Genomic DNA, 137,604 nt, shown 5'->3' on the forward strand with positions numbered 1-137,604 from the left:
CTGTCTGTTGGAGCAGGCTAAGATGTGTGATGTTTACATGGGACTGTATGTTGGAGCAGGCTAAGCAGTGTGATGGTATTTACATGGGACTGTATGTTGGAGCTGGCTAAGCAATGTGATGGTATTTACATGGGACTGTATGTTGGGGCAGGCTAAGCTGTGTGATTTTTACATGGGACTGTATGTTGGAGCAGGCTAAGATGTGTGATGTTTACATGGGACTGTATGTTGGAGCAGGCTAAGCAGTGTGGTGGTATTTACATGGGGCTGTATGTTGGACCTGACTAAGCAATGTGATGGTATTTACATGGGACTGTATGTTGTGGGAAGCTGAAGGTTGCTTACATAGGACCATAGGTTTGAGGAGGCGTTATTTACATGGGACTGTATGTTAGAGTACAATGAAGAGAGGGAAGCTATGTTATATACATGGGACTGTATGTTAGAGTACAATGAAGAGAGGGAAGCTATGTTATTTACATGGGACTGTATGTTAGAGTACAATGAAGAGAGGGAAGCCATGTTATTTACATGGGACTGTATGTTACAGGAGGCTAAGCGGTGTAATGTTATTTACATGGGACTGTATGTTACAGGAGGCTAAGCGGTGTAGCGTTATTTACATGGGACTGTTGTCCAGAGGCTAAGCGGTGTAATGTTATTTACATGGGACTGTATGTTACAGGAGGCTAAGTGGTTTGATGTTATTTACATGGGACTGTATGTTACAGGAGGCTAAGCGGTGTGATGGTATTTACATGGGACTGTATGTTGGAGCTGGCTTAGCAATGTGATGGTATTTACATGGGACTGTATGTTGGGGCAGGCTAAGCTGTGTGATTTTTACATGGGACTGTATGTTGGAGCAGGCTAAGCAGTGTGATGGTATTTACATGGGACTGTATGTTGGAGCAGGCTAAGCAGTGTGATGGTATTTACATGGGACTGTATGTTGGACCTGGCTAAGCAATGTGATGGTATTTACATGGGACTGTATGTTGGGGCAGACTAAGCTGTGTGATTTTTACATGGGACTGTATGTTGGAGCAGGCTAAGCAGTTTGATGGTATTTACATGGGACTGTATGTTGGGTCAGGCTAAGCGGTGTGATGGTATTTACATGGGACTGTATGTTGGAGCAGGCTAAGCAGTGTGATGTTATTTACATGGGACTGTATGTTGGACAGGCTAAGCTGCATGATTTTATTTACATGGGACTGTATGTTGGAGCAGGCTAAGCTGTGTGGTGTTATTTACATGGGACTGTATGTTGGGCAGGCTAAGCTGCATGATTTTATTTACATGGGACTGTATGTTGGAGCAGGCTAAGAGGAGTAATTAATTATTACTCACTTTTCCCTTCTTCTCTATCTGGCTCTGTCAGTATGAAGACGTCTCCTGTCATCGGGCGGTCTCCACAGAATCTGACAATTATTTTAGGCTCTTTGCTCCAGCACCTCCCTCCCCTCCATACTGATTTCCCATCTGTACTGGACCACGCTGTAACAGTGCCCACAAGCGGGTGCCAGCTGCTGAATCCGCAACGGATTTTCAGTTACAATTCCGTAGTGTGCACATACCCGACAGCTTGATAAATCTCCCCCTGGTCTCTGTGGGGAGCAGGAAATAGCCAATTCACTATGAACTTACTAAATACAGCACTACATTTGTTCAGGAGCCGGCCACTAGGTGGCATACAAGTCCTTCCTAGTGACAGTAAGCAGCTGCTGCAGAGACTGACTATACAATTACTGGTAAGAACCGATGAGGGAACTTGCCAAAAGTTTGGGGTGGCACGAACCCCAAATATCAGGATTTGAATCCAGTACCTGAAGAAGGTGGATGCAGCCCAAGGACTGCCTGAAAAAAATGCATATAACCTATGGCAGTTTCCAGGCATGAAACTTGCTCCTCATGTATGGGCCCTATTACACGGGACGATTATTGTGCGAAAAATTGCCATATTGTTCGAAGTTTAACAATAGTCGTTCTGTGTAATTGCCGGCAACGATCGAAAAATCGTTCCTGGATCGTTGATTTACATCGCAACCTAAAATTATCGTTAATCCCTCGCTGTAATTCCACATTCGTTCGCTCAAGTTCCGCATTTGTTCACTAATCGTTCAGTGTAATTGTTCATTGTTTTTCTGGGATCAGAAGGAAGAAACGATCGTAGTAACGACCGCAATAACAATCATAGTAAGGATCGTATCTACCGATTATCGTTCTGTGTAATATGGTGAACGATTTCAGGTTAACAATAAACAATCTCGTTTGCGATCATTTATCGTTAGTTGTTAAAAATCGCTCTGTGTAATAGGACCCTATGCCAGGGAAAAGGTGCACTAGTGTTGAGCTGACTTACTGAACTGTTCGGGTTCAGCATTTGACTCTTGGCGGCTAAAGAAGTTGGATGCCGCCCTAGAGAGTTGTAAAAAAAAAAAGAAACACCACGAGTCAGTGCCATACTCAAACAGTTCAGCAAGACCGCTCCACACTAGTGGTAAATTTTTGCGCCTTTTCTCTGGCGTAAGCTTGATGAGCGGGGGCGGGGGTGCAGTAAGGCACCCCTCCGAGTCCTATTCAGTAGCATCTACCTTAATGGCCGGACTCTCCTCTCCAAGACCCCCAGGACCTCCCCTCACATGGACATAATACTACAGGGAGTCATTGGGAGCATTCAGGGGCCCCTCACAGTAGCATCTAGCAGTGGAGTTTCTTGCCCCTAGGAGTACACCAGTCAGTTACCACTAAGTATATCTACATGATAACATGTCATAAGTTATCTTTCATGACAAGTACTCTTAAAGTCTTGCACCTAGACCCGCTGACTGTTAACCAAGCAGGGATGGCTCGGGGCATTCCCACGGCCGCAAATTTGCAGACCTTATGGACAGGGAAGGAATATAATAGATTATTTCAATGTGTCAATCGCGGCGGCATTGTAGTGACAGAATACATTATACTCCTTCCCCGTCCGTAACGTCCGCAAATTTAAGGAGGCATTACAGCCCTCAGCACTTCAGGAGCTGGGGATGAAGCATGACACAGTGCACCAGAGAATAAAAGCTTTTTTTCTACATTCTGGAAGCACAGACAGATATATGACAGGTACCATGTGTCTCCTAACAGTGTATGGAACACTGGAATTGGAGCTGACAGATTAAGGCCTTATTCACACATATGCATACGTTCTCAGTATTTGTGAATCCGCAAATATGGAGTACTTTGTAACCCATTTATTCCTATGGTGCAAGTCACACATCCTCTATTTTTGTGCAATGCACAGCTTATAAGTCTATGGGATCCTCTGCTTTTTGCAGAGAACGCCTAAACACTCCACAAAACCATCCGCAATAGCGTTCTGCAATTCTGTGACATCACTATTTAAGCTCCTCCTGGCTGGTAGGGACAGCTAGTGATATCATTTTATGCCTTTTTTTTTTTTTTTTTTAACGGACCACAATACGGATGATATTTTTTCAATTGCAGAGAAAAAAATGCTGATCACGAATTTCATCCTTAAAAATATACTGACGTGTGCATGTAGCCTAACTCCTGAGCCTTTAGCTGCTCCCCTGAGCTCTAAAGTTACACCATGTTCTTCTGTTATCATACTTTCCTCTAAAGCAGTCATGTCAAACTCTGGCCCGCGGGCCAAATCTGGCCCGTGGTGCCATTATTTTTGGCCCGCCAGGCAATTCAGAGTTTTAATTACATCTGGCCCGTCATGGCTACTATATAAGAGGCTATGGGGGAGGGCTGGCTACTATATGAGATTGTTGGGTAGGGCTGGCTACTATATAAGAGACTATGGGGGAGGGCTGGCTACTATATAAGAGACTAAGGAGAGGGCTGGTTACTATATGAGATTGTTGGGTAGGGCTGGCTACTATATAAGAGTCTATTGGGGAGGGCTGGCTACTATATAAGAGACTATGGGGGAGGGCTGGCTACTATATAAGAGACTATGGAGAGGGCTGGTTACTATATGAGACTATTGGGGAGGGCTAGCTACTATATAAGAGACTATTGGGGAGGGATGGCTACTATATAAGACTATGGAGAGGGCTGGTTACTATATGAGACTGTTGGGGAGGGCTGGCTACTATATAAGCAACTATGGGGAGGGCTGGCTACTATATAAGCGACTATGAGGAGGGCTGGCTACTATATGAGACTTAGGCAGGGCTGGCTACTATATAAGAGACTGGGGGAGGGCTGGCTACTATATAAGACTATGGAGAGGGCTGGTTAATATATGAGACTGTTGGGGAGGGCTGGCTACTATATAAGACTACGGGGAGGGCTGGCTACTATATAAGAGACTATAGGGGAGGACTGGCTACTATATATGAGACTATGGGGAGGGCTGGCTACTATATAAGACTACGGGGAGGGCTGGCTACTATATAAGAGACTATGGGGGAGGGCTGGCTACTATATAAGAGACTTGGGGAGGGCTGGCTACTATATGAGACTACAGGGGAGGGCTGGCTACTATATAAGAGACTATGGGGAGGGCTGGCTACTATATAAGAGACTATGGGGGAGGGCTGGCTACTATATGTTACTATTAGGGGGGCTGGCTTCTATATATGAGACTATGGGGGAGGGCTGGCTACTATATAAGAGACTATGGGGGAGGGCTGGCTACTATATGAGACTATTGGGGAGGGCTGGCTACTATATGAGACTATTGGGGAGGGCTGGCTACTATATGAGACTTGGGGAGGGCTGGCTACTATATGAGACTTGGGAGGGCTGGCTACTATATAAGAGACTATGTGGGAGGGCTGGCTACTATATGAGACTATTGGGGAGGGCTAGCTACTATATGAGACTACGGGGAGGGCTGGCTTCTATATAAGACTATTGGGGAGGGCTGGCTACTATATAAGAGATTGGGGAGGGCTGGCTACTATATAAGAGACTGGGGAGGGCTGGCTACTACATGAGACTATTGGGGAGGGCTGGCTACTATATGAGACTATTGGGGGAGGGCTGGCTTCTATATGAGACTATTGGAAGGGCTGGTTAATATGTGGGGCAATTTTTTTGGGGGGATTGGCTATTATATGGGTTGGGGTTTAATTATGTCATAGTAATTTATCATGCCATGTCATTTATCATAGTGCACGGGGCTGGGAGACTCACACCACTGACAGTGCCAAGAACACAGCATGCTACTCTGACAGTGCCAGCACCGCCGCATTGGTGCTTCAATAATTATCAAAGCTGGCCCGCGACTTTGTCCAGTTTTTTATTTTGGCCCACTATGTATTTGAGTTTGACACACCTGCTCTAAAGCTATGCTATGCAAATGCATGCTCACCCGGCTGGGTCATAAAGATTAGGTACAATGCTAATGTGCACTTGTAGGTGTAGAGAAAGCTTCTGCCGTCCACCTTCCATTCTCCTTGGGTGGGTGATCAGTGTAGAATAGCGGAAAAAAACCTCGAAGATTGGTGTAATCCTTCCTGGTGCTAAATTCTTGGGTCCGGGCTCGATCACTTTACTATAATCAAGAAGAGTTCTCCCGGGACTTGCATAAATCAAACTTGCGCATTTCGAGGGTTCACCACTCTCCTCATCAGGCATAACACAATACAACACCCACTTATATTTATTTCAAAAAGTATTTAGAACAGTTACCCCATTCCCAGGTACTCTTGTGGCATCACTCTCCATTATGTAGCCGTCGGAGGAAGAAAACATTAACACATTGAGAATAGTTGCTCAAGCTATACATCATAATATTAGAATCACAGTTGTGATCGAGGCCACAGGCCGAAACGCGTGTGCCGTATCAGTGAGCGATCACTCTGTTTGTGCTTTTATGAGATCCTTACACAAAATTGGAATTTTTATTGGATACAGGAGTCGGGGGGGGGGGGGGGCAGTAGATTTAGGGGAGGATTGTGTCTACCTCCTCTGAAAACCTTAAAGCCCAGGTGGTACATCTTCTTTAAATAAGTAAACAGTTTACCGAAGTTAAGTGCAATACAGAAAAGTAGTAACTTGGCAATAAGTCTTTCTCCTTGTGGGCCAGAGAAATTAGGCTGAGAACGGAGGTATATTGGTATACACAGTGGTACCTTGGTTTAACAGTAACTTGGGTTAAGAGTGTTTTGAAAGAAGAGCTCACAGTTTTTCAAAATTGTAACTTGGTTTAAGACCTCCCTGTACTGGGTGGGAAGGAAAGTCGGGGAGGGGCATGGTCTACAGCACTGTACTCTGACCCAGGAAGTCTCCCTCACCTTCCAAATCATAGCAGATCCACTTCAGGCTGGGGCTTGCATCAGGGGACAGGAGTGTGGAGGTAATCTCTTCATAGCTGGGACCCCTCTCTCCCCAGACAGAGAGTGCTAATAATAATAATAATTTTTATTTATATAGCGCCAACAGATTCTGGAGCACTTTACAATTCTGGGGGTACATCGTTGATCGGGCCATCCTCGGCCCGTGGAATAGGACACTAAGACTGCGTTTACACAGAGAGATTTATCTGACAGATTTTTGAAGCCAAAGCCAGGAACAGACTATAAACAGGGTGCAGGTCATAAAGGAAAGACTGAGATTCCCTGTCTTTTCAAGTCCATTCCTGACTTTGGCTTCCAAAATTGGTCAGATAAATCTGCCTGTGTAAACGCACCATCAGACTCCTCTTTTCAAATCCATTTCTGGCTTTGGCTTCAAATCTTTGCCAGATAATCTTTCTGTGTAAACACACCATTATGCTGCTTTTACACGGAACAATTATCGGGCGAATTTTCACGATAACGATCGCATTGAGCGATAATTCTTCCGTGTAAACGCAGCGAACGATCAAGCGATTAGCTAAAAATCGTTCATTTTGATCTTTGAACATGTTTAATAAATCGTCGTTGATCGTTCGCAAAAAATTCGCAGATCAAATAAACAGTCGTTCACTGATTTTACCTATGTGCGAGATAGGCTTAAGCGTTCGCAAAACGAATTTTCTGTACGATATATCCTTCCATCTAAACCCTGATCGTTATAAAAAAAAAATTTGTTACTTCGAAATCGTTAATCGTACAATCGGGCGAATTATCGCTCCGTGTAAACGTAGCATTACACTTTTGGTTTTCTGGCCTAGACCATCAGGGAGGCAGGCATTAACCCCTTCACCACCTTAGAAATACAGGAAGCATACCTTAACCCCTTCCATATCCTGGACCATCAATAATGTAGGCATTAACCCCTGCATCACCCTAAACTTTATACTGTAAATTGAAACAAAAAGTCGCCATAAAGCCATATGCCCCGACTGATGTCACATATACAGCCCCTAATACTACATCTCCATACGAGGGGGAAATATATTTTTCTGCGGATTTTAAATCTTCCCCTGTGGCCCAGTAATATGTAAGGTGTGATCTGGAGTCATCTATCAGCGGATCTCTGCACCGTACACCTCGTTCTCATGAATATTAATAAGACTATAGAATTTTACGTTTATAAATTAATAATAAACTGTTTAATATAAAAATTATCTGCAGTCCCTAATGTGACCACTAGATGGCAGATGTTCATCAGAGAAGACAGAAAAGATGTGCAGATAGTTCTGAGCCATTGTGTTATAGTCAGTCACTGCTCTGCCACCTAAGGCTCCGCACTGTGTAGCAGACAAAGCCTGGAACGTCCCATTGTCGATATATTTCTGGCGATTTGCCGTATGGTGTACAGATTAAAAATGTGTTGCATACTCTCTCCCATCTACCTATGCATCTGCTCATCCTGTTCTTCCTGGTTCATGAATACAATGCTAGAGCAGCAGTGAAGACTGATGCTAGCATGAGCCGTGATAATGGTAATATGAACATATCACGGCCCTTCATGGCATCCATATGAGCTGTGCAGAGGGCATGTTGGGAGTTGTAGTCCCATAAGAGCCTCTGAACCGTCAATGTCTGTTGTGTAGAAATTCTGCCGCTGCCTACGCCTCAGCGGGAAATTGTCATCCACATCCTGCCCACCGGGAATCCACAGGCGGCTGCAGGAACATGACAATCTGCCCACATGGCTGCTGTGATTGGTGCTATTACAGCTCTACATGGCGGCTTTATTCATCGTAGGAATGACTTGGAATGTGAATAAACTCCTACTCCTACATTGGGGCTAAAAGAAGCAGTTTAGAGAATTGTGGATTGTGCATTTATATAATAGTTACTTGACAGTCAATTGTGATTTTATTTTATTTTTTTGCATAAACAGCGCCACTTTGATTCTGGCCATGAGTGGTATTGCAGTTCTTCGCTGCAATACCAGAGACAGCCATGAAGAAGGGTGGCGCTGTTTCGTAAAAAGCTCATACAACCCATTAATCGCTTTTTCAGCTATATCATTGATTTTTATAGTATCATCTGATCTATATGATTACATATCTCAGGGTCGGCCTATGCTATGATGGACTCTCTTTCCCTGGATGTAATATTGGTCGCTAACATATAACATTAATTTTTGGAGGAGGATAGTTTGATAAGTACAAGGATCTTGGATCGTCGCCCAGACCACCTCGAGATCAATGACTCCAGACAGGAAGGAGCATGAAAACATAATTACCCCTCTTCATTATGCTAAATGGGAGCGAATATACCTGAATAATGGAGTCACCAGGAGCGCCGCAACTGCGGGGTCACATGAGGCTCCGCTATCTCTTAAAGGGGTCCTCCAGGAATAAAGTTTTATAACATTGTACTTGTAATATACTGCAGTTCTATTAAAGAAATCAACACTTTACTATCTATCTGGTAGTCACATTTGCTTTTATAGTTTTTACTGCTGAGGCTTAAAGGGGTTATTCTTTCCAGTCCGACACACTAGAGGGCGCTCCCAGTCAGCTGGATATCAGGGTACATTCACAGTGCACATTTTATTTATTTATTTATATATTATTCAAATCCACAGAGCATTGGTGTATTCTTTCCGTCACTTATCAGCTGCTGTATGTCCTGCAGGAAGTGGTGTATTCTAGTGATCTCTGCTGCCACCTCTGTCCATGTCAGGAATTGTCCAGAGCAGTAGCAAATCCCCATAGAAAACATGGACAGAGGTGGTAGCAGAGAGCACTGTGTCAGACTGGAAAGAATACACCACTTCCTGCAGGACATACAGCAGCTGATAAGTGACAGAAAGAATACAAAAATGCTCTGTGGATTTGAATAATATAAATAAATAGATAAAATGTGCACTGTGAATGTACCCTGATATCCAGCTGACTGGGAGCGCCCTCTAGTGTCCGCTCCAAGTAAACAAAATGTTATCACAACTGTATAAGTGGAAGCAGCAGGTTGAGTGCTATGGTTCCCCTCTATGGAAGGGTGTGGTTCACCTCTATTGTAGTGGGGTGGTTCTCCTCTATGACCTGGGGGGGGGGGGGGGGGTTGTAGGGTTCTTCTCTATGGCAGGGGGGTGATCCTCCTCTATAGCTGGGAGGGGGGGTTCTTCTCTATGGCGGAGGAGGGGTAGGGTTCTTCTCTATGGCAGGGGGTGATCCTCCTCAATGGCTGGGAGGGGGGGTGAATCTCTGGCGGGGGGGTTCTTCTCTATGGCAGAGGAGGGGTAGGGTTCCTCTCTATGGCAGGGGGGTAATTTTCCTCTATAGCCGGGGGAGGGGGGGGGTGATTCACCTCTATGGCAGGGGAGATGTTTATTTCTATAGTAGTTGGCTGGTTTACCTGTATGGCAGGGGGGTGATTCTCCTCTTTGACGGCAGGGTGGTTTGCCTCTATGGTAGTGGGATGGTTCACTTGTATGGCAGAAGGGTGATTCTCCTCTTTGGTAGCAGGGTAATTCATTCCGATGTCGTGGGGGTGGTGGTTCACTTCTATGGTAGCAGGGTGGTTCCCCTTTATGGTAGTGGGGTGATTCTCCTCTATGGTAGCAGGGTGATTCATCCCTATGGTGTTGGGTGGTAGGTGACTTCTTTGATAGTGGGGTGATTCATCCCTATGGTGGTGGGTGGTGGGTGACTTATATGGTAGCAGGGTGGTTCCCCTTTATGGTAGTGGGGTGATTCTCCTCTATGGTAGCGGGGTGATTCATCCCTATGGTGTTGGGTGGTAGGTGACTTCTTTGGTAGCGGGGTGATTCATCCCTATGGTGGTGGGTGACTTCTATGGTAGCAGGTTGGTTCACCTCTATGGTAGTGGGGTTATTCATCCCTATGGTGGTGGTGGTGGGGGGGGGTTCACTTCTATGGTAGCAGGGTGGTTCCCCTTTATGGTAGTGGGGTGATTCTCCTCTATGGTAGTGGGGTTATTCATCCCTATGGTGGTGGTGGTGGGGGTTCACTTCTATGGTAGCAGGGTGGTTCCCCTTTATGGTAGTGGGGTGATTCTCCTCTATGGTAGTGGGGTTATTCATCCCTATGGTGGTGGTGGTGGGGGTTCACTTCTATGGTAGCAGGGTGGTTCCCCTTTATGGTAGTGGGGTGATTCTCCTCTATGGTAGCGGGGTGATTCATCCCTATGGCGGTGGTGGTGGCGGACTTCTATGGTAGGTGCCCGGCTGCTGTTTCGGGCCTGGCTGAATGGTAATTGCTGGAGTTATCATGCTGTAAATATTGATCCCTGATGCAATCTCTGCGCCGCCAGCGATGTCAATTATTAATATCACACTTAATTTAACAGGCGCCTCATTTGCATATATAACGACTCCTCTGACTAAATAGACAATTAGCTGAATATGACAGGGGGGGCAGGACCACCGTGTTATCCAGAGACAATGGAGGCCAAGAACGGTGGGGGAGGGGAGTTCACATAAGATACAATGTATCCGATGGGATTCTGGAATTCAGTTTGTTGTGCCCCCTCCCGCCTCTCGGGAACTTCATGGGAACGTCACACCAACCTGTGTTCATTACAATGTACTATATGCCGCTAGAGCCAACACTGAAGCCACACACCATGTAGCAGAGCTCAGGTTGTTGGTGCAGCAGTGCTGAACTAGTGCAGGAAATTCAGTTAGTTTATTAGTGAAGTAAAGAGGTTTTCTCTCTGGGTATATAGTAAAGCTGTTTGTTAGTGTAGCAGAGCTATATTTGTTGGTGTAGCAGAGCTATATTTAATAATGTAGCAGAGCTGTTTCTTGGTGTACCAGAGCTATATATGTTGGTGTAGCAGAACTGTTTGCTGGTGTAGCAGAGCTATAAATGTTGGTGTAACAGAACTGTTTGTTGGTGTAGCAGAGCTATATTTGTTGTTGTAGCAGCAGAGCTGTTTCTTGATGTACCAGAGCTGTATTTGTTGTTGTGGCAGAACTGTTGGTGTACCAGAACTGTTTGTTGATATAGCAGAGCTATATTTGTTGGGGTAGCAGAGCTGTTTGTTGATGTAGTAAGGCTGTTTCTTGGTGTACCAGAGCTAAATTTGTTGGGGTAACAGAACTGTTTGTTGGTGTAGCAGAACTATATATGTTGGTGTAGCAGAACTGTTTGCTGGTGTAGCAGAGCTATATATGTTGGTGTAGCAGAACTGTTTGTTGGTGTAGCAGAGCTATATTTGTTGTTGTAGCAGCAGAGCTGTTTCTTGATGTACCAGAGCTGTATTTGTTGTTGTGGCAGAACTGTTGGTGTACCAGAACTGTTTGTTGATATAGCAGAGCTAAATTTGTTGGGGTAGCAGAGCTGTTTGTTGATGTAGTAAGGCTGTTTCTTGGTGTACCAGAGCTAAATTTGTTGGGGTAGCAGAACTGTTTGTTGGTGTAGCAGAACTATATATGTTGGTGTAGCAGAACTGTTTGCTGGTGTAGCAGAGCTATATATGTTGGTGTAGCAGAACTGTTTGTTGGTGTAGCAGAGCAATATTTGTTGTTGTAGCAGCAGAGCTGTTTGTTGGTGTAGTAAAGCTGTTTCTTGATGTACCAGAGCTGTATTTGTTGTTGTGGCAGAACTGTTGGTGTAGCAAAACTGTTTGTTGGTGTAGCAGGGCTATATTTGTTGGTGTAGCAGAGCTGTTTGTTGGTGTAGCAGGGCTATATTTGTTGGGGTAGCAGAGCTGTTTGTTGGTGTAGCAGGGCTATATTTGTTGGGGTAGCAGAGCTGTTTTTTGTGTACCTGAGCTATATTTGTTGTTGTAGCAGAGCTGTATTCAATGATGTAGCAGACCTGTTTGTTGATGTAGTAAAGCTGTTTCTTGGTGTACCAGAGCTGTATTTGTTGGGGTAGCAGAACCATATTTAATGATATAGCAGAGCTGTATTTAATGGTGTAGCAGAGCTGTTTGTTGGTCTAGTAAAGCTGTTTCTTGGTGTAGCAGAGCTATATTTATTAGGGTAGCAGAGCTGTTTGTTGGTGTAGCAGAGCTATATTTAATGATGCAGGAGAGCTGTTTGTTAGTGTAGTAGAGCTGTTTCTTGGTGTACCAGAGCTGTATTTGTTGGTGTAGCAGAGCTATATTTAATGATGTAGTAGAGCTGTTTGTTGGTGTAGCAGAGCTATATTTAATGATGTAGTAGAGCTGTTTGTTGGTGTAGCAGAGCTATATTTAATGATGTAGTAGAGCTGTTTGTTGGTGTAGCAGAGCTATATTTAATGATATAGTAAAGCTGTTTGTTGGTGTAGCAGAGCTATATTTAATGATGTAGTAAAGCTGTTTGTTGGTGTAGCAGAGCTATATTTAATGATGTAGTAAAGCTGTTTCTTGGTGTAGCAGAGCTACATTTAATCATGTAGCCGAGCTGTTTCTTGGTGTAGCAGAGCTATATTTAATGATGTAGTAGAGCTGTTTGTTGGTGTAGCAGAGCTATATTTAATGATGTAGTAGAGCTGTTTGTTGGTGTAGCAGAGCTATATTTAATGATGTAGTAGAGCTGTTTGCTGGTTTAGCAGAGCTATATTTAATTATGTAGCCGAGCTGTTTCTTGGTGTAGCAGAGCTATATTTAATGATGTAGTAGAGCTGTTTGTTGGTGTAGCAGAGCTATATTTGTCTTCCATCAGGGTGATATCATAACACTTTTACCCAGGATTGGAGGTAAACCTATTAAATCTTCAGCTCCCGGGTGTAATAAACGTTCTAGAAATCATTGGTGCGTAGGATTAACTGCGTCTTCCAGTGATAATGATCCGACTTGCCTTATTCCCATATAGTGCAGCCCGTTCCTTCATTTTACCCCCCAGCTGCTGCTCTCTATGCTTTGTCTATGACCTGAAGGAGACAAATTCAGCACTGCTTCATCTGTCGTGTACACCACTCCTCCAATGTCATATACAATTCCACCACCACTACATCAAATCCCAACTTGCAATCCTCAGAGGCTGTTGATCACGCCGCGATCGCCCACTGTGCCGCCAGTCACCGCGTAATGACATAGCAGAGTCCGGTAACCATGGTTTTATATAATTAGTTTTTATTCGTTCTGTAATGGGGCCCCCACAATGCAGAGGTGCATGGCTCGGAGCCCAGAGATCGATGACATCATTGGTATCCCATTGCGATTGAATCGTTGCATGGGTAGCCTTAAAGGGGTTATCCAGCAAAAATAGTTTTCTTTCAAATCAACTGGTTTCAGAAAGTTATATAGATTTGTTATTTAGTTCTATTTAAAAATCTCAAGTTTTCCAGTATTTATCAGCTGCTGTATGTCCTGCAGGAAGTGGTGTATTCTTTTTATTCTGACACAGTGCTCTCTGCTGCCACCTCTGTCCATGTTAGGAACTGTCCAGAGCAAGATAGGTTTTCTATGGGAATTTGCAACTGCTCTGGACAATTCCTGACATGGACAGAGGTGGCAGCAGAGAGCACTGTGTCATACTGGAAATAATACAACACTTCCTGCAGGACCTACAGTAGCTGATAAATACTGAAAGACTTGAGATTTTTAAATAAAAGTAAATTATAAATCTATATACGTTTTTTAAACCAGTTGATCTGAAAAAAACACAAAACATTTTAACTGGAGTACCCCTAAGTGCAGAGGGCGCTATGTCTTTAAGAAGTAACAAGCTCTTGAGTCACTGCCCTCTGCTGGGGAGTAGGAACTTATATTTAGCCCTTTATACATGGTAGATTTCCCATAAAGCTTTACTCTGTGACAACAAAGAGCGTCTCTTATCCTGGAGGACTCAGTGTGTCCATATGAACAGACATCATGCAATGCTTCTCTTTCCCAGTGGTGGCGCTGCAGGGTAATGAACCATTTACCACTAGGTAGTTTATAACCAATCACTGGGAATTAGATGCAGTTTATGATGCCGTTATGTTGCCTGCCCCCCCCCCCCCCCCCTCCATAACTAGATCTGTGCTGCTTTTGAGCCCCATTACTTTTTTCCGTTTACGTGTCCAAGCAACTTTTTGCCTTTGTTCTTGCAAATTTCCCATAAGGGACCGAGCCGCCTCTGATCACTCTCCTTTTACGTGTATCAGGTGTTCAGGCGGAGCCGCCACCCAATATGTAGCGACATCTGCTCCTCCATAAATATATCAGATCCGTAAAGCGGCTGCTGGTTCCCAATTATCGCTGGTATGCAAATATATGCAAATGAGGGCAGTTTAGATTTTGTTATATTTAGAGCTCAGACTCTCGGTCTCTGATGAATTTTCGCTTTACATTAATGTAAGTAATGCCGAGAGCTCTAAATATAGGAGCGGGGCTAAAGGGCCAGATGAGCCGACGTGACGAGAACTTTAGGACTAGGACGCCTTTAATGAATATATTCTCCCTTATTTAAAGGGCACATCCACCAGATGATAACACTTTAATGGGATTTGGCCAATTTTAGTGCAGAAGTTTGTGCTTCGGAGCTGATATCAGGATCTTACCCACATGGCTATATTTCTACCCATCCAGCGCGGGTTCCGTAGTGTGAACCTACCCCACAGCAGTGATTATAGGGGTAGTAGTGCTAAGATTTACTACAGCTGTTAGTATAAAGGTGCTCTGTTTGTAAGGGCCCTATTCCACGAGACGATTATCGTTCGAATTATCGTTCCATCGTTCGGATCTAAACGATAATCGTTCAGTTGAATGGCAGAACGATCAAATGAAAACCAGAAATCGTTGTTCGCTTAATAAGACCTGGACCTATTTTTATTGTTGCTCGCTCGCATTGAATAAGATGTCGTTCACAGTAGCAACAAACGCAATAGCGACGACAAGACGATCGCAAGAACGATCATAAGTAACGATTATCGTTCCATGTAAATGGGTGAACGATTTGAGGCCGTTCGCAATAGCGGTCGTTTGGATCGTTTATCAGTAACTATTATGTGAACGATAATCGTCCAGTGGAATAGGGCCCTAAGAGTAGCAGAGCGGAGGTTGTTTATTTAGTGAAGTTGTTTGTTAGTGTAGCAGAGCCAGGCTTGTTGTTGGAGTAGACGTTGGAGCTTAGTAGTGGAGTTTGTGTGGTAGAGTTGTAGTATAACAGGGCAGTTTATTAGTGTAAAAATGCAGTTTGTTTTAGCATAGTAGAGCTGAGCCAGTCAATGTTAGTGTAGCATAGCTAAACTTATAGGAGTTGTAGTGCTAAGAGCAAGGTTTGTTGTTGTAGTAGAGCTGTGTGTTAGTATAGCAGTGCTGAGTATGTTAGTTTTAGAAAAAACAAAGGGCGACAGCGCTTTTTTTATACATTTTCTACACATTATTTTTATTTATATACATATTCGTTTTATATACTCTTTTTATATATTATTGTATTTCAATGCAATGTAGTATATAGCTATATGCCTTTCTTTATTGGTGTTACAGGTGTCTGTGTTGATTGAAGTGGGAGGTTCTGAGTCCTCCTCCCCTTTTGATGTCATCTTGGTTTGTGATATATAGTGCTGTTCTGTTTTATCAGTATCATGACTCTTGAAAAAGGAACCGGTGCGGTTCCGAAACGCGTTGAGTCTCCACAATAAAATATATTTTTATTACTCACTGTGCCTCGATCTCAAGTTGGACCTGCGCCCCATAATCCGTGTAGTCTGGAGTTGGAGGTTGTTTGCATCATTGAGTATGTTAGTTTATCAGCGTGGAGATTGTTGTAGTAGAGGTTTGTGTTAGTATGGCAGAGCTGGGTGTGTTATGAAAGAGTGGAGATTGTTGTTGTAGTAGAGCTGTGTGTTAGTATAGAATTGCTGAGTGTGTTAATTTAGCAGAGTGCAGTTTGTTGTTGTAGTAGAGCTATGTGTTAGTATAGCATTGCTGAGTGTGTTAGTTTAGCAGCATGGACATTGTTGTTGTAGAGCTGTGTGTTAGTATAGCATTGCTGAGTTTGTTAGTTTAGCAGAGTGGAGATAGTTGTAGTAGAGCTCTTTGTTAGTATAGCAGTGCTGATGAGTGTGTATCAGAGTAGAGATTGTTGTAGTAGAGCTCTGTGTTAGTATAGCAGAGCTGGGTGTGTTATCTTGGTATTGGTATGCTTAGTATAGCAGAGCTGGATGTGTTAGTTTAGCAGAGTGGAGATTGTTGTTGTAGAGCTGTGTGTTAGTATAGCAGTGCTGGGTGTGTTAGTTTAGCAGAGGAGATTGTTGTTGTAGTAGAGCTGTTTGTTAGTATAGCATTGCTGAGTGTGTTAGTTTAGCAGAGTGGAGATTGTTGTTGTAGAGCTGTGTGTTAGTATAGCAGTGCTGGGTGTGTTATGAAAGCAGACCATGTTGTTGTAGTAGAGCTGGCTGGTAGGGGTAGTAGCGCTGTGTTTTTACCCAAGTTGTTTATATCACTCCTATTCCCCTACCAGTACTAGGCTGAGATAGAAGCATCCACATGACAGCCCACATGCACTTGGATGTAGTAAGGCCATTTTACTATATCATGTGCTAGTGTGGGCTCTCTTCAGCACCAGGGAGGCGGACAGCTCCATCCGCAGTCTCTATCCTTGGGCTTCTTAAAGGGAATTTTATGACATTGACTTAAAAAAGGACGAGAGGTGTAGGTGTGACCGCAGGGACCCCCCAACTCCAAGGGCCCCACCGTCCTGTCCCATCAATGGGAGACACAGCAAGGTGCAAAGTGGAATAAACTGTATAGATCTGCACTGCCATGTGCAGTTATATCCCCCCACTGGTGTGTCAGTCTTCACTACACTTCTAGCATTCTGTTCATGAACCATGAGCAACAGGATGAGCATGGACCTGAGGGAGGCATGGCAAGGCATATAGTAGACGTCTACCTGGTGCAGATTGCACAGATGGTCTACGAGGCGCCCGCGTGTATTTCAGAGCGGCATATAGAATGTCCTTCACCCGTCCAACCAAGAACTACTCCGCAAAACTCCAACTTATAGTAAAATGGCGAGCACAGCGTCCACCACCGCAGCCTCTCTGGGCGCCCTCGGATAATGTTTCTTGTGTCATAACAATTTTACTGATCGTCTATTCCCCGGACATATCCAGACATGGCAATCAGTGCGATTATTATCCGGGAGGAGACGGGGTCATTGCGAGGTGAGGGCCGACCCCGCGCCGCGTCCGACCCCGTACGTTCTTAGCACACATTCCGGATTTAATGGTGATTTAACGCAAAGTCGATTAGAGAAGAAAAACAGATCACAAAGGCAGAAATAACTTTTCTTTCCGGATGGGAAATGCGCAGTGACAGCGAGCTGCGATGATTGTTGGCGACCATTGTTATCTGCCAGTGTTATATAAACCAGCGTCTGGGGGGGGGTTTTCATGTTATGTCGCCTGACATTAGTCAGGATGGTGCCCCCCCCCCCCCCCCTCCGGAGGGTACAGTCACTGATCCAGATATCCCGTATTCTGTGTAGGTGTTTAGGAGAACGGGCACAGATGGCAGCGGGGAGGAGGAGTAGGTTGCTGTACAGAGATGTGATTCATAGTCTCTTAGTTTCATCCCTCTATTAAAGGGGTTATCCAGGCTTAGAAAAAGCCCCATTCCTGTCCTCAGGCTGTGTGAGGTTTTGCAGTTGAGTTCCATTCAAGTGAATGGAGATCAGTTGTAGTACTGCACCCAACCTGAGGACAGTGGTGGCGCTGTTTTAGCAGGAAATAAGCTGTGCTTTTTCTAATCCAGAATAGCTTCCTTTTAAGCCTCAGGGTTCTAGGCCAGGTTCATGATCTCTGCTTGCTGCTGGTGAATAGAAACTCATGTGGATCAGGTGTGTAATGGCTGACACACTGTAACAGGTTGTGTAAAGGCCTCTCCTTAGTCGGTGACTGCACAGATGGCGGCGATCTGAAGATGTGACTGGGAGGTCAGGGTTAGGATGGATAATGGAAGGGTCTATACCATATACCGTTACTACTCCGCTCCAGCCCACTGACTCACATCACACTAGGCCGTGACCAGAATCTATACAGGTTGCCATGGCAGCGGCAGACATTTACAGGGCACTGGAGTACATCTCCCTGAAGTCACTCACATTGACAAGTGATGCACAACGCACCAAATGGAGATGTTATCAGCTGCTTAGATTTTTATATTTACCCCGTGGGCTCCAGGCTCGGGGCCTTGTGTTTGGCTGTATTCCATCTGAAGTCACTTCTCACCATTGTGTCCCCAGTCACCTTATTAGACATGGCCATGTCTATCTAGGTGCTCCGTCCACTGTTATAAATGAAATCCCTGAGACTGTGTTCCCCAACCTGCGGCTCTGCTGCAAATGACAACTCCCAGCATGGCCTGACAGCTGAATCCTCCATGGTTACAATAGTCAGTGACCATGCATGTGTGGCCAAATCTACAGCTCTGGGACATTCACACAGTGCATTTCTTCTGCACTAACTGGGAACCCAGCCTGAAGATATCCCGGCCATATTATCACTGCTCTATATGAAAACCAAGTGCAGTATATGTATGAGCCAAGGACTGGTGAGATGCTAGCCATAATGTCACCCTGTCCTCTCCTACCTTACCCTATCCTCTCCTACCCTACCTTATCCTAGCGTACGTTATACTGTCCTACCATACCATACCTTATCCTCTCCTGCTCTACCTTACCTTATCCTGCCCTACCTTCCCCTATCCTTTCCTGTCCTACCCCATCCTTTCCTGCCCTACCTAACCTTATCCTGTCCTACCTTACCTGTCCTTACCCTTACCTTTTCCTGTCCTATCTTCCCCTATCCTTTCCTGTTTTACCTTACCTGTCCTACCCTTAACTTATCCTGTCCTACCCTTTCTTGTACTACCTTACCATATCATGTCCTACCTTCCCCTGTGCTTTCCTGTCCTACCCTTGCCTTATCCTGTCCTACCTTACCCTATCCTGTCCTATCTTACCCTTTTCTATACTACCTTACCTTATCCTGTCCTACCTTCCCTATCCTTTCCTGTCCTACCCTAACCTTATCCTGTCCTACCTTCCCCATCCTACCCTAACCTTATCCTGTTCTACCTTCCCCTATCCTGTCCTTTCTTACCATATCCTGTCCTGTCCTACCCTTTTCTGTACTACCTTACCTTATCCTATCCTACCTTACCTTATCCTGTCCTACCTTCCCCATCCTTTCCTACCTTTCCTGTCCTACCCTAACCTTATCCTGTCCTACCCTACTCTTTCCTGTACTACCTTACCCTTACTATAGCCTGTCCCTATCCTATTCTATATTATGCTATACTGTGCCTATCCTACCCTACCCCATCCTTTCCTACTCTAACCTATCCTATCATATCCTCATATCCTGTCCTACCCTACCTTACCCTATCCTGCCCTGTCCCTATCCTTTCTTACCATACCATACTATACCCTACCCTGTCATTAGTTTGTCCTACTCTATCCAGTCCTATGATATGGTATCTTATCGTTGTCTTAGAGTTCTCATTTGTCTATTGCAGTTGCTGACCATGTTTGCAACACATTGGCACATTGGTTATTAGCTGAAATGTAAAAATAGACATATGCCATATGGCAGCCTAATGTAAAGCAGAACAATTGTTGGCTGGCAATTGTGGTCTGATATCTTGTTCCCGCCATGTTGTCCTAGAGGGGGGATCCTCCCTGAACACCTCCTGCATTGTCCGCCACAGAGCCAACATGTATTCCCAGCATACCCGGAGAACTTCTAGCACTGTAGATACTGTCGGCGCCCTGGTAACTTTACGGCTTCTGTTAATCCGACAGATGACATGGAATCAATTGAATTGGAAAACAAAGATTTATACTAAGAATCCAGGTTAATGCTGTTTCTGAGACATGCAAATGGTTTGGCAAGAAAAGCCGCTATTTACCTCCCTAAATGATGACTATGGGCGTCACCATGGTAACCACATACATTCACAATAGGATTAAGAATTGCTCAGGGATAAAGTGCGCTATTATTCTCCATCTCTTGTTTGTTTCTTAAGTCGTTTGTTGGAAGAAGCTGTAAGTCTAAGAAACATTAGCTTAAGACGTGGTGGCACGGGAACAATGGGAGCTGATGAAGGAGATGAGTTCGCAAAAGTGGAGGAGCCCCCCATCTTTACATCGGAGGACCGGACCATATGGACCTCAACCTTCAATAGGTTGATGGAAATAACACAAGTGCCCGTTCTGGACTGGACGGAAGACCTTGACACTTTAACCCCCTTATAGACAATCTCTTTAATGACTTCTTCAGGATCATGAGGTTTTCCCGAAGGTCCATAGAAAGTCCAAGGATTTAGAAGGGCCTCCATGGTAATGGATCCCCTAAATACAAGATGCCTGGTTGTTCAGCAGATATCTATCCTGGTCTCCTCATTTACATGAACTCATGTATCCTGAACAGGTAGAAAGCCCCTGCCAGATGCCCGCCAAGAACAAATCCAATATGCCTGATCCTTATTGGGTGGCCACCATACATATTCAATGGTGAATTAATCCTGTCGAAATTGGCAGGTTTGACAACCAAGAATATGGAAGTGTTGTGTCTTTGCCCAGATTGACGCTACCTTATGGTCATGATGAAATCCTGGGGTCAAGGAACATCCCTAGCGTTGAGCGGACTTGCCGATCTGTTTGAGTGTTCCAAACCCGAACACTCGACTTTTGACTCCCGATGTCTGGAGACGTTGGATACTGCCCTAGGGCTGCCAGGAAAACATGGATACAGCCTATGGCCTATAGCTGTATCCATGTTTTCCAAGACTCCCTATGGTGGCATCCAACTTCCCCAGACATCGGGAGTCGAATGCCAAGTGTTTGGGTTTGGCGATTGTCGCCAAACCCGAACAGTTGAAATCCACTCTACGCTAAACATAACCCATTATCTAGACTCTTCCTATTTTCTTCAGGTTGGGGTTAGAAGATGACAAGGGTCTGGAACATGACAGTCAAGGGGTCTCCATGATGAAGTGCGAGGACTGTCTACCTGAGTCCACTATCTCCATACACAACCAACCGTAGATACAATCATTGAATCTGTTCTTTTCCGCTCAGGATCAGCAATAGACAGTGAGACAGATCACATATGGCCATTTTCCAGATAATTAGTCTTCAATTCAGGTTGTAGAAAAAAAAGCTTGGTGTGAATATGGCGCTGACAGCTGAGATAAAGGTAAAATGTACAAAACATGTCAGGAAATAAGGGTACTGATAGGAGGCGCTCAGTGGAAATGACAAGTGATTAGCAAATAGAGGAAGACAATTAGATCTGGATCATCATAAATTACTGAAGTCTGAGCATTCGGGCGGAACAAACAGGAGATGAGAGGGACGACGACTGTAGTGCTAGGGGGCGCTAGAGAGCAAATACCAAAGAGGTGATGCAGAAGAATAGATAGATGACAAGATGCATACAGTACATAGATATCAGAGAGATGGGGATGAGATAAAGGAATTGATAGATACATACAGATATGTGATAGACAGCATCACATTATATCCTGGTGTACAGAGGAACACATATACAGTATATAGCAGGCTGGGTCATGGACCAAAGCTGGCTGTAAGGGTGACAATCTGTGCAGCACCCCCTGTATTCTAGGCCCCTAAGGGCAAGACCCCCAGCACAAACCTGAGAGTAGGCACTATATGGCAGTAGGCAGTATTATTTCTGTATAATATACAGTTATTATGACTGTATTTTTTGGCAGTAAAATTATTTCGCTATTAAAAGTTAAGTTTCGGGGAATTTTATGGCATAAATATGTAGCTATTATATGAGCACTACAGGGGAAGCATACTTTGTATACAATATGGCTGTATTATTTATGTTTAATATGGGGGTATTATTTATATATTATATGGCAGTATTGTATATATATATATATATATATATATAACATGACGGTATTATTTATATATTATATTTTGATATTATTAATATATTATATGGCGGTATTATTTATATATTATATGGCAGTATTCTTTATATACCATATGGCGGTATTATTTATATTCTATATGGCAGTATTATTTATATATTATATGGCGGTAGTGTTTATATATTATATGGCGGCATTATTTATATTCTATATGGCGATATTATTTTTTATTAAATTTATATGTGGTATTATGTATATGTTATATGACGGTATTGTTTAAATTCTATATGGCGGTATTATTTATATATTATATGGCAGTATTATTTATATTCTATATGGTGATATTATTTATATATTACATGGCAGTATTGTTTATATTCTATATGGCGGTTTTATTTATATATTATATGGTAGTATTTATATTCTACATGGTGATATTATTTATATATTATATGGCGGTATTGTTTGTATATTATACGGCAGTATTATTAATATTTTATAAGGCACTATTATTTATATATTATTTATATTCTATATGGCATTATTATTTATATGTTGTATGGCAAGATTGCTTATATACCATATGGCGGTATTATTCTTTATACAGCAGGGGCCCTATTTGCTTGTTGCCCCATACACATTGGTATTTCCCCCATTTATTCGCCTCAGCAATATAAGCTGTGAGAGGTTGTAGTGTGCCTCGCCATACCTCCGCGCCTCATATGTCACCGCGCTGACAGTCCTCCCTCATACAGAGCGATGTATAGAGCCGAAACTATGGGAATAATTACAGATGACGGTAGCGAGTGACATTGTATGTGTCACCGCCGAGCGCTCGCTGCCACCTCCGCAGCATGTGGGAACGTATCTACGTGGATCTCTGCTTTATTACTAATACTCCTTCATTAACTAACTAATGACTGGGCCTCACCAATGAGCTGAGATATGAGGGGCTGTATGGTGGGGTCCTGACATTGTAGAGCTGAGATATGAAGGGCTGTATGGTGGGGTTTTCACATTGTAGAGCTGAGATATGAGGGGCTGTATGCTGGGGTCCTCACATTGTAGAGCTGAGATATGAGGGGCTGTATGGTGGGGTCCTGACATTGTAGAGCTGAGATATGAAGGGCTGTATGGTGGGGTTTTCACATTGTAGAGCTGAGATATGAGGGGCTGTATGCTGGGGTCCTCACATTGTAGAGCTGAGATATGAGGGGCTGTATGCTGGGGTCCTTACATTGTAGAGCTGAGATATGAGGGGCTGTATGGTGGGGTCCTCACATTGTAGAGCTGAGATATGAGGGGCTGTATGGTGGGGTCCTCACATTGTAGAGCTGAGATATGAGGGGCTGTATGGTGGGGTCCTCACATTGTAGAGCTGAGATATGAGGGGCTGTATGGTGGGGTCCTCAAATTGTAGAGCTGAGATATGAGGGGCTGTATGGTGGGGTCCTCACATTGTAGAGCTGAGATATGAGGGGCTGTATGGTGGGGTCCTCACATTGTAGAGCTGAGATATGAAGGGCTGTATGGTGGGGTTTTCACATTGTAGAGCTGAGATATGAGGGGCTGTATAGTGGGGTCCTGGCATTGTAGAGCTGAGATATGAGGGGCTGTATGCTGGGGTCCTCACATTGTAGAGCTCAGATATGAGGGGCTGTATGCTGGGGTCCTCCCATTGTAGAGCTGAGATATGAGGGGCTGTATGGTGGGGTCCTCACATTGTAGAGCTGAGATATGAGGGGCTGTATGGTGGGGTCCTCACATTGTAGAGCTGAGATATGAAGGGCTGTATGGTGGGGTTTTCACATTGTAGAGCTGAGATATGAGGGGCTGTATGGTGAGGTCCTGGCATTGTAGAGCTGAGATATGAGGGGCTGTATGCTGGGGTCCTTACATTGTAGAGCTGAGATATGAGGGGCTGTATGCTGGGGTCCTCCCATTGTAGAGCTGAGATATGAGGGGCTGTATGCTGGGGTCCTCACATAGTAGAGCTGAGATATGAGAGGCTGTATAGTGGGGTCCTGACATTGTAGCGCTGAGATGTGAGAGGCTGTATGGTGGGGTCCTCCCATTGTAGAGCTGAGAAATGAGGGGCTGTATGGTGGGGTCCTCACATTGTAGAGCTGAGATATGAGGGGCTGTATAGTGGGGTCCTGACATTGTATAGCTGAGATATGGGGGGCTGTATAGTGGGTCCCTGACATTGTAGAGCTGAGATATGACGGGCTTTATGCTGGGGTCCTGACATTGTAGAGCTGAGATATGACGGGCTTTATGCTGGGGTCCTGACATTGTAGAGCTGAGATATGAGGGGCTGTATGGTGGAGTCCTCACATTGTAGAGCTGAGATATGAGGGGCTGTATGGTGAGGTCCTTACATTGTAGAGCTGAGATATGAGGGGCTGTATGCTGGAGTCCTCACATTGTAGGGCTGAGATATGAGGGGCTGTATGGTGGAGTCCTCACATAGTAGAGCTGAGATATGAGGGGCTGTATGGTGGAGTCCTCACATTGTAGAGCTGAGATATGAGGGGCTGTATGGTGAGGTCCTTACATTGTAGAGCTGAGATATGAGGGGCTGTATGGTGGGGTCCTCCCATTGTAGAGCTGAGATATGAGGGGCTGTATGGAGGGGTCCTCACATTGTAGAGCTGAGATATGAGGGGCTGTATGCTGGGGTCCTCAAATTGTAGGGCTGAGATATGAGGGGCTGTATGCTGGGGTCCTCAAATTGTAGGGCTGAGATATGAGGGGCTGTATGGTGGAGTCCTTACATTGTAGGGCTGAGATATGAGGGGCTGTATGGTGGGGTCCTCACATTGTACAGCTGAGATATGACGGGCTGTATGGTGGGGTCCTCACATTGTAGGGCTGAGATATGAGTGGCTGTATGGTGGGGTAGTCACATTGTAGAGCTGAGATATGAGGGGCTGTATGGTGGAGTCCTCACATTGTAGAGCTGAGATATGAGGGGCTGTATGCTGGGGTCCTCACATTGTAGGGCTGACATATGAGGGGCTGTATGGTGGGGTCCTCACATTGTAGAGCTGAGATATGAGGGGCTGTATGCTGGGGTCCTCACATTGTAGAGCTGAGATATGAGGGGCTGTATGCTGGGGTCCTTACATTGTAGAGCTGAGATATGAGGGGCTGTATGGTGGGGTCCTCACATAGTAGAGCTGAGATATGAGGGGCTGTATGGTGGGGTCCTCACATTGTAGAGCTGAGATATGAGGGGCTTTATGCTAGGGTCCTCACATTGTAGAGCTGAGATATGAGGGGCTGTATGCTGGGGTCCTTACATTGTAGAGCTGATATATGAGGGGCTGTATGGTGGGGTCCTCACATAGTAGAGCTGAGATATGAGGGGCTGTATGGTGGGGTCCTCACATTGTAGAGCTGAGATATGAGGGGCTTTATGCTAGGGTCCTCACATTGTAGAGCTGAGATATAAGGGGCTGTATGGTGGGGTCCTCACATTGTAGAGCTGAGATATGAGGGGCTGTATGGTGGGGTCCTCACATTGTAGAGCTGAGATATGAGGGGCTGTATGGTGGGGTCCTCACATTGTAGGGCTGAGATATGAGGGGCTGTATGCTGGGGTCCTCACATTGTAGAGCTGAGATATGAGGGGCTGTATGGTGGGGTCCTCACATTGTAGGGCTGAGATATGAGGGGCTGTATGGTGGGGTCCTCACATTGTAGGGCTGAGATATGAGGGGCTGTATGGTGGGGTCCTCACATTGTAGAGCTGAGATATGAGGGGCTGTATGGTGGGGTCCTCACATTGTAGGGCTGAGATATGAGGGGCTGTATGGTGGGGTCCTCACATTGTAGGGCTGAGATATAAGGGGCTGTATGCTGGGATCCTCACATTGTAGAGCTGAGATATGAGGGGCTGTATGCTGGGGTCCTCACATTGTAGGGCTGACATATGAGGGGCTGTATGCTGGGGTCCTCCCATTGTAGAGCTGAGATATGAGGGGCTGTATGCTGGGGTCCTCACATTGTAGAGCTGAGATATGAGGGGCTGTATGCTGGGGTCCTCACATTGTAGAGCTGAGATATGAGGGGCTGTATGCTAGGGTCCTCACATTGTAGAGCTGAGATATGAGGGGCTGTATGCTGGGGTCCTTACATTGTAGAGCTGAGATATGAGGGGCTGTATGGTGGGGTCCTCACATTGTAGAGCTGAGATATGAGGGGCTGTATGCTGGGATCCTCACATTGTAGAGCTGAGATATGAGGGGCTGTATGGTGGGGTCCTCACATTGTAGGGCTGAGATATGAGGGGCTGTATGCTGGGGTCCTCACATAGTAGAGCTGAGATATGAGGGGCTGTATGGTGGGGTCCTCACATTGTAGGGCTGAGATATGAGGGGCTGTATGCTGGGGTCCTCACATAGTAGAGCTGAGATATGAGGGGCTGTATGGTGGGGTCCTCACATTGTAGAGCTGAGATATGAGGGGCTGTATGGTGGATATATGTTTGGTTCATTAGATTCAGGGCTATGACTCCCCCCTTACAGACCTGTTGTAGGATTGTGGAGACCCCGGCTCTCCTGTACTGGGGTCTGTACCTTTGTATCTTTACATTTATGCAGATTTCAGCCACAAACATTAATGCAGATTTACTTCTGGAAGAGACAGGGAGCAGTGATGTAGTGCAGCCTCCTGCCTGTTCATTAAGTAATACATCTTATTACAGGCTGGGGTGCATTATAAGTGAGAACCACCACCGAGTGTATGGCAGGAGCGGAGATACATGTGAAGGATAATCCCTCTATGGCTCTTATAGCCCTCATATTATATCACAGTGTGAATGAAGACAAATCAGAGGATTCATCTACACCACAAACCTTCATCTGAAACCAGGAGTCCATGACATAAGATATTACGGTTCCCTTAAGATGCCCAAAGGCATAAGGGGCCATGTATTCTGCATAACATATTATATACATAGATAAAGTTAAAGATAAATGTTTTTTTTTTTTTAAAGTAAACTGGTTTCAGAACGTTGTATAGATTTGTAATTTACTTCTATTTTAAAATCTCAAGTCTTCCCATACTTATCAGCTGCTGTATGCCCTGCAGGAAGTGGTGTATTCTTTCCAGTCTGACACAGTGCTCTCTGCTGCCACCTCTGTCCATGTCAGGAACTGTCCTGAGCAGGAGAGGTTTTCTGATGATAGATTGGCTGTGGTGGGACCTCTTTGCAGGGGTCACGGCCCTCATGTTGCAGTCTCTCCGGTGTTTATTCCTGCAGTGTTTCCCTATTCACATAAACACTGATACTGATAACCTACCTGAGATAATAAAGAGAGAAAAAATAATTGCCATGTCCTGAGGGGGTAGATACTAGTGAAGCTGACAATGAAGATGGCGGGCAGGAGGCCGCTCTGATTGGTATGGATGTTTATGGGGAAGCGCTCTTACCTCTGGATGCGGCAAGACGTGTCATTGTTTCTCCGGCTCCACCATTAGATTCTTTCACGACGGCCATAACCATTACCGTCCGTGGAATGGATTTCACAAGGGTCATTAACTTTTCCCATTTTATCAGCAGATCAACGTTACTAAATGCTGAAAAATAATTACCAACAGGCGCATTGTATCTAAACCGCCAAACAAGACAGCGCGGTACATCTCCCATAATGCACGAGGAGAGAAGATAGAGATGGGCGTAGTGATTCCAGCCATATATGTGACAAACAGTGACAAGGATGCATAAGAGTGCAGTGTATAAATATCCCCCCCCCCCCGACACCCCCTGCCACCCCCTTCCCTCGCCTATGTGATCTGTAACATATCTGTAATTCACATTACCAGAAATGTCTCTCTTGCCCCAGAAACACAGCTCTTGTCCACTAGGTGTCTCACTTCTTTGCCCACTGCCTGTTGTTAGGGGAAATCTGTCCTTAGTATGGGAGAAAGCAGGACAAATTACAGGAAGTGTGTGTAGGGGGGGGGGGGGGGGGGGGGGGGATCTAGACTGTGTACCTGCACACAGATCCAGTCTGCCTGCCAAAGATATTCTATACTGTTCCTCAAAGGTAAATCAGGGCTTCTTTTTCATCTATGACCACAAATACAGTTCTAGGCAGCTGTAGACACCAGCGTACAGATCATTGTATACCCACAGTGCTGCAGTGTAATCTCCCCTGTTCTTTAGCTTCAGAGCAGCAGCATCTCAATGCTTAATGTAACATTTTCCGTGCTGTGCTTCTTCACTTTCTTTTCTTTCTGCTAATATAGCACCTTACAACCTCAGTGTGTCAGTACCCCGTCTCCTTTACATGTCACATAGCACCTTGTAAGGCCTTGTAAGTGCATTAGTAACTCCTAACCTTCTTCTGTCACATAGCACCCTGCAAATCCAGTGCATCAGTAACCCCTTTCTGCTACACATAGCACCCTGCAAATCTAGTGCATCAGTAACCCCCTTCTGCTACACATAGCACCCTGCAAACCCAGTGCATCAGTTAAAGTGTCACTGTCGTTTAAGTTTTAGTACAGCCGATTTTAAGAAACTTTGTAATTGGGTTTATTAGCTAAAAATGCATTTTTATCATGAAAAAGCAGTTTGAATCTCCCCCCCCCCCCCCCCCCGTCTTCTTGGTTTTCTATGGAGAGGGGAGGGGTGGAGGGAGATGAGGCACCAAAACAGGACAAGAAAGAGTTAATTAACAACTACATCACTGGCTATCTCCTCTGAACTCAGCACTGACCTCTCTGACCTCTGAATACCGGCTTTTACACAGGTCCCACTGTGTAATCCTTTGTTCTCTACTCTCTGCTGGCGACTAATCTCCCTCCTCCCCCCTCCCCTCTCCATAGAACACACAGGGCACGACTGTAGTAAAAGAGTTGAGATTTCCTGATAATGAGCAGTGAATGAGAGAGAGGAGGGGGGGGGGGGGGACCTGGGGAAAGTCTTTTTGAATGCAGATAATGGCAGATTTGCCTAATAAACCCAATTACAAAGTTTCTCAAAATCATCTGGGCTATTTATTTCTGCAAAAAAAAACAAAAAACACAACAGTGACACTTTAACCCTTTCTCTCCACATCTCACACAGCACTTTACAAACCCAGTACAAAAGTAACCCCTTCTCCTCCACATCTCCCTAACATACCCCTAGGGCAGTGATTCAAAACCGGGGTGCCGCGGCACACTGGGGTGCCGGGATCACCCGCCAGGGGTGCCGCGGGATCCCGGTGGGAATAGTGACACTGTGGCCGCAAATCTTCTCGGGATGCACAGATCACTTTGATATTCCGCCCGCACAGTGAGCGGGGGGAACATTAGAGTGAGCAGAATGTAGGAGCAGGACCTGTCAGCGTCCTGCTCCTACATTCACTCCCATAGGCCGCCGGCACTTCATGCCTGCTGCCTATGGGACGCTGGGACGTGACCTCTCCGGCAGGCGTGATGATGTGACGTCATCACGCCTGCCGGAGGTCCCGTCCCTGCAGCTCGCAAGATGGAGCCAGAAGAGGAGGAGAGCTGCTCCCTGCAGCCACACAGCCCAGATTAGGTGAGTAGGATGTTTGTTTTTTTTAGGGGCAGAGCAGGGGGCATTATTAGTTCATGGGGGCACCTCTGGGGGCATTATTAGTTCATGGGGGCATGTCTGGGGGCATTATTAGTTCATGGGGGCATGTCTGGGGGCATTATTAGTATATGGGGGTACCTCTAGGGGCATTATTAGTTCATGGGGGCACCTCTGGGGCATTATTATTTTATGGGGGCACCATTAGTTTATGGGGGGCACTTCTGGGGGCATTATTAGTTCATGAGGGGGCATCTCTGGGGGCATTACATCTGGTATCTCTCATTCACACTGCTGTATGTAGAAGCTACTGGCCAGCGGGTTTCTAGGGGGCACCCTGTATCTGCTTCCTATATCACCATATCAATTTACTTTTTTTTTTTGCCCTTCGTTTTATGCGCTTCCTGTTTTCATTGGTTATTTTATGTCCTGTGACCCAGACCTGGAAAATTACCTTCCCCATCACTATCAGGGCTCTTGTGTCCATTGTGTTCAAGACGGCTCCATTAAAAGCGTGACCTTTATAGAAGGGCCATAAATGTCTCACTTACCGGGACAGGGATTGATAGCTTGTTGTTCATTCTCCTCTTACAGGATGAAGGGTTTGTATGAGCCACGGCTGCCTGTATTCTGCATGCCAATAGTGTCTACTGCAATGCATTATGGGAAACTGGCTGCAAATCTCACACTATGTAATAGGTTACATACAGAAGTAATCTACAGAAAAAGGTGACGCATATGGAAGAACATGACACTACTGATCCTGAGTTACATCCTGTATTATACTTCAGAGCTGCACTCACTATTTTGCTGGTGGGGTCACTGTGTACATACATTACTTATCCTGTACTGATCCTGAGTTACATCCTGTATTATACCCCAGAGCTGCACTCACTATTCTGCTGGTGGGGTCACTGTGTACATACATTACTTTACTGATCCTGTACTGATCCTGAATTACATCCTGTATTTCTTTTATTAAAATTTTAAACATAACAATAAATAAATACAGAAATAACACATCATATCTGACCAGAACAAAACAATAAATAGAAAAATGAAACCATAACATAAACCACCGGTCCATCCCCACACTCATTCCTCCACACAGACAACCCATATACCTATATACACCCATATACAATATATACACAATATAAACAATTTAGCTAAACATATTAATAAACTATATACAAACCTATATATACTACTATATACTATACACCTATAAACACACCTATATACACTACTATATACAATAAACCACTATATACTACACACCTATATAAATAACTAATTGTGAACCCCCTGGCCCAGTTGCATTGTGCACAACCTAATATCACAGACATAATTCTACTCAACCCAACACCAACTAAACAAGACATCATTACACAAATAAACTAAACAAGACATGACAGAAAAAGAATAACCTACAACTAAAAAATACATATAATAATTATTATTTTTTTTTTTGGCCCTGAGCTGGACCCGCATCCCATGCCCCCAGTACATGATCACAGACGTCCATGAACCAGCCCAGGATTTTATATATATATATATATATATATATATATATATATATATATATATATATATATATATCGTCCCAACAAAGTCCCACAGAAGCCCCCTCCCCCCTTTTACCCACCACCCAACCTATCACTAAACCCGAACTCACCCGAACTCACCTCATCCACAGGGGGCGCTGTGCCCCTAATCACCTCATCCACAGGGAGGATTTTACGCTGTGTCGACACTAAACACCGTGTACTCCACGTGTGGTACCTGACCACTATGCTGACTAGGAATAAAGTGCTCCGGTCCCAGCCACCAAGGTTTCTGAATGCTCCATAGGCCCATTCCGCATAGGAGAGGCGGGCCAACCTGGGCCACCCGATGGAAGCGCCCACCCTGTTGTAAACCTCTGTATTAAAGGGACAATGAAGCAGAAAATGCTCCATGCTTTCCAGCATGCCTCCACACTCCTCCCGGGGACATCCCCGATCCTCAGAGCTCCTGCACTTCAGATGAGTTGCATCCTGTATTATACTTCAGAGCTGCACTCACTATTCTGCTGGTGAGGTCACTGTGTACATACATTACTGATCCTGTACTGATCCTGAGTTACATCCTGTATTATACTCCAGAGCTGCACTCACTATTCTGCTGGTGGGGTCACTGTGTACATACATTACATTACTGATCCTGAGTTACACCCTGTATTATACTCCAGAGCTGCACTCACTATTCTGCTGGTGAGGTCACTGTGTACATACATTACTGATCCTGTACTGATCCTGAGTTACATCCTGTATTATACTCCAGAGCTGCACTCACTATTCTGCTGGTGGGGTCACTGTGTACATACATTACATTACTGATCCTGAGTTACACCCTGTATTATACTCCAGAGCTGCACTCACTATTCTGCTGGTGGGGTCACTGTGTACATACATTACATTACTGATCCTGAGCTACATCCTGTATTATACTCCAGAGCTGCACTCACTATTCTGCTGGTGAGATCACTGTGTACATACATTACTGATCCTGTACTGATCCTGACTTACCTCCTGTATATAGTATGTATGTAGTGTGCACTGAGGATGTATATTGGGTCACAGTGGAGGATACAGTGGGCTATTATCACGCAGTGTGTAACATTAGTGATCGGTGCTGGCAGTGTGTGTGTCATGTGGACATCACCGCCCAGTGTAGCAGGAGTCACCTCTGTACTATGATGTCGCTGCTCCCAGCTCGTCCCCGGCCCCCGGCAGCGGTGTGTGGGTGACTGTCAGCCCGGAGGATGCAGGGGAGGAGGGGCGGCTGCTGATGTTGCCGCTGCCGCCGCTCAGCATCCTTTAGCCACGCCTCTTTATTTAATTGACACCAGAAGAACCAATTATCTAGCCGGAGCGGGAGGCTGATGCCGCCGAGCATCCTTTAGCTCCACCCCACATCCTCAGCCAGCCAATGAGAGCGCAGCGTAGGAAAGCAGCTCACCAATGGCGTCTGAGCTCGGGGGGGTGTCGTCCCCGCTCCGTCCGCTTCTCCCCGCAGTGTTGCTGCAGCAGCAGCACGGGACGGATCGGGTCCCTATGGAAGAGATGGAGGAAGAATTAAAGTGTCCGGTGTGCGGCTCCTTCTACAGGGAGCCCATCATCCTGCCATGTTCCCACAGCCTGTGCCTCGCCTGTGCCCGCAACATCCTGGTGCAAACACCGGACTCCGAGTCCCCGCAGAGCCGCCGGGCGTCCGGGCTCTCCGACTACGACTACCTGGACCTGGATAAGATGAGCCTGTACAGCGAGGCGGACAGCGGGTACGGCTCGTACGGAGGCTTCGCCAGCGCTCCCACCACCCCCTGCCAGAAATCCCCCAACGGAGTGCGGGTGTTCCCGCCGAGCATGCCCGCACCGCACCTGCCGCACCACCACTCCTCCGGGGCGCTGCTGCCTCCCCCGCCCGCCCGCAACCAGTGCCTGACCTGCCCGCAGTGCCACCGCTCCCTGCTGCTGGATGACCGGGGGCTCCGCGGCTTCGCCAAGAACCGGGTGCTGGAGGGGGTGATCGAGCGCTACCAGCAGAGCAAGGCGGCGGCGCTGAGGTGCCAGCTGTGCGAGAAGAGCCCGAAGGAGGCCACGGTGATGTGCGAGCAGTGCGACGTCTTCTACTGCGAGCCGTGCCGCCTGCGCTGCCACCCGCCCCGGGGACCCCTGGCCAAACACCGCCTGCTGCCCCCGGCCCAGGGCAGGGTCAGCCGCCGCCTCAGCCCCCGCAAGATCTCCACCTGCACCGACCACGAGCTGGAGAACCACAGCATGTACTGCGTCCAGTGCAAGATGCCGGTGTGCTACCAGTGCCTGGAGGAGGGCAAGCACAGCAGCCATGAGGTCAAAGCGCTGGGGGCCATGTGGAAGCTGCACAAGGTGAGGCTGGGGGTATACGGGGGTGCTGGGGGTATACAGGGGGTGATGGGGGTATACAGGGGGTGATGGGGGTATACAGGGGGTGCTGGGGGCCATGTGGAAGCTGCACAAGGTGAGGCTGGGGGTATACAGGGGGTGCTGGGGGTATACTGGGGGTATACAAGGGGTGCTGGGGGTATACGGGGGGTGCTGGGGGTATACAGGGGGTGCTGGGGGTATACCGGGGGTGCTGGGGGTATACAGGGGGGTGCTGGGGGTATACAGGGGGTGCTGGGGGCCATGTGGAAGCTGCACAAGGTGAGGCTGGGGGTAAACGGGGGGGGGGGGGGGGGCTGGGGGTATACAGGGGGTGATGGGGGTATACAGGGGGGTGCTGGGGGTATACAGGGGGTGCTGGGGGTATACAGGGGGTGCTGGGGGCCATGTGGAAGCTGCACAAGGTGAGGCTGGGGGTATACAGGGGGTGCTGGGGGTATACAGGGGGTGCTGGGGGTATACAGGGGGTGCTGGGGGTATACTGGGGGTATACAGGGCGTGCTGGGGGTATACAGGGCGTGCTGGGGGTATACAGGGGGTGCTGGGGGTATACCGAGGGTGCTGGGGGTATATAGGGGGGTGCTGGGGGTATACCGGGGGTGCTGGGGGCCATGTGGAAGCTGCACAAGGTGAGGCTGGGGGTATACAGGGGGTGCTGGGGGTATACAGGGGGGTGCTGGGGGTATACAGGGGGTGCTGGGGGTATACAGGGGGTGCTGGGGGTATACAGGGGGGTGCTGGGGGTATACCGGGGGTGCTGGGGGTATACAGGGGGTGCTGGGGGTATACAGGGGGGTGCTGGGGGTATACCGGGGGTGCTGGGGGTATACAGGGGGGTGCTGGGGGTATACAGGGGGTGCTGGGGGCCATGTGGAAGCTGCACAAGGTGAGGCTGGGGGTATACAGGGGGTGCTGAGGGTATACAGGGGGTGCTGGGGGTATACCAGGGGTGCTGGGGGCCATGTGGATGCTGCACAAGGTGAGGGGGCACCGGGGGTATAGGGGGGTATACAGGGGGTGCTGGGGGCCATGTGGAAGCTGCACAAGGTGAGGGGGCACTGGGGGTATACAGGGGGGTGTAGGGGGTATACAGGGGGGTGCTGGGGGTATACAGGGGGTGATGGGGGCCATCCGGAAGCTGCACAAGGTGGGGGCCATGCTGGGGGTATACAGGGGGTGCTGGGGGTATACAGGGGGTGCTGGGGGTATACAGGGGGTGCTGGGGGTATACAGGGGGTGCTGGGGGTATACAGGGGGGTGCTGGGGGTATACCGGGGGTGCTGGGGGTATACAGGGGGTGCTGGGGGTATACAGGGGGGTGCTGGGGGTATACCGGGGGTGCTGGGGGTATACCAGGGGTGCTGGGGGCCATGTGGATGCTGCACAAGGTGAGGGGGCACCGGGGGTATACAGGGGGTATACAGGGGGTGCTGGGGGCCATGTGGAAGCTGCACAAGGTGAGGGGGCACTGGGGGTATACAGGGGGGTGTAGGGGGTATACAGGGGGGTGCTGGGGGTATACAGGGGGTGATGGGGGCCATCCGGAAGCTGCACAAGGTGGGGGCCATGCTGGGGGTATACAGGGGGGTGCTGGGGTACCCAGTGGGTGTAGGGCGTGCTGGGGGGTATGTATACATGGCCACCAGGGTTGCTCGGGTATGTACACACTACACAGGGGTACATTTGGGGTGTAGGACATGCTGGGGGTATATAGAACATACAGGGACGCTGTGAGGGGTGCAGTGCATGCTGAGGGTACACATGGCCACCAGGGGGTGCTGGGCATGCTGGAGGTATGTATACAGGGGCACATATGGGGTGCAGTGCCACCCATGATCTATGCATACTGAAGTTATATAGAGTATACAGGGCTGCTTGAGGTTGCTGGGCATGACAAGTGTATACAGGGGCACATAAGGGAAACAGCGCCACATGAAGACTGGGCATGCTGAGGGTATACAGGGGCACCATGTGGTATAGTGCCACTCGAGGACTGGACATGTGGAGGGTATTTAGGGCACACAGGTAAAATATGGGGTATGCCGGCCATAAGGACTGGTGGTTCCTTAGAGCTGATGATGTACAGTGACACCCAAGGACTGGGCATGCTAAGGGTACACAGGGGCACATATGGGGTACGCTGGCCATAATGATTGGAATTTCCTAAGAGTTGATGGCACCGGGTACTGTACCACCGAACGACTATGAAAGATGCTGGGCAAGCTGAGGGCACATATGGGGTTCGCTGGGTGTTTTTAGGAACTGATCCTGACACGGTAACCCCGTGGGGTACAGGCCAACATAAGGACTGAGAGAATCAAAGTGATGAGGGCACTGCTGGGCATGCCAGGGGTGCATAAGCACAAGCCCATGAAGGACTGGTAGGATTGGCACCTGGTGGTGAATGGGATGGACCACCATGGGTACACAAAGCACTGGGGATATGTAAGAGCAGAGGGCACTTCCATCATGGGTACACTGGGCCCAAAGGACTGGGGATATGTAAAAGTTCAGGGCACTACTGGCCATGATATGGGTACCAGGGGAACAACACAGGGTGCTGATGACTACAGAAGGTTCTCTGGACTATAATGACTGGGAAGGATGGCAGCAGGTGGAGAATGGGTGGTGACTGTGCCAAGGACTGAAGTCTTAACAGCAGATGGGCACTTCTGGTCGTGCTGTGGGTACATAGGGTACACAGTGCCATAAGGACTGGTAGAAATGGTAACTGGTGGTGAATGGGGCTAGCCACCATGGCATACAGTACCACCCAAGGACTGGGGGACCTAAGAGCTAAAGGGCAATGCTGTCAATGCTTTGGGTACAAAGGGAACACAGGGGCACTTCAATGGGTATATGGATGGGTAGGAATAGAAGCTGTTCATGTGGTGGGTAGACGGGCACATTGTGGGGTACTGGTGACTACACAGGGTTCTCTGGGCCATAAGCATTGGAAAAGATGGCGGCTATTGGTTAGTGGTGCTGACCATGCCATAGTTACATGGAGGAGTGGGGGTCCATGGTATGGGTAGATAGGGTACACGTGGGCTCTGCTGGGTACACTGGGCCATAAGAGCTGGGAAGGCATTAGGGGTCTGGGGATACACTTGCCATTTGGTGTTGGTTCTGATACCCTGGGCCCAGGAGTTAGGGTGTTCTGCCATGGGCTGCCCTTCCCATTATTTATGGCAGCATGATGCAGTGCCCCCTGCGGCTACCAGTGGGTTATGCCACCCTTCTTCCCTGTACATCTTCTGCCTCTGGATGGGGTATGTGCCAGAAGCAACTTCAGGCCCCTCAGGCATTGGGTTTAAAGTGTTTATTTGTGTTTCAATTCACCCATACCTGGGGGGGGGGGCACTGGCATGGCTTATGGGGGGGCACTGGCATGGCTCATGGGGGGGCACTGGCATGGCTCATGGGGGGGCACTGGCATGGCTCATGGGGGGGCACTGGCATGGCTCATGGGGGGCACTGGCATGGCTCATGGGGGGCACAGGCATGGCTCATGGGGGGGCACTAACATGGCTCATGGGGGGGCACTGGCATGGCTCATGGGGGGGCACTGGCATGGCTCATGGGGGGGCACTGACATGGCTCATGGGGGGGCACTTACATGGCTCATGGGGGGGCACTGGCATGGCTCATGGGGGGGCACTGGCATGGCTCATGGGGGGGCACTGGCATGGCTCATGGCAGGCATTAGTAGAGGTCACACTGCATGACATACCAGGCCCATGTGCACCACTGGTGATGGATCTGTGAGCTGGACCCCGCACTGGCATTGATGCCCATGTGCTTTGGCTCCTGTAGAAGTGTATAGGAAGGCTGTGGGGGAGGGTTTGGAGCAGTGTGTCAGTGAGACGTGGACAGCAGCTACAGTCCGTCTATAACCAGACGCCAATACAGTTACAGTCCCCTAATCTCATGTCGCCCCCTGCACCCTCGTCTCTGTATGTACAGTCCCCGACCGCCGGATGATGGGTGATGCTGAGGTGCGCCATGAATTATTTATACTGCAGAGAGAGGGACTGACCTGATAGATGTAGCAGAGCTCAGCGTGCTGCCTCATATCTCTATATGTATAGGGGGTATACAGGGACAGGTCCTCTGATCACCCTGTATACCGCTCTGCGCTGCCATCTGCCCCTCAGTGTTTGGGGATTTGTATGAGTGACAGGAGTGATTCTGTGTATTGCAGTGTGCGTCGGTCCCTACGGCTGTCACATCCCGGCCCCTCACACCGGGAAGCTGTCACCGTGCGGTGCGGCAGTGTCCATCACTGGGGGAGGGGGGGTTGTGGTGACATGTCTTAGAGTGGTCACATGATCGTCACCTCGCGGTGGACGCACCGTATCCTCTGTGGTCCACCTATAAAATATTCAGTGGTGCGGCCCACCCTCCCCCGGGGCTGAGAGGAAATATATTTCTAGGTGTTAATTGAATCTTCCTCCCCGGGCTGTTATGGATCGGTCTCCTCGTCACTTATTACATCCCGCGCTGCGGACGGCGAGCTGCCTGCTCTGCATTTAGGAGGAAAATTACATACATACGGATGTAGCAGAGCTGAATTTGTTCTTTCCTTTGTATTAGTTTAACGTCCTATGTAAAACCAACAATAAGGCGTCGTAAGTTTTGCTTATCCAGGTAAACCTGGAAAAAATCTGGTTTGTTATGTAGCAGAGCCAAGAGTCTGTTATGTAGCAGAACCGAGTGTTTGTTATGTAGCAGAACCGAGTGTTTGTTATGTAGCAGAGCCGAGAGCTTGTTATGTAGCAGAGCCGATTGTTTATGTAGCAGAGCCGAGAGCTTGTTATATAGCAGAGCCGAGAGCTTGTTATGTAGCAGAGCCGAGAGCTTGTTATGTAGCAGAGCCGATAGCTTGTTATGTAGCAGAGCCGAGAGTTTGTTATGTAGCAGAGCCGAGTGTTATGTAGCAGAGGCGAGAGTTTGTTATGTAGCAGAGCCGCGTGTTTGTTATGTAGCAGAGCCGAGGGTTATGTAGCAGAGGCGAGAGTTTGTTATGTAGCAGAGCCGCGTGTTTGTTATGTAGCGGAGCCGAGAGTTTGTTATGGAGCAGAGCCAAGAGCTTGTTATGTAGCAGAGCCGAGAGTTTGTTATAGAGCAGAGCCAAGAGCTTGTTATGTAGCAGAGCCGAGAGTTTGTTATGTAGCAGAGCTGAGAGTTTGTTATGTAGCAGAGCTGAGAGTTTGTTATGTAACAGAGCCAGGTGTTTGTAATGTAGCATAATTGGTTGTGACGTTGTGGTGTGTTATAGCTGGTACTGCACAGTATATGGTCCTTAGAGTGTGCAGTTACACATTCAGCTCTGCTATATCTGTCCACCAGCATATAACCCTGATGGTCCAGATGAGGATGCTGGGGGATAGCTGGGTGTATAGAGAGGATACAGATAGATACCAGTGTAGACGCCATCATGGTGGAGGCTGAGGTAACTGCCCATACCCAGGTCACAAGGCAGCAGAGTCTCAGGACGGAGGGTTTTTTGATTGTATTGAGAGTTGACCAAGTCCTGATCCTGAATAAGAAGTCCTGCTTCAGAAGATACCCCAGACTCTATGGACTGTGAAGGCCCAGCATGGAGCCCGGCCAGGACTGTGGAGGTCCCGAAGGGCCCTAGCTGGATATGAGGATGTTCTTCAGTTGTCGGTTTGAGAATAAGGAATGTGAAATCTTGATGTTACAATGCAGACATTTTAGAGAATTGTGAACTTCTGAAGTTGTGGAGATGATTTACTGAAGGATCTGGCTTGTTTCCTTAGAGCTCAAAGAGAGGATCAGCTTCACTCATCTCATTAGTCTACATTCACCTAACTAGAGATCCAACCGCACCTATCTTGAGGCCATCCTCCCTGACCTCACTAGACGAACATCCTCACCACACTAGAGGTCCGTTAGAGCACCACCACTTCATTAGAGGACCACCCTTATCTTACTAACCTCTCTAGAGGACCACCCTCACCTCAAAAACCTCACTAGAGTACCACCCTCACCACTCTTACCCCACTAGAAGTCCAACCGCACTTTAGAGAACCACCACTTCGCTAGAGCACCACCCTTACTTCACCAGAGGATCACCCTCACCTCAATAAACTCTCAAGTCTAGAGGACCACCCTTGCCTTACTAACCTCACCAGAGGACTACCCTTGCCTTACTAACCTCACCAGAGGACTTCCCTGACCACTCTTACTCCACTAGAGGTCCAACTTTGTTAGAAGACCTACTACGCTTGCCTGACTGATGGTTCAACCTCCCTGACCTCTTTGGAGGTACTAGAGATCTAACCTCACCAGCAGTTTTACCACACTTACCTTACTAGAGGTCCAATCTCACTAACTGCATAAGAGGTCCAAACTCTGACCTCATTGGAGGTCCCATCCTGCCAACCACACAAGAGATCCCACCCCTCTGAATGGAAAACCTCTCACCTAACTAAAGGTCCGTCCTCTCTTACTTTATTGGGGGTTCTGATCCCATTTGTTGTCTAACCAGACTACAGATCCCACTACAGTAATGGCTCAAACTTACTCACCAATAGAAGTCCAACCTGACTGGAAGAGGACCACCCTCACCTCACCAACCTCACTAGAGGACCACCCTCACCACACTAACCTCACTAGAGGACCACCCTCACCACACTAACCTCACAAGAGGACCACGCTCACCACACTAACCTCACTAGAGGACCACCCTCACCACACTAACCTCACTAGAGGACCACCCTCACCACACTAACCTCACTAGAGGACCACCCTCACCACACTAACCTCACTAGAGGACCACCCTCACCTCACCAACCTCACTAGAGGACCACCCTCACCACACTAACCTCACTAGAGGACCACCCTCACCACACTAACCTCACTAGAGGACCACCCTCACCACACTAACCTCACTAGAGGACCACCCTCACCACACTAACCTCACTAGAGGACCACCCTCACCTCACCAACCTCACTAGAGGACCACCCTCACCACACTAACCTCACTAGAGGACCACCCTCACCACACTAACCTCACTAGAGGACCACCCTCACCACACTAACCTCACTAGAGGACCACCCTCACCATACTAACCTCACTAGAGGACCACCCTCACCACACTAACCTCACTAGAGGACCACCCTCACCATACTAACCTCACTAGAGGACCACCCTCATCACACCAACCTCACGAGAGAACCACCCTCACCACACTAACCTCACTAGAGGGCCACCCTCATCACACCAACCTCACGAGAGGACCACCCTCACCTCACTAACCTCACTAGAGGACCACCCTCACCACACTAACCTCACTAGAGGACCACCCTCACCTCACTAGCGAACCACCCTTACCTCACTAGAGGTCCTTATTAATAATCTGTAACCTACACCATGTTCTATCGGAAAGCCTTTTTAGAGAAGTTATGGCTATGTTGAGGTGAGGTGCCCTCATAGTATTGGCTGCATCTTTGGCTCTCTGCTAACTTCCAGCCATATTCAAAGTTTTCTGCTTTTTGTTTTTTTCCATATGACCACAGTTTTTGGTCAGTTTTCTCTATAAGCTGTAACTCAGTACAGGATCAGTAATGTAATGTATATACACAGTGACCCCAACAGCAGAATAGCGAGTGCAGCTCTGCAGTATAATACAGGATGTAACTCAGGATCAGTATAGGATAAGTAATGTAATGTATGTACACAGTGACCCCACCAGCAGAATAGTGAGTGCAGCTCTGGAGTATAATACAGGATGTAACTCAGAATCAGTACAGGATCAGTAATGTAATGTGTATACACAGTGACCCCACCAGCAGAATAGTGAGTGCAGCTCTGAAGTCACATATGCTCTGTATCCTTTTACCTTAAAAAATAAGCAGTCAGTGAGTCAGCGCCCGGCTTATATTATAACTAATTGTTCAGCATTGAGAATGAGGTCAGTGTGGCGGCCCGGGGGCCAAGTCATTTAGGAATAGAGCCATTACTGCCGTAGAATGTGCAGAGGGACCGGAGCCATGGAGGCCGCCTTTGCTTTGTGAGGGAATCGGGGCAGAAATGATTTAGATGCAGGCAGACGGCTGAACACCCGATCATGTTTACAAATGAAGCAATTTCAATCTCGGTGGTCAGCAAATGTTGCAGTGTGCTGTACAGATCAGATAAATGATCCCCCCGCACCGCCATGGAGAGCCGCACCAACCCCGACCGGGGATATTTATGTGCCGTATGTTCCTGCATCTAAAGCCTCATTGATGCAGCTATTAGATTGATAGATGGTGGTTGTTGCTGCTGGATCACACATTGACTAGGCTTATAGAAGCCCCCTCCCCTTAATTGTAACCCCCTCCATTAGCTACAGCCAAGAGCCATATCCAACCCTAATAGATCCACTGCAGGCCTATTGATTTTAATACAGAGAAGTGGAGGAGGGGGCTCAACTAATACATCTACAAGGCAACCAGTATCAGCCAGGACCACAGACCCCTCAGCTACTAGGGTAATTCTTAGGTAGGGCGCAAGGACTGGATGTGGTTATTTAAATGGTATGGTGGTGCACAGATGAATAGAGAAACAGTCTATTATAATGTGGGAATAAGGCAAAAAAAAATGATCCAGCACTCACCACTGACTGAAGCGGTATGCAGTTTATTGGAGACACAGAGGCAGCGGGTTGGAAGGGGGAAGGTGGTCAGCAGGTCCCATCCCGATACACACCTGCTGACCACCTTCCCCTTTCCAAGCCGCTGCCTCTGTGTCTCCAATAAACTGCATACCGCTTCAGTCATTGGTGAGTGCTGGATTGTTTCTCTGGCTTATTCATACACTATAGTAGTTATAGTTGTATATATGGGGCAGTATTATAGTAGTTATGCGGTTCAGGGAAGAAACAGAGTGCTGCACCTCACACCTATGGCTGATACTAGTGCCGCTTGGCTAAATAAAAAACACATCAGAATTTTGTGTATGAATTGATCAAGCCATACTGCCCCATGTACCTCGTGCCGGTATCTGATACACATGGGTCCCTACACTAAGTCCACGCCGTGCTAGTCAGTGGCCACCAACCAATACCTTATCCAGACTTGTGCTGCTTGGGGGCGACCTTCTCCGCCGGCGGTGCTGGCCGGGTTCTGGTGTGGTGTTTTTGGGTCTGGTCCTGTGGCATGGGGGTCGCAGGGCCGTCCCATGGCCCCCGTTCCCTGGCTGTGCACGCCTGCGGGGTTGGTGGCCACTGACTGGCACGGTGTGGACTTAGTGTAGGGACCCATGTGTATCAGATACCGGCACGAGGTACATGGGGCAGTATGGCTTGATCAATTCATACACAAAATTCTGATGTGTTTTTTATTTAGCCTAGGGGCACTAGTATCAGCCATAGGTGTGAGGTGCAGCACTCTGTTTCTTCCCTGAACCGCATTATAGTAGTTATATTCTTGTATATAGGAGCCGTATTATTGTAGTTATATTCTTCTATATAGGAGCAGTATTATAGTAGTTATATTCTTCTATATAGGAGCAGTATTATAGTAGTTATATTCTTGTATATAGGAGCAGTATTATAGTAGTTATATTCTTGTATATAGGAGCAGTATTTTAGTAGTTATATTCTTGTATATAGGGGTAGTATTATAGTAGTTATATTCTTGTATATAGGAGCAGTATTATAGTAGTTATATTCTTTTACATGGGAGCAGTATTATAGTAGTAATATTCCTGTATATAGGAGCAGTATTATAGTAGTTATATTCCTGTATATAGGAGCAGTATTATAGTAGTTATATCCCTGTATATAGGAGCAATATTATAGTAGTTATATTCTTGTATATAGGAGCAGTATTATAGTAGTTATATTCTTGTATATAGGAGCAGTATTATAGTAGTTATATTCCTGTATATAGGAGCAATATTATAGTAGTTATATTCTTGTATATAGGAGCGGTATTATAGTAGTTATGGTTCAGGGAAGAAAAAGAGCGCTGCACCTCACACCTATGGCTGACACTAGTGCCTCTCGGCTGCATAAAAAACATCAGAATTTTGTGTATGAATTGATCAAGCCATACTGCCCCATGTACCTCGTGCAGGTATCTGATACACATGGGTCCCTACAATAAGTCCACACATTGCCGGTCAGAGACCACCACCCCCGCAGGCATGCATGGGCAGGGAAGGGGGACCATGGAACGGCCTTGCAACCCCCATGCCACAGGACCAGACCCAAAATGCCCCCCCCAAAAAACTCCCAGCCAGCACCACCGGTGGAGGAAGCTGCCCCCAAACAGCACAAGTCTGGATAAGGTATTGCGCTCACCATTACTACTGCATATAGAATGGGACAAACAGGAGGGATAAAAGCACATGCACTCAGGTGTCTCCTGCTAATTGCGGTCATGTGGGTCTTCCAGGAGGAGTGCAAAAACACTGAGAAAAGAGAGAAACAAAATACGGTTCAGGGAAGAAAAAGAGTGCTGCACCTCACACCTATGGCTGATACTAGTGCCTCTCGGCTGCATAAAAAACATCAGAATTTTGTGTATGAATTGATCAATCCACACTGCCCCATGTACTGCGTGCAGGTATCTTATACACATGGGTCCCTACTGTGCCGGTCAGTGACCACCACCCCGGCAGGCGTACATTTGCAGGGAAGGGGAACCATGGAATGGCCCTGCAACCCCCATGCCACAGGACCAGACCCAAAATGCCCCCCCAAAAAAACTCCCAGCCATCAATTCATACACAAAATTCTGATGTTTTTTATGCAGCCAAGAGGCACTAGTGTCAGCCATAGGTGTGAGGTGCAGCGCTCTTTTTTTTCCCTGAACCGTATTTTGTTTCTCTCTTTTCTCAGTGTTTTTGCACTCCTCCTAGAAGACCCACATGACCGCAATTAGCAGGAGACACCTGAGTGCATGTGCTTTTATCCCTCCTGTTTGTCCCATTCTATCTGCCGCAGCAATGGTGAGCGTAATACCTTATCCAGACTTGTGCTGTTTGGGGGCAGCTTCCTCCGCCGGCGGTGCTGGCTGGGAGTTTTTTTGGGGGGGAATTTTTGGGTCTGGTCCTGTGGCATGGGGGTTGCAGGGCCATTCCATGGCCTCCCTTCCCTGACTGTGCACGCCTGCGGGGGTGGTGGCCACTGACCGACACAGTGTGGACTTAGTGTAGGGACCCATGTGTATCAGATACCTGCACGCGGTACATGGGGCAGTGTGGCTTGATCAATTCATACACAAAATTCTGATGTTTTTTTATGCAGCCGAGAGGCACTAGTGTCAGCCATAGGTGTGAGGTGCAGCGCTCTTTTTCTTCCCTGAACCATATTATAGTAGTTATATTCCTGTATATAGAAGCATTATTATAGTAGTTATATTCTTGTATATAGGAGCAGTATTATAGTAGTTATATTCCTGTATATAGGAGCAGTATTATAGTAGTTATATTCCTGTATATAGGAGCAGTATTAAAGTAGTTATATTCTTGTATATAGGAGCAGTATTATAGTAGTTATATTCTTTTATATAGGAGCAGTATTATAGTAGTTATATTCCTGTATATAGGAGCAATATTATAGTAGTTATGGTTCAGGGAAGAAAAAGAGTGCTGCACCTCACACCTATGGCTGATACTAGTACCTCTCGGCTGCATAAAAAACATCAGAATTCTGTATGTGAATTGATCAAGCCACACTGCCCCATGTACCGCGTGCAGGTATCTGATACACTTGGGTCCCTACACTAAGTCCACACTGTGCCAGTCAGCGACCACCACCCCCGCAGGCGTGCACAGTCAGGGAAGGGAGGCCATGGAACGGCCCTGCAACCCCCATGCCACAGGACCAGACCCAAAAATGCCACACCAAAACCCAGCCAGCACCACCGGCGGAGGAAGCTGCCCCCAAGCAGCACAAGTCTGGATAAGGTATTGCACTCACCATAGCTATCAAAGATAGAATGGGACAGACAGGAGGGATTAAAACCATGAGCACTCAGGTGTCTCCTGCTAATTGCGGTCATGTGGGTCTCACCAGGAGGAGTGCAAAACACGGAGAAAAGAGAGAAACAAAATACGGTTCAGGGAAGAAAAAGAGTGCTGCACCTCACACCTATGGCTGATACTAGTACCTCTCGGCTGCATAAAAAACATCAGAATTCTGTATGTGAATTGATCAAGCCACACTGCCCCATGTACCGCGTGCAGGTATCTGATACACATGGGTCCCTACACTAAGTCCACACTGTGCCAGTCAGCGACCACCACCCCCGCAGGCGTGCACAGTCAGGGAAGGGAGGCCATGGAACGGCCCTGCAACCCCCATGCCACAGGACCAGACCCAAAAATGCCACACCAAAACCCAGCCAGCACCACCGGCGGAGGAAGCTGCCCCCAAGCAGCACAAGTCTGGATAAGGTATTGCACTCACCATAGCTATCAAAGATAGAATGGGACAGACAGGAGGGATTAAAACCATGAGCACTCAGGTGTCTCCTGCTAATTGCGGTCATGTGGGTCTCACCAGGAGGAGTGCAAAACACGGAGAAAAGAGAGAAACAAAATACGGTTCAGGGAAGAAAAAGAGTGCTGCACCTCACACCTATGGCTGATACTAGTACCTCTCGGCTGCATAAAAAACATCAGAATTCTGTATGTGAATTGATCAAGCCACACTGCCCCATGTACCGCGTGCAGGTATCTGATACACATGGGTCCCTACACTAAGTCCACACTGTGCCAGTCAGCGACCACCACCCCCGCAGGCGTGCACAGTCAGGGAAGGGAGGCCATGGAACGGCCCTGCAACCCCCATGCCACAGGACCAGACCCAAAAATGCCACACCAAAACCCAGCCAGCACCACCGGCGGAGGAAGCTGCCCCCAAGCAGCACAAGTCTGGATAAGGTATTGCACTCACCATAGCTATCAAAGATAGAATGGGACAGACAGGAGGGATTAAAACCATGAGCACTCAGGTGTCTCTTTTATATAGGAGCAGTATTATAGTAGTTATATTCCTGTATATAGGAGCAATATTATAGTAGTTATATTCTTGTATATAGGAGCAGTATGTCACAGCCGCGGCGGCGTCCCGCGTTCCGGGCCGCCGCCGCGACCGCTTCCTGCCCCATGCAGCAGCCGGTGTCCATAGTCGGGGACCCGGCGCTGCTATCACCTCGGCCCCGGGGGGCGCCTCACCTCTCCACGCTCCTGTCTCCCGCTGTGCCGGCCGGCGCGCGCGTCCCCGCCTCCTCGGGCGCGCGCGCGCCGGCTGTCTCAGATTTAAAGGGGCAGTGCGCTCCTAATTGGTAGTTGCACCTAATCACTCCCCTATAAATCCCAGCATGCCCTGTCCCCTGTGTTGGAGCCTCTACATGCTTCCCATAGCGTTTGGCCCAGCTCCCTGTTGTTCCTGTGTCCTGTCCGTTACCTGGTCCCAAGTCCCTGTTCCTGAGTCCTGTCCGTTACCTGGTCCCAAGTCCCTGTTCCTGGTTCCTGTTCCCCTGTCACTCCACCTGTTTCCGTGTCCAGCCTGTCACGTGCTCTCTCATCTGCAGACTATTGCCTGTGCCATCTCCTGCCACGCCTCGCCTGCCGACACCAGCAACCAAGCCAGGGGTAGCGACCTGGGGGTCGCCTGCCGCAGCAAGTCCATCCCGCCTTGCGGCGGGCTCTGGTGAAAACCAGCGGCCCCTTAGACTCCGCTCCCTGGTGAGGTTTGTGCCATCGCTGGTGCCGGTCCAGTGGATCCACTACTCCGGGCGTTACACAGTATTATTGTAGTTATATTCTTGTATATAGGAAGCAGTATTATAGTAGTTATATTCCTGTATATAGGAGCATTATTATAGTAGTTATATTCTTGTATATAGGGGGCAGTGTTATAGTAGTTATATTCTTGTATATAGGAGCAGTATTATAGTAGTTATATCCCTGTATATAGGAGAAGTATTATAGTAGTTATATTCTTGTATATTGGAGCAGTATTATAGTAGTAATACTCTTGTATATAGGAGCAGTATTATAGTAGTTATAGGTGAGGTAAGGCACAGCTGGTTAGCACTCTCCTGCGATAGGCGTGATGGTAATGGTGTCAGACAGTCTACGAGACTACGGTAAAGCAATGTGAGGTGTTAGGAACACAGAAAATCCAGGCATGTACATGTGCAAAAAACAAGTTCCAGCACTCAACAGTTCAGTAGAAGTTTGTTGCTTTTATTCCGAGTCATAAAAAATAGCAGGGAGAAGAGTAGTGGGAACGTCTCCAACAGCTACAGCCTGTTTTAGGCTACATAGCCCATTCTCAAGCTAGGACCGCTCCTGCTATTTTTTAGAACTCGTAATAAAAGCGACAGACTTCTACCGAACTGGTAAGTTCTAGACCTTGTTTCTTTGTTGCACATTATAGTAGTTATATTCTTGTATATAGGAGCAGCATTATAATAGTTATATTCTTGTGTATAGGAGCAGTATTATAGTAGTTATATTCTTGTATATAGGAGCAGTATTATAGTAGTTATATTCTTGTATATAGGGGCAGCATTATAGTAGTTATATTCTCGTACCTTGAGGACAGTATTACTGTCATTGTTTTTCTATATGTCCTCTCAGTTCATTTGTAACGTTTTGTATACTTTTTATTTGATGGTAAATTTTACTGTTGGAATCACACTGATTCTTTACAGATCTCATAACTGTTTGCCGACGATCCAAGAGTCTATAACTTCCCAGCTTGTTTATGGGGCGGATTGAATGTAACAGATGGTGATAAGACGTCCGCCCCATCATTCCTGTACCCTAGCAACCTTTCCTTTAGAGAGGAGCCCTACAGCTGCCTCCGTCCAGATTCCCCCGTATCTCCACCCCCCACTGCTTTGTGCCCACGTCTTTACCCTGTGACATTGTTTGCAGACGTTAGCTGTACTCTGATGAGTGGCGTCTCATCTGCTCGCCCTTCACCGCTAGATATGGCTCACATTGTCCCGTCACACCGGTATCTATTGATGTTGGTGTCACGCTGTGTGTTGAGAATGTGGTGTGCTCGTATGTGCTTCATTTCACAGGAGAGCGTTGTTGAGCTCCGTAACTTCATATCTGTCGCCACTCACAGATGTCGAGAGCAATTTGCTGTAAGTGGAGTAGGTGTAAGGTCAGCCGCCATCATTTAGCGTAGGGGAGGTCATTGATTTCCACCAAGATCTACAGGGTGAGTGTCAAAAATTAGCAGCCACCCAGGTACCTATATGTTCAATGCAAACTCTGCAATCGCTTCTGACCAGTGCAGAGGATAGATGAATTATATTGCTTTATATGCCCCTTTAAGTGGGTATTTCAAGTTATATATCCCTCAGATTGATCAGGATCATTCACAAAACCTTTGGAAAACACCCCCTTTTGGGCTCTAGGGTCTTTTGTGTCATTTCTAGCTTTATCAGCTTTCACATCTGCATTAAAGGGGCACTCTGAAGAAAAATACTGTATAAAATTAACTGGCGTCAGAAAGTTATACAGAATTGTGAACTACTTCTATTTAAAAAAAAAAAACTTCAGTCTTCCAGTACTTATCAACTGCTGCATGTCCTGCAGGAAGTGGTGTATTCTTTCCTGTCTGACACAGTGCTCTCTGCTGCCACCTCTGTCCATGTCAGGAACTATCCAGAGCAGGAGAGGTTTTCTATGGAGATTTGCTACTGGTCTAGACAGTTCCTGACGCAGACAGAGGTGGCATCAGAGAGCACTGTCAGACTGGAAAGTATTCACCACTTTCTGCAGGGTATACAGCAGCTGATAGGTACTGGAATATTGGAGATTTTTCTCCAGAGTTCTCCTTTAATTTACTGCACTATACATAACATTTGTGTTAAGTGTTGGGCCTAAAGGGGCTGCTTTTGTCATGCCCGGCCCCCTCAGTGTACATGTTTTGCCCACTACATCGGTGCCCTGCACAGCGGTAGCGTCCTGTAACATTACATAATGGTTTTATCTTGAGCTGTAATGCAGTGCTGCTTCATGACCGCATTTCCCATGATTCTCTATGGAGGTTTTTGCTTCATGAGGCATAACTGGATTATTTGCTGGAGACACATATTTGGTTTTTGTCATAGACAATCGGGGGCTTTAAAGGTGATGAGATTACTGTGTAAATGGGGCGAGTAAAAAGCGTAGGATGGGAACCCATCAGCTCGCAGTCTGTGCAAATAGCAAGAGGTCACCAATGGACAATGGAGGGGGACAGGCCGGCCCCGTCTCCACAGATGTTGGTGTATCACCCTGAGTGCTGCTGGGTTACTAAATACAGTCTTCTGGAGTGTGTGTATATATATATATATATATGTACTTTGAAATGATAAATCTTTCCACCTCTGTTACCGACCACCACAGATCATATAGACATGAGGACAGTAGTGCCCAGGGATTAGTGACATCTTACATCTTAACATATACACATCATCCATTACACAGCACATACAGTGGTCATATGTTGCTGTCAGTGCTGCTATATTATACTCACACCGTCTGCTGGACCATCGCTCCTATCTGTCACTCATTAAGAAGCCAATTTTTCATCTCAGACTCTTCTACCTCATGTTTTAAGGACTTAACCCTCGCTGAGTCCTCCGAGGTCACTACTCTTGGGCCTTTCTTTACAGGCATCTTGCTGGCGGGCTTTCCTTCCTCACTGGGAGCCTTGTGGCTTCCAGATGTTACTGGAGGGATTGGGTCCACATTGATGCAGACCCTGCAAGATCTTCCTACCTCTCCAGCCAGAGCATCGGCTAGTAGCCTTCCTTCCTTAGAGCTCTTGCACACTGAGGAAAAGAAGAGGACTTTCAAGCGGATTCCGCACAAAATTCTGCCCGTTTAAATTAAGCAATGCATTTTTCAATTGTTTTCAATGGGCTTTGTGCTGTGCTTTTCACACAGCGTAATTTCTGTCCGTAATTTTCCATCACGGATCCGCTTTCTACCTAAAGAAGTGACATAGTGGCCGGATTCCACTAGAGGAATCCTATAAAAGTCAATGGGGCTTGAATCCTGCTTAAAATTCTGCTTGAATTCCGCTTGAATTCTGTTCAAATTCAGCTCATAGGGTGGGTTCACACTACACTACAAGTTCCGGTGGATTCCGTCACTCTTTTCCGCTCGCGGGGGCACGCATCTCTGCCCAGGCCATAGACACCATTCTTCGACGCCGACCTTCGGCCTTAAGAACTGACATTTCAATTCTTTCGCCGGACGGTCAAATCCGCCCGAGCATAGGATGGTGTCTATGGCACGGACGGAGACGCGCGCGGCCGTAAGCGACGGAATCCGCTGGAACTTCTCTGCACGGATTCCGTAGTGTGAACCCACCCTTATTCTGCTTCTATTCTGCAAGAGCAGAATAGAAGAGGAATTTCAAGCAGAAATCTTTACTCTTCATTTGCTCACCTATTGCTCAGTGTGCATGAGCCCTTACCACCGACCTTGACTAGGAGAGTAAACACACCCAGTAACCACACCCTCCAGAGCTGCACTCACTATTCTACTGGCAGAGTCAGCTTCCCTAGAAGGCATAGTGGCCACTACCCATCTCCTCATACTATTCTTTATCAGCTGTTATGTTGCGGCCACCATATCCCCAGTCAGCCGTGTTACATCCCATGGTTTTCCAGGATCCTCTGTTTGCTGATCTCACAGACAGATCCAGGTCAGTGTTACTATCTGTTGGTTTCCGGCAGGAAATCCAGAGAGAAACGTATCCAGCTCTAATTCCCTCACCACCTGCAGGCATGACAAGTCCCATTACAGAGAACACGCGTGTAGTGGCGGGAGTCCTGCTCCTCCGGTACGCCAGGGAGAGATGAGACGCTCAATGATCAAGGGAATTCAGTCATAGCAAATAAAACATTCGCTTCTGATAAAGTCGCTGGAGGGTGGGTGGATTTAAAGCAGCGTTCTGCAACCTGTAACTCTCCAGCTTTACACAACTACCACTCCTATCAAAGCATTTACCCCCGATGGAGACGTAGGGGGTCATAATCCCCAGCCCGTAGTGCAAAGCTACAACCTCCTTCAGAATAAACAGTCACCCCTAACAAAGTCGCTGGAGGGTGGATTGATTTAAAGCAGTTATCTCCAACTTGTTGCTGTACAGCTGCTGAGATTTTGGGCCCTATTCCACCGGACGATTGTCGTTTGCATAATCGTTAATGATTACCGATCTCAAACGACTGCTATTGCGAAAGACCTGAAAACGTTCACTCATTTCCATGGAACGATAGTCGTTACTTATGATCGTATTTGCGATCATTATTTCTTCGCTATTGCGTTCGTATCTACTGCGAACAACCGAACGACGTCTTATTCAATGCGAACGATTTGCGAATGTTTTTGCGAACGAGCAACGATAAAAATAGGTCCAGGTCTTATAAAGCAATTAACGATTTCTCATTCGGTCGTTAATCGTTAACTGCATTTTAACCGAACGATTATCGTTTAGATTCAAACGATTTAACGATACTCTGAACGATAATCGTCTGGTGGAATAGGGCCCTTTAGCTGTCAGGGCATGATGGGATTTGTAGTTTTACAGCAGATGGAGAGCTGCATTCATGAGAAACCGGTGTGTGGTATTGCAGCTCAGTTATACTGAATGTAATACCGCACACAACCTGAGGACAGGGCTGGTGCTGTTTTTGAAGAAAGCAAACATGTTTTTCTGGTGGTGGATAATCCTTCTAAATCCAAGTCAAGTCCTCTGTTATGTATAACACTGTATATTTTTCTTTAACTCCTTCATGACCAAAGATCATTGATGCACGCATTTCCAGGTCAAATCCAAGGAATGTTCATCCTTGCCTTCTAAGAGCCGTATTCTGAAGTTTTTATTGGTGTAAAATAATTTTTTGATCACCTTTTTATTATTTTTTAATTTATTATTTTCTGATATATAATTGTAAAAAATAAGTAATCCTGGTGCCCCCCCCCCCCCCCATTTTCTTTTTTGCTGTTCACTGCCTGGGAACAAATGCGTTATATTTTAATAGGTCCGATAGTGTGTAAGCTCATGCATGCGAGCAGGGACCTCACTCCTCTTGTATGGATAACTATATGTATATCTCTGTAATGTCTGATTTCTGTCTATGTATGTACCCCCAGAATTGTAAAGTGCTGTAAGAAGCTGAGAAACTTTACACAAGAGATCAAACTTTTTGTTATTTTTACGGGATGGAGGAGAAAAGCAAACGTAGCGAAGGCAAATTGATGTTCTGTGCTAAAATCTAATTGTGGGTGATGGAGGTTTTTATAGAGGAAGGTGAGCAATCGATGGTGTGGAGTTGTGATGGTTGATATTCTTTATGAAATTACTTCCATATTGATTAACCATAAGTATTAAGCAAGGGGGGTGGGGGGTACATGAAATCAATTAATGTAGCGGTGGAGAAGCAATCAAGAGGTATTAAAAGGCGGAATGTTATCAGATTACAATGTAAAGGTCAGCAGTATGGCACAAGTACAAATGGAGCCATAATCCGCCAGATATGGACATTAGCTGCACATTAAACCGCAGTTTCCTGGAATATTTGTTATGCAGCATCTGGAAAGGAGGAGATTATATATTAAAAATTAAGTATTGATTGTGCCGGCTGAAACCTCAATGTTTACACTACTGTACAAATCTGTGGCCGGGGGTTTGTGTTACAGATCTGAGCCCTGTGGCCAGTGGTCCCTAATACAGATCTGATCCTTCTACCTGGGGCCCCCTAATACAGGTCTGTGGCCAGTGATCCTTAATAGAAATCTGATCCCTCTACCCAGTGGTCCCTAGTACAGATCTGTGGCTAGTGGTCCCTAATACAGATCTGATCCCTCTACCCAGGGTCCCCAATAAAGACCTGTGGCCAGTCATCCCTAATACAGATCTGATCCCTCTACCCGTGGGTCACTAATACAGATCTGCTCCCTCTACCCGGGGGTCCTTAATACATATCTGTTGCCAGCGGTCTCTAATACAGATCTGTGGTCAGTAGTCCCTAGTACAGGTCTGAGCCCTGTGGCCGGGGGTCTATGATACAGGTCTGCATCCTGTGGCTGGGGGGGCCTAATACAGGCCTGAGCACTGTGTCGGTGGTCCCTAATACAGGTCTGCAGCCATTGATCCCTAATACAGATCTGATCCCTCTACCCAGGGGTCCAAATACAGATCTGTGGCTAGTGGTCCCTAATACAGATTTGTGGCCAGTCTGGTGGCTGGGGATCCCTAACCAGCTGCAGAGGCCTCAGACCGATGGTACATGGCATCATATGAACAGGTGACATTTCTATATGTAATTGTCCATTTTCCCGATAGAGGTCACTGCAGGAGAAACATACGGCCCTAAACAGCTTCCCCTGGGGATCGGGGCTGATTAAAGGCGTGAAGACGATTACTCAGACAATGCAGATATTGTATGGGGGGGGGTCATGAGTTAATAAGACTTCGAAGGAAGCAAGAAATGTTAACAAAGTATATTACAAAGTGTTTATAAATCGCTGGTACTAACCAATGACGATGGAGAAGTTATAACGCCAGTGACGCTGTAATAAACTCGGTAAACAACAAACAGGAGTTTGAGTCTATAAATTTGCATTTGTGTCCATGGTTACGGTGAAAGCAGCCATCACTTCCCCCGGCTAAATATAGTGATTAATTATACGGGAACAAGCGTAGGAGATGCCCAAGAACGTTCTCCGATGAGGCTGCGAGGGAAACTGCAGGATTTTTCTTCATTCAGTCGCGACCTTCAGTCGGCCCAGAACATTAGGGATGTATACTAGTCTGCACTCAGAGGCTATACTACAGGCCGTAGTGAGATATTTACCTAAGGCCTGAGACACGGAGAACATGGTGGAGGTCATCTTAAAGGGGTTGTCTGCTTTGCATAACCTTCACAAAAGCTTGTCCTAAAGTTGAGATAAGACGAAGGGGGGCTCCTCAGACCTCTTATCATACCCCCCAACTCCAGCTCTTTATAATGGACGCCCAAGGGTATCAATGGGAATCCCACCCTCATCCTACAGGTTCTCTTCTTTACCCATAAAGACTGAATTTTAGCTGTAAAACCGCCGTCCATGCACGGTCAGGTTTTCAGGATCAGCCCGGTGTTTAGGTGATCAGTGCTTTCTCAGGAATTCACAGATACTTCTCAGGCCAACTATTCTCCGGTGAAGTAGATGTTCCTCCAATACCTGGTTGAGACCATCCAAAATTTAGAACTTAGATTAGGATCCTATAGAGTCAATTAGAGCTTGTTCACCAGTTCTAAGGCGCCCAAGGACAGGCCGTGTGGCCGACAGCCATCCCCCATACACATGCATACTCAGTTTGCCAAACACCCTTTCATTTTTCATGAGAAAAGAAAGCCGCACTCAGGAACCTCAAAGGGGCGGCTTATCCTTTGGAAAAATAAAAACACTGGGCATTAAAATTAAGCTTTGTCGATCCTTTTTTTCCTCATCATCTGTCCATAGACCTGAGGTTCTTTTTGGAGGATCTGTTTGGCTTCATTGGGATCCACCAATCCCAACATCTCCCAGCAGGATACTTGTCATCTCATCAGATCCCATTGTTTCTCCAGAAATTAGCACCACTAGATGCCTCCAGTCTCTTTCTAACATGATCCAAATGGACATATGGAGATTGTTAATGAAATGTCTAAGTCTTTAGTTTAGTGACGCCCGACCTTGCCATCGGCATCAATAGAGGAGAAGCCCATGGACTCGAGCATTTACGCCACCATGGTCAATACTTCTCGCCCATTGTTGACAGGGTTATATAACAATTTGGGCTAGTTCTTGGTGTTCTCCATATTACCATCTTCCATACATCAGCAGGAAGTTTATTTCGTCAAGCGCCAGCCGGTCAGCCGAGACCAATGGGTCAGTGTCTCCATTTCGCAACATAAATTGAAGTAAGGACATAGTTACACCCTGTGATCTGCTCCATTACATCAGCCATCGGATATTCTGGATTATGAGCATTTATCTGGATCTCATAAAGTCCCTTGCTGATGACATTTTAGTGGCCTACACCGTAGTACACTTATAAAGATACAACCGTCTTCATTTTGGGAATTTCTCACATTTTTTTTGTGGGAATGCTTCAAACCTTAAATTTGCTGAACCCAAGCTGTTCCCGTAAACTTGGAAGCGACAATTGTCCCATGTTTCTCGCCCTGCTCAGTAACGCCATATGATCACCACTTTGTGGCTGACTGGTTGTGGTTCTTTTTAGTAATACCATTCACTGCTCATAGGGGAAGATCTAAGAGGAAAGAAAGCCATGGCATCCTACTAGAGCGCCGTGATGGTATCAGAGCTCCATAGAATGACCAACTCTATTACTATTGTCTGTAATTTATGGGCGGGGGCAGATGTTCTATACTTGGGGCAATGGGAGACATTGGAAGCCATTGAGTTAGAGCTTTGGCTGCGCCTATGGCTGTTCTTTCTGCCGTACCGTAGACTTCATGCTGCACAGACCTGTTCTAGAATGATACAGGAGTCAGGAGATGATAGAGTAAGAAGTCCTTATGATAAAACCAATGGCGAGATGGTGGAGGTCTCTTCTATATGCCTCTCCACCCATGCCGTGACGGGTTTGCCGTATACAGACGTCACTCCTGGCAGGTTCCTGTAATTTTTTTCGTCTTTGTTCCCTCAGGCTCTTATCGATCTCCGCTCCCGGTGTGGCCTCATCTGTATGAGTTTCTCTCGCCGCGCCTTATGCAGAGTCCGTGCCGTATCTCTTGAATTTGTTCGGCCTGAATCTTGCAGATTCTTCAATTATTCACCAAACACTGGAAATGTTTAATTCATCTGTTCACCTGTTTAGTCAGTGGGAACGTTCGGGTTCACAGGGAAAAGCTGGAACCTGTACAGATCCATCTCTTTTTACAGCCGCGGGTTTTCTACAATTGCATCCCAGTCTTGAGATTGCAAAAGATGTCTCATAGATGTCTGTAGTCCACCCTGACCCATACTAAACTTTTATAGGAACGCATCTGGTGCAACATTACGGACATATCTCCAATTGAAGTCTTTTGGGGCGATACCTTCATGCATTACTATAGTTGGGCACCATATGGTGGCACTAGTATTATAGATCTGCTACTTCACATGCTCAGTGGTCATAGTGGTCATAACCTATAACATGCCATATATGTTACATTAGGGCAGGGGTGGCAAACTGGGGGCCCTCCAGCTGTTGCAAAACTACAATTTAGCTTTGGCTGTCCAGGCATGGTGGGAATAGTAGTTTTGCAGCCAGTTTGACACCTTTGCACTAGACCTTGTGTTGCCAAGTGATGTCTCTGCTGCCGCCATGTAGCTGCCAATGTCACCTCTATATAGGAGGACTGTGAAATGTGCGACTCGGGTTCACCGGGGCATCTGCTATCCATTTAGCCAAATTACGGACTCAATGCCGCGATGTCACGGCCCATGTAATTATTCAGCCCATGTAATTGCTTATGCTACTGGATTGTGGATCCCCCCGCCTTAATAATAGACTTCTCCCCGCCGGCGTCCATAAATCGCCTGCTCGTCATTAAAAGATGATAGCAAGTCACGTAATTGTGTCTATAAAAATCAGGATATGACAGGGATCACGTACAAACTATTGTAGCCGGAGAAATGGATGTGCTCCCAAAAATATAAAAGTATAATCTATGGACCAGTCCTGGTCCTTATTTCTGCGGCGTCATGGACTCTCTGTCTACTGTTGGTCCTGGTAGCATAGTAGTTAGTATGTCTGACGTGCAGCAGGGTGGCGGCCAGGGGTTTATTACCTGATCCTACTATATCTGCATAGAGTCTCTATATTCTCTTTATCATTTGATTGAGCAATGTCCCATGTGAAATGTGTCTCTGTTTTGGGTGTATGCATAAACTAGACTTGAAGGAATACACAACAGGAAAACTTCTACAACTCCAGGTGTTTGTCACTAAAATGATTCCATTTAGACACCTTCCCTCTATGTGATCCCATGTGTGATCTGTAACATATTTGTAAATTACAGTATTTACCAGAAATTACTCCTGTCCCCCCCCCCCCCCCCCCCCCAAGCATATCTAAAGTTCTGGCCACTAGGTGTCTCCCTTCCCTGCAATCTGATCACTGCCTATTGTTAGGAAAAATCTGTCTGTAGTGTTAAAGGGTTTGTCCAGCACTACAAAAAACATGGGCACTTTCTTCCAGAGACAGCATTGCTCTTCTCTCCAGTTTGGGTGCAAGTATTGTAACTGAGTTCCATTGAAGTGAATGGAGCTTAATTGCAAACCACAGCTGAACTGGAGACAAGAGTGGTGCTGTCTCTGGAAGAAAGTGGCCATGTTTTTGTAGTGCTGGATAACCCCTTTAAAGAGACCAAGATGGAACACAGGAAGTAGGGGCTGGGCTTAGATAATGTTATGTGCTGGAGAGGGAGAATATTATTGGCAGAAGACAAGCCCAGGCTGTGTTCCCGCAATCTTTGAGCTCCAGAGGTAAAGGTAAATCAAGGCTTCCCTCTCATCCCTGACCACCAGTTATGTGTAGCTATCCCCTGTGTAAATACCAATGTTTATATTACTCCTATGTCCACAGGGCTCCCTCCTAAATATAATTTTTATCTACAGAAGTTTACTGCTTAGTGTAACCTCCATGTTGCTGTTGCTTTTCTGTTCACATAGCCCCGTTGCCAACCCAGTACATCAGTAACCCCTTCTCCCCCCCCTCATGTTATGTATAGTACATCATCAGCCCAACACAGTGCAGCCTGTGTACTGCACTTTCTCCAGCACGTCGTGACAGCAAAAAGGAGAGAGTAAGATGCCATCCAGTCTTTATTTTTTTTTTACACACAAATAAGTGACATATAGCAGTGTGGCCCGCGGCACATGTTCCCTTTGATGCAGATCTAAAATAGATAAAAACAAAAAACTAATATACCCCTATAGTACTAGACATCCAATTTAATATCCCTGACCGCACCCAGCTAGCCGCGACCCCCGCATCACCACCATCTATAGGATTCTGCAAATAAACACATATGCAGATGAGCGTTAGATGACAACCCCCCCCTGTCCCCCGTGTCCCCTGTGTCAGTGGCGTCCGCGTCCTTCCATCACATCCAGGCACCTTCTTTGTCGCGGTGGTTTTCATTAATCTTTAAGTGCTGTGATTCCTGTTGCAGCTGCAGCGCCCCCTCCCCCTCTCCGCTAATTCCCTTCCATCCCGGCATCTGATTCTCCCGCAGATAACTAATTACATTCAGGCCGACCGGAGAGGACATGCAATATTAATTCCAATCGCTTGCATCTTGAAGGTCATTTTTGTAGGATTACGGCAGCCACCGGGATTAACCCCTTTTTCTCATTCTTACTGGCAGCTATGGGGTTAATAGAGAAGCTTTCGCTTTCCTGTTTTTCCTTCTATGTTTAGGTGGAAATTGCATCTTTTTATTCGGATGGGCAAAACTACAATTCCCATCATGTCTGTAGAGACGGGTATGATGGGTAATGTAATCTGAAAATACACAGCTAATACGTCTAGTGGGTATTTACACTAAAGGAGCCAGAGACTCCGTATTACACTATAACAAGGGGGTATAAGATGGTGGTCAAGATCAGGTGGTTATGGAGCTATGCCGATAGTGGGGACAGGGCTGTGACTACTTCCTTTTGTATTTCTTCACTACACCTCCTATATCTGCCATCACCAGACACAGGCAGCCCCTCCATAACACCTCCTGTCTCTGCCCACACCATCTCCAGACACAGACGGCCGCTCCATTACACCTCATGTTTATTCCTGCACCATCAACAGACACAGACGGCCGCTCCATTACACCTCAAGTCTCTGCCCGCACCATCTCCAGACACAGGCGGCCCCTCCATTACACCTCCTGTCTCTGCCCACACCATCCCCAGACACAGGCGGCCCCTCCTTTACACCTCCTGTCTCTGCCTGCACCATCCCCAGACACAGGCTGCCCCTCCATCATACCTCCTGTCTCTGCCTGCACCATCCCCAGACACAGACGGCCCCTCCATTACACCTCCTGTCTCTGCCCGCACCATCCCCAGACACAGGCGGCCCCTCCATTACACCTCCTTTCTCTGCCCGCACCATCCCCAGACACAGGCGGCCCCTCCATTACACCTCCTGTCTCTGCCCACACCATCTCCAGACACAGGCGGCCCCTCCATTACACCTCCTGTCTCTGCCCACACCATCTCCAGACACAGGCGGCCCCTCCATTACACCTCCTGTCTCTGCCCACACCATCCCCAGACACAGGCGGCCCCTCCATTACACCTCCTGTCTCTGCCCACACCATCCCCAGACACAGGCGGCCCCTCCATTACACCTCCTGTCTCTGCCCACACCATCCCCAGACACAGGCGGCCCCGCCATTACACCTCCTGTCTCTGCCCACACCATCTCCAGACACAGACGGCCCCTCCATTACACTTCCTGTCTCTGCCCACACCATCTCCAGACACAGGCGGCCTTTCCATTACACCTCCTGTCTCTGCCCACACCATCTCCAGACACAGGCGGCCCCTCCATAACACCTCCTGTCTCTGCCCACACCATCTCCAGACACAGGCGGCCCCTCCATTACACCTCCTGTCTCTGCCCACACCATCCCCAGACACAGGCGGCCCCTCCTTTACACCTCCTGTCTCTGCCTGCACCATCCCCAGACACAGGCTGCCCCTCCATCATACCTCCTGTCTCTGCCTGCACCATCCCCAGACACAGACGGCCCCTCCATTACACCTCCTGTCTCTGCCCGCACCATCCCCAGACACAGGCGGCCCCTCCATTACACCTCCTTTCTCTGCCCGCACCATCCCCAGACACAGGCGGCCCCTCCATTACACCTCCTGTCTCTGCCCACACCATCTCCAGACACAGGCGGCCCCTCCATTACACCTCCTGTCTCTGCCCACACCATCTCCAGACACAGGCGGCCCCTCCATTACACCTCCTGTCTCTGCCCACACCATCTCCAGACACAGGCGGCCCCTCCATTACACCTCCTGTCTCTGCCCACACCATCCCCAGACACAGGCGGCCCCTCCATTACACCTCCTGTCTCTGCCCACACCATCCCCAGACACAGGCGGCCCCCTCCATTACACCTCCTGTCTCTGCCCACACCATCCCCAGACACAGGCGGCCCCTCCATTACACCTCCTGTCTCTGCCCACACCATCTCCAGACACAGACGGCCCCTCCATTACACTTCCTGTCTCTGCCCACACCATCTCCAGACACAGGCGGCCCCTCCATTACACCTCCTGTCTCTGCCCACACCATCTCCAGACACAGGCGGCCCCTCCATAACACCTCCTGTCTCTGCCCACACCATCTCCAGACACAGGCGGCCCCTCCATTACACCTCCTGTCTCTGCCCCCAACATATCCAGACACAGGCGGCCCCTCCATTACACCTCCTGTCTCTGCCCACACCATCTCCAGACACAGGCTGCCGCTCCATCATACCTCCTGTCTCTGCCCGCACCATCCCCAGACACAGGCGGCCCCTCCATTACACCTCCTGTCTCTGCCCACACCATCCCCAGACACAGGCGGCCCCTCCATTGCACCATCCCCAGACACAGGCAGCCCCTCTATTACACCTCCTGTCTCTGCCCACACCATCTCCAGACACAGGCGGCCCCTCCATTACACCTCCTGTCTCTGCCCACACCATCTCCAGACACAGGCGGCCCTGCCATTACACCTCCTGTCTCTGCCCACACCATCTCCAGACACAGGCGGCCCCTCCATTACACCTCCTGTCTCTGACCACACCATCTCCAGACACAGGCGGCCCCTCCATTACACCTCCTGTCTCTGCCCACACCATCCCCAGACACAGGCGGCCCCTCCATTACACCTCCTGTCTCTGCCCACACCAGACACAGGCGGCCCCTCCATTGCACCATCCCCAGACACAGGCAGCCCCTCCATTACATCTTCAGTCTCTGCCCGCATCATCTCCAGACACAGGCGACCCCTCCATTACACCTCCTGTCTATTCCTGCATTATCTCCAGACACAGACGACCGCTCCATTACACCTCCTGTCTCAAGGGCGGTCGCGGAGAAGGTACCTGGGGACTCTGCACACATTAGGGGCTCTCATAGATTACTTTTCTTATATCTTGCCCCATACTTGTTCTCCCTATAATGAACCTCAGTTGTATTAGCAGCTTCATTATTCTCAGTATTAGGCTCTTGTCTGTCACAGTTACTGGTCGCGGAGCCAACATCTATAGACTTATCATAGTAATACAGTGCAGGGATTATCCGGTGGTCCGCAGCCAGGGGAGGAGAGTCCGGGGGGACGGCCCCTCTCAGAATGATTCCTATACGGTGAATACCTGCTCAGGTTGGGAGGTAATCCTGGGGCCGCCGCCGCCGCTTACATTATGCATGGGGTTTATATAACAATCCTCTTTGTAGAAGGGAAGCTTTCATGTCCCGGCAGCTCTTTATACTATCGGGCTTTGTATTACAAAGTGTTCCAAATCCGGAACATAATTGATATGATATAAAGTGAAGTTTCTATTGTATCGCCTTGGGCTTAAAGGGCTGTTCCATCCGGGAATTGCTTTCCACATGGCCTGATGTAGTGTTTGTTAAAGGGGAATTCTTCCCTTACAGCTGAGGAGTCTCTGGTTATTACAGAACTACATCTCCCATCAGGCCCCAACAGCTGGGAAGTCTCTGAATGTTACAGAATTACATCTCTTATCAAGCCCCCGACAGCTCATAAGTCTCTGACTGTTACAGAACTACATTTCCCTTCATGCCTTGAGAGCTGAAGAGTCACTGACTGTTACAGAACTACATTTGCCATTATGCCCCGACTGCTGATAATTCTCTGACTGTTACAGAACTACATCTCCCATCGTACCCCGACAGCTGAGAAATCTCTGACTATTACAGAACTACGTCTCCAATCGTACCCCGACAGCGTTTCTATTAGCTGTAGAGGAGTGGCACTATGTCCGTTCTTCTAGTCCTGGATGCTCCTTCATCCTTCATTTTAGGCAGATTTCTGATGAAGAGAAGTGTCAGTTCCTCCTCCCCTATTAAGTCTTTTCTTCCCGACAAGAGACCGCATCCGCCGCACATCAGACGCCGCCTCGTATTAATTAATCTTGAATTAAAAAGGGGCGCGGAGGTTAATTCATCTGAGATCTGTCAGGAATGTTTATATTCTTCATTAAAATTACATAAGTAGAAAACAGACTAAAAAGAAAGCGAACATCGGCTACTGCGGCGTATAACCACAAGTGGACATCGAAGAGTGGAGTCAGGAAGACTATGAAGAGGGGATTGTCATATTTTAATAATATGCAAATGAGGGCAATTGATTTGCATAAAAGGTCAAGAGGGCTGATTAGTCAAAACTAGTTGCCCAGTCTCAGATTTCAGGATACACACACATCTGGTGAGAATGTTGTAGATTCACAACCACTAGGGGGCGTCAGGTTGTACACCACTGCATCCTACAATATATAGTGTATAAACTATCCCTGGCATATACACTCATTTATAACCTTTCACTTTATCTCAACAGAGTCAGCTATCCCAGGCCCTGAATGGATTGTCGGACCGAGCAAAGGAAGCCAAAGAATTCCTCGTCCAGCTCAGAAACATGGTCCAGCAAATCCAGGTACATAAGTCACCTGACAAAGAATCCAATCACAAGGTTAATACACAGTTTGTAATGTTATTTTCTCATCCTAGCAAATGTGTCTTATAGTTTCATTGTGAACCTGAGCAGCTAGATTTCACCGCCAACCCGCCTCTATAATACCGCTCCTATATACAAGAATATAACTACTATAACTTTGCTCCTATATACAGGAATATAACTACTATAATACTGCTCCTATATACAAGAATATAACTACTATAATACTGCTCCTATATACAAGAATATAACTACTATAATACTGCTCCTATATACAAGAATATAACTACTATAATACTGCTCCTATATACAAGAATATAACTACTATAATACTGCTCCTATATACAAGAATATAACTACTATAATACTGCTCCTATATACAAGAATATAACTACTATAATACTGCTCCTATATACAAGAATATAACTACTATAATACAGCTCCTATATACAAGAATATAACGACTATAATACTGCTCCTATATACAAGAATATAACTACTATAATACTGCCACCTATATACAAGAATATAACTACTATAATAATGCTCCTATATACAAGAATATAACTACCATAATACTGCTCCTATATACAGGAATATAACTACTATATTACTGCCCCCTATATACAAGCATATAACTACTATAATACTGCTCCTGTATACAGGAATATAACTACTATAATACTGCTCCTATTTACAAGAATATAACTACTATAATACTGCACCTATATACAAGAGTATAACTACTATAATACTGCCCTCTATACAAGAATATAACTACTATAATACTGCTTCTATATACAAGAATATAACTACTATAATACTGCTCCTATGTACAAGAATATAACTACTATAATACTGCTCCTATATACAAGAATATAACTACTATAATACTGCTCCTATGTACAGGAATATAACTACTATAATACTGCTCCTATGTACAGGAATATAACTACTATAATACTGCTCCTATATACAAGAATATAACTACTATAATACTGCTCCTATATACAAGAATATACCTACTATAATACTGCTCCTATAAACAAGAATATAACTACTATAATACTGCTCCTATATACAAGAATATACCTACTATAATACTGCTCCTATAAACAATAATATAACTACTATAATACTGCCCCTATATACAAGAATATAACTACTATCATACTGCTCCCTATATACAAGAATATAACTACTATAATACTGCTCCCTATATACAGGAATATAACTACTATAATACTGCTCCCTATATACAGGAATATAACTACTATAATACTGCTCCTATATACAAGAATATTACTACTATAATACTGCTCCTATATACAAGAATATAACTACTATAATACTGCTCCCTATATACAATAATATAACTACTATAATAATGCTCCTATATACAAGAATATAACTACTATAAGGTTACAAACACACTTGGCGGGTCTGCAGCGAATCTCCATGCTGCGTTTTTGCAGCGAGACTCGCTGCAGATCCCGGCCCTATACTTTTAATGGCAGACAAACACGCCGGAGCTGATACTTCACCTGATCCCGGCTCCGGCGGTTCCCGATGTCTTCAGCAAGCCGGAGCGGGGACCAGGTGAAGTATATGCTCCAGCCAGCTGCGGCCGCCCGATCGCACGCCCCCCCCCCCCCCCCCCCCCCCCGCAGCACCGATCGCACGCTAGGGGCTGCAGACTAATTCATATCTCTACTTTAGCCTAGCCAACCTGGAGCCCCCTCCCCCCCCCCCCCAGCTGCTGAGGAACTACAACTCCCAGCAGGATGGCATAGTTCTGTAACACCTGGTTGTACATCTTTGACCTCTGATGTTTCAGTTTGAAAAAGTTTCCCATATCTCAGCCTGTGATGTGACGATTGATGATCCCTACAGCCCATCATAACTTCAGCACAATGTTGTCTTGTACAGGAGAACAGTGTGGAGTTTGAGGCCTGTCTGGTCGCTCAGTGTGATGCCCTGATCGACGCCCTGAACCGGCGGAAGGTGCAACTCCTGGCCCGGGTCAACAAGGAGCATGAACACAAGCTGAAGGTCAGACATGTCTCCTGCTATACCTTATCTATATGATGTGTGTGATCTATTTATCTATCTATTTATCTATCTATCTATCTATCTATCTATCTATCTATCTATCTATCTATCTCCTTTCCCTGTCTTCTCTCTCTCTTTCTCTCTCTCTCTCTCTCTCTCTCTCTCTCTCTCTCTCTCCACTCTTCCCCTGCCCCCCTCCTCTCTCTTGTATTTTCGGGGGGTGTAGCACAGATGTGTTTCCCCACTCATACGTGTTTCTGTCAGAACACACAGCATCTGCAGGATAAGGCTGAAGCCTTGGCTATTCTCCAGTCTGGCTGCGTGTGGCGCTCTCTGGGGGAATCATCCAGCGGCTTCTCTTTCTTCTGGACCTTTGATGTTTCCTGTGTTCCTGGTCCCCGGTGTGTCATCCATCCTGTGTGTGCAGCACATCTATCCATTACACGGCTCACCTCCTGTTACTCTGCAGCGGCTCTGATGTGATATCATTAATCTTGTTCTATCCGTTTCCTGGAGACGGGATCCTAAATGATTTTATAAATGTGAATGGCGGCCTAGTACTGAGGCTGCAGCGTCCAGAGCAGACACGTGGCTTCTGTATTCTTCTTGTACCCAGATCTTCCAAGACATGCTTTATTACAGACACGTCTGCCCTACTACCCGCTCCAGTGCATCCTTACTCTATATACAGCAGCTCTGCCAATGGCTTCTTAATAAGCCTGCTGCTGCTTTGTGTATACAGCTGCTAGGCAGACTTGTGTCTCCATGGCAACAGACTACAAACAAGCCCTGTGCAGTCTGATTTAGAGTTTTATTATGCCTTTTTCTTTTTATATATATATATATATATATATATATACATGAGATGAGTAAATAGTGAAGTATTCGATAATTCGAAATTCGATTCGAATAGCTCCCAAAATTCGCATTTTCGAATGAATATCGAATCCCATTATAGTCTATGCGAGAAAAATACGTGGGACCTGAAAATCAATATTCGACCACTAGCAGGTTACCAAGTGCACAATGACACCTCAGGAAATGATGTCAACATCTCTGGATGCATATGGGACAGCAGGGGAAGCATTCCTGGGAGCATCTAACATTAGTGATGAGCTAACATCCCAATGTTCGGTTTGGATCCCAAACACGAACAAAAAAAAAAATGTTTGTGATCGGCTCGTGTTCGGTGAACTTTCACAAACAAATTACGAATGTAAAATAAAGGCGTACGTTTCGGTCTAGCGGTACCCACTTGCGTACCTATCAGGTGCAGTGTGAAAAATCTGTATAAAAAACAGCCGTATACTGGATATATAATTGTTTTTTACAATAATAAAATGAAAGAGCCGTTCAACTTCTTTACAGGACGCAGACTGCAAATCAGTAGTAGCAAGATAACAGGTATTATCCCACACTCACAGTATACAGCCATATACACTTTCAGTGGGTGTCTGAACACACTGCCTGTCTAACAAAAGCTTCTAAATATATGTTTTTATACTTTTAGCCCTAACAAGGGCTTTTGGAGGTCCCTCCCTACCTAACTTCACCTAAAAGCTCTCTCTCCCTGGTATACAGTCTGCCCCTTTCTGGCTCCAACCAGCAAGTGACGCGAAATCACCTATTCATATATTCAGGAGGTGACATAGTTTAGCCAGCCAATCACAGATAGAGTTTTTTTTAAAGTCCTGCCTATTCCTAGTGCCTGTCCCGAATCGAATTTTTACTGCGAATATTCGAACGCAATCGTATAGCATGAATAGCGTACTATTCTATCAAAGAGCTATTCGATCAACTACTATTCGCTCATCACTATATATATATATATATATATATATATATATATATATATATATATATCCAGAGGTGGTTTTAAAATTTCTGTAGTTGCCTTTTGAAACAGACAGCAGTTTGACCCCACCTCCTCTGTCATCCATGTGACCCAATAATCCAGCTTTCACTGTGTCAGTGTCACCTTAGCTCCCACAATACACTGCTCCCTAATAAGATGAACTCTACAGAATTCAGGAGTTATCATTATATGTGAATCAGAGGCAGAGGAGGTGTCACATGGTCGCTGTTTTACCAATCAGACATCCTATTCATTAACAACCCTACAGCACCATACCTTAAGTGGTGGCTGTGCCGGTACTGCAGCTCAGTCCTTCATAACCACACGTGTCCTCTATATAAGACTCTGTCATTGCTGTGTCTTACCTGTGTACAGGACATGGAGACACATATAACCTTCCCTTCTACCACAGGTTGTACGAGATCAGATCTCTCACTGCACGGTAAAACTGCGGCAGACGACCGGACTGATGGAGTATTGTCTGGAGGTTATAAAGGAGAATGACCCCAGCGGTTTTCTTCAGGTGAGCGGATGAGCGGACGATTATTAAGTTACTATTATATATAAAATTCTGACGGCACAGATCTACCTTTGTGAAACTACAACATGCCTGGACCATTAATAAAACCCCATCTCTCTGCCTGCTGGCGGAGAGGACTCCCAGTCCCAGTCGCAAAAAATCTTCTTATATTACATAGATATCCGACGCTCTTATACGAAGAGTCCATCTGACTGAGGATCAGTGGGGTAAAGGAACTCTCACCCCAAGGATGACCACCGACTTCGATCTAAACCTGGACAGCGCCCCCCTCCTGCAGTCCATCCATCAGCTGGACTTTGTGCAGATGAAAGGTAATATAGAGCCGGCTGGTTGCCCTTGGAAACAGACAACACCTAGCTTCATTCCTGCTGTCAGACATGTGACCCAACACCAAATCCTGTTGTTCTGATATCTGAGCTCCCACAATGCACCGCTCTCTGTAAATAGTGGCTCTTATGTTAAAGGGGTGCTCCACCCAAGACTAAACCATTTATTACAATAGGGGTGTTATGTTATCATGTCAGGGAGCTATTCCTGTGAGCACCAGCAGGGGGCATAGCTGTGCACAGATGGGTGACAAAGCCGCCTTGGGTAAATGAGATTGCATTGGGGATAGATTTAGGTTTAGATGACAATGCCTCAGCAAATATTTCTCCTGTCACTGTGCCAAGCCTGCCTGGCAGACATTTTATCTGAGGAGTTCAGCCAAGGGCTCGGATTGTTCTGGATTGTGCAGTGTCATGCGTCAGTCAGCACGCCGCCCGGCTTCTATGGTAGTAGTGCCGGGATCAGTTGAGCGTACCTGTGTATAAGCAGTCAGGGACGGAGCGGTGATGGAAGACTATTGCAGCAGGTACGGGCAAATCTCAGCCCGAAGGTCCATGACAGCTGGATAAAGAAACAGTCTGCAATGGGAATAACATGGAGGGCTTCCTCCTTCCCCACAGCGGCCTCCTCTATACTGTTGTCACAGCGGCCTCATATATACAGTAGTCGCAGCAACCTCCTTCATACAGTAGTCACAGAAGCCTCCTCTATATTGTATTCACAGCTGCCTTCTATATACAGTAGTCACCGTGTACTCCTATATGCAATAAATACAGCAGCCTCCTCTATATAGAAGTCACAGCAGCATCCTCTATACAGTAGTAACAGCGGCCTCCTTTATACAGTAGTCACAGCAGCCTCCTCCATACAGTAGTCACAGCAGCCTCCTCTATATAGAAGTCACAGCAGCCTCCTCCATACAGTAGTCACAGCAGCCTCCTCCATACAGTAGTCACAGCAGCCTCCTCCATACAGTAGTCACAGCAGCCTCCTTCATACAGTAGTCACAGAAGCCTCCTCTATATTGTATTCACAGCTGCCTTCTATATACAGTAGTCACCGTGTACTCCTATATGCAATATATACAGCAGCCTCCTCTATATAGAAGTCATAGCAGCCTCCTCCATACAGTTGTCACAGCAGCATCCTCTATACAGTAGTAACAGCGGCCTCCTTTATACAGTAGTCACAGCAGCCTCCTCCATACAGTAGTCACAGCAGCCTCCTCCATACAGTAGTCACAGCAGCCTCCTCCATACAGTAGTCACAGCAGCCTCCTTCATACAGTAGTCACAGCAGCCTCCTTCATACAGTAGTCACAGCAGCCTCCTCCATACAGTAGTCACAGCAGCCTCCTCTATATAGTAGTCACAGCGGCCTCCTTTATACAGTAGTCACAGCGGCCTCCTATATACAGTAGTCACGGCAGCCTCCTCCATACAGTAGTCACAGCAGCCTCCTCTATATAGTAGTCACAGCGGCCTCCTTTATACAGTAGTCATGGCTACCGCCTATATACAGTAGTCACAGAGGCCTCCTATATACAGTAGTCACAGCTACCTCCTCCATACAGTAGTCACGGCAGCCTCCTCCATACAGTAGACACAGCAGCCTTCTGATATCAGATTATTGATGCAGTCGGGGGTCACATCACCTTATCGGCACATTTTGCAGTAACTCTTCATCCCTCTCACTTTCCTAAACCCTTAGTTCCCTCTTTAGTACCAGCGTCCCCGATTCTACAGTTGGAGGAGTGCTGCACCCAGAACAACAGTGCCACCCTGTCCTGGAAGCAGCCGCCCCTGTCAGTGGTGCAAGCAGAAGGCTATATACTGGAGCTGGACGACGGCAATGGCGGCCAATTCAGGGTAAGAGACAGCTTGTTATATATATCGTAATGTATTTAAATATGGGGGCGCGGGGACCTATAAGAACATTGGGTGGTATTAAAGGGGAGACCGGTTAAATATAATTGTAACCATAATGCTTGATGAATGCATGTATATACACTTCTTATACCTTCATGAATGCATGTATACATACATATTATACCTTGATGAATGCATATATAAACACTTACTATACCCTAATGAATGCATGTATATACACTTCTTATACCTTGATGAAGGCATGTATATACACTTATTATACCTTGATGAATGCATATATATATATACACTTATTATACCCTAATGAATGCATGTATATACACTTATTATACCGTAATGAATGCATATATATACACTTATTATACCTTGATGAATGCATGTATATACACTTATTATACATTGATGAATGCATATATATACACTTATTATACCGTAATGAATGCATGTATATACACTTATTATACCTTGATGAATGCATGTATATACACTTATTATACATTGATGAATGCATGTATATACACTTATTATACCTTGATGAATGCATATATATACACTTATTATACCGTAATGAATGCATGTATATACACTTATTATACCGTAATGAATGCATGTATATACACTTATTATACCCTAATGAATGCATGTATATACACTTATTATACCGTAATGAATGCATATATATACACTTATTATACCTTGATGAATGCATGTATATACACTTATTATACATTGATGAATGCATGTATATACACTTATTATATCTTGATGAATGCATGTATATACACTTATTATACCTTGATGAATGCATGTATATACACTTATTATACCTTGATGAATGCATGTATATACACTTATTATACCTTGATGAATGCATATATATATACACTTATTATACCTTGATGAATGCATGTATATACACTTATTATACCTTGATGAATGCATGTATATACACTTATTAGATATGGCAGCTCTTGCCCCTCAGCTAGTGACATTACATGAAGGACCTTGCATCTCTCTGGAGACGTCGGAGGTGATGGAATCCGTCCCTGATTTATTCCAGAAATGGTTATGTGGTGACTTATGGCGTCATGAATCTCTCCGGGCCTGTACAGTGCGACATCCACAGAGGTCGTAGGTAGTAAATCCCTATCCCGGAGTCTATAAACCTTCACCCCGGAAGCATCGTTGGCTAATAAGAGCTGAAAACCGATCTCCGTCCCCATATTCCCATCATTCTGAGGCTACCTTCTCGTATACCGTAGCAACTTGGGCTCAAAATACCACCATACTTCTTCTTATCGGATTATAGTTTCTTAAATTATGCATCAAGGCAGAAAAGGAGGACTGGAACAACATGGCTGCTTTCTGACCAAAACAGCGCCTCACCTGTCCGCAGGTTGTAAATGGAATTACAGCTGCAGTGCAAGGCACGATGCATAGTGTGGCGCTGCTTGTGGAAGAAGTCAGCCATGTTTTCTGGTGTTGAGTAGGAAGCTTAATATATATCATGCTGTTTATTGTTGCAGGAAGTATTTGTGGGGAAGGAGACGATGTGCACAGTGGACGGGCTGCACTTCAATAGTACATATAATGCCCGGGTGAAGGCCTTCAATAAAGCCGGGGTCAGCATGTACAGCAAGACCCTGATCCTCCAGACCTCTGAAGGTAAACGCTTCTGTAATAGTCACCATGTAATATGTTATAATGGGTAATGTGATTATATATATGACTGTATTGTCTGTAATATTATTATATATACCACTGTATAGTGAGTGATGTCGTATATATATAAATATATATCACTGTATAGTGTGTAATGTTATATATACCACTGTATAGTATTATTATATAGATCACTGTATAGTGTGCAATATTATTATATATACCACTGTATAGTGTGTAATATTACTATATACAGTATATATATATACCACTGTATAGTGTGCAATATTATTATACATACCACTGTATAGTGTGTAATTTTATCATATATACCACTGTATAGTGTGCAATATTATTAAATATACCACTGTATAGTGTGTAATATTATTATATATATATATATACCACTGTAAAGTGTGCGATTTTATTATATATACCGCTGTATAGTGTGTAATTTTATTATATATACCACTGTATAGTGTGCAATATTATATATACCGATGTATAGTGTGCAGTTGTATTAAATAGATCACCGTATAGTGTGCAATATTATTATATATACCACTGTATAGTGTGCAATATTATTATATTTACCACTGTATAGTGTGTAATTTTATTATATATATATACCACTGTACAGTGTGTAATTTTATTATATACACCTCTGTATAGTGTGTAATGTGATATATATTACTGTATAGTGAATAATTTTATGTATACCCCACTGTTAAGTCTAATATTATTATATATGTCACTATGTAGTGCATATTATGGTGTGACAGAGCCCAGCAAACACCAGTCTCAGTGTATATCTATTGTGTAGACCTGCACTACTGTACATAAATGGGATTAAATCCCATTAAATGGCCCCCCCTCCTGATCTAACACTGCTCACAGCTGGGTGTTTGTTACAGTTGCATCCAGTCTAGACAATCCACTAAACAGCCTGGACTCTATTGAAGCAAATTATCGAGACGGGAGAGACATTTACGTTGCTAATGTATTCTGCATACAGATAAATGTGTAGACTGGGTACAATAGTAGCAAATGCTCACTTTTACTAGGTCTGTTTAGATTCTCTGACAGAAAGCAGAAAGGTTGAATGGAATAAAGGGTTCTTAAAACTGTGCCACACCTGTCCACAGGCCGTTTGTGGTATTGCAGCTTAGCTCCAGCCACTTCAGGAAAGCTGGGCTGCAATACCTTACACAACCCATGGACGGGGTTGGCGCTGTTTCTGGAAGAAAGTAGTCATGTTTTTCCAACCCTTTAGTGTCATTGGATGTCGGATGTCACCCCATTCACCTCGTGTCAGGTGCAGTGGAGGAGGGAATACAGATCAGCAGAAAGAAATCCAACATGGCCGATCCAGCCAATAATCTGTCATTGTTGATGGGCGGCTTAATACCGTTGTGCGGTGCGTTACTCTGTGTAACTTTAGCTGTATCACTGTTGTCTTAGTTCACGTCTTATATTCTGCGTATCCAAAATACAGCCGTGTAAGTATAGAGCAGGAATGGGGAACCTTCGGCCCTCCAAATAAAGCTTTGGCTGTCCAGGCATGATGGGAATTGTAGTTTTGCAACAGCTGGAGGGCCGGAGGTTCCTGATCCCGGGTATAGAGGGTGCAAAGATGGCGGTGGCTCCTGCACCCTGTTACCCGAGGGGTTCAGTAGTCTTGCTACCACATAACTAGACACCATATCAGATGGGGGCCCCAATACAGATATTACATTGGGGCCCAGAAGCTGAAGATCAGAGTCATAGGAGACAATCTGGTTGCTATGGACTTTTTTCCTAACAACCCAGTATAAAAGGCTTGTTCATGGTGTCACATGATGCAGAATTTCATCTTGTCACTATATTGGGGGAGAGTAGCTTGTCAGCCATCTTGTTGTACCATGCTGGAGACCCTCCATGATGTTAACATCCAAGCAGTCCAGGATTTTGTCGGATTTTGTGCTGATTGGCATTTAAAGGGGTCCTGCAATTAGTGGTGGGAATCCTGGGAATGCTAATGGAGTCTTTGTAATTCAGTCCCGCTTTTTCTGTGTATTTTTTAAACTTTTTTTATGTTTATTGTCAGCATGCTGCGATTTTGCAATTCGTAATGTCTGTGTGGCGTCCGGATCTCAAAAAGTCTCCAACTGATCATCCTGACATTGGATTTCATGTTTCATCAATGACCTATATGTCCGCTGTATATATTTGTGCTCTTACCATCATTCGTAGCTTGTGGTGGTCACCTTTTTTTTTTATGTTAACCCCCGAGGTTAATACAATGACGTACTTCATGTTTGCGGTGCTTTATTTTCATTTGGTTTCTAACAATTTGGGCATTGACATTGACACATGGACATCTGCCTCAGGCATGAGGAAGGACAATGCATTTTCCCTTACTGAAGTAAACATATCATATACCGACCAGCAGAGGCAGCCATTTTGTGTGATTTTTGGAAGGGGAGAGGAGGGTAGTGACAGTAAAGAAGCAATAAGAGGAACCTTTGGCCTCCAGCTGCCACAAAACTTCAATTACTATCATGTCTGGGCAGCCTTTGGCCTTGGGAGTTGTAGTTTCGCAACGGCTGAAGGGCCGAAGGTTCACCGTTCTTGCTTTAAAGGGTCAGTCCAATTATGCAGTCCTCATGTACTCTTCACCGTTCGTCATGGTGGGCGGTTGGCTTACTGAGGCAACTGCTCAACACCTGCCATCTAATTAATAGGACCTTGCAGGGCCTTATACAGTTGCCTTGGCAGCCTGACTACCTGATGTTAGAGGGCATGGGGCACTGCATCAATGTACTGACCCTTTAAGGATGTGCTTCATTGCTTTAAAATGATCACAGGGCCTCACCCATATCTGGCTATATGTATATTGAGCAGCCTACCAAAATGGCCCTCTTTAGGTTTCTGTGATCCTTTCATCTACCTGTGGTGGACATTTTGTTGGATCTGGATGCCTAGGCTGGGAAGAAACATTACTCATTCACCCAAATAATTGCAGTACAAAATGGCCGCCTCCCGGTTGACCCCTCCCTCACCTATGTATGATATGTATGTACACCTGATGCACGCTGACATTTCTATGCATGTCTTTGCTTATGCTAGGTCCCTATCCTCGAATGTCAGCCTCACTTGCAGCTCGCCTGCAAATCAACACCATGCCCTCTCCTCTCGAGTTTCTCCAAAACAGTTCAGAACAGGAAACTTGTGTGTCTCCAGGTAATGGCTCCCCCCTCACCCTCCCCGTCTTTGCTGCATATCATTGGTGAAAACCACCTCGGGCTTTAGCTCAGCAACCAGTCAGAGCCAGTGTTAAAAATGAGAGCTGAGCTTGGATTGGTTGCTACGGGAAATGGTCGGCTTCTATACATAAGGCCTTACCTTCCACAGAGGTAGTCATGTGATTGGTTATTGACCTTACTGTTTCTGGCGTATTTGGTCACAACCAGTTGGATAACTCTTTACATGCCTTATTCACTGAGAAGTCACCCCAGGATCATATAGGACATTACGAAGAAGCTGCTGAGCCAGATCTACTTTACAGTAGTGTGGTAAATATCTCCCCTGGTATCAGATTGGCCATTTTTGCTGGAGTCAGGAGTAGGGGTGGTATTACACGGGCCGATGGGGGCCCGATAATACCTGTAAACGAGCAGTGATCTGCTAGATTGTCGATCGTTTACTGGACCTATTACACGGCCAAATAATCGTTAAACAAGGGCTGCAGGGACATCGTTACTGATGTCCTTGCAGCCCTTGCTTAACTATATACAATACCTATCCATGTTCCAGGGCTGCTGCTGCGGTCTTCTTCTCCACGGGTCCCACACGCTCTAACTTCAGAGTGGCCTGTCAGCTGACAGGCCGCTCAGCCAATCACAGGCCGGGACCGCCGCAGCAGCCCTGGAACGTTGATAGGTAATGTATATCGTCAGTCGCCGGCCGCGCACCGCTATTACACGAAGTGGCGAAAATAGGTCCAAATCTATATCAACGATCAGCCGATGATCGTTGTCATCGGCTGATCGTTGTACAGTATTTATTACATGGAGCGATAATCGGCCGATTTGGCCGATTATCGTTCTGTGTAATAGTACACTTGGTCCCTGATAAAATTCAGGACTGCGGCTTACCGACTCCACAGCCCTGTGCTAAACGACAATTCCCATCATGCCTGGACAGCCTTCCAGGCATGATGGGAGTTTTACTTTTTATAGCTGAAGGGCATCGGGATGTGCCCCCTGCTGTACGGTATTATTCGCACATCTTCCTCTACCCGTATTCCATCATCTGTCATCACCTCACAGCGTTACAGACGTTAGACTTGACATTGGTAATCCCGGCAGGATTGACACCTGATAATTGAGAGTCTGGCAGCTATCCGGGGTGATAAGCGCTGCAGGATTAACTAGCAGATTAATTAATATCTTGGATTTGGAATTGATGATGCACGATCTATGTTTTCCCCACGAGACGGACACTCATTTTTTAGGTCAGTCAGTCATGTGACCTTTTGATCGTAATAAAAAAAAATCTTGTCTGTCTGTAATACGAGCCGATTATTTCATGTTATTGCCACTAGTCCCATAGATAGAAGTGTGCCCGAGTTATGTTCACTTTACATATAAGTCATATGTTTTACGAAAGTAAACCTTAAAGGGTCTGTCCCTATCTGGTTGATGAAAATGGCTCCAGTGATCTAGCTCCAGGCTGACAGTAGAACTGAGCTGCAGTACCAACCTGTGATCAGGTGTGGCGCTCTTCCTAAAAAAGAAAGCAGTCATGTTTTTCTAAGGCTGGACAAACCTTTGATTCTGTATAGACCTTTATTAAGGTAAGATCCTGCATCCTATATATAAGACTTACGCTATTCTGTAGACTGTGATGTGTTCTACATGGTGCAGAGACAGCCGCCTGTTTTTTTCCTGGGATTCTAATGATTTCCTCTTCTCAGACATTTCATCCCCGGCTGATACCTGGATATAAAGATCTTAACACGAGCGCACTCCAGATGAATGTGCACGTCACCAGTGCGCGGCTGGAGACGTCAGCCGCAGATGATTTGTCTGGATAGGGAGATCAGACGTGCTTTGTGATATAGACGCCACCAAATCCTGGTTAACTCGTCTCATGCTGGAAAGTTCCAAGGCAATAGAAATACAGAGATGTTAAGACATGGTCAATGTGTACACCAGTCCCTGTCCGCGATGGGTAATATTCCTGCCCCTATTTATTAAAAATCGAATTTACCCCAGTATTAGTACCATCCTCACTTTTATACAAACTGCCTATGTGTATTGCTTCACACTGTAGCGGTGCCTATTTTGGCCTCCCATGTATCAAGCCCTAGTATTTAGGCCCAATTTGGGCCCTCAAATAGTACTTAGGCCCCCTCTGTGCCCCGACATAGTAATAGCCCTCATACTTGTACCCTCATATAGTTGATAAGCCCCCTCTGTGCCACCATATAGAAGATGGAGCCCCTCTGTGCCCCAATATAGCAGTTGGGCCCCCTTTGTGCCTCCCATATAGTAGTTATGTCCCACTGTCCCCCTGATCCCCTATAGGTTGCCTCCCTGGTAGGTATCCCCCCAGTATGTAGCTTTCCCCATGTAGGCATCCCCTTATAGTTAATCCCCTGGTATTTAGCCCCTCCTTCCCAGTAGGCATCCCTTGAAGGTAATTCCCCTGGCATTTAACATACACAATTAGAAATGCAAGAGCACACTCACCCAGTAAAATGTATTCTTCTTTTATTTATTCATCATAGATTAAAAGCATCTATGTGTTTTCGGGTGGTAGGAACGCCAATACACTTAAATCACAGGAGACGTGACAGCTGCTTCGCGCCCTGCCGGCGCTTCTATCAGACGTCGTTCCCCTGGCACTTAGCTCCCCTAATATATAATGTGGTTGGGACTCCACTGTAGACATTACCTCTTAAAAGATCGGGACAATTCTAGAAATTTTGGCAAGTATGGAGCTATAACCAATGTGGAGTCACCATACCGCGACTACGCTTGTGTGCAAGAGGCCTAAGTATGCAGATAGGGCCTATCATCAGAAGTCTTGGCCTTGTTGCCCATAGCAACCTATTTTCCCAAAGCGGTATAAGTCTGGGCTTTGGTTGCTATGGACAACAAGTCCAGGTTTTCTGTCAGACATTTTGATAAATAAGGCCTGTTGATGATCCTTGTTTTTGTAGACATTTTTACTGAGGTAACAATGTTTTTTTTTTAATTTTTTTATGGAGATATTAAATTGTACAGAGGTAGCAGAACCGGGTTTATCAATACATAGGAGTGCGGCCAAACCTTATCATCTGACAAACACAGCTCTGCTACATCTGCAGGTAAAAGAACTCGTAGTACAATGGAGGTCGTCCGTAATCACTGGTGTTGTTTTCTGAAAAGTCGTCTTGTGGCGAGAGAGAAAATAGAAATACGTTTTCTATCTTGGCGGTGGCGCGGACCCTTTCCACAGGAAGATATCTTTACTTTTCTGCAGATAGCTGCTGGGGCTAATGGCTGTGTGTGGGAACCGAGGCCTCGAGCGGTTTCCACAGCAACGCCGACGATACCTCATCACTCATACCTCAACCTCGGCGTCAGGGAGAATAGAACCGGCCGGGCGGTGGGCGCAGGAGAGAGAAACAAATGTGCCGCCATTACAGCTGTATGACATAGATTGCAGATACCAGAATAGCGGGCACAGCGGCAGTAGCTGAGGGGCCCGGCTATACGGCTAATAGAAGAGCGGTGATGAATCCGCTGTGTTACTGCAGAGGAATCTGGATAATGGAGGGGAAGGAGAACTGAGGGTGTAAGAGGGCAGAGGCAGCACATAGAACCAAGAGGGAACAGTATGACGCCATGTTTGTAGCCTGCCATGCATTATCATCTGTATTGTGGCATAACGATAACATAGAAGGACCCAGTAACCTTAGAAAAGTGCATATGGCTGCCGTTACAGCTCTGACAGGATTGTCACTCAGCTTTTTCGGACCCCTGAATGCCATATTTGCATGCCGCTATATATGCTCATGCCATATTGTTGTATAACCGGAGTGGAAACGAGAGTCGTCATGGAGGCCAGAATGGTGAATGTGGATTTTTCTACTTTCTAGCAGAGATGCAGATATCATTCCTCGTCCTAGACTTTGTATAGATGCAGCCACTGTCGCAATGAGATTAGATGGGCTATGAGCCGTATGCAGCCATTACACTGCCAGGATCATCTTTGATCTTTTGTGGCGTATCTGTGATGACATTGATTGCCGATGTCCTGCCATAGTATATTCTATATATGATCGGTGTAACACAATGCTCTGGGTGCGAGGAACACAGTTCTTATTAATCCCATCCAGTATGATGGTAAAGTCTACGGCACCACTTCACAATATGTTATCAAATGCTTGTGAAAATGGAGTCTACCTTTAAGCCAGCAGTGTCAAACTCGCAGCCCTCTAAATGTTACAAAACTACAATTCCTATCATGCTTTAGCTTTGGCTGCTCAGGCATGATGGGAATTGTAGTTCTGCAATAGCTGGAGGGCCCCGAGTTTAACACCTGTGCTTTAGAGGTTTGATCAGAATAAGAGAAACGTGGCTGCTTTCTGGCAAAAATAGCGCCACATATGTCCACAGGTTGTGTGTGGTATTGCAGCTCGCCATGATTTACTCCAATGAACTGAGCTGCAGTAGCAGACACGGCGCATCGACAGGGGTGGCACTTTTTTTGAAGGAAATCAGTCATGTTTCTCTAATCCAGTTCAGACATTGTTAGTGACTTATAGGTACTGGTTTCAATTGTAGATATAATGTTAAATGTTTATATTGGGCTGTAGAGAGATGTTCCCGCCGGGTGGTACAGTTGCTTAGGCAACCATACAACGCTCAGCGGGTTATGTACATGCTTCTATTTCTAATTAAAAAGGTTTCTGCATGTGACTCGCTGGGTGTCGTATAATTGCTTTGGCAACCCGACCGTTCAGTGAGATCTGAGGGGAGAGAGGCAAACCCTCCGATACGGAACACGTCCATGTTACAGCCAGTACACCAAATCCTGCCTGATGTACAGAGACAGCCACAATGCCCTATGTATAGTGCCAGACACAGCGCCCTATGTATAGTGCCAGAAACAGCGCCCTATGTATAGTGCCAGAAACAGCGCCCTATGTATAGTGTCAGACACAGCGCCTTATGTATAGTGTCAGACACAGCACCCTATGTATAATGCCAGGCACAGCGCCCTATGTATAGTGCCAGACACAGCACCCTATGTATAGTGCCAGACACATCGCCCTATGTATAGTGCCAGACACAGCGCCCTATGTATAGTGCCAGGCACAGCGCCCTATGTATAGTGCCAGAAACAGCGCCCTATGTATAGTGCCAGAAACAGCGCCCTATGTATAGTGTCAGACACAGCGCCTTATGTATAGTGTCAGACACAGCACCCTATGTATAATGCCAGGCACAGCGCCCTATGTATAGTGCCAGACACAGCACCCTATGTATAGTGCCAGACACATCGCCCTATGTATAGTGCCAGACACAGCGCCCTATGTATAGTGCCAGGCACAGCGCCCTATGTATAGTGCCAGGCACAGCGCCCTATGTATAGTGCCAGACACAGCGCCCTATGTATAGTGCCAGACACAGCGCCCTATGTATAGTGCCAGAAACAGCGCCCTATGTATAGTGCCAGGCACAGCGCCTTATGTATAGTGTCAGACACAGCGCCCTATGTATAGTGCCAGACACAGCGCCCTATGTATAGTGCCAGACACAGCGCCCTATGTATAGTGCCAGACACAGCGCCCTATGTATAATGCCAGGCACAGTGTCCTATGTATAGTGCCAGGCACAACGCCTTATGTATAATCCAGACACAGTGCCCTATGTATAATGCCAGGCACAGTGCCCTATGTATAATGCCAGACACAGTGCCCTATGTATAATGCCAGGCACAACGCCCTATGTATAGTGCCAGACACAGTCCACTATGAACAGTGCCAGGCCCCGTGCCCTATGTATAATGTGAGGCACAGTGTCCTATGTATAGTACTAGACACAGTGCCCTATGTATTGTGCCAGACAGTGCCTCCATATACAGAGACAGCTACAATGCCCTATGTACAGTGCCAGACACAGCACCCCCAACGTACAGTGGCAGCCGCAGTGCCCCCATGTACAGTGCCAGACAATGCTTGATAAATGCCCCATGACCCGCACTGTTTCTTATGATCTTTAGGTAATGTCTGCAGGATGTACTGTGTATTGTGCTGTTGCCCATAGTGTTACAGGCTTCATCTGATCAGTTGCCATATGGGGGCTTATGGCTGGGGGCTTATGGCTGTTATATTGTTCCCCCATTATAATGAACTTCAAGTATATGTCCTAAACAGTCATCCTGAGACCGCATAGATGTAGCTAAACATGGGTGACCAAATCCTCAAACCTGTAAAATCCTTGAATCTGAGCAATGGTGGGATGGGAGTGTGGTGGTCTTCAGGGCACTAACCTACTAACACCCTCTTTCTACTCTGCATGCTCTTCAATGGACGTCCTACAGTAGACATAAAAAAACTGGTGGCAGGTATGATATAAAGCTTGTGCATGTCAGTCCTGGAGGGTGCATGGCCTGCATGCCGACCTGCGATTTTTGGTTGCCACCATTGTCCTCTTCTATTAGGGTCTCACATAACACCAGGAAACTACCCCTTACATGTGGTGGGCTATGGCCAATACAACTGATGTAGCATCAGCCATTAGATACCGCATGTGTTCATTGTTTCCTCCTTATACGGACATCAAGGATGTTTTTACCGAAATTGAGCCCAAATTTTTGGGAAAAACTTAGGTACAGAAGCATCGAAACATCTTCATTGGTTCACAGGAACGATGGATTGTATGAAGAATATGAACAGGGATTTACAAATGGATAGGAGGAAATCTTGGAGTGCATGTGTACTCATCTCTTCATTGTCTGGGTGGTAGAGACGTCCCAGCTTGAGGATTCCTATTTGTCAGTGTTGCATTATAGAACTTGGGACATTATGCAATGTATTAGGTTTGTGTTACAGCGGCAACACCCTGATCCATGCCCGTCTTGTGTCTTTGTGATGACAGTGGCCTGGTTCGCCTTTGATCCCGGTTCGGCACACTCGGACATCATCTTCTCCAATGATAATCTGACCGTCACGTGTAACAGCTACGACGACAGAGTAGTCTTGGGGAAAACCGGTTTCTCTAAAGGAGTTCACTATTGGGAGCTGACCATCGACAGATACGACAATCACCCAGACCCGGCATTCGGTGTGGCTCGGGTCGAAGTGATGAAGGATGTGATGCTGGGAAAAGACGACAAAGCTTGGGCCATGTATGTGGACAACAACCGCAGCTGGTTCATGCACAACAACTCCCACACCAACAGGTAAAGGTTGTATGATGCCTCCGCAGCCTGGATACTAATATTATACAGTACCTCTATGATAGTAACACTAATCCTCTGTGATTTCTGGTAGGACTGAAGGAGGCATCACCAAGGGGGCCACGGTGGGCGTCCTCTTAGACTTCACTAGAAGGACTCTGACCTTCTCCATCAATGAGGAGCAGCAGGGGCCCGTGGCGTTTGAAAACATGGAGGGGCTGTTGTTTCCTGCGGTCAGCCTCAATAGGAATGTGCAGGTATTAATGCTTTATATGTGATGGACAGCTGGAAGTATCAGTATCTCATCGAAGCCAGTCATGAGTACATTGGTAAAGGTGTTCCTCAGATATTCTCAACCTAGTATCAGAGCAAGACTGAGGTTCTAGGTGGCACTTCCCTGATCGAGCAGATATTGGCAAGTAGAATGGCATAAGTCTCGAAAGAAATAAAGAATGGCACATCCAATGTCACGGTTATGTTTGCTCTTAAAATTCCAAATTTTAGGAGCCACAGATTAAGCCATGAATCTTTCTTAAGCAGTCACATTACTATGGTGTTCTCAAGACAACACTCAAGTCCTCATTCCAACACTTGCAGTATCTTTCTTATCTTTTGTCGGATAAGAAGCATAAAAGGGAAACTCCAGCAAAATTATTTTATTTTAAATCAACTGTTGTCAGAAAGTTTATACAGATTTGTAAATTGCTTCTATTTAAAAATCTCACATCTTCCAGTACTTATCAGCTGCTGTATGTCCTTCAGGAAGTAATGTATGTTTCCAGTCTGACACAGTGCTTTCTACTGCCACCTCTGTCTGTAAGCAGGAGAGGTTTTCTATGAGGATTTGCTACTGCACTGAACAGTTCTTGACATGGACAAAAATAGCAGTAGAGAGCACTGTGTCAGACTGGAAAGAATACACCACTCCCTTTAAGCAATCACATTATCATGGTGTTCTCAAGAAATGATAACCAAAGAAAAAAGCCTAAGGTTAAGGGCCCTATTCCACCGGACGATTATTGTTTGCATAATCGTTAACGATTAACTATCTCAAACGACCGCTATTGCGAAAGACCTGAAAACGTTCACTCATTTCCATGGAACGATAATCGTTACTTATGATCGTAATTGCGATCGTTTTTTCTTCGCTATTTATTCGCTATTGCGTTCGTATCTATTGCGAATGACTGAACGACGTCTTATTCAATGCGAACAATTTGCGAACGTTTTGCAAACGAGCAACGATAAAAATAGGTCCAGGTCTTATAAAGCAATCAACGATTTCTCGTTCGGTCGTTAATCGTTAAATGCATTTCAACCGAACGATTATCGTTTAGATTCAAACAATTTAACGATAATCTGAACGATAATCGTCCGGTGGAATAGGGCCCTTAGTTCACACAATGTATAAATTCAATAAACAATGGCTGTAATTGTAGACAATGCAAAGTACGGCTCCGGATGCACTTTACAACTTTACATTGTCTGCTATGGGTAATTGGAATGCAGGCACACCCAATTGTTCCTGTATTCCAATAAAAAAAAAATGAAGTTCATCTGGCCGGTACTGCAGTACCGGTCGGGATGAACTTCACAGTAAGCGACCGCTATGGGACGCGGACGTGCCACAGAACAGCCGCTGTCATACAGCGTGTGAACCCGACCTAAGATAAAAAAAAGTATCCACATCCCACTGTAAAATTGTAATATACTTTATTGAAATAGCAGACTAAAAACAATCGGTATAAAAAATGTAAAAACAGCCTGGGGAGGGACACAATATCAACCTACCTCACTAGCCAAGGACATGCAATGTAAGGTAGAGTAGATATCGTGTGCCTCCTCAGGTCGTATTTACATTCTTGTTCTTTGTGATATTAACACTTTACGTGCTGTTCTCTCTAGGTAACTCTTCACACCGGTATGCCGATTCCCGGATTCTACTCATCCAGGGCATCCATAGCATCTTAAAAGTGCCAGAAGGACTGAAAACCCTCTCAAAGTTCCCAACCACCATCACATTGGACTCCAAAGAGCAAATAAGAAAGTAGAATGTCTATGTGCAAGACACACAGGAGGGACAGAATATGGGGTTGCTCACACAGAATAACGATCTGTACAGGGGGGGGGGGGTCACACAGGACCAGCGCTTCTCCATTGTGTCCAGCTCTGTACAGGGGATTCTCCATAAAGTCCAGACCTTATCTCTTCACTATGTCCATGCTTATATCGTTCTTCTCTATGGCATCCATTTCTGCATGGAGGTTGCGGCTACACTGATCCATGATGTTCTGTTCTCAAATCGATATGGTGCCGGCTGTGTCTAATGTTGGAGCTATGTCTCTTCAAGATGTCAAACATTCAACTCTTCTTGGTGTCCACTTCTGTACAGGGTATTGTCCTGAAACCTATCCATAAAGTCCAGATCTTACCAGTCCACCATGTTTTATGTTTGTATCATTCTTCTCCATGTTGTCCATTTCTGTCCTGGAGTTTAAGGCTGCACATATCCATAATGCTGTTCTCAAATCTACATGGTGTCCGGATATTGGTACCATATATCTCCAAGGTGTCCAGCTTTCATCTCTTCTTGGTATTCAGCTGTCGCCCAGTTGTTGGCATCACATCTCCCTGTGATGCCCAACTCTTCATAATTCCCAGCTTCATTTAGGGTAATGCAATCGTGCCACTCTCACCCTATAAAGTAATGATGTCCCCTCTCCATGGTGTCGTCTTCTGTCCAAGAGGTTGACTTCTCTGTGTTTCTCTCTTTTTAAATTTACATGGAGTCCGGCTATCTGTACCATAGGTCACCAAGATGTCCAGCTGTCAACTCTTCATGGTGTCCAGCTGTGACCCAGTTGTTGTCAGCACATCTCTCTATGATGGCCAACTCTTTATAATGTCAATCTACATCCAGAGTGATGAGACTATGCCACTTTCTAGACTATTTTCTCCGTATGTCCTCATGATGTCCAGCTTTCAACTCTCCATGGTGTCCAGCTCTGGCCCAGTTGTCACCACATCCCTATGTTGTCCCTATGATTCCCAACCCTTCATAGTACCAAGCTACATCAAGGGCGATGAGACCCTGCTACACACCATACGTCTTCACGATGTCCATCTTTTTACACAGCGTTCATCTTGACATGCTGACTTTCTTTAGCTCTGTACAGGGTATACACTACCATCTCCCATCGAGTCCTCGTAGTGTCCAGCGATGATGAGATCCTCGGACTGAATGGTGTCTCCACCAGGATCTGGGTCATTGATATTTATTTGATTCCTCAGACTATTATTGCATTGTATATAGATTGTTGCTATTACTGTTGTTTTCTCCGCTGTTGCTGCTACCCCCTCCAAGGACCCGAAAGCTGTAAACTAAAACTCTGGTTACTTTATAATCCCAGTGGAGGAAGGACAGCTCCATGCACCTCTGCCGAGGTCGGTCAGGGGTACCAGTCATGTCCTAGATGGGAATGCCAGCCTGGTAGGATGCCTTTAACTTGGATTTAAAAAAAAAAACAACTTGGGATGAAACGGTAACACTGGCTTCTGAGTATAACTTTCCTAATAACTTGATCCTATGAGTAATGTAAGGTGACAACCCTGATACCGTTGTCTTTATGGTGCTCCTCAAAGAAAATGTAGAGATTTCAGTGTCTTACAGATTAATATAGGATTTTCTAATGATTTAAGAGTACTCGGAAGCAATCCGGTGCGTGCACGTATATATAGAGACGGTATAGGCCAAGGTTGCAGGGGGAGGTGGGGGGCAGTACTTTGGTTGGTATATTCTAAGTTGACCCTTCTATAACTGCCATATAGTCTTTAATATAACTTAATCTACTACACTCACTCTACATTGCGCAGGTAAAGGAAGGAGGTATATGGGATCGTTGCTGGATACCCATTATGCTATAGATGGACTACAGGGACCTATAATGTCCACTGTATACATATGGACTGGACACATTCCGTATTTAAAGGGCAGATCCACCAGAAATAGATCATTCCCTATAATATTTTACAAGTTATTATGAAAGATAACATTAGCAGTAATAAGCACATCATTCAAGTCTATACAGAGCAGTGCTTTCTAGCTGCTGCAAAACTACAACTCCCATGATCACCATTCCACGATGTTGTAGTTTGGCCACACCTGGAGAGCCGCAGGTTTGGAAACGCTGCTGTATAGTATGTTCGATAGTGCCAAAGCGGGCACATGTAAGTACGCAGCTCCCCTGCAGCTGATGCCAGGGCCTGTTCACTTACATTATAACACCTATCCGTTCTCCAGACATACCTAATTTAGTAAACAATTGCTATTACATGGGGAATGAAGCCTATGCTAATTGTTGTTCCTCTGTTATTCCTCCTGGAAGTGTGTGAAGATATTGACAACGTGGCATCACCATTCTCCATGTCAATCAAATGTGAGTTAGGTTAGAGCCATACAGAGAAGTCGGCTAAATATGGTTGTATCTGCAAACCATAGCGGACACTTTATTCGGTCGAAAGTATAAGGTGGTGTCAGTGGACAGAAGGTTTGGACATCCTGGATTTTTGCTGCCCAACCCCTTAGTTCTCGGAGGGATAAGCTGCCACTTACCATGAAGGTTGCCTTGTGTTGAGCCACATACAGCCAGCATCTCACTGTGTCCTCGCCCTAAGGCTGGATTCCTACTAGCCACATGTCTAAGATATTAGCTGGATATCAGATACTCAGTCAGGCCAGTATTTCTCTGCTCAGAACACACGCACACTCAGCCGAGAAGAACATACATGTTTATAGGAAAGTTGGGCGAGATCTCTGTGGGCATACACCTTTATTGGCAACTTGATAACACTCAGTTGTCAATTTCTTAATATTTCCAGGAGGAGTTACAGAGGAACGGCACTATGCAGAGTTCTAAGATGCCAAAACTTTACTATACAGGGAAGATGACCCATCCCGTGTAAGCTACACAATCTGCATCCGTCAGTCCTCAAATGGTCCTGCCGCAATTCCACCTCCTAAGCTACAGATGGGGGTATAGCCACATAGATCACGACCAGCCATTATATAGTGCGCACGTTATTACCGCATGCACCCCCCCACACACACACACTTCCTCTGACCCCTCAGAAGCCAATTCTATATCCTAGCCTGAAACCGCTGTCATTCCAGCGAGAGTGCCAGTATAGCCGGCCACCCCCTGCTTGTATTTTATAACCGTTTGACGCCCACCCACCCCTATTATAACGGTCACTTGGCTATTATAACCAGCAATACAGGCTATAACAATGCAGCAAACACGTCTCTGAGAAGAGTCGGCAGATGAACATTTCCCAAACGAATGTAAATAGGTGATTTTAGCCGTGTGTGTGTGGTGGATGTCGACGTAGAGCGTTTACCCTGCTAAGTTATTTTGATAGGTGCTAATCCGTCCGCCGACTACGTCTCCGTTAGCCAATCTTAGCTACAGAAGATCTCTGTTGCGGGACAACGCTGATGTCTATTTTATTTTTGTGATGAGAAGCGATGGCTGGGCCACTGTGAGCTTCTACACCCCTCGTGGTGAGTAGTCGTCCTGACAAGGCTTATTATGGGATTCCTAGTGAGATGTATCGCATAGTCATTGGTATATGTAGCTGTCGCCCTCTGCAGACGCTGTGCTCCACACCAGGTCATGTTTGCTGTTACCAATAAAACCATTTTATGAGGGAAAACCCTGATGTCTGGAAGCGTCTTATTCGCCGCTTGAGGGATCTCATCACTGACGGGTTGAGGCCGGGGGACATTGCCACTATAGCTCCAATTTAGCGTTATCTAGAGATAAAGAGACGCGGCTATTTTTTTGTTAAAACAGCACTACCCCTGTCCTCAGGTTATATGTGGTATTACAGTTAAGCTCCATTCACTTCAATGGAACACCACATCCAAACTGAGGACCAGATTGCTGCTGTTTTTGAGGATATGTTTTTCTAAGCCTGGATAATCCCTTTAACCCTTAAAGGAGAAGTCCGGCCAGACCCTTCTTTTTAGCAAGTGCTAAAAAAAGCCCGCTCGCCTGCTGCAGTGCTGGTGGCCGCAAACCACGGCTTCCTGGTTTGAGTGGGGACTGGGTCGTGACAGGTGAGGTCCACTCAGCTGGTTAGCGGCCGTAGTGGGGCCCCGCCTCAGCCGCTGACTAGCGAAGCGGACCTCACATGTAACCAGGAACTGGCCGGGGGACCAGAGCAGAGGTATGCGGCCACCAGCGCTGGAGCAGGGGAGGTAAAAAAAAAAAGCAAGGGGGATTAAAAAACAAATGGGCCTGGTTGGACTTCTCCTTTAGGGTGCCTTCACACGTACCATATCGCTGTGTATTTAACACTGCGTTTTTATCGCTGCATGTTTGCACCAAAAACGCAGCGTTAAATACGCAGCGATATGGTACGTGTGAAGGCACCCTTAAAAGGGGTTAGCCAGCGCTACAAAAACATGGCCACTTTCTTCCAGAGACAGCCCCACTCTTGTCTCCAGCTTGGGTGGGGTTTTGCTGCTCAGTTCCATTGATGAGACTGGAGCTTAATTGCAAACTGCACCTGAACTGGAGACAAGAGTCATGTTGGCTCTGAAAGAAAGTGGCCGTGTTTTTGTAGCACTGGATAACCCCTTTAAGTCATGATGTAAGTATTTTCAGTATGAAATCCACATCCCATTAATTCCAATTGGAGGTCTGCAGATTTTTATGACATGGAATTGGAAACTGTTTGAAAGAAATCTGTTGTCCCTAGCGACCAATCAGAGCACTGCTTTCATTTTTCCAGGACAGTTATATAAAATGAATGCTGCGCTGTGATTGGTTGCTAAAAGCAACACTTTTTCTTCTAGACTCTTTTAATAAAGGCGGCCCAATAGGTAGTGACCGCTCATACATGTTTTAGCGGCAATCACCGAGAGACTGTGAGCTAGACCGCCACCTTTTAACAGCCCTATGGTGGTTTCCTGTATTGGGATTGTGGGAGCTCATAGTGACTGCCGGGGTCTCGCACTATCTTACAGAAACCTCTAATCCTGGCAGATTAACCCATTACATGCCACAGTGAAATCATGACCACAGCATCTCATCTAATGGATCTATGGGATTCTGCTACCTCATGAGTACCAGGCTCACTGTACGAGTGCCAGTATAGTTGTGACAGGCATAGTACACCAATTTACAATGGTAGTGCCGTGTAGTATATGAGCAATCATTGTGAAAGTCACTCACTATGTGTAACAACAGCCGTTCTGTGACCCAGCCGTATCACAGAACTGCAGTACTGGCCAGATGATCTTCACTTCTGGTGAATTCGGATGCGGGTGCACCTGTGTGTGGCCGCATCCGAATTCACCGCTGCACACAATGGAGCATGCGGCCGGAGCCACACGCTCCTTTGTGTGAACTGACAGATTCTTTACGCCCGCTATTCAATGAATAGCGGCCGCAGAAAACTGACATGTCAGTTTCTCGTGCGGCCGGATGGAATCCCGGCCAGAGCTTATACTATGATTTCATTCATTCCAATAGAACGTATGTGTTGTATAAATCATGGCCATTGTTGCAAATTGCAACAACGGCCGTGATTTATACAACACATATGTTGTGTGAACATGGCCTAAAAGGGGAGGAATATAACACCCAGCCTAAAAAAAAAAACAAAAAAAATTTTTATTTTTCATTGCTAAAGTTTTCTGCAAAATTGTTCAAAATTTTTTAATACTTTTTCTCTAAGACCTACACAAAAAACATTGATAAATTCCTCCCAAAAGTTAAGTTAAGCTAAGTTAAAAAGACCCGTATATACTTGGTTTCACCACGTCCAAACTATGAAACTTAAACAGTAAAACTGGAACATTATTTACCCCACATGGTGAACATTGGAAAAAAAGTCAGTAAATATGTATATATATATTTTTTAATAATATTTTTATTTTATACACAAAAAATAAACAATGTTACAAATAAGATCCCTTCTGTTTGGATACCAATAAAACAATTCCAAACAGGTATTTTACAAGTTTGCAATACAAATTCATATCTTCAATTAAACCCCAACCCACCCTTAGTAAATTGTTAATTTCACTTTTTCGATACTATTGGTGCGTTTACACAGACAGATTTATCTGACAGATTTTAGAAGCCAAAGCCAGGAATGGATTTGAAAAGAGGAGAAATCCCAGTCTTTCCTTTATGACCTGTTCTCTGTTTATAGTCTGTTCCTGGCTTTGGCTTCAGATATCTGTCAGATAAATCTGTCTGTGTAAACGCACCCTATGGGAAAAGCCATCGTCTGTGCTCATCATCGCCCTTTGGTGAGTGATTTTATGAAATACTGCCCGCAACCTCAGCACAAGTGTGTGGCTGTTTATGAAAAAAATCATAATTTTTCAATGCTTAATAACCCTTTTCATTGTCTTTCATGCAAACTAAAAGCTGAATGTCTCTACACCTGCAGCAAGTGCTGTTATGCTGCCCCCTATGGGCAAGAATATGTAGGTGAACAGATATGGGAGTGATTAACAAAATCTCTTTCGTCTGCCTTAACCATTTATTATTTCAGCTACAGAGGGGTTCACAAATTTTTGCAAACACGCCCTGAAATGTATTGGGTTTTTTATTTACTAATTAACTTTTGCTGTAAGACCAGTCTTTGTATAATACGTGGGTTCAAATTTTCTAATATACATTGCTGAAATTATAGTCACATTGATGTAGCTCTCCAGTTGTTGCAAAACTACAACTCCCATCATGTTCTGATATTTATCACCTTGCTGTAGTGCTGTTTCCCATTCTATAGCTCTTTAGCTGTTGGAACACTACAACTCGAATCATGCCTTAATATGTATAATGTTGCATTGTTTCCTATCCTGTAGCTCTCCAGCCTTTGGCTGTTAGGACATGATGGGAGTTGCAGTTTTGCAGTAGTTTGAAAGCTATGGGTTGAAGAACACTGCTACAGTTCCATGTCTAATAGGTATCCAAATCTAGAATGCATGACTGCCATCTGCTGGATGTCCAGCAAATAACACTCATACTTTATCATGACTATGTCATCAATGGAGCACCATAAACAATTCCCCTCTAGTTCCACCTCTTGTACATAGGAATTGAATGCTTTCTGCCCCACAGATTACAGCTGGTCCTCTTGGTTATGAGATTATAAAGTGATTATAGAACAACCCCTTTAATAACTAAGGACACAATCCCCTGATGCAGCCTGTCTCAGATCCTGTGAGGATGATGAGGCTGCGGGGATGACTGCTCTGACACGCACCATAAACATGGACAAAATCTGAATAATTTACCCGTCTGCAACTAATTCATCCGACTCATCAGCGGAGAAGGAAAAAACATGAACAGGTGGAAGCTATTTTATATTCAGGATCAGTCATCTCCAGAGATAAAAAGTATGATCATCCGTGAGATGCAGTACATGTACCCGAATCATATCTACAATATAGAGTACATACATAGGGTGCGTGCACACTGCAGAATGGTGAAAGATAACCCGTCGCGCATTCCGCAGCTCACACCTGCCGGCGCACTGATGTGGGAGCGCGTCTCCGCTCGTGTCATAAACTCTATTCTATGCATTGGCGGATTCCTTCATCCGTCCAAAGAATGAATGTGTGTGCATCCTAATCCAGTATCATGTATCTATAATATAGAGATCCTGATCCAGTATCATATGTACCATACAGAGTACCTACTAATCCAGTATCATGTATTTATAATATACTGTAGATCGTGATCCAGTATTATATATCCACCATATAGTGTTCCCTCTGATCCAGTATCATATCTCCACTAAGTATACTATAGTACCTCCTGATCCAGTATCATATATCCACCATATAGTGTAGATCCTGATCCAGTATTATATATCCACCATATAGTGTCATATATCTACTATATAGAGTTTCTCTTGATCCACTAATATATATCCACTAAATATATAGTACCTCCTAAACCAGTATCATATATCCACCATATAGTGTCCCTCCTGATCCAGTATCATATATCCACTATATATATATAGTACCTCCTGATTCAGTATCATATATCTACCATATAGTGTCCCTCCTGATCCAGTATCATACATCCACTATATATAGTACCTCCTGATCCAGTATCATATATTTACCATACAGTGTCCCTCCTGATCCAGTATCATATATCTACCATATAGAGCACCTCCTGATCCAGTATCATATATCTACCATATAGAGCACCTCCTGATCCAGTATCATATATCTACCATATAGAGCACCTCCTGATCCAGTATCATATACAGTATCTACCATATAGAGCACCTCCTGATCCAGTATCATATATCTACCATATAGAGCACCTCCTGATCCAGTATCATATATCTACCATATAGAGCACCTCCTGATCCAGTATCATATACAGTATCTACCATATAGTGTTCCCTCTGATCCAGTATCATATATCTATAATATAGTGTAGATCCTGATCCAGTATTATATACCTCCCATATACAGCACCTCCTGATCCCGTATCATACATCTACCATATAAAGCCCTACTGATACTTGTAGTGCCACAGCTGCTGCTTAGCAACAAACCATCTCTGCTTTATACAGAAGCAAAGAACAGATTTATTGGGTCTGGTAAAGTCACGCTATAAACCAGTAACGTCTCCTGTTACGTCTCACTGCACCCTGAGATATACAGAGACAACTCTGCACCGTAACACGTATATATTACACTGCGGCCGAGCAGAACGGCCACAATCCATTTTCCTGGTGACATTTTTATGAATTGTATATGATACGTGGAGTCCCCTAGCATTAAATTACTGTGTAGTATTTCTTACTGGGAGCGAGATGTACTGTAAGACGGGCATTAGTAGAGGGTATATACTTGGTGTATACTTGATAATCAGGCACCAGATTATTGGGCTGGTTATAAATGGATGCCTCATTATCTATACTGATACATTGTAACAAATCCTGAAGTGTACAAGCGGCATTCAGAATTACAATGTATATTAGAAATTGGAGAACTTATTATTCCTGAATGATTAAACATTAGTTACCTAAGATTGGACAAACCCATTAAAGCAAGAAGCAATATTTGCTGTAGGTACAATGGGATTATTTAATCTAAAGGCCCCGCCTGTGTAACATGCCCAGGAGTGTTCAGCCGGAGCGACTGAGAGCAATGTATGAGAATGCGGGAGAGCAGCTGTGTCATGGTAATGGTGTCAGATCTGTCCGTCACTATCCTCAAGATTAATGTGCCTGTCATGTTCACTCACACTCTCACTGTCACCGTGTTCACTCCAGCGCTGGACAGCTCCATAATGTTTCCAGCATCTGTTATATAATACTGCTCCTAAATACAAGAATATAACTACTATAATACTGCTCTTAAATACAAGAATATAACTACTATAATACTGCTCCTATATACAAGAATATAACTAGTATAATACTTCTCCTATATACAAGAATATAACTACTATAATACTGCTCCTATATACAAGAATATAACTACTATAATGCGGTTCAGGGAAGAAACAGAGTGCTGCACCTCACACCTATGGCTGATACTAGTGCCGCTAGGCTAAAATAAAAAACACATCAGAATTTTGTGTATGATTTGATCAAGCCATACTGCCCCATGTACCTCTTGCCGGTATCTGATACACATGGGTCCCTACACTAAGTCCACACCGTGCCAGTCAGTGGCCACCAACCCCGCAGGCGTGCACAGTCAGGGAAGGGAGGCCATGGAACGGCCCTGCAACCCCCATGCCACAGGACAGCACTCTGTTTCTTCCCTGAACCGCATAACTACTATAATACTGCTCCTATATACAAGAATATAACTACTATAATACCGCTCCTATATACAAGAATATAGCTACTATAATACTGCTTCTATGTACAAGAATATAACTACTACAATATTGCCCCCTATATACAAGAATATAAGTACTATAATACTGCTCCTATATACAAGAATATAACTACTATAATACCGCTCCTATATACAAGAATATAGCTACTATAATACTGCTTCTATGTACAAGAATATAACTACTAAAATGCTGCTCCTATATACAAGAATATAACTACTATAATACTGCCTCCTATATACAGGAATATAACTACTATAATACTGCTCCTATATACAAGAATATAACTACTATAATGCTGCTCCTATATACAAGAATATAACTACTATAATACTGCTCCTATATACAAGAATATAACTACTATAATACTGCTCCTATATACAAGAATATAACTACTATAATACTGCTCATATATACAATAATATAACTACTATAATACTGCCCCAAATATACAAGAATATAACTACTATAATACTGCTCCCTATATACAAGAATATAACTACTATAATACTGCTCCCTATATACAAGAATATAACTGCTATAATACTGCTCCTATATAAAAGAATATAACTACTATAATACTGCTCCCTATATACAAGAATATAACTACTATAATACTGCCCCTATATACAAGAATATACCTACTATAATACTGCTCCTATATACAAGCATATAACTACTATAATACTGCTCCTATATACAAGAATATAACTACTATAATACTGCGCCTATATGCAAGAATATAACTACTATAATACTGCTTCTATATACAAGAATATAACTAATATAATACTGCCCCCTATATACAAGAATATAACCACTATAATACTGCTCCTATATACAAGAATATAACTACTATAATACTGCTCCTATATACAAGAATATAACTACTATAATACTGCTCCTATATACAGGAATATAACTACTATAATACTGCTCCTATGTACAGGAATATAACTACTATAATACTGCTCCCAATATACAAGAATATAACTACTATAATACTGCTCCTATATACAAGAATATAACTACTATAATACTGCTCCTATATACAAGAATATAACTACTATATTACTGCTCCTATATACAAGAATATAACCACTATAATACTGCTCCTATATACAAGAATATAACTACTATATTACTGCTCCTATATACAAGAATATATCTACTATAATACTGCTCCTATATAAAAGAATATAAACACTATAATACTGCCTCCTATGTACAATAATACATCTGTTATCATAATAACCCCTATGAAGACGGTTTGGGATAACCTTTATATCTTTAAGCCAATTATTTCCACAAGAGTAAACACCGCACCTTCCAGCAAGAATAAATTCACCAGGGTGTGAACATACCGAGTGTGCACTGTACAGAGGCACACCTACTGCCGTTAAAATGTAAAGCAATGAAAAGGACTGAACGTGTTGCACCATGTCTTGGTTTTTCTTAGCAGATTGGGAATACAGTAGATTCCTTACCACTGGAGCTAGTCATGTATATGGTTAAGGAGCGGAGGATATAAGGAAGGTATATTTTCTTCCAAACAGTGGATTTGCCAGAACTGTACATAATTTGTGCTTCCTCCTATGGGATGCATTATTAGATGTGCAGTATAGCGGTAGAATACTTATAATTAGCCCCCAGTCTTTTAGTATGGTTAGTATATGTTAGTATATGTTAGTATGCCAACCAACCAATGATCAGAGCATGCTGGGAGAATGGGGCCACACACACTCATCTGCATTGGTAGAAAATGTGAGTAGGAGGCCTCAAAACCCAGACCAGACCCTAAAATTAATTCATACCCCAGATCAGACCCTACAATTTATTCAGACCTCAAACAAGACCAGAGTTAAATCAGACCCCAACGTTAATACCTACCACAAAACAGACCCCTAAAAATGTATCTAGATCTCTGACCAGACCCCAAAGTGCATTCAGACCCCAATCCCTAAAATTAACTAAGACCCTGAATCATAACCCCAAATGACTTCAGACCTCAGACCAGACCACAACATTTCTTTAGACCCCAGAGCCAACTCTAACACTTATTCAGCCCTTGAACCAGGCGCTTACATAGATCAGACACTAAACCTAATTTAGACCCCCAACTCATACTCCAAAAAGGAATTGAGACACCAGACTAGACCCCTAAATTATTTTAGGTCCTAAGTTAAAAGTTAAAAAATTTATTCAGACCCCATACTAGGTTACACATTTTTTTCAGTCCCTGGCCCAGGCCCCAAGACCACAGACCAGATCTTAAAATTAAATTAGATTTCAGACCAGATCCTAAAATTATTTTAAACCCTAGACCAGACCCTAAAATTAATTTAGACCCCAAACCAGATCCTAAAAATAATTTAGACCCCAAACCAGATCCTAAAATTAATTTAGACCCCAGACCAGATGCTAAAATTAACTTAGACCCCAAACCAGATGCTAAAATTCACTTAGACCCCAAACCAGATGCTAAAATTCACTTAGACCCCAGACCAGATCCCTAAATAATCAGACCCCAGACCAGATTCTGAAGTTAAAGGGGTTATCCAGCGCTACAAAAACATGGCCACTTTCCCCCAGTTCAGGTGCAGTTTGCAATTAAGCTCCATTTACTTCATTGGAACTGAGTTTTAAAATCCCACCCAATCTGGACACAACAGTAGGAGGAAAGTGGCCATGTTTTTGTAGCGCTGGATAACCCCTTTAATTCAGTCCACAGATCAGATCCTAACCCTTTCATGCTGCATATAGACCATAAAATGCATTTAGACTCCAGACTAGACACTAAAACAGATTCAATGCCCAAACCAGACCCCTTCATTAACCAGATCCCAAACCAGAATCCTATATTTTGATCATCACTTCCCTTCACTCTGCCCTGACCCCAGGACACATCTTGTGTGCTGGGACCTACTGGGCCTTATGTGGCAGATGGATCTGTGGGCCTCCTAGGCTTTAGGGCCAGTAACACCTCTATAGCTAGGCCACGGGTTATCATCATATATAGCCAGTTCTACAATGCGATGTCATTGTAGGTTCATGTGTTCGTGAGTGATTGTAATGGTAGCTGTAGTCATACATCACAACAGAAGTTTATTTCACTCGCAAGGCAGATTTGTCCTTCAGGATTTGCCCTACCCTTGTAAGAAACATGGCGGCCATATTGGTTGTCACCCATCCTTTCTAGATACAATTAAGTACATACATATCTGACACATACGCTCAAGGTCGCGGTGTTAGGCTGGGTTCACACTACGTATATTTGAGGCTGTATGTTTGAGGCTGTATAGCAACCAAAACAAGGAGTGGATTGAAAACACAGAAAGGCTATGTTCACATAATGTTGTAATTGAGTGGATGGCCGTCATTTAATGGCAAATATTTGCTGTTATTTTAAAACAACGGCTGTTATATTGAAATAATGGAAGTTATTTACCGTTATATGGCTGCCATCCACTCAATTTCAACATTGTGTGAACAGATCCTTTCTGGGTTTTCAATCCACTCCTGGTTTTGGTTGCTATGAGGACCTGACATGAGGACCAAATACAGCCTGAAATATACATAGTGTGAACCCAGCCTTAAAGTGTAAAAGCAGCGACTAACCTGCATCCCTCTATACATCTATCATAACTATTATACATGGATAAAAGCCAGACGTGTATTTCATAATGGCAGGTGCTATAAGGTGTCACGTGTGAGGAATCGCTGAGCTCCAGTAACCACATCCTGGCGAGCAGTCCTATTGTTTTCCTTCCCTTGCACAGTCATATTCCTTGGCTGGCGTTCACATACTAATCGCTGGCAAAAATTGTGCTACGCCTGATCCTTGTATGAAAGTACAAAAACATGGCAGCTTTCTTCCAGAAACAGCACCACTCCAGTCCATGGCTGCCTCTGTTATTGCATCTCAGTCCTATTCAAGTGACTGCTGCAATACCAGTCAGTGGAGAAGTTTTGACGCTGTTTGTGGAAGAAAGTAGCCACAGTTTTATAATCTTACAATGCTAAAGGAGTCGAAGTCACATGATACAGAACCTATTCACACACAGCTCCCCATACTAAGTAATCTGACTGCTAAGAATAGAGGAACTGCAGGGGTGGAGCATAAGATAGGGAGTCTCTCATTGGTGTGCTTTAAATTTTTATGTTATGCCCCGCCCCTGAAGTCCTGCACCTTAACACAGTCTATCATGGTAGATGGTGGCACCCTGCAAGAGGCCGAAACCCTGTATAGAGGCTACAGAGACAAGGTGTGTGAGTACTCGGTAACCCTGTGAAGGATTGTGAGTTGAACAATAAGCCACACTCTGAAAGCAAAGTGTAAATTTATGTGTACAGAAGACTGGTCAAGGTGAATCTGAAAGCCATAGTGCCCCCTGGAGGTGCCAGGGCATCATTACACAGGAGGCTGGGGCAACCCCCTGAACAACAGCCTGACCGGACATGGTAAGAGGTAGACTACCTTGCACCTATACGTTTGAGCAAGGGCCATCAGACATATTTGAGATGCAACCCGACCTAAAGCCTAAAAGAGAATATGAATATCGGCAAGCTGTGTACCTCAGCCAGAGACTGCAATCACAATGCTGATATACCTCTTAATGTGACAATAACCACCAAGAGTGCTGTGCCTCACTGTGAGTTGTCAGACATGTTTGGGACACAACCTGATCTAAGGCCTAAGGAGATTCTAGGAGTATTTGCTATTGTTTGAATTTTAAGTGAATCTAACCACCAAGCTGTGTACCTCTGCCAGAGACTGCAACCATAATGCTAGTGTAGCTCTTAAAGTGACAGTGATCACAAAAAGAATTGTTCCTCACCATGTGAAGAAAAGTGAAGTTGTTTCACCGTGACATTCCAGCGGAGTAGCACCACCCCCGTACACATTGATCCCTATACATTGTGCCTCTGTAGTTACAGATTAACTTTCCAGTGGTGAGGGCCTCAGACCAGACACGGTCACCTCCATACAAGGTTCAGTCGGTGCTAAAACTATGGCAAACTAAAATATTAAGGATGAGTAACCGACTCTTGTGTGTTATCAATAGGTGTACATGGGACCCCCAGCCGACAGCTCATCTATAGGCATCTATAAGGCTGGACAATACAGCAGTTATCTATCTATTATCTATCTCCTATCTATCTATCTATCTATCTATCTATTATCTATCTCCTATCTATCTATCTATCATCTATCTATCTATCTATCTATCTCCTATCTATCTATCTATCTATATATCTATCTATCTATCTATCTATCTATCTATCTATCTATCTCCTATCTATCTATCTATCTATCTATCTATTATCTATCTCCTATCTATCTATCTATCTATCTATCTATTATCTATCTCCTATCTATCTATCTATAGGCCTAGGCTGGACAGTAGCTTCATTTGCACAACAGTCGAACACAGGAAGGCAATGAGCTGCAATGTAATAATTGTGCACTAGTGAGTTCTGCAAAATTAGAGTCTCAAGTGGATACAGAGTTCATCCTTTGGTTTGCAGCAGCGACAATTCCATTGTGTGACTGTTGCATTATTCTTGTTTGCACAACTGCTGTGATCACAATCACTTTGATGGTACTGCCATTGTGCATCGAGTCATCAGTTAATTGCAGTTTGATGCTTTCCTGTGTGTGACTGATGTGTAAATGAAGCTATTGTCCAGCCCAGGCCTATAGATAAGATATAGATAGATAAATGATGTATTGTCAAGCCCAGGCCTATACATAAGATATAGATAGATAATCGATGCATTGTCCAGCCCCGGCCTATACATAACATATAGATAGATTATCAATGCATTGTCCAGCCCAGGCCTAAACATTAAATATAGATAGATAATTGATGCAGGACCTTGCTTACCTGGGCAAGTGCTGGGGCCCACAGCGCCTCTAGGGGCCCAGTTCAGCTGTACAGGGGCCCAGGGAGGGTGAGAGGTCCTGGGCTGTAACGTTCAGCCCACTTAGTTTAATCCAGGGTGAGCGGGCTGAACATCAGAAGACAGAGGAGTAGGGATGGTCCGAACTGAGTTCGGTTCGGGTTCGTATGAACCTGAACCTTCGGTAATGATTCCCGCTGTCTGCGGATCCAGCGGGAGGACCGCCTGGAAAACTGGGATACAGCCATAGCCATAGGCTGTATCCCAGTTTTCCAAGCGTTTCTCCCGCTGTATCCGCCTGCTCCAGGGAGCGGGCAGACAGCAGGAATCATACGAATCATACGAACCCGAACCTTGGCAGGTTCGGACCATCCCTACAGAGGAGAGAAGGAGCAGGGCCTGTCAGGGTCCTGCACAGAAAGAGAGGGATGTGAAGGACCTGATCACATGACCTGCAGGTCCGCACCATTAACATGGGGAGATCAGCCCCACAGAGAGGAAGCAGGAAGAAGACTGAGCTGTAAGTGCTTTGTGTATGTACTATAACTGTGAGTATATATATGTATATGTTATGTATATGTGTATTTAGTATACTGCATGTTTGTCTGTGCATACGGTGTGGATGATGGGCGTGTGTGTGTATAATTTGTGGATGATGGGTGAATTCACACTGTGTGGATGATGGGTGCATAGTGGATGGATGAGGGGCCCGCTGAGGCTCTGTCACCCAAGGGCCCACAAAAACCTGGAGCTGGCCCTGAATTGATGCAATAAACAGCCCAGGCCAGGATATAGTGTGATAACACATCAGAACATGGTGCCTTCCTGTGTGACCGTTGTGTGAATGATGTTGGAGATGAGCGACACATCATGGCGGCTTGTTTTGTCCATCACAATTACATGCATGAAGAATGATCCACTACTGGATTTCATAAGTTATCAGCAAAGAGAGAACCGCTCCAGTCTGGTGAGAACTGAAGGATGGAGACCCCTGACCTAATAACCCCTTCACCCTCCCTGTTGACCTCTCTATAGTTGCACATCAGTCACAGTTTTCAAAGTTTTCCTATTCAAGTGCACTGGTGCAGAACTGTATAGTAGACACTGCAGCTGCTGAAGAACCTCTCTCCTAGAGGGGTATTCCTATTTCCTCATGCATTGCACTAGGTGAAGGAGGGAGGGGGATTCCCAGTGGTTGGACACCCTGCAGCTACACACTATGGATAAGTGATATAAAGTGGAATATCCCTTTAAGAATAGATGGAGCACTCCATGCCAGTCAGACAACTTCCTGCAATACTGATCTATATTATTTACACTAGCCCTTGTAGACACTGGAAGCTGCTGGTGTCTGCTGAGACTTGTAGTTCTGCAGCAGCTAACTAGGTCAGGCAGTAACAGAGGGCACATTGTCCAGCAGCACAGCAGCAATGCCAGCAGGGAAGTCATGCCAGTCTCTGAGGGGTGGCACAGTACACAGCAGTCTGCCCTGCCATTGGTGTGTGAGATTTGCAGCCACAGCCCCATCCCAGCAATCACACTGTGGGTGGAGACATCACAGGGGAAGTTACTGCTCACTAGTTATAAAGTGCAGCCTCCAGCCCTGCACCCAGGTCACCAGTCCCTGCACAGGACAGCAAAGATGGCCAAGCCCCTGACTGACCAGGAGAAGAGGAAGCAGATCAGCATCAGAGGCATTGTAGGGGTGGAGAATGTCTCTGAGCTGAAGAAAGGCTTCAACAGGCACTTACACTTCACCCTGGTCAAAGACAGGAATGTCTCCACCACCAGGGACTACTACTTTGCTCTGGCCCACACTGTCAGGGATCACCTGGTGGGGAGGTGGATCAGAACCCAGCAGTACTACTATGAGAACGACCCTAAGGTACCCCCCCCCCCCTTTATTGCTGCCAGAAATGGTGCAATACTCTGCACCTTGTATAAGAATATATAACTGTAGTAACTGGGAACACTGTAACCATTGCAGCTGAATATATAAGATGTATCCATAGGATGTTATGTGTTTATGGGGTTGTTTTGTGACATTGTAGCAACAATTAATTCTATTGACAATCCCAGGATTCTAAAATTAACCCTTTCCTTCACCCTTTCTTACAGGAAGTAATTTGACTCCATTCTCCTCAATCTGCAAGTCATGTAACCTTCTGTGAACTGCTCCTTTTTATTTGCTTTTAGTGCTTAGCAGAGCTGACTGTGTGTAGATGACTGTGTATATCTGGATAGACTCTGTGCACTAGTTATAAGCATGGACTCTGTGCATGTAGGTATAGCCATAGACATGTAGTTGGCACTAGCCAGATGGTGGTGTTTATAATGCCTGGGGCCAGCATGGTGAAATCTGTGTGTTATTTGGGTGTGGTTGCTGGAACGTGTGTTTATGTTCTGCAGAAAAGATTTTTTTTTTAATCAGGACGTTAGATCGTATGGTTGCATGCTGGGAGTTGTAGTTTTGCGACAGATAAAGAGCCAAAAAAAAAATATAACAGTATTCCTCATTACCTGCTGTTGCAAAGCTACTACTTCTATCATCCAGGGCATGATGGGAATTGTAGTTTTGCAACTGGTAAAGAAGGAAAGTGTAGTTTGCAACCAGGTATGTTGGAAGTATTAGTTTGGCATCAGCCCGAGAGCTCGGTAAGTGTCAGGACATGATGAGAGTTATGGTTTTGCATCTAGGCGTGATAATTGTGTTTTACAATAGCTGTAGTGCATGTTGGGTGTCGGAGCATTGTGAGAGTTGTGGATTGTATCAGATAGTTGATGTCTATGGATGAGGCGTGATTACATGGAATGAGATAGACCTGCATAAGGGAGCACTAAGGGTTTGTGGCATGCTACTATGGACGTGTGTCGGCTGTAATGGAGAGAACTGCTGTCCCCATAAGGCCCGCCACAGAGGTGCAGCCCTCCAGCTGTTGCAGAACCACAATTCCCATCATGCATGGACACCATTTGGGTATGTAGGCATGATGGGAGTTGTAGTTTTGTGCTGCTGGGAGGACTACAGGTTATTAACCCCTGGTCCATAGCCTCCCCCATCTTTCACAGTGAGACTTCCCTAGATGTACCTGTAGATTGCTAAAGTTTTTATTTGCAATGTAGGATGAATCCAAGATTTGTAAGCTGTAGACTAGCTATAGACTAGATAAGATCAGGGATTCAGTAAGTGGGAGGTGTAGTCACCTTATACATGGGGCATATATGAATCTATATTGGGCTAGAGATGCATGGTCACGTGTATCTCCCGACAGCAAATCACATCCAAGTCTTGTAACCAAAATGTGTGGCTAACTGCCTTTATTACCATTGTTACTTGGCACTTGCATTACATACAATGGTGGCAAAGTTGCAGGCCGCTTGCGACTAAGAATCTATCAGACTGGCATTTTACCAGTGTTGCCCTATGTTATATATACACTGCAATTTTCGTGTTGTGTGACCAATGCCCCCATTTCATCCTATAGCCTTAGTCTTGCATGGGCTACCTTGCTGTTGATTAAACTCGGGGTGCACAATGGATTGTTTGGGGCCAGGTGTAGCTAGAATTTGTTTGGCCCCATAACTGGCCATAGGAGGTTTGTATTTAGTGCATAAATCCCTATGGCTAGGGTAGGGATCAGTACTTCTGGTCCCCAGTATATTGGGGGTATGGACAGTTTCTATACCTAAAAAGTAAGCTCTTAGCTCATTCACACAAACATTTATACGTCTATAATACGAGACCCAAGCTCCCTGCTCCATGAAGATCCATAATTTCCATTCGGGTCTCTAGACCTGTGGCCATTATATGGTTGCCCGTATTACACTGGTGACTATTATATGGTGGATCTTTATAGCTGCTATATGCCACCATATAACCGGCTTCATCTTACGCCTCCTTGGTGACACAGCAGGTGGATATTTTGTAATCCCAGCATTGACCTTCACAGGAAAACATTGCTGACTATGCATTTTTGCATTAAACCAGTCAGCGGCCTGCAAGCTGGAAACCTCTGCCGGGAACTGGTTACACCGCTATATGTCTCTATAGACCTGACTGGGGGCTCAGCTGACCGTTATAACTGTGGCCTCAACGGGGCGGCACATCGATATCAGAAAATATAAACCCTTTGCTGATTGTAAGATCTCTGCTTTCTGTCACTCAGTATAAACCTTCTTAATTTATTCCCCTGAACTGGTGATGGGCTCCTTCCAGTCCAGGGATCAGAGCGGTAAACCGCCCTGGGTATCCTCACATTATCAGGAGAGTAAACCGTGACTGACAGCAAGCAGAGCTCTTACAGAATAGTTAGTTTAAGCATATTAGAGTATTTTAAGATTGTTTGTCATTTTACAAACAGCACATTTGTTGGATGAAACCAGAATCTACAACTATGGCCGGGTTAGGTTTGCAAATCCTGGGCCCAACCACAAGTTTAAAAAGCATGTGCAGTAACATTGTAGAACATCTTATCAGGGTGTCTGAAAAGCTGGGTGTCTGAAAAGCTGGGTGACTGTCCCGGGACACATGGTGATGACTCCTGTCCTTGGTTTGGGTGTGGTATTGCAGCAAAGTCTCATAGAAGTGAATGGAGCAGAGTTGTAATACCACTCGCAACAAGGGCGCTGTTTCTTGAAGAAAGCAGAAATGTTTTTCTAGCCCTGGTTAACCCTTTAAGCCCTGATGTCCTTTCTCCAGAAATAATAAATTATAATAAATTATAATACTCCTTCCCTTTCTTGCAGAGGACATACTACCTTTCTCTGGAGTTTTACATGGGTCGAACCCTACAGAACACTATGATAAATCTGGGGCTGCAGAACGCTTGTGATGAGGCCATCTACCAGGTAAGATGCCGATCCTAACGTGGACATGGCCATCTAATATATGTGTATAGAACATCCTGTGACCTCTTCTATACACATAATAACACTGGCTCCGGTGGTAGTCACCTGGGTGGGCAGCTGGAAGGAGTATACAGAGCTACAATCTTTCTGTGTAAATGGACCCTCATCAAACTGGCGCATAGTTGCCAACATTTGGAAAATTCTTTCTTGGGACACTTTAGTGTTAAAAAGGGGTGTGGCTCATTGTTGGTGTGTTCTCGGTGGGGTGTGGGTTCAAAATGTTCCAGTTAGAATTTACAGTCAGAACAACACAAAAGGAGCATTACACATTCCAGTATTAGGTCCCTACTATATTACACACCCCAGTTTCAGGTTCCCAGTATATTACACACCCCACTCAGAGCAGGCTGAGACTCAGAGAAAGCACTCTACTGACATTCTACTGTACATACTGGTAGTTGTATGATGCAGCTGCACCCCATATCATCATACTACTACCCCCTTCATCCTCCTGCCCTTCCATCATCATAGTACTACCCCTCTAATCCTCCTTCCCCCTCATCATACTATTACCCCCTTCATCCTCCTCCTGTCCCTTCATCATCATACCAGTACTCTCTTCAGCATCCTCTTGTCCCTTCATCTGTATTTAAAATAACAAAAAGCTATACTTACCTCACCAGTATGGTTCCTCTAGTCCCCCAGGGACTCCTCTCCCTGCTCTGCATGGGCGGGGCTTCAGTGATGGGTGTGGAGCTACCTGGGACATGTGTTTTGCCAGCGCTGTCTCCTCAGAATCGGGACAGTCCCGGCAAAACTGGGACTGTTGGCAACTATGCTGGTGTATAGTAGAATTGTCATAGTTGCTCCTAGCAACCAATCAGATTCCACTTTTCTTTCCTCCGATTCTTTGGAAAATAAAAGGTGGAATCTGGTTGGTTGCGTTCTCCATTGTATGTAGTATCCAGGTACATTACTGAGGTCCGGAGTTCCCATATCGGAGGTTAGGCCTGTGCCCCAGTCCGGGCCTTGTGTAACTTGGCATCACCAGCTATTGTTACTCCATAGCAGTAGGCCTACTGAGCCACCATAGGCAGTGGTTCTATAGATCATAAAATAGAGCTCACCGGTCAGGACTTGTTGGATGACTGTAAATAACGTTCCTTAGTTCTCTTGGTTCTCTGATCTGTCATATGCCATAATGTAATAGGTTAAGGGGGCTTCTCCGTTTATCTCACCAGTTTAGATGACCCCCTATCCAGGTGGACATAGCATTCAACCCTATGGGAATGCAATGAATTTGATGATAGGAGTTGTGGAGGAGGAGGTGGGAGATGCAGCTTCAGGCTCTGGACTTGTTCTGGGAATAAGAATTTTGGTTTCTTGGCAGGAATCTTTGTAGACAAAGTATCAGCCCATATCTAGAGACCCCCTGCTATTTTTCCTTCCCCATAGGCCTCCATGGAAACCAACTACCTTCATTAGAATGGGATTATAAAGGTCATAAGGGGAGCTGAGTAGATTAAGGCTTATGTTTGGCATCTCCCTCCACTACCATCCCCATCATTTCCAGACCAGGGCTACACAGATTACAGGAGCAAAGTGACTATTGACCTAAAAGTTGCTAAAACGCCCAACTACTCGTCTTAGTCTATAGCCTTGTCCATCCCTGTGCTCTTACGTGCAGTGATCTCCCATTATTAATGCAATGGTTGCACCATCCAGAGCTGACCTGTCACCAGTTCCATAGACTTCTATAAAAGAATGTACGGTCCTAGTGTGTTGTACATGTGTAAACTTCTGATGACTTCCGTTCTGGTGCTGCGGCTGGTCGCTTCTGCCGGTTGCTCAGTCTTCATATAATGCAACTCTTATTGATTTCTATCTAGGAACTGTATTGAGGCGGAGCGTCTCTTAATCTATAGTTTCCATTAGGTGCATTATTCTTGGAACATCTCCCAGCAATGTTACAGTCCCTTTGGATACACAAGTATAGGAAAAAAATGGTTGATATCCTGTTTGTGTGAATGCATCTAAAATCTAAGTAGTTTTACCCCTGCAATAAGAGTTCAGTATACCTGTAGTGCCCCCCCCCCCCATTGGCTTGTCTAGTCCATGTCTATGCATTAGGTGTTAAATCTTAAGAACCCTAGAGCTATTGCCAAACTACATTTGTAGTTTGGTGGCAGTGGATAGACATGTCTGGACCTCTAGAGGTGGTGTCTATTGCAGTGTTAGTAGGTGAAGGCCATTTTGGTTGTGGTAACACCTCCCCACTCTGCCGTGTCTGCCATCAATGACCATCTTTTGTCTTGTTCTGTAGCTCGGCCTGGACATTGAGGAACTGGAAGAGATGGAGGAGGACGCTGGGCTCGGTAATGGCGGTCTGGGACGTCTTGCAGGTCAGTAACTCCGAGCCATGGTGAGGTGAGGACTCTGTACTGTCACATGGAGTCAGCGAGTTATTAATCTCCTGTTGTCCAAATATTTAAAGTGGGAGTAACAAAGTCTCCAGGATCCAGTGAGTTCCGACCTCGGGGCATTGACATTAGGACCAAGTGGAGGAAACCAGGAAATACGTTCTGCTCATGTTCTAGCCAGTTATACATTCACCAGCCAGTTTGATCAATGGTTGTAGTAGGGATGGCATCTCCTCATCTTAGTATCAATGCTCCATATAGCCGGATCTTCACTATGGGCCCTTATTAAAGACCCCTCATACCGCTTCATCCTTTATCTTACATTGACCTGCACCCGGATCCCATCTGCGCTCCCTACTGCTGGGCCCGGGCCCCCATCCCCATTACTCCCCCATCGCCCTATGGTTTCTACATTGTCTTGTCTGTTTCTTCAGCCTGCTTCCTGGACTCTATGGCTACCCTGGGACTCGCTGCGTATGGATACGGCATCCGCTATGAGTATGGTATCTTCAACCAGAAGATCAAAGATGGCTGGCAGGTGCAGTACTTCACCCATTACTATGTATCTAGAGTCTGGTTCCTATGAGTGGCACCATGGAACCCAAGGCCATGGAGGCGCCAACAAGCTGGTCCGGCCCTTACCGGGGTTTTTAGATACATATCTAGGGCAACACATCTTCCTGTTGTCACATCAGGATCCTGGGGTTGAATCTTTCCGGGCAGTAGACCACCTATAGGGACACTAGGGCAGTGGGGTATTACCAGTGGGGTATTACCAGGGGGCTCTGAGTCGGGGGGCATTAGTGCAGGTTCAAGGTAAATTGTCTTATTCCGGGCCCCTAACCAGCCCCCATAATTCTATTAATGTGCACACTGTTATACATCCATCTCATTATATATTATATCATCCAGACCCATCACTATTGACCCATCTCCCTCCATTGTGGTTTGTTGGTCGTTCTTACACTTCAGGAAACACTTTGTAAATCATCATTGAGACACTTCACATCTGTTAGCCAAGGCTGCAGCTTCCTTCTAGCTTTCCCCATGTTTCCTGTGTAATGTTCTTATCATGGCGGCCCGGACGGGACGTAGATGGTGGGGAGGGCGCTGACTGATCACTTTAATCCTTAAGGTCATGGATGGGAAATCATCGGCCCTCCAGCTGCGGCAAAACTACAATTCCCATCATGCCTGGACAGCCCAAAGTAGTCCATACTGCTTTCTCTGCTCACACATAACTTGTCTTTGCAGGTTGAGGAAGCTGATGACTGGCTGAGACATGGAAACCCCTGGGAGAAGGCCCGGCCTGAATACATGCTTCCTGTTCACTTCTATGGGCGAGTGGAGAACACCAAAACCGGCGTCCGGTGGGTGGACACCCAGGTGAGAACACGATAAAGTCTTATAATTCACTTTGAACTGCTTCAGGTCCCTCTTCTGGTCCGATCTTTACTGTCTGTCTCTTAGGTGGTTCTGGCAATGCCATACGACACTCCAGTCCCTGGATACATGAACAACACTGTCAATACTATGAGGCTGTGGTCTGCGAGAGCCCCCAATGACTTCAACCTCAGAGACTGTGAGTATACGTGGTGCGCTTCTCCAGCAGTCATAGAGGCCTTACCTGTGGATTAGCAATTTCTATTATGTGTCTGTAACGTTCAATGCTAAATCCCTATTAAAATATATGCGTGCTCAAATGAGCCGAGTGTAAGTGTGCACAGGTGAAATAAGCTGGGTATATACACCTCTGTGTGGGTATAGTAGCTGGATATAGGAGTGCTGAGCGCTGCCGCTTCCTCTGTGGGTGACATAAGTCACTGGTCAGGAAGTGGTTTATTACAAATGCTCGGTCATGGCCGATCCCTTGCTCCAGCATTGCTGTAACGCCTTGTATTGATAAATCTGTATTTCCCCACAGTTAATGTTGGTGACTACATCCAGGCCGTGCTGGACCGAAACCTGGCGGAGAACATCTCCCGTGTCCTCTATCCAAATGATAATGTGAGTCCTGACTCCTTCACCTACCTCAATCTCATGATCAGAATCCTGGTGTACAGACCCCCAACTGTGGCTCCTCATTGCCTTTGGCTGGGAGTTGTAGTTCTGCAACAACTGGGAAATCCTCCTCTATTAAGACATATTGACCTTTGTAGTTTTGTAGCAGCTGGAAAGCATGATAAGAATTGTAGACTGCAATTGCTGGGCAGCTCTCAGCTGTCAGGCTGATGGGCATTGTAGTTCTTCAGTACTTGAGAAGTAATCAGGCATGATAAGTTAGTTTTGCCACAGGTTAGGGAACATTGATCTATAATTTATCACGGTTATGATTATCCAGCCTGCTTGTAGTTTACATAGGGCAATTTCCAGCTCTGTTAGGAGCCATAGACATCAAGTCAGAAACAGCACCACCCCTGTCCATAGGTGGTGGTGGGTGGAGGTCAAGAATTGCAGATTGTTCCCTTTTAAAACTCTGCATTACTAGACTTGGCATTAATAAAGTCTGGGCCGAAGCTGATTAAGACTTCAGTGAAATTGCCTGAAACTTAAATAAGATGTAAACATAAGTTTACATCTAATGTAGTAATCTGAAATCTCCAGCAGAGGGCAGCATTGCTTCTTGTTAATATTCTGTGTTTTGCGCTCTGGCTGAACAGATGGAATATTCTCATATTGTGTCTTCTGATCTGTCCTCCAGTTCTTTGAGGGGAAGGAGCTGCGCCTCAAGCAGGAATACTTTGTGGTGGCCGCTTCTCTCCAGGACATCATTCGCCGTTTTAAGGCGTCTAAGTTTGGCTGCAGGGAGTCTGTGCGGACCGGCTTTGACTCTTTTCCAGAGAAGGCGAGTTTTACGTTTTTTTTTCACAACTTAATTTTATTTATTTATTTTTTTTATGTCAATTGTGGACGTTACTTACAGGGGGACGGAAGTGAATAAAATGTGATGTTTCTTTCTTGTTCAGGTGGCCATCCAGCTGAACGACACGCACCCTGCGTTGGGGATCCCTGAACTGATGAGGATATTCCTAGATATAGAGAAGCTTCCCTGGGAGAAGGTCAGTGGTGGGGGATGGATTGTAAGCTCTTGTGTCAAGGTCTCTTGGTTTCTGCTACCGGGATAGACCAGCATGTAGGGGTCCGACCCCTGGAACCTGTGGATAGTGTGCTGATCAGTGAGGTTTAACCTGTGGATTGGGAATAACCTAGTGATAAGTGGAGGTCTGACCTCTTGGTCCTTTGGATAACCTGCTGATCCTAGGGGTCTGACTCCCTATGTCCTGTGGGTTGGGAATAACATGCTGATCGTTTGGGGTCTGACCTATGGAAGAACTACTTGAGATGTCAATATCCCTTTAATCCTATTGGCTTCTGATAACCACTCCCCCTATGGTTGTCACAGCTCCGCCCCTATTATGATACTTGTCCTGTTCTTGTATACCATCCAATACATGGTTCATGTGTTTTTTTTTTTTTTTTTTTCAGGCTTGGGAGATCACCAAGAGAACATTTGCCTACACAAACCACACGGTGCTGCCCGAGGCTCTGGAGCGCTGGCCGGTGGACCTCGTGGAGAAGCTGCTGCCGCGACATCTACAGATCATCTACGAGATAAACCAGAGGCATCTAGATGTGAGTCAGCAGAACGTCTCCATTCCGCTGTATAGGGTATCATTGGGTAATCTGGCATCCCACAATCCGGCATCCGGAGTAGAAGACTGAACACATACCTATCTAGTCACATATAGTAGTTGCTTATAATCCGACTACCGCAGACTACTGTTATCCTATTCTCCAAATGTATGATTGTTTTATTTTTATATTTTTTTTGTCCAATATAACTTGCTCCTTGCAGAGGATTGCGTCCCTTTTCCCAGGAGACATGGATCGGCTGAGGAGAATGTCTCTGATAGAAGAAGATGGAGGCAAGAGGATTAACATGGCTCACTTGTGTATTGTCGGATCACATGCAGTGAATGGGGTGGCCAGAATCCACTCTGAGATTGTGAAAAACCAAGTGTGAGTTCCCCATCCTAAACTGACATGTCTGATGCCAAACCTGTGCCAGGCCTTGGTACTAGTTGTTCCTTGTCCAACCCTCACTGCCCATTAATCGGGCGCTGGAGGACTCAATGCTGTAACAATAAGCTGATGTCTGGGTGTCCTGTGGTGATCACTTGTGACTGGGTTTTCCTACAGATTACAAATGCTCTGCGCTGCCCCCACATGATAAATGAAGCATTGCACGAATCCCATTAAAATGAATGGGCTGGCTGTGTAACACATGGATGTGCAGAGTCCCTCAATCTGATAATTTGAGGCTTCTAAACTGGGGGCCCTTAAAGGACTGGCTGTATGAGACCTTACCAAGGGTATGACAGGGATGGTGGGAGGTGTAGTCATTTGCCTTTTGTGTTGAATGACTATGTACACTTCATTTATTCTTTTCTAGATTTAAAGACTTCAGTGACATTGAACCCGAAAAGTTCCAGAACAAAACTAATGGTATCACTCCCCGACGCTGGCTCCTCTTGTGTAATCCAGGGCTTGCGGAACTCATAGCAGAGGTGAATAGTAGATCTGAAGTCCAATGGGGGGCTCCCAAAGGGGTCCTGGGGCCCCCACCTGCCATGTATCCTTTGTGGCTGGGGAACTTGAGTCTCCTCTGGTTTTGAGATTGGCAGAGCCGCACAGTTGCGTAATACTAGGGGTGCAGCCTCCCCTGATGTCTATGTATTACACTGGGGAAAGCTGTCTGTTGTCTCTAGTGCAGCACCCTCACCTGGTAGCTATATATTAAATGTTACCATAAGAATAGACATTACACTTGGAGATGTCTGTTACTAGTGCTGCATCATGCCCTGATGTTTATTCTAATGGTAACATGTATTGTATAGACCTCAGGGGAGGCCTCAACACCAGTGACAAACAGCCCCCCCCCCCAGTGTAATGTCTATGCTAATGGTAACATGTATAGTGTAGACATTACACTGGGGGAAGCTATCTGGGTCCCTATTGCTGCATCCTCCCCTAATGTCTCTACATTACATGTTACCATTAGAATAGACAGTACACTGGGGGAAGCTGTCTGTCACTAGTGCTTCCTGCCACAGCCCAGTCTAACAGAGCGTGTCGTGATTGATTGTTATCCCTGCTCTCCCTACTACACCCCTTACTGCTGTCATTCAATGTAAAAAAAAAAAGTTTCCTTTTAGTTGTATTAAGTTTTATAAGTTTGTGGAAAGTGAAAACAAAATGTAATGCTCCTTTTTAAGGAATAAAGAAGTTGGGTTAACTTTTATATTCCAGAAAATAGGAGAAGACTATGTAAAGGATCTGAGCCAGCTAACCAAGCTGAATAAGCTTGTGGATGACAACATCTTCATCAGGGATGTCTCCAAGGTGAAGGAGGTGAGTGTAACTCCATACCAGACCCTTACAGGGAATTGTCACCCTTGAGAGTGGTTTTGCTTCTTTTTCTCATAACTCTACAATTCTGTGCGCAATAAAGTATCTTAATAGCAGTTGAGGCTCAGTTCTTATACACTGCACCAAGTCCCTCTGCATAGACCAAATTCATGCTCATTGCAGCCACCACTAGGGGGAGCTTAATGCATACAGGTATGCACTCCATGAAAAATTGCATGCAGTAAGCTCCCCCTAGTGGCAGCTGCCTGAACAATATCTATCTCTTCAGGGCATTTGGCGCTATGTATTTGGCGCTATGTATAAGAAAAACGTAAGGCCCACCTCTTTTTAAATATATACTAATTTTTTTATTTTTTTTTGTGTGTGTTTGTGTGTTTTTGTTTTCCTGTAGGAGAACAAGATAAAGTTTATCCAATATCTGGAGAAGGAATACAAGATGAAGCTCAACCCATCCTCCATGTTTGATGTTCAAGTGAAGAGAATTCATGAGTATAAGAGACAATTGCTCAACTGCCTCCATATTGTCACCATGTACAACCGTAAGTGATACCACCACCATCTCCTCTCTGGAGAGGGCTGCACAGACATGGTTCATATAGATCAATGTTCCCCAATCTCTGGCTCCCCAGCTATTGAAAAACTACAAAGCCCAGCATTCCCTGACAACCTCCAGAGCAGGGTGGTAGGATACTGTGTTCATCTTATTGTGGGGGGACCATTTTAACATTCCACATTGCCTTCTCTGTTACATTGCAGGCATTGCCCCCAGATCCCGTCGCCTTCCTCTGTAGTGAGGGGTAATAAATAATACAGAGCTACCGTATATTTTATCATGGCACACAGCCGGGGGGATTTCAGGTGTAGACAAGTGAACATCTGTTTGCCAGGTTGGCGCCATTGGGGCAGTGTTGTGTCTCGTGGCCCCGGTGCGGGGAAGGCTCATTAGGTGTGTGATTATCCCGATCCGTGTGACAATGCAATAAGATTCATAGGAGGGGTTGGGGGGGAGATGAGCTATGAGGTGCGGGCCGTGCCGACAGCAGCATTCATCATGTGCGAGTATAATTGCTGGGATCTATCTCCAGGATGGTGAAGCTGTATCATCTGCATCAATTATCCCCCTCCGCACCTGAAAAATGGCAATTTTAAGCAAAACTTTAAACTGATTCTGGTCATTTCTTGTAAGATCATGATGGTCCATATTGTTTCAGGCATAAAGGCGAATCCCACCAAGGACTTTGTTCCGAGGACTGTGATCATTGGAGGAAAGGTACAGTCCTCTGCTTTTATTAATATATTAAAGGAGAAGTCTGGGCAAATAAAAAAAAAAAAAAAAAAAAATATTCAGAACGAGCAGGGGATTCATAGTGGAGAACCTATACTTACTGGTCCAGTGCCTTTGCAGCGCTGTGTCCTGCTCCTTAACCCCCGCCAGGATTCTCCAGCTCTCCCCCCTGCTACGTCATGACTCTGGCCCCGCTCAGCCGTCGGCCCGCTGGGTCGGCGTCCCACCCCAGTCACTATCTCACACACTTACCTGCCAGGTCGTGACATACAAAGTAGAGAGTTGACATCCGGTGGCGTCCAGGAGCCCCGTGATACATGGCTGCGAGGGCACCGGGACCAGTAAGTATAGGCTATGTCCCACCCCCTGCCTGCAGTGTAATTATCAATTCAGCCAGACTTCACCTTTTAATTTTGTCTAGTCGCTGTGTATAGATGTTCACAGAAATAATAGGACCTTATAGCAGAACCCTGCATGCCATTCATACTGAGGGCTCAGCCAGACCTATACAGCTTTATTAAAGGGGTACTCTGATGGGGGGGGGAAATCTTTCAGAAAGTTATACAAATTTGTCATTTACTTCTATCGTAAGTCTTCCAGTACTTATCAGTGTCTGTATGTCCTGCAGGAAGTGGTTTCTTCTCTCCAGTCAGACACAGGGCTCTCTGCTGCCAAATCTGTCCATGTCAGGAACTGCCCAGAGCAGAAGACAGTTTTCTATGGGGATTTGCTACTTCTCTGGACAGTTCCTGACATGGACAGAGGTGGCAGCAGAGAGCACGGTGTCAGACTGGAGAGAAGACACCACTTCCTGCAGGACATACAGCAGCTAAGTACTGGAAAACTGGAGCTTTTTACATAGAAGTAAATTACAAATCTATATAACTTTCTGACACCAGTTGATTTGACAGATCTTTTTTGCTGAAATACTCCTTTAGGGTTCGTTCACACTTACCGGATCCGCAGCGGATTTCATTTAAATAACTGAACACAGCATCAAATCTGATTATCAAATCTGCTGCGGATCCTGTAGGTGTGAACGCACCCTCAATGTTACGCTAGTGCTACATGGCAGCTTATTGCGATATCTGTCTTGCAGCCACAGGCTACCGTGTTGCATCCAGAAATCCATCCCCAATATATTCCTGGCAACTTTCATGGCCAAGGTTACCACGTAGCCCTAGCCTCTGTCCATCTCTAGGTTTTTCCAGACTTTGCAGGATCTAGTAGATTCTTTTGGACCTTGCAGAAACTACTATTGGAGAGGTAAGCACCGTATAGCACAACCTTATTTTCCTGTATCTTTTCTAGGCAGCTCCGGGATACCACATGGCAAAGCTGATCATAAAACTGATCACTTCTGTAGGGGAGATTGTGAACAATGACCCTGTGATAGGAAACAAGCTGAAGGTTATCTACTTGGAGAACTACCGAGTGTCCCTTGCAGAGAAAGGTCTGTCTACCATTGTATGGTGCCATGGAAAGTTCCTGGTACATTACTTCATATCTAGGATTTTAAAAAGAATGGTCGCTTTAGTGCCACACTTGTCCACTGGTGGTATTGCATCTTGTCGTCTTTCACTTTAACGAATCAGTGCTGTAATACCAAGTGTGGCGATATAACTGGAGGAAATCTTAACTTTACTTGTAGTGTGTTTAGTATTTGACCAGTATGTGTACAGCCAGTACTGGGCACCAGTTATTGAATAGGATGTTTTTTTCTTCTGGCAGTCATCCCAGCAACAGACTTGTCAGAACAGATCTCCACAGCAGGCACCGAAGCTTCTGGCACAGGTAACATGAAGTTTATGCTGAATGGTGCACTGACCATTGGGACCATGGATGGGGCAAACGTAGAGATGGCAGAGGAGGCTGGAGAGGAAAACCTGTTTATATTTGGCATGAGGGTGGAAGAAGTGGCTGAAATGGACAAGAAGGGGTAAGATCTGTGTGGTCCTGTTCAGTGTCTCCTGGAAGGGCTGAAGCCTCAACCTCTTATCATTTGCTGGTCAATATGTTCACAGGTACAACGCCCAGGAATATTACCATAGATTACCGGAACTGAAGCAAGTCATCGACCAGATCCAAAGTGGCTTCTTCTCTCCACCAAAGCCTGATCAATTCAAAGATCTGGTGGATATGCTCTTCTACCATGACAGGTCGGTAAAGCTGGAGGGATGAGGACCTCCCTACATAACTGGTGACCACCAGTGAGCTAGTCTATTGGTTTACAACTTTGGTTGTGCTTCTGAAATTTTCTTATTTTCCATCTTTGTAACTCCAGGTTTAAAGTGTTTGCAGACTATGAAGCCTATGTCAAGTGCCAGGAGAGAGTTAGCGCTCTTTACAAGGTAGGTGGCACAAGAAGGTTTAGTCTTGCCGGTGTTCATCAACTTATGGCTCTCCATATCTTGCACAACTACAGGCCACTGTAATCTCACAAAATTCTGTGCTTTTCTAACACTATGGAACACTATAGTTGTGTAAAGTAAGCTCTGACCTTTTTATAAAGGCAATCAGTATATACCAAAACTAAAGGGATCCCTAATAAACTTCTATCCTTGCCTTGCGTAGAATCCCAAAGAATGGACAAAAGTAGTGATCAAGAACATAGCGGCATCCGGCAAATTCTCCAGCGACCGCACCATCAAAGAATATGCCAAGGATATTTGGGGTGTAGAACCATCAGACCTGAAGATTCCTCCACCCAATGAACCAAGGGATGTGGTGGAGGAAACCAAGACGGCCAATGCTAAAGCCTAACCGAGAACTGAAGCTTGTGCTTATCTCCAGATAACTATAGTCCTCCATCAATAGTCAACTATATCCAGTATCATGAGACCACGGACCTGACACAATGAGGCGGAACAAGGACTTTCCTTTGTGCTTTGTGCGCTCGCTTTGCTGCAGGGTTTTGTCATTGTTGCACTTTATATGGGCCAGTGCAGAGTAAGAGTCTGTTTTATACAAAGGGTTGGTCCTGGGATCCTCTGGAACCAGTCCTGCTTGTAATTTTTTCTAGATGCCTTCCTGACCAAACAAACTGTTATGTCTCTCGCACAATAATAAATGAATTTATACAGACTATGTTTTTTTTTTTTTTTTTTTTTTTTTTTTTGGAGATTGGGAGATTAGTCAGACAGGCCAGTTTACAAGGAATTAAAGGAAAACTAAATTTTGGTTAATCCATGTATCATATGTCTAATATAATAGTGCCCCCTAGTGATAGAAAGAAGCCTATGCCTATTATCATCTGCACCCAATACTTACACCCTTATTTTTTGGGAGCAGAGAGGCAGCTTCCAACAGTTAAAGGGGTATTCCAGGAGAAGTGAACGAACATAAAAAATACAGTTGAATTGGTGTAGTATTAAAAAGAAAAACCTGGGGAACCGCAATGGGGGCATACATGGCTCCTGCTTTAGCAAAAATTTTTATGGCTGCATTTGAAGAATCTTATGGTGATAATCCTTGGGATTTTTAATGTGCTGATGTATACATGAAGGGATAACTAGTATAAGAGTCTATAAACTACAGGAACTCTGTTTTTAGTGATGAGGCTGTAGGGCTCCTGAATATCATTTTACATGATGGTCTATGTCAGTTTATACCCGCTATTTATTTTAAACACATCTGTGCAATGTTGGCCATTAAGAGGTGACTTGCCTATATTCACTATACCAGACCTTCCATCTGTGAGTGGGACCTTCTGCAGAAGCTGATCCACATACAGTACGGCCGACACTGAGGAGCAATATCTGAAATGTGTTTCTGTGCTTACAATAAAAAAGGGTACAAATACGACCTTCACAATTACCCTTAGCTTCTGCTCCAGCATTCTGGTTTTTCTTTTCCCACCTGAGATTCAGGAGGTGAATTTCTGGCTGATTCTTACCTCCGTCCACCTGGGTGCAGCTGTGGGCTAAAGCCCATGTATTACTTTGGAAGGACTTTCTGGCTCTGTTGGGTGTTGCGCTCCAAGCTTGACAACACAAGGTAAATGCACATTCAGTACACTAAAACTTCCCTTATTGAAACTTTTTCTTTTAAATTTAACCCCAAGTAATAATTTCTAGGGATTCTCACTTGTGCACCCAGTTATAAGCAATTATCCCCGTGTATACTAACCAGGCTGGTGGTGGCACAGATATTCCATATTAAGGGTGTATGCACACTAAGGAAATCATGCGGATAACTTGAAACTAATTCTGCGCTCGACAGCCTTTCCCACACCCCACGCTCCCACTTTTAAGTTCAGCCGGACCCATAGGCTCCATTCTATGCGCAGGCAGATTCCGCCGTCCGACAAAAGAATTGTCATGTCAATTCTTTGGGCGGAATCCACCTGAGCACAGCATGGAGTCAAGTGGTGGAATCCGCAGCAAGTTATCCACATGATGCAATTTGAACTTTGAAATACATTAGGATTGGCAAGACCTTGAGTAGTTCATTGCAGCAATATCTGCATGCATACACCTAATCTCATAAGCTTAAATTGCGGGATACGGAGAGAATGGTAATCGTTGTATTTTTTTATTTTCTTAGGAAATTTGTGTAGACACAGAAACAATGTAACTAAATGTAGATATATACTTAGTTTCCGTAGTGATGGATCCTGGTACACTTCAGATGGAGTTCAGAAAATCCCTAGGGAATAGGAATGATACCAGAATTAGAGTTGTAGAAGTGACAATTGAGTGGAGTTGCCGAACTGTTCAGGTTCAACAATGTTCTCTGAACCAGAAGGCTCAGCATTTGACTCCCGGCTTCTAGGTACGTTAGATGTTGCCCTAGGGAGTCCTGGAAAACATGGCTACAGCTAGAGGTCATATCCATGTTTTCCTGACCACCCTGGGGCGGCATCCAACTTCTCCAGATATAGGGAGTCAAATGTCAAGTGTTCTGGTTCAGAGAACATTACTGAACCTGAACAGTTTGGTAACTCTGCTCAATACTACCTAAAACCTAAGGCACTCAATGTACAACCTGTAGCTCATAGTTACCGTAGAGCAGTGACCTCCAACCTGTGGTTTTTGAGCTCTTTCAAAACTACAACTTCCATTGCAGTCTGAGAGCCAAAGACTGTCAGGACATGCTGGGATTTGTAGTTTTGAAACAGTTGGAGAACCACAAGGTAAAGGCCAATGACCATGGGTCTGGTATTGCAGCTAGGCTCCACTGAAGTGAATGGGGCTAAGTTGCAATCACACATACAACCTGTCTACAGGGCTGGCGCTGTTTTTGGAAGAAAGTATCCAATCTTTGAGATCACCAAATAGTTTATGGACACGGTAGACCCTGGTGCACGTACCACAGCGTCTCTCCCAGTCTGGGGTCTTTATAAATATTCTCATGTTTGTAGCCCAGCTCCGGAGGGTATATGACCAGCTTTACACCTCTGGGGTGACGAGAGTTTATGGCAATTTCATGGAGCTATAAGAGAGAGTAAGATGTAGAGAGTGATTCAAACCAGCAATCCCGATACTTGAGTCCTAGGCATGGGTTCATGCTCAAACGGGGAATACAGACTAATATGGCATCTATATGGCTGGGCCCATGGGTAGATTTGGGTCACCTGTGAACTTCTTACCTCTTTGGCCATTGAGTAGGGCACGATGTGGTCATCCGCCGCATGCAGGATCAGGAGGGGGGAGCTCAGCTTCTTAATACTGCAGGTAGAAGAGACATTTAGCCATGCGACCTCTTCTGTTATATCTGGATTTTTGTATCTTTTTAATTTTTACGTTGCTATTGCATTTATTACTTGCAGGTCTGTGACATAGGAATATTAGATCCATCATTGGCTTCACATTGTCATCAACAGTGTACCCAAGGTGCTGTATTTACCCCTGATATTACTGCGACCCCCCAATTTACTGTCCAGGTCACAAAACAGAGCGCTTTGTAATACTTCACTTGTCCTGTGGTGGCGCTGTAGGAGAACCTGAAGATTATAAAATCCTGCAGGGGGTCAAAATGATTACAAGTACCAATTTACCTCTCCTCATGCCTGTGGTGAGCGGCGAGGCCAGCCGCAGGACCTCTGCTGGGCTCTGGGATCTCCACAGCTGACATGTCACAACCCAGCTGATGGACTGGCCGCTCAGCCAGTTAGTGACTGGTGCGGGACGCACCACATGGTCGTCTGGGGGCCGTCTTACAGTCATTTCTATCTGGCAGGAGGAGCTTGGTGATGTCACAAAAAAACAGATCCGTGATACGGATGGTTTTGCAGATTGCACTTTAGGCCTAATTCACACATCAGTATTTTTTTTTGCCTTTACCCAGACCAGGAAATATGAAATTCATTCCATCTAATTATTTTCAATGGTGCTATTCATACATCCAGTTTTTTTGCAAATCCACAATCCGTGACAAAAAACCCCAAAAACGGACTTGTTGTAATACGTCCGTAATTATGGAACGTACAACCTAATAGAAGTCTATAGAGAGCACAAAATTTGCGGAGAGTAAAGTGCAATCCGCAAAACCATCCGTATCACGGATCCGTTTTTCTGTGACATCACCAAGCTCCTCCTGCCAGAAATGACATCATTTTTGCCATCCCCTCTTTTTTTCTTCACTACACTTTTTGCGGATCCGCAAAAAAACGGAACACAATACGGATGCAAAATGGATGATTTTTTGCAGATTGCGGATGAAAAATAGAGGATCCAGATTTTCATCCAGGAAAATATACTGAAATCTGAATGTGGCTTATTATTTTGTGCTCTCTATAGGCTTTTATTGGGGTGTCCGTTCCGTAATTACGGACCGTATTACAGGTCAGGTTTTTTTTTTTGTCACAGACCGATCCGCAAAAAAACATGATGTGTAAATAGCACCACTGAAAATAATGGGTTGTAATGGATTCCGTATTTCCTGGTCCAGGAAAACGGATGAAAAATACTGACTTGTGAATTAGGCCTTAGAGTAGAAAAGTTCTTTGTTGCCCATAGCAACCAATCTCAGCTTTCAAATATTCTGGTAAAATTAAAGCTGAGCTTTGATTGGTTGCTATGGGCAACAAAGTAAATCTGACTGTAAGACTGCGCCATAAATCGCCTCCATTATAGTTATTTTTAAGGTGGTAATTCTACAATTAATGTGGAATACAGTTTCCTGCCGTGTTGGGATCACCTACTTCTCATCATTGGGGAACACAATATTATTCAGCGCCATGGTGTCCAGAAAAAAGTATTCAAATCCGGGGAAAATGTGATAAATCTAAGAGAGGAAGAGAGAACCGAGATTAAGCCTGGCTAGGCTTCCATGGCGTCACATGACCACAATATTTTCCCATAGGGGCAACCAAAAAGTTACTGTGGAGCCTAAGTGACTAAGTAAATAGTCAGCCATAGCTGTACATCAGACTGTGCCGCCTCCTCACTGACCTTCCCGAGGGGGTGATACATGCCGGCATCTCTGATGTTGGTATATGGCGCCTCCAGTATCACCGCGTCAGCCGGGCTACCTGCAGGGTGGATAATCATATATGGTTTAGTTAAAGGGATTATCCAGTGCTACAAAAACATGGCCATTTTTCCCCCTCTCTTGTCTCCAGATTGGGTGGGGTTTCAAACTCAGTTCCATTGAAGTAAATGGAGCCTAATTGCAAACCACACCTGAACTGGAGACAAGAGAGAGGGGAAAAGTGGCCATGTTTTTGTAGCGCTGGATAACCCCTTTAAGCTGTCACAAAACTACTCCTCCCAGCATGCCCTACTAAGTAGGATTCTGCCCTTTTGCATGTGGCATATTGTAATGTCATTGGTGGGATTCCGCACCACTCACCTTTCTCTTGTAATTTCCGGGCTGCATTTGTGGCGATGCTGCAAATATAAAAGAATCAATGATCAAACAATTGTATCTGTACTTAGGAAAGATGGGTGACAACCTGTACATGTAGCCCAATAGGGACCAAGTCACCCAACGTTTCCTAAAGCAGATCAGACTAAACCTAATAAAACTGGACAGAAGAGGGCGACACTAGGATTGTTGCTATATACTGAAATCTTACCCGGTGCCCAGGGAGTGTCCCCAGAAGCACACAGGGTTTCCGCGGCTCCGAGCCTTCACCCATTCATACAAGAAGACAGAATCAGTGGTCACCCCCTCCTCGCTGGGTGCACCGGTGGAGTCAGCGTAACCTGGAAAAAGTAGAATACCTATAATAACCCACCATATCCGCACCACAAAGGGTTAAAAGTCCTCATAACCTGACAAACCTCTGTAGTCCAGAGACAACACGTGGAAGCCGGCTTTGCTGAGGACCTGCAAGAGAGAAAGCAGAGAAATGCAGAGCATTAACAGCCAACCAAAGAAATCCTAGAAAAGGTGCAGAGGACTGAACACCTCGAGAGGCAGTAGGATATACACTGTCCCTAACAGTGCCAACCAAGGAGTTCCTAGAAAAGGTACAAAGAGGACTGTACACCTCTATAGGCAGTACCATCCAGACTGCCCCTAACAGTGCCAGCCAAAGAGATCCTATAACAGGTACAAACATGACTGTACACCTCTATAGGCAGTACCATCCAGACTGTCCCTAACAGTGCCAACCGAAGATATGCTATAAAAGGTGCAAACAGGACTGAACACCTCTATAGGCAGTACCCTCCAGACTGTCCCTAACAGTGCCAACCGAAGATATGCTATAAAAGGTGCAAACAGGACTGTACACCTCTATAGGCAATATAATCCAGACTGTCCCTAACAGTGCCAACCAAGGAGATGCTATAAAAGGTACAAACATGATTGTACACCTCTATAGGCAATATAATCCAGACTGTCCCTAACAGTGCCAACCGAAGATATGCTATAAAAGGTGGAAATAGGACTGTACACCTCTATAGTCAGTACCATCCAGACTGTCCCTAACAGTGCCAGTCAATAAGATTCCATAACAGATACAAACATGACTGTACACCTCTATAGTCAGTACCGTCCAGACTGTCCCTAACAGTGCCAACCAAGGAGATATTATAAAAGGTGCAAACAGGACTGTACACCTCTATAGGCAGTACCATCTAGACTGTCCCTAACAGTGCCAACGAAGAGATGCTATAAAAAGTGCACTGAGAACTGAATACCTCTATAAGCCATATTGTCCAGACTGTCCCTAACAGTGCCAGTCTATAGTCATATAAACTGTGTTAACAGAAATGCCCCAATAAACAGTGCCAGTTTGGGCAATTCTGTTAATACTGGATATGAGTGACCCTACTATAAGTGCATGCCTGGGTACCCCATAAACTGTAGGCAAAAGACTGCTCCTATTAACAGTGTCAGCCTGTATATCCCAATACACACTGCCAATCTATGTATGCCTAATAAACACTGCCAGCCTGCATATCATTTTAAACAAGGCTCCTGTGATGCTGCCCCTCTTGCTATAGGGTCTCTGTAATCCTACCCCCTACTTAAAGGGCCCCTGGGATGCTGCCTCCCTACCTGCAGGGTTCCTGGGATGCTGCCCCCTATCTACAGCACACAGTATGGCCACCCTTGTTCTTCTCTAAATGCATTGCCAAAGGAAAACTCCATAGGGATGGACACTCACCTTCATGAGCTGCACCCGGTGATTGACAGCCCTGAGGGAAGAGTAAAGTGAGTATGAGGTGTGACACTGATAAATCTGCAGTAAAATGCAACCTACTATTCTCTGTTATCAGCCATTTAAGGCCGAGGAGGAGGCAACTGCAATGTGTGTTGATACCAATGAGTGCCTGGTGTCTTTTCTCTCATTGTGATAAATCTGTAATTACCTGGTTCCTCCATGTCCGTGAAGATAAATGATGGCCGGGTTGTCGTCTGACAGCGCCCTCTCATACCAATACTGGTCCTTGCCCTTCGCCTCCTCTGCTCTGTTGGCGGGCAACGTATGCCTACAAGAGACAAGGATGGCATGAGTAATGGGGGCCTCATACACATGTATATAGGATATATACACCTAGTGGTATGCCTAGGGGTTCACAACAGTCCCTATATATTGGGGTACATAGGCTCCCCCCCCTTCATTCTGCCCCCCAATACCCCATAGTAAGATGTGAAGGCAGGATGGTAGAAATCTTCATAATCCTCCTCCAGTCTTCTTGGCTATGAGACCACAAGGTCTGCACCTGGATTGGGGATGTTCGGCCATTCTTCTGTGCACATCCTCTCCTCCCCACATTCCCTAAGCTGCTCCTCTGTCTCTGAGCCTTCCTCCTCCCACACAGTCCTGTCTCTGAGCTCTACAGGCAGCTCTTTCATCCTCCCACACAGTCCTGTCTCTGAGCTCTACAGGCAGCTCTTTCCTCCTCCCACACAGTCCTGTTTCTGAGCTCTACAGGCAGCTATTTCCTCCTCCACACAATCCTGTCTCTGAGCTCTACAGGCAGCTCTTTCCTCCTCCCACACAGTCCTGTCTCTGAGCTCTACAGGCAGCTCTTTCTTCCTTCCACACAGTCCTGTCTCTGAGCTCTACAGGCATCTTTTCCCTCCTCCACACAATCCTGTCTCTGAGCTCTACAGGCAGCTCTTTCCTCCTCCACACAGTCCTGTCTCTGAGGTCTACAGGCAGCTCTTTCCTCCTCCCACACAGTCCTGTCTCTGAGGTCTACAGGCAGCTCTTTCCTCCTCCACACAATCCTGTCTCTGAGCTCTACAGGCAGCTCTTTCCTCCTCCACACAATCCTGTCTCTGAGCTCTACAGGCAGGCCCTTCCTCCTCCACACAAGCCTGTCTCTGAGCTCTACAGGCAGCTCTTTCCTCCTCCCACACAGTCCTGTCTCTGAGCTCTACAGGCAGCTCTTTCCTCCTTCCACACAGTCCTGTCTCTGAGCTCTACAGGCAGCTCTTTCCTCCTCCCACACAGTCCTGTTTCTGAGCTCTACAGGCATCTTTTCCCTCCTCCACACAATCCTGTCTCTGAGCTCTACAGGCAGCTCTTTCCTCCTCCACACAGTGCTGTCTCTGAGCTCTACAGGCAGCTCTTGCCTCCTCCATGCAATCCTGTCTCTGAGCTCTACAGGCAGCTATTTCCTCCTCCACACAATCCTGTCTCTGAGCTCTACAGGCAGCTCTTTCCTCCTCCCACACAGTCCTGTCTCTGAGCTCTACAGGCAGCTCTTTCTTCCTTCCACACAGTCCTGTCTCTGAGCTCTACAGGCAGCTCTTTCCTCCTCCCACACAGTCCTGTCTCTGAGCTCTACAGGCATCTTTTCCCTCCTCCACACAATCCTGTCTCTGAGCTCTACAGGCAGCTCTTTCCTCCTCCACACAGTCCTGTCTCTGAGGTCTACAGGCAGCTCTTTCCTCCTCCCACACAGTCCTGTCTCTGAGGTCTACAGGCAGCTCTTTCCTCCTCCACACAATCCTGTCTCTGAGCTCTACAGGCAGCTCTTTCCTCCTCCACACAATCCTGTCTCTGAGCTCTACAGGCAGGCCCTTCCTCCTCCACACAAGCCTGTCTCTGAGCTCTACAGGCAGCTCTTTCCTCCTCCCACACAGTCCTGTCTCTGAGCTCTACAGGCAGCTCTTTCCTCCTTCCACACAGTCCTGTCTCTGAGCTCTACAGGCAGCTCTTTCCTCCTCCCACACAGTCCTGTTTCTGAGCTCTACAGGCATCTTTTCCCTCCTCCACACAATCCTGTCTCTGAGCTCTACAGGCAGCTCTTTCCTCCTCCACACAGTGCTGTCTCTGAGCTCTACAGGCAGCTCTTGCCTCCTCCATGCAATCCTGTCTCTGAGCTCCACAGGCAGCTATTTCCTCCTCCACACAATCCTGTCTCTGAGCTCTACAGGCAGCTCTTTCCTCCTCCACACAGTCCTGTCTCGGAGCTCTACAGGCAGGCCCTTCCTCCTCCCACACAGTCCTGTCTCTGAGCTCTACAGGCAGCTCTTTCCTCCTCCACACAGTGCTGTCTGAGCTCTACAGGCAGCTTTTTCCTCTTCCACACAATCCTGTCTCTGAGCTCTACAGGCAGCTTTTCCCTCCTCCCACACAGTCCTGTCTCTGAGCTCTACAGGCAGCTTTTCCTTCCTCCACACAATTCTGTCTCTGAGCTCTACAGGCAGCTCTTTCCTCCTCCACACAGTGCTGTCTCTGAGCTCTACAGGCAGCTCTTTCCTCCTCCACACAATCCTGTCTCTGAGCTCTACAAGCAGCTTTTTCCTCCTCCACACAGTGCTGTCTGAGCTCTACAGGCAGCTTTTTCCTCTTCCACACAATCCTATCTCTGAGCTCTACAGGCAGCTCTTTCCTCCTCCACACAATCCTGTCTCTGAGCTCTACAGGCAGCTTTTCCCTCCTCCCACACAGTCCTGTCTCTGAGCTCTACAGGCAGCTTTTCCTTCCTCCACACAATTCTGTCTCTGAGCTCTACAGGCAGCTCTTTCCTCCTCCACACAGTGCTGTCTCTGAGCTCTACAGGCAGCTCTTTCCTCCTCCACACAATCCTGTCTCTGAGCTCTACAAGCAGCTCTTTCCTCCTCCACACAGTGCTGTCTGAGCTCTACAGGCAGTTTTTTCCTCTTCCACACAATCCTGTCTCTGAGCTCTACAGGCAGCTCTTTCCTCCTCCACACAATCCTGTCTCTGAGCTCTACAGGCAGCTTTTCCCTCCTCCCACACAGTCCTGTCTCTGAGCTCTACAGGCAGCTTTTCCTTCCTTCCTCCACACAGTTCTGTCTCTGAGCTCTACAGGCAGCTCTTTCCTCCACCACACAGTCCTGTCTCTGAGCTCTACAGGCAGCTCTTTCCTCCTCCATGCAATCCTGTCTCTGAGCTCTACAGGCAGCTCTTTCCTCCTCCACACAGTGCTGTCTCTGAGCTCTACAGGCAGCTCTTTCCTCCTCCACACAGTGCTGTCTCTGAGCTCTACAGGCAGCTCTTTCCTCCTCCATGCAATCCTGTCTCTGAGCTCTACAGGCAGCTTTTCCCTCCTCCCACACAGTCCTGTCTCTGAGCTCTACAGGCAGCTCTTTCCTCCTCCACACAGTGCTGTCTCTGAGCTCTACAGGCAGCTCTTTCCTCCTCCATGCAATCCTGACTCTGAGCTCTACAGGCAGCTGATGGCCACAGGAATTATAGTTTTTGCATTCCAATAATTTAGTAACAATGTCTAAAATTTCTCATTATACAGTGCAGAATGAGGGGGAAAGTTTTTTTTTTTTATTTCAGCACAAGTCAGAAAAATGACAAAATGTGAAAAAAGTGAAAGGTTGTGAAGACTTTCTAAATGCATGAGAGACAGATCGATAGATTTTCTACTCACCAGACTCCCACACTGACTCCTTCTTCAGTAGTCAGATAGAAGTTTACCGTGTGATTCACTAGTTCTCCCGGATTCTTCAGGTCCACAAACAGCGGAACTTTTACTATGAAGACAATAAATCTATCAGTGGTAAAATGAGAGGGATGATGGCTGCCATTCCATGCTGTGGAATACAGAGTTGTAAATTACTTCTATTAAAAAGTCTTCCAGTTCTTATCAGCTGCTGTATGTCCTGCAGGAAGTGGTGTATTCTTTCCAGTCTGACACAGTGCTCTCTGCTGCCACCTCTGTCCGTGTCAGGAACTGTCCAGAGCAGCAGCAAATCCCCATAGAAAACCTCTCCTGCTCTGGACAGTTCCTGAAATGGACAGAGGTGGCAGCAGAGAACACTGTGTCAGGCTGCAAAGAATACACCACTTCCTGCAGGACATACAGCAGCTGATAAGTACTTGAGCACTAGAATTTTTATTAATACATGTAATTGAGAAATCTGATTTGAAAACAGTTTTTTCTCAGGATTACATTTTTAGATGCCCCAGGGGGTGTCGCCTAGTGTGTCAAGAGCCCAAGTAAGCCCAGGCCATGTCCTACCACTCCCCACTTGTATCCACCTACCCTGTTTAACTGACATCCACTAGATAAAGAGGACATGTGCTGCGCTTACCTGGGCTCTTGGTTCACTAGGGAACGCCCACTTGACAGATAAAACAAAGAGGCTGTTTTCTCACCAATGGAAAGGACTATGGAGATGAGAAAAAAGCTATGTCCACGATCATGATTAGTAGCCCTATCTATCCATAGTATAATAGGTTGACTTTAAGTGCTGCCCCCCCTCCCCCAACACTGCTGCTCTATACACAGGTTCTCAGGTGCCTAGTACCCAGCATGCTCTGCTATTCTTTCTGTACTCGGTACTCCCCTCTGCTGGCTGGTGTGCAGCCTGTATTCCGTCACTGGTTATAGGGTAGCAGCCAATGGGGCACTGGGATACTTATCACTTACACATGTTCATGTAAACCACCTTGGCCAACAATGCAGGGAAGAGTCTGATGATAAACGGGACACAAAGATAAATGGTGCCGAGTGTTACGGCACAAATCTTCAGGTAAAAGAGACCCCGGCTGAAAAATAAGATATGAATTATCTTATTATTTTTTATTACTATTACAGTATTGCAGCATTTTATCCCCCTCCCCCATAGGATACGGCCAGGATCAGGGACCCCACCTGCAGCTTGCTCTGTCCTCCATGCTGTACACTGCAGCTCGCTCTATCCTTTATGCTGTATACTGCAGCCCTATGCCCCTATCTATCCTCCATGATGTACACTGCAGCTCACTCTGTCCTCCATGATGTACACTGCAGCTCGCTCTGTCCTCCATGCTGTATACTGCAGCTCGCTCTATCCTCCCTGCTGTACATTGCAGCTCACTCTGTCCTCCATGCTGTACACTGCCGCTCGCTCTATCCTCCCTGCTGTACACTGCAGCTCGCTCTATCCTCCCTGCTGTACATTGCAGCTCGCTCTATCCTCCATGCTGTACACTGCAGCTCGCTCTATCCTTCATGCTGTATACTGCAGCTCGCTCTATCCTCCCTGCTGTACATTGCAGCTCGCTCTATCCTCCATGCTGTACACTGCAGCTCGCTCTGTCCTCCATGCTGTACACTGCAGCTCACTCTGTCCTCCATGCTGTACACTGCCGCTCGCTCTATCCTCCATGCTGTACACTGCAGCTCGCTCTATCCTCCCTGCTGTACACTGCAGCTCGCTCTATCCTCCCTGCTGTACATTGCAGCTCGCTCTATCCTCCATGCTGTACACTGCAGCTTGCTCTATCCTCCCTGCTGTACATTGCAGCTCGCTCTATCCTCCATGCTGTACACTGCCGCTCGCTCTATCCTCCATGCTGTACACTGCAGCTCGTTCTATCCTCCATGCTGTACACTGCAGCTCGCTCTATCCTCCATGCTTATACTGCTGCTCGCTCTATCCTCCATGCTGTACACTGCCGCTCGCTCTATCCTCCATGCTGTACACTGCTGCTCGCTCTATCCTCCATGCTGTACACTGCTGGTCTCTCTATCCTCCATGCTGTACACTGCAGCTCGCTCTGTCCTCCATGCTGTACACTGCAGCTCGCTCTATCCTCCATGCTGTACACTGCAGCTCGCTCTATCCACCATGCTGTACACTGCAGCTCGCTCTGTCCTCCATGCTGTACACTGCAGCTCACTCTGTCCTCCATGCTGTACACTCCAGCTCGCTCTATCCTCCATGCTGTAGACTGCAGCTCACTCTGTCCTCCATGCTGTACACTGCAGCTTGCTCTGTCCTCCATGCTGTACACTCCAGCTCGCTCTATCCTCCATGCTGTACACTGCAGCTCACTCTGTCCTCCATGCTGTACACTGCCGCTCACTCTGTCCTCCATGCTGTACACTGCCGCTCACTCTGTCCTCCATGTTGTACACTGCCGCTTGCTCTGTCCTCCATGCTGTACACTGCAGCTCGCTCTATCCTCCATGCTGTATACTGCAGCTCGCTCTATCCTCCATGCTGTACACTTCAGGTCGCTCTATCCTCCCTGCTGTACACTGCCGCTCACTCTGTCCTCCATGCTGTACACTGCCGCTCACTCTGTCCTCCCTGTTGTACACTGCAGCTCGCTCTATCCTCCATGCTGTACACTGCAGCTTGCTCTATCCTCCATGCTGTACACTGCAGCTCACTCTGTCCTCCATGCTGTACACTGCAGCTCGCTCTATCCTCCATGCTGTACACTGCTGGTCGCTCTATCCTCCATGCTGTACGCTGCCGCTCACTCTATCCTCCATGCTGTACGCTGCCGCTCACTCTATCCTCCATGCTTTACGCTGCTGCTCGCTCTATCATCCATGCTGTACACTGCCGCTCGCTCTATCCTCCATGCTGTACACTGCAGCTCGCTCTATCCTCCATGCTGTACACTCCATCTCGCTCTATCCTCTATGCTGTACACTCCAGCTCGCTCTATCCTCCATGCTGTACACTGCCGCTCGCTCTATCCTCCATGCTGTACACTGCCGGTTGCTCTATCCTCCATGCTGTACACTGCCGCTCGCTCTATCCTCCATGCTGTACACTGCCGGTTGCTCTATCCTCCATGCTGTACACTGCAACTTGCTCTATCCTCCATGCTGTACACTGCCGCTCGCTCTATCCTCCATGCTGTACACTGCAACTTGCTCTATCCTCCATGCTGTACACTGCCGGTTGCTCTATCCTCCATGCTGTACACTGCCGCTCACTCTATCCTCCATGCTGTACAATGCCGCTCGCTCTATCCTCCATGCTGTACACTGCCGCTCGCTCTATCCTCCATGCTGTACACTGCCGCTCGCTCTATCCTCCATGCTGTACACTGCCGCTCGCTCTATCCTCCATGCTGTACACTGCAGCTCGCTCTATCCTCCATGCTGTACACTGCCGCTCGCTCTATCCTCTATGCTGTACACTGCCGTTCACTCTATCCTCCATGCTGTACACTGCAGCTTGCTCTGTCCTCCATGCTGTACACTGTGGTTCTTCCTGGCTGCTATGTATCAGTGTTATATAGAGAGCTGGTATAGAAGGATATGGCAGTGAGATGTCTGTAGTCTTCAGTGATATCCACAACATATCAGAAGGATATGATTTCATCTTAGAAAGCTGAAGAAACCGAAACTGACCGTTCATAGAAAACACATGACAGTCATGTGACCCCGGGGTTCTGACATCAGCGTCCCCCGTGTGTCGCAATCAGGTCAGGGTCATGAGATTTACTTGTTCTCTGCACCTTTCACCTCATTCTATTACGAGCAAATATTATATTATGGAATCATAACCTATACTGATATATAGTTATTATAGGGGATACAGTATACACTACCATTCAAAAGTTTGGGGTCACCCAAACAATTTTGTGTTTTCCATGAAAAGTCACACTTATTCACCACCATATATTGTGAAATGAATAGAAAATAGAGTCAAGACATTGACAAGGTTAGAAATAATGATTTGTATTTGAAATAACATTGTTTTTACATCACACTTTGCTTTCGTCAAAGAATCCTCCTTGTGCAGCAATTCCAGCATTGCCTACCTTTGGCATTCTAGCTATTAATCTGTTGAGGTAAGCTGGAGAAATTGCCCCCCACGCTTCTAGAAGCAGCTCCCACAAGTTGGATTGGTTGGATGGGCACTTCTGGCGTACCATACGGTCAAGCTGCTCCCACAACAGCTCAATGGGGTTCAGATCTGGTGACTGCGCTGGCCACTCCATTACCTATGATAGAATACCAGCTGCTGCTTCTGCTGTAAATAGTTCTTGCACAATTTGGAGGTGTGTTTAGGGTCATTGTCCTGTTGTAGGATGAAATTGGCTCCAACCAAGCGCTGTCCACTGGGTATGGCATGGCGGTGCAGAGTGATAGCCTTCCTTATTCAGAATCCCTTTTACCCTGTACATATCTCCCACCTTACCAGCACCAAAGCAACCCCAGACCATCACATGACCTCCACCATGCTTAACAGATGGCGTCAGGCATTCTTCCAGCATCTTTTCATTTGTTCTGCGTCTCACAAACGTTCTTCTTTGTGATCCAAACACCTCAAACTTGGATTCATCCGTCCACAACACTTTTTTCCAGTCTTCCTCTGTCCAATGTCTGTGTTCTTTTGCCCATCTTAATCTTTTTCTTTTATTGGCCAGTCTCAGATATGGCTTTTTCTTTGCCACTCTGCCCTGAAGCCCAAAATCCCGCAGCCGCCTCTTCACTGTAGATGTTGACACTGGTGTTTTGCGGGTACTATTTAATGAAGATGCCAGTTGGGGACCTGTGAGGCGTCTGTTTCTCAAACTAGAGACTCTAATGTGCTTATCTTCTTGCTTAGTTGTGCAACGCGGCCTCCCACTTCTTTTTCTACTCTGGTTAGAGCCTGTTTGTGCTGTCCTCTGAAGGGAGTAGTACACACCGTTGTAGGAAATCTTCAATTTCTTAGCAATTTCTCGCATGGAATAGCCTTCATTTCTAAGAACAAGAATAGACTGTCGAGTTTCAGATGAAAGTTCTCTTTTTCTGGCCATTTTGAGCAGTTAATTGACCCCACAAATGTGATGCTCCAGAAACACAATCTGCTCAAAGGAAGGTCAGTTTTGTAGCTTCTGTAACGAGCTAGACTGTTTTCAGATGTGTGAACATGATTGCACAAGGGTTTTCTAATCATCAATTAGCCTTCTGAGCCAATGAGCAAACACATTGTACCATTAGAACACTGGAGTGATAGTTGCTGGAAATGGGCCTCTATACACCTATGTAGATATTGCACCAAAAACCAGACATTTGCAGCTAGAATAGTCATTTACCACATTAGCAATGTATAGAGTGTATTTGTTTAAAGTTAGGACTAGTTTAAAGTTATCTTCATTGAAAAGTACAGTGCTTTTCCTTCAAAAATAAGGAAATTTCAATGTGACCCCAAACTTTTGAACAGTAGTGTATATATATATATATATATATATATATATATATATATATATATATACTGTATATATCCACCTGCAGTTACCACTATACAGTACACAATGTGTCACAATCTGTAATTTTTATGTTCTTTATAGTTGCTATATTTATACTGTGTACTCTATACTGTCTATGTGCACTATATAGTGACATTATTTGTACAGTATGATAGTATTATTTATGAGATCTGTATGGTAACATTACTTCTGTGTACAGCATGGCGGCACTGTCTGTGCACTATATGGTGACATTATTTGTACAGTATGATAGTATTAATTATAAGATCTGTATGGTAACATTACTTATGTGTACAGCATGGCTGCATTGTCTATGTGATCTGTATAGTGACGTATTAATATACTTTATAATGATAGCTGTCCCCTGTATAAAGTTGCCTCTCCTCATGTGTGCTCCACATTTACTGCATTGTCCCATGAATCAACTTATTTGCTAAACTCCTTGATACCTGATCTGAGTTCTGTACATCACTGCGGACTATGTTGCCGCTATTTAAATAAAGAGATTATTATACCCCCCCCCCCCACTATATGGATCCAGCATTTCCTGTGTCTTACATGGAGGCGGCAGAGATCATTGCACAGAGCAAAGTACAAGTCGGTCAATGGCCGGGCTGATAATGGTGAGCTGGATATATAGGGAATAAATGCGACAATTCACTCACCCATGTTTAGGAGTTCTGCTCTGAGGTTTGGACTTCTTGGGGTTGTCGACCAGGACTTGGGGTCCGGGATCCCCTCTGTTGGACGCGTCTCTTCTTTTCATTATTCTGTGTTCTGTCTGGGATTCTTTACACCGGGGACTGATTAACAAACTCACTGGGTCAAAGGAGAAGAGAGAATCTCACTTCCTCTGTATTTATGACTTAATAAGATAATGGCGGAGGGAGGCTTCCATCTCATCTCAGCAGGGGTCAAAGGATTGGGGTATACCCTTCTGTATGGGGGCATAACCTATAATGCAATTCCATAGTATATATCTTATCTATTCCCTTATAAATGCCGGATTATCAAATATTCCGGATTATCAGATGGCGACGGAAAAACATATCTGGAAGGATAGAGAATTATTAGGATGGGGACCTTATTACTCTTCCTGTCAGTCATCTCATTGATCATGACTACAGTCAGTCTCTAGTGGCTGATAACAGGGAACAATAGAAGAGAACATAAATATCATACGTGGATGAAGTTGTAGAGAAGTATCAGTATTCACTATGGCAGAATTCCCCGCGCTCCGTTACTATAGAAACTTAATACAAAAAAATTCTTTGATTAAATCTGGTGGAGACTGGAGGAGGGGAGGCTGGGGGGAGTAGTTGTGAGCAGAATATAAAGTATGTGCTTATAATTACCGGGATGAAGCTCCAGAGTGTGTCTCAGGCCCTGTTCACATTCACGTCATGGCTTCTGATTATTATGAGCAATCCACAAATGGTCCCTGGACAATAAGGAAGATGAGCCGTTCTGGATTCCAGGAAAGCTTGATGTCAATGGGGATGAGCTGCAATACCAGACATGGCCTATTGGCAAGTGTGGCGCTGTTTTGCATTAAAAAGACAGTTTTTTTTTTTTATTATTTTGCATTTAAAGGGAAAGTCTATCTAAATGTAATATGTGGGGGTCCGCAACCCAGGACCCTAATGATTCCCAGACGTAACATCTCTGGTGCTCTGCTTCATCCCCTTTAGTAATATGGCCCCACTGATTTTCAGTTATTTTTATGCCACTGTCCATAACATCTCTTCTCCACCTAAGATTGAGTGCTGCCATCTAGGTTTCAAACCAAGTATTGCAAGCAGCCATAGTAGTGCAACTCCCAGCATATACAGCTGGGGTCACTATAACTTCCAGCATACTCTAGAAGCCTACTGCTGTTGGGGGATGCTGGGAATTGTGGTCTCGTAAGTTTTCCCCAACCCTTGACTCTCCAGATGTTGCAAACTACAACTCCCATCATTCCCTGATAGCCTATGTAACCTGTGATTCTCTGACAGTTTGGGTCACTATAACTTTGGGCTGCCCACTGCTGTTAGACCACGCTGGGAGTTGTAGTATAACATCTGCTATAGAACCACAGATTGTAGATAAGGATAGTGGGTTAACAGTAGCCCCAACCTGTGGCAAAACTACAACTCCCAGCATGCTCTGACAGCCTGTGTAAGCCATGGTTTATTAGCAGATATCAGGGCTTGCTGGGAGTTGTTGTTTTGCAGCAGCTGGAGATCCGCAGGTTGGGGATCAGTGCTCCTCAGTCTCAGCAGCTGTTGGGGGATGTTCTGTTTGGTCACATTAGGTTAAAGGGGTTCTCCAGTAAAAATCTCTTTCTTTCAAATCAACTGGTGTCAGAAACTTATATAGATTTGCAATTTACGTCTATTAAAAAAAAACCCTCAAATCTTCCCATACTTATCAGCTGCTGTATGTCCTGCAGGAAATGTTTTATTTTCAGTCTGACGCAGTGCTCTCTGCTGCCACCTCTGTCCATGTCAGGAACTGATTTTCTATGGGGATTGACTACTGCTCTGGACAGTTCCTGACATGGACAGAGGTGGCAGCAGAGCGACTGAAAATAAAACATTTCCTGCAGGACATACAGCAGCTGAAAAGTATAGGAAGACTTAAGATTTTTTTAATAGACGGAAATTACAAATCTATATAACATTCTGACACCACTTGATTTGAAATAAAAAGATTTTCACTGGATAACCCCTTTAATATGTAAGCAGAAGCTGCTAATCCGGTTATGAAACCGCCTATAGTTCTCCCATTCAGGGAGGATACAATGTGAGGACCATCAGAATAACTATGCGGGTGTATTAGAGCAGTGATTTTCAACCTTTTTTGAGCCGCGGCACACTTTTTATACTTAAAAAATCCCGGGGCACACCACCAACCAAAATGGCACAAAATGGCACTAAAACAGTACATATTATACATATAGTTAATAATATAGATTCTAAATGTATTTATACTCACTCAGTGTGAAACCTGGGCCTGTTTTCTTCCCTGTGCTTCTCTCCACCATACTTCTCCCCCCTACTTCTCTCCTGTGCTTCTCTACACCATACTTCTCCCCCCTGCTTCTCTCCTGTGCTTCTCTCCACCATACTTCTCCCCCCTGCTTCTCTCCTGTGCTTCTCTCCCCCATGCTTCTCCCCCCTGCTTCTCTCCACCATACTTCTCCCCCCTGCTTCTCTCCTGTGTTTTTCTCCTCCATGCTTCTCTCATGTGCTTCTCTCCCCCATGCTTCTCTCCTGTGCTTCTCTCCACCATACTTCTCTCCCCCCTGCTTCTCTCCACCAAACTTCTCTCCTTCCTGCTTCTCTCCGCTGTTTCTCTCCCCCATCCCCATGTTTCTCTCCCCCCTGCTTCTCTCCCCTGTTTCTCCCCCATCCCCAGGTTTCTCTCTCCCATTGTTTTCTCCTGTTTCACAGGGGCACCATAGTTTGAGGAACTTTCCCCGCGGCACACCCGACCATGTGTCGCGGCACACTAGTGTGCCACGGCACACTGGTTGAAAATCACTGTATTAGAGGAATGGTGACGGGATTATGATCCAGTGTAAGTCTCTGCAGCAGACTGGGCTTTTCTCCGCTTCTCAGTGAATTACAATGAGGTTTTGTTCCCTGGATACACAGAGGATTAGAGGATCCGCTATTACCCGGGATTCACCCGCAGCGGTTATATAGGGGATATATATATACGGATGTGTCGATAGTAGGTAGCGACGAGCGAACATGTTCGTAAACGTTCGTATGTTTGGACGAACATGACGCTAATTGTTTGCGTTCGCTGATCACAAACAATTTGTTTGATAATCGGAATGATTATAACGATCATTTTCTAAGATATTCGAACTTGCGCAGTTCGCAACTGCGTAATTTACGCTTTGTGCCTGATAATCTGTACGCATGTGCGTAGACCGAAACATACGCTTCTACTGCACCTCTGTTATTTGTTCGTCAATGTTCGGCAACACAAACACAGACCGATCACAATCATTTTTTTTTATGTTCGTGTTCAGAATCCGAACTGAACATGCTGTAAGATGACATTTTGCATCCATTAAAATCAGCAATGTAAAGATGGAATGTCATTTGTCATGTGTTATTATAGAACACCAGGAGGTGGCAGCAGAGAGGCAGCAGACTGGGCTGTAATGAGGGGCTGTACACCAGTAGGGGCAGGCTAGACTCTATCTACACTGGAATTCTAAGTCGCCCTCCATGCTTATTATTAGAATGCTATCACCTGTAAATGTTATAATAACTCCAGGGATGGGGCTGGGAACCTGAGGGGTGACAAGAAGACATAATGGGGCAGATTTACTATTGCAAATGCACTTGAATTCTGTACAAAGAAAAATGAGGTACATGGGTATAATGGGGGAGATTTATCAAACATGGTGTAAAGTGAAACTGGCTAGCAACCAATCAGATTCCACCTTTCATTCCGCACAGACTTTATACAATGTTTGATAAATCCCACCCTATGTGTTTTAGGCACTTGTTGCACCTCAAAAAAGGGGGTGTGGCTTGGTGTAAAGGGGGTGTGGTTTCAGAAGAGTTGATATGTGACATTATAGGTGAAGTAAAGTTAGACAAGTGTCCCAAGATGCAGTAAGCTTATTAAACAGCAGGGGGCTCTGTGATATGTCTGGGGCTGTCTAGTCTAAGCTTACATTGTCTTAGAGGTGGTTATATAAGTGGTCCCCCTATACATCAGAGCAGGTCACTCCTCCGCTGTGTATACAGATGCTCTGTCGGTGAGAGGGCGGCAGATTTGCAGGGCAGGATAATTCCAGACACAGTGATGGAGAAGGCGGCAGACATCATGTGCCCATAATCTG

The 137,604-nt window shown here is 45.7% G+C and overlaps 3 protein-coding genes across 10 annotated transcripts; 2 read left to right on the forward strand and 1 right to left on the reverse strand.

Annotated features, from left to right (window-relative positions):
• Nucleotides 1-32,748: 32,748 nt before the first annotated feature.
• On the forward strand, nt 32,749-84,585 carry TRIM9 (tripartite motif containing 9). Of its 8 annotated transcripts, none has more exons than XM_069950873.1 (12): nt 32,749-33,623; nt 63,269-63,400; nt 65,315-65,437; nt 67,705-67,815; nt 67,991-68,144; nt 69,883-70,028; nt 71,576-71,714; nt 74,820-74,933; nt 81,291-81,314; nt 81,848-82,151; nt 82,243-82,405; nt 84,054-84,585. In XM_069950873.1, the coding sequence occupies exons 1-12, from the start codon at nt 32,793-32,795 to the stop codon at nt 84,117-84,119; spliced, it is 2,307 nt and encodes a 768-aa protein (XP_069806974.1). In that variant the 5' UTR covers nt 32,749-32,792; the 3' UTR covers nt 84,120-84,585. The 8 variants fall into 8 exon arrangements, with proteins under 8 accessions (XP_069806974.1, XP_069806973.1, XP_069806976.1 ...); XM_069950872.1 differs by having other exon boundaries at nt 32,750-33,623; nt 69,871-70,028; XM_069950875.1 differs by having other exon boundaries at nt 32,750-33,623; nt 63,269-63,364; nt 69,871-70,028.
• Nucleotides 84,586-101,530: 16,945 nt separating this feature from the next.
• On the forward strand, nt 101,531-117,017 carry PYGL (glycogen phosphorylase L). Its single transcript, XM_069951096.1, has 20 exons — nt 101,531-101,834; nt 104,696-104,797; nt 107,121-107,199; nt 107,652-107,755; nt 108,472-108,603; nt 108,688-108,799; nt 109,142-109,224; nt 109,919-110,062; nt 110,184-110,276; nt 110,704-110,850; nt 111,074-111,237; nt 111,671-111,785; nt 112,528-112,629; nt 113,039-113,186; nt 113,859-113,917; nt 115,244-115,385; nt 115,664-115,871; nt 115,957-116,091; nt 116,217-116,283; nt 116,507-117,017. Exons 1-20 carry the CDS (start codon nt 101,592-101,594, stop codon nt 116,693-116,695), a joined length of 2,568 nt encoding a protein of 855 aa, XP_069807197.1. The 5' UTR covers nt 101,531-101,591; the 3' UTR covers nt 116,696-117,017.
• A 1,432-nt stretch (nt 117,018-118,449) lies between these two features.
• ABHD12B (abhydrolase domain containing 12B) lies at nt 118,450-133,589 on the reverse strand. Its single transcript, XM_069949929.1, has 13 exons — nt 133,418-133,589; nt 128,194-128,312; nt 127,192-127,294; nt 123,700-123,819; nt 123,495-123,525; nt 122,161-122,206; nt 121,953-122,082; nt 121,727-121,764; nt 121,327-121,406; nt 121,077-121,159; nt 119,523-119,601; nt 119,244-119,365; nt 118,450-118,579 (listed from the first exon to the last, which is right to left on the reverse strand). Exons 1-13 carry the CDS (start codon nt 133,516-133,518, stop codon nt 118,558-118,560), a joined length of 1,074 nt encoding a protein of 357 aa, XP_069806030.1. The 5' UTR covers nt 133,519-133,589; the 3' UTR covers nt 118,450-118,557.
• Nucleotides 133,590-137,604: the final 4,015 nt, after the last annotated feature.

The sequence above is a fragment of the Dendropsophus ebraccatus genome, chromosome 13 (assembly GCF_027789765.1).
Source record: "Dendropsophus ebraccatus isolate aDenEbr1 chromosome 13, aDenEbr1.pat, whole genome shotgun sequence".
In the NCBI taxonomy this organism is placed as follows: Eukaryota; Metazoa; Chordata; class Amphibia; order Anura; family Hylidae; genus Dendropsophus; species Dendropsophus ebraccatus.

Coding starts and splice junctions, on each gene's coding strand:
- TRIM9 (XM_069950872.1), top strand. CDS start 32,793: ATGGAAGAGATGGAGGAAGAATTAAAGTGTCCGGTGTGCGGCTCCTTC. Junction 65,438..67,704: donor AGCATGAACACAAGCTGAAG/GTCAGACATGTC, acceptor CTTCTACCACAG/GTTGTACGAGATCAGATCTC. Junction 82,152..82,242: donor AACAACTCCCACACCAACAG/GTAAAGGTTGTA, acceptor GATTTCTGGTAG/GACTGAAGGAGGCATCACCA.
- PYGL (XM_069951096.1), top strand. CDS start 101,592: ATGGCCAAGCCCCTGACTGACCAGGAGAAGAGGAAGCAGATCAGCATC. Junction 107,756..108,471: donor AGATCAAAGATGGCTGGCAG/GTGCAGTACTTC, acceptor TTGTCTTTGCAG/GTTGAGGAAGCTGATGACTG. Junction 113,187..113,858: donor TATTGTCACCATGTACAACC/GTAAGTGATACC, acceptor ATATTGTTTCAG/GCATAAAGGCGAATCCCACC.
- ABHD12B (XM_069949929.1), bottom strand. CDS start 133,518: ATGAAAAGAAGAGACGCGTCCAACAGAGGGGATCCCGGACCCCAAGTC. Junction 123,820..127,191: donor GGAGTCAGTGTGGGAGTCTG/GTGAGTAGAAAA, acceptor TGTCTCTTGTAG/GCATACGTTGCCCGCCAACA. Junction 119,366..119,522: donor CCTACTCAATGGCCAAAGAG/GTAAGAAGTTCA, acceptor TCTCTCTTATAG/CTCCATGAAATTGCCATAAA.